Source organism: Scophthalmus maximus, chromosome 11, assembly GCF_022379125.1.
Source record: "Scophthalmus maximus strain ysfricsl-2021 chromosome 11, ASM2237912v1, whole genome shotgun sequence".
In the NCBI taxonomy this organism is placed as follows: Eukaryota; Metazoa; Chordata; class Actinopteri; order Pleuronectiformes; family Scophthalmidae; genus Scophthalmus; species Scophthalmus maximus.
Window position 1 is genome coordinate 1293010 of NC_061525.1, and position 139491 is coordinate 1432500.

Genomic DNA, 139491 nt, shown 5'->3' on the forward strand with positions numbered 1-139491 from the left:
GTGACATGCAAATTTCCCCGTCGTGGGACAAATAAAGGAATATCTTATCATGTGTGTGTGTGTGTGTGTGTGATAAGTGGATCAAGACATTTTTCCAACTAAATTCACATCACCACTTTCCTCAAGCAGTAAGTTCTATTGAGTGTCAGAGACAGTTTGGTGTGTACGACATGTCTCGTAGTTCCTTGTTTGTCCAGTAAGGTGCATTCAGCCACAGGTGTGTTACATACAGGAGTGTTTTGACCGTCGTCGTCAGGTACAGAGGATCCCAACATTGAGCCATAGTTTGTTTGTTTGAATATATATAAGTTGTTCAAGGTTTACAAGTGTATATGGATCTGCGCAGACTTTATGGTGAATGGAGGAATAATGGTAAACAAACAGGTTTGAATATGATGAATGAGCTTCTATGAATATGAATGAACTTCACAACTACACGAGGACGCGTCAACTAGGCACGTTCCCTGTCAAGCAGCACTCAACACTCATTCTCCCACATTAAAGCAAAAATCTTTATAAATACGGTCAATGATGAATGGACTGAAGTTTCTAGGTGGTCTTCACTGAAAGAACAGTTAGTATTGTAAATGAAACCATGTAGTGATTAGCAGGGTTGTACCTGTGAATGATCCTTCACCTTGTTCACAATCAGATATTTGTGAGGAATCATCCAGAGTCCATGTTAATCATAAAAAGGCACCAATATGACATTACATGTGGAATAGATACAATTTCTTTCTGAAACAAAGCATGTGTGTTTTTAATATTGTTATTTGGAGGAAGTTGAGAGAAACAAATGCTTCCAACTGGAGAGTTGGCTGGATTGAGGAGGGAGATTGAAGTAGATGGAGGTCTGCCTATATTTCTAAAAAGCATCACAGTGCCTGATGGAATGGCATCAAATACGACAGAAAATTATTTTGTCATAACTGGAATATTGTATGTTGATAGAAACTCTGTATAAGAGAGCAGTTGTTTCTCTCTGTTGAATAGTTGGGTCACCATCACCATCTCTCAAAATGTATATATCATATACGAAGGTGAGCACCACGTCAGTCACCACGTCAGTCACCACTTTTTTGACATGACAACATGCATTGACCAATGGGCTGTTCTATTCTTTTCTAATAGGTTTTTTTTGGGCTGTGGCTGTTACTAGTCCTTCCTTTAGGGGTCACTATGCACATCCACATGTTCGTTCCATCAGTTGCGCTGTGGAAACTGTCAAGACATGGCTACACATGACAAAAGTATTTTTTTAATCTTTATTTCAAACATTTATTGTGCTTTAAAAGGCAGTGTTTTATAACTAAAAACATCTGAAAAATAAGTTAAGAGTAGACATGTCATGCTAATTACTCATATTTACATTGGATAAAATGCATTGATGGTCCCATAGTGACATAGGAAAAAGAAAAATGTTTTACAATATTGTGTGGTCCCTGTTTCCTGGTTCTCATACAAATGTTTCAATAAAATTCAATTGTGACAGACAGAAGCATTCTACTCAACATTTACGCTTTTATGGAGAAATGTTGTCTGAAATATTCTCAACTCAATGTGTACACAACAGATGAATTATTAGTAGCCTATAGATGTCAATCATCCTACATATTGAGAAGTCAACATGGAGGACATGAAGTTGTCTCTCTTCCTTCATGTTCATTGTCAGGGACACGCACACGTTTCAGTCCAGTGACTTATATGAGGGGGACATTTGTCGTGGATCCCAATAGAAAGGCAACATGTATAGTCCTGAAAATGTCTCCACAGTGAAGGGTTGGTTACATTAGAACTTGATGTTACCCAGATGAATCACATTGTCTTTGATAGTGAGTAGGGATGAAGCGGTTACCGGTTTCACAATAAACCATGGTGAAATTCACGACAGTAAGTTCTACTTTTGCACATTTGAATCATCATTAAAACCACGTTTGATTACCACGGTAGATTATGATGGTGGATTACCAAAATAAATATTGTCCAGCTCCGTTAGCAACAGTCTCCCGGACGCAGGCAAACAATGGGGGTTTGTTATGTCTCAGAGGAAACATGGCAGAATGCGCTGACAGCACACCAGATATTGTTCAGTCGTCAAAGAGAAGTATGGGCACATTTTGGCTTTTATCAAAGTGCGGAAGGACAGTTGATAGAAGATGGCTAGAGGGATACTCTGGGTTCTCCGTTCCAGAAAGAGAGTTAACTTAAACGTAAGGTCAGTTACCATGGTAACTGACTCTGTGAACCTCACCTGCTCGCTGGCAGGTTTTCTTCAACAAACCCTGAGTTTGTCCCGATCTGTCTCCTCCCTTCTGCTGATCCTGAACCAGCTGTGGAGAAATGGGAGTCCTTTCCCTGTCAGTCATCGATATGGAAGCTAAAGTTATTCTTGCTGCCTTACGTCAGGAGAGGATTTTAATTACTCAGTTGTATATCAATTATCAAATACTGAAAATGTAAGTCGGAGAATATTGTTCAGATATTTGATCGCTTGTGAGGAAAAAACGGTAATATTCTACTAAGTATTCAGCTGGAGAAATAACCAATGAATAAAAAGAGGCCGGGAGTCAATTAGATAGAGGGGAATGGGCTCTCTGTGTCGGGTGGGCAGAGCTTCTTTCCCTGCGTGTTGCGAATGGTCATGGCAAGGACTAATGCGCTGTTGCTGGTCACCGGTTCAGTGCTGGTCAGTTCAACACAACCCACAGAAGGTTACATCATTTAACAGGGAAGTTAGCTTCAAAGTTAGACATGCAAACCAGATCTGTACCTGCACACAGGAGGAGGACAACATTCTTGTTTTTCTAGTCAGATTCTAAATCTGACAATTAAAGAATATTCAATATCAACTGTATCAAATTAGACTGATATGTTTTGTGCCCATCTCTGCATCAATGTGTGCCATTAAAAACTCAATGCATAGATTCTACATGATCACATTTTTAATGGTATTTATTAGATTCATCTATAAATACAATTGAATGAACTTACGAGGGCGGTGTCGATCTTCCCCGGTGTCCTGAAATAATTCCTCGATGAGATCCAGCAGCTGGTCAGCCAAGTCTGTCTCTAACAGCCTTCCTCTTGCCCATCGGAGACTTAATGCATTGTACGCATTCTAGGTTATAGAAATATGGCCGTTATTGTTATGGTCAGAAAGACTGGCTTTACAAATCTAAAGCAAAGAGACAGCTTCAATAAACAAGCTTGGGTAAACAATATTGAATAGCTAACTTCAGACCACATATCTGGATGTAAAATGGAATAAGTAGAATAGCACATAGGGTTAGTGCTGTTAGGGGGGAATGACATTTGTGTCTGTTAAAACACAGCATTAAGTAAAATGTCTATGATTATGGTAAACATGTTTCAATTGATCAATAATGTGTGCAATATGTTTGATAAAAATAATTGGTATCAAATAATAATCCATCCAAGATTGGTCTTCAAATAGTGCTGGTTCACCAAGTAGTCCTAATACACCAATTACTTCTCCTACAAGGAGGAAGCTAAACAAGCCAGTGAAATATTCCCAGACAAATCTAATTATTTTTGCCAAGGGTGTTTCATGAGCTAGCAACTATCTCATTCTGCAGGAGCTCACCCCAGATGGCTGTTAAATGAAGTCGCATTTCAACATAAAGCTAGTGATTTATCTTTCCTTGCCAAAGACACTCAGATAGTTTAATCGTCGTCCAATGGAGTGTTTGGTTTGCAATTGGTGAAAAAGTTACGCAGTGCCCTCTCAATGTTTCTACCACGTGCACCTCGGAGTGAAGAGCCACCTGGCTTACGTTTCATAGACATCACTTCCTGATACGTGTTAGGTAATGAGCAGCATCGTATGGTCATGAGTGTGTCGACTATACGTGTCAGTAATGTTTGCACAACGTCAGTGCTTTATTCGCCATCCACATGAATATGTATGACTTCCTTTATCCAAGGTCCCTCATTGGCTCTAACCAGAGCAGGTGCCAGTTCATGAAGTGATAACCCAACAATAACCTGCGTCTCAACAAGTAGTCTTTTGTCTTGTTATGCTGCAGTTCCTAAGACCATATATGGCCTTTCTGTGTTTGTGGTCGTCGGGGGCATTTGCATCTTGTTAACGAGTGTTTTAAAGCTTCTACTTCACGCACAACTCTCTGTCGACATCAGCAGTATATGTGTGATTTACTCAACAGTCTAACATGTTCCTTCAAACTGCGGTGCTGTTAGTGGCTGAACAACTTCTGGACTTTACTACTGAACTGAGTAACATCCATCAGTCTAATGTCTACTGCAGGAGACTTGTTGCTGATTTCTAGGAGTCGTGGCCTACGTTGTTTTAAGAACAGGTATGTGTTCTTTTAATAACGTATTAACCAAAAAAAGTAAATAAAAAATATCTGCAGAGAGATAACTTGGATGCTTAACGCTGGACTTACAATTGTCTCTGTCATATGTGTCATGATTCTGCTCCCGGGAACTTTAGTTCTAGTGCACTTTTATTTATTTTTTCATTTCTTGTGCAGCTTTAAGTGTGTATTATGTCTTTGCCTTGGCTGAGTTACCTTTGTTATCCCGTGTTTGTGTTTTCTTGAGTTTCCAGTTTTATTTTGAAGTCCCTTTCCTTGTGTTGCTTCACTTCCTTTACCGTGTCTTGTTTCTGGTGTCTTTACTTTTCCTGTGTCTCCTGCCCTGTGATTGTTTGCACCTGTTCCTAATGTGTCTCACCTGTGTTCAATTAGCCCCACCTACCTTGAGTCTATTTAGTCTCTGTGCTTCCCTTTGTCTCTGTTGGTTATTTTGTGATATTCCCCCAGTCTGTTCCTGATGTCTCCTGTCCCTTGTTTCTCTGGTTTGTTTTATATTTTGATCTCTAGTGATTGATTTTGTTATTTCTATTTAAAAGACTATGTCTTGTATGTACATCTTAGACACTGACTGTGTGTATATTGTTGTTCTATATATTTAATATATTTTAACAATGACTAACCATAAATATTCACCAGTCTTCTCTCTCTATCTCTCTCTTTTTTAGATTCAACGTCTGAGTTGTGCAAGATTGACCAATTTGCAAGCCAGCAGCCCAATCTGGATCAAGAACAAAAACCACAGCCGCAGCAGACATACTCTGTAACATCCAGCCCCATCTATCTTTTATCCCCCGACCCGGACGAGATTCCAGAGATGTATGGGTTGAACCAGCAGCAGGACGGGCCTATTGTTACAGAGGTGGATCATCAGAGGGACTGAACCACCGTGCCAGTGGTTTTCGTGTTTCCACAACCGGCAGACCAGGTATCCATCGGCCCTCACCCTCCGTCACCTACCGCTGCCCCAGCCCTTCCCTCATCACCAGGACCCGTCTCTGGAGAGACAGCAAGCGCCCGAGAAGTAGAGGATCTACCTCACCATTCACTGGTCGAGGTTTCATCTGACTTGAGAACTCAGAGGGTTCGACGCAGACGCCCAATTGATCAGAGTAAGTTTATAGTTTTATTTTTTAATTTATGGACGAAAAACTCAGAAGTAACACAAAAAAAAAAAACTTGGAAAGTAAACAGGATTTTGTTCCTTCTTAAAAGGGTCAGATGTGCACCCCTATTTACTTAACGGTTCCACTTTTTTACGAGGTCCCAAATATTTCTCTCAACAAACTGTGGACACAACTAGGGTATGAAAAACATTTTTTTTATCTCTTTATGCCGGAGGAAGTTCACAGCAGAGGGGAAACTGCTGTTGTAACTGCGCTTATTTCGCAGAGAGGGAGCTTCTCAATCAGCAGAGAAGCGAGGAGGTGTAGCGTCTCCTTCAACAGAGAAACGAAGATGCACTTATTCAGCATCAGAGGTTGTATGAAGTGACCGCCTCTTTACTGCGTTTCATGCAGCATGCAAGACTGAACTAGGTGATGTACAGGGTTCTGTAAAAGGAAGTGTTGTATGATTATAACCTTTTTTTGGGGGGGGGGGAGGTTTGGTTTGATTGATTTTTATTATTCTTTTATGCTGTGTACAATTGTTTTTCCGCATCTGCTAATACAATGGACCTAAACATACCTGACGTGTGACCCATTTTTCGCCATCAACCGTGCCATTGCACAGATCGAAGCAAATCAACATGAGCAATCAGATAAACCCCAATAACGAGCCTGTGAATGCAAATAACATCGTCGATGTACAGCCTCTAGATTTCTTTGAAAATTTAAACAAAGCTTTAAATAATCTGCAGAATAACAAGGTGGGGGAAACCCCAATCCTCAACCCCCAGACTCTGCTACTGTAAATGATCAGGAAACAGCGCAGCCCAGCTGTTCTACTCATAATGCAGTTGATGCAGCTCACCATGAACCATCAACAACTAGACGCGAGAGATTTAACAACATCGAAATGATTCAGCCTCTTGACATTGTTAGGCGTGAAGAGGATCTTGATTTTGCAGAATATTATTCTAGGGTGATGGGTATGTTGGAGACTGCTGCAGAAAGAGCCTTCCAACAGAAGGGTCGACAAGACGTGGTGCAATTTGAGCTGAGAGGTGTTAATCTGAATCATGACACCTCTGTCTGTATTGACCGCATCGTGCAATCAAACATGACTGTTAGCGTCGACAGTAATCTGCATGTAGTAGCGCAAATCATAAGAAACCCCCATGGTGCCGGTAAAAGCCTTTTAGCAGAAACAGTAGACAGCGAAATCTTGAAAAAGAAGAGACGTTTTCTATATGTTGTCGAGAATGAGCACAACAGTCCGTTTTGCTATGAATTTAGCTCATCTACTCAACCCTAACATCACAGATAATAAAGCGCTAACGATTGGTAAAAACATGCAAAATAGCGCGGGAATGAGCGATGACACGGCTGTAACTCTGAGTGATATACTGAAATTTGAAACCAAACTCAACTGTAAAATTGGTGTTATTCAGGACCGATGCTAAACGCACTCTTTTCTAAAACTCTTTTTGCAATGTTGAGAAAAAAATTTCAAGCAGCTTAGAGACTACAGAAAGACTATCGTTTTAAAAGATCATGACCGGAAGGAGGGGGCATATATGGGTTGGCTGTCCCGGCGAGAAGGTCATTGAACCTAGGTAACCTAGATGCTGCCGGGGAGGGGGATAATGAGATTTATGACAAGGAAAAACCCGGGAAAGAAGGAGGGGGTGCAGATGCTGTCTGGGAGGGGGATAATGGGACTTATGACATGTAAAAGCCTGGGAAAGCAAAAGGGGGAATTCTCGGAAAATCCAGCTGCAGTCATGGGACAAACAAACTATAACTCTATATCAAAAGTTAAAACAAGGTCAAAACAAGATCAAAACAACAACTGCAGCTTATGAGGGTGTCATTAAAGGCTGGATCCAGGTGCAGGTCACAAGAGGTCAATATGACGTCATCAAAAATGACCGCACATGTAGTTTATGACCGGATGTATTTCTTTTACTACTATTAAAAATGGGTGGGGCTTATGGCGTAATAAAACTGTCAGATTGAGTTTGACGTGAGGGGGTCCATTCTACTCTCTAATATTGACATATAGTGGCTGCAAAGGCCACAGTATATGATTTGCTTTATTTTCATACTCAAAGAAATTCATCCATGTCCTCATACTGCATGCTTTATTAGCCGGATATATGACAGGTTATTAAAAAAAAGAAGAAAAAATAGGACACATCTGAACAGTTCCACCAGGTCACCACATCAACCAATATGAGGGACAAAAGAAGAATAAATAGATACAATTTTCGTTGAATAAGGCCATTTCTCTATTTCTACATTAATTTATTTATCTCTCTGTCAGTGTATAAATGGTGACTCAGTCTAAAGTCAGATTGGCTACAGTGGTGTATTGATTCAGTGTAAATGACAGACAGTGCGACCAATCAGGAAGAGGATCAGTGTCCGATAGGTACCTACCCTTTCCGTTTCAGTCTCACCAATGGTGTTGTGGCGAGTTGCTGTGGTGTTGTGGCGAGTGGCTGTAGACTCATGCGGCTCATCTGCTGAGGCATCAGCAGAAACATCTTTTGGCTCGACCTGAGACATTCTTTAGTTTTTATTAACAAGGCCTTCTATGAGCTGACCGATGATAGGGACGACCGCTGGGAGCAGAGGCAAAATTAATACCCCAGATTGTGTCATCAGAGCGTTCCATCAGAGTTTTTACGTTTTAGACTTGGTCTTTTAGCAGCCAGCAGTCTGAGCGTCTGTTTCTGCTTTTTAAGCTTTTTGTATTGTGCAGAAGTCAGAGGTATATAACCTTTTAAAACATTCAGAGAGAGTTCACAAAGAGACTGAAGAAAGTCAGTGGAGCAACTGTTGAGAATATCTTTGCGTCTCCGAGGTGTGGCGTGGTATAACGCCCGCAGTAAAGGAGCGTTCCTTTTTTCACGAGCAGACATTGAAAAAATGAATTAACAGGATCTTGATCGGGGGAGATAGACGACGGGCAACTGGTTGGGTAATAAACCCGTCCTCAGTCTATATCGTTCTGGACACTTTGGCGTCAAGTCGATTAATAAATACCCGTGAGGGTCCCTGACGGCGTCTTCAAAACTTTCAGAGAAAAAACTTTTCTGCGAAGGAAAAACTTGCTGCGATAATATATTTACCTGTAATCTGTCTCGGGGGCTTTTAAACAAGATAAAGTACGTTAAAAACTGATGGTGCGACTGTGTTTTCCTTTGTGAAAACATTTTGAGTGAGCATCATGATGCTCATATTCCTGTGGTGTCCGAACTGAGTAAAAATTCTGACCACTTCAGGAGGTTCAGAGGCTTGAAAAATGAGGTCGTCCAGGATAATCAAGTGTTTCTGATCAGAGGGAAACAGGTTTCCTCTTCAAAAGAATCAGGCAATCCTTCCACAAATTTAATCATTTTATTATTTTTCTGCAGCTCAGTGTACAGAGGTTGAAACGACGTATATATCCACACAAAATTTTCAGGCACTTTCACAAAAACGTTTTTCCACGTCCGCTAGGACCCACAATCTGACATGAAAAAGGCAGCTGCAATCGGGGATCAGAATCAATTTCTTCAGCGGTGTGACATTTATTTTTTTTTCCTTCATTAGCCAAATGGTAAAGTTTCACCCGAGGAGAGCAAGCGTCTCTTGTCAAACAACGCGTATCTTCTTCTGAAATGACAAATCTTTCAGAAGAAAGCCCTTTTTATCGCGTTTAATGTTGTGCTGAGGGGGTTCAAGTACAGCTTCTGTGGCGTTGTTTTGTAAAAACCCCTCCAACAGCTCTTTGACGCTGTCAAAATGTATGCGTTCACTGCAATCGTGCATCTGTGTAATGCCCTTTACACGCATTGAAACCCGATTGTTTTTTGTTTTGTGGCATAACTTTTAGGCCCCGCTGCCGCAAATTCAACGATACTGTCCTCTTTCAGCTCGTCGGTAAGGTCCCCAAGATAAATGCATAGTTTGAGTTGAGACTCACCCTCTTTACTGACGTAGATTAGAGTGTCTGTGTCAAAGTACAGAACTCGATCCTGCAGCTGCTGAAGATAACTGTACAGAATAAGATGTCCGTAGGCATCGGTGAATGCTGCGATAAACACGTTATCTGTCTTGTTTGGTGGGGAAATGTAACGAATACCGTGACTCCACTGAATCAGAGCAGTTTCGTCGTTGATGAATGCAAAGTATTTTACATTGTATTTCTCAGAAAACATGTAACAAAATAATTCCTCGGGGTTCGCTGACTAGAACCGTCTGGTTCAGATTACTTCTGTGCAAATTTACCCCAGAAACTGTTTAAACACAGCTTTGACACTTGTCTTTTAGCAGGATTCATACTTATTTTGTCAGCACCCAACAAAATACCCTGATTGGCCTCGTAGTCCCTGATGTATTGGGCTTTACTTTCCTCACCTACTGCATCGGCGGTGCAACCTGAGGCTGCCTGTTTTCCCTTCAGGAAAGTGTGCATAAAGTCTACAAAGACAGAATCACTGCGCTGCTCAAAATGCCACACTTCAGTGATCTTACCTCGACGATAAAAATTCTTACCTAGACGATAAATTCAGGAGTCACCCAAACACCCGTCAAAGTCCCGGCTTCGTCGTCATGCCCACACACGCCTCCCTGGTAATTCAGTTCTGCACATGTGCGACAGAGCGTAAACACCAGTTTACCGCAGCTGTTCTGTAAGGTAAATAGGGAAAAAGAGCCTCCGGGAGTTTAAACAACAGCCTTGATGATACCAAAGTACTTTGAGGCTCTTTGAAATCTGTATAGATGATTTCTGGATGTCCTAGGGGATATGGAAACATGCTGTTATCATAAGGGTACAAGGAAGTCACGTCTACATACTGTACAGTTTCATTAGCAGCTGAGGAGGATCGTAACATTTCAGGAAGTCCTGAACTGCTGGGTTTGATTTTTTCATCTCAAGCCACTCATGACAAAGACTCGTAGGCCGTGGACCGAACGCAGTGTCACATTTCACACCCCCCATCTCTGCGTAGCCATCTACAAAGTATTTGTCTACGGCCTTCTCCCCCTGGTTCTGTGCGTGCTGAATGTAAATGTTCTCGCTGAACGCTACCCACTGTAACCACTGGATGCTGACGTTTGAAAATGACTTAATCTGTCTAAAAGTTGTCTGGTGATGGGATGGCGAGCATGTTTGCTGCAAAAAAATTTGTACGGATCACTTTCATGCAGGGCGGCTGCGATGGTGACGCAGCTGAAAGGGTCTGCAGCGGTCTCGCCGATGTAGCTCTTTCTGAAAATGCAGCAGGCTTCAAAGAGAATATCCACATCGGTTTGACAGTAACGTACTGTCTAGTGATCTTGTGGTTCCCGAGTGGACAATCGGGGGATGGTTCTTAGTTAGGGCCACAATGAGGACCGTGACCACAGTCGCACACGATATCACCGCCGTCGTGCTCCTCATCAGACACGGTTGTAGATGCCGGGGATGATGGTGGTGTCAGTTCGTCTTCAGAGACGGGTGGAGAGGATGGGGATGACGGCAGGGTAGGGGGGAGACATTGTTTCTTCTTTCCCTCTTACCGTCGCCACTCATTTGTTCTAGCCCATATGTTTGAGGAGGAGGATGGGGACCCACGTAGTTTAGCGTGTTTTCAGAGCTTAACCCGTGTGGAAAAAAGCCCTTGACTGCATCTTTAAACCCCAATGCTTTTGGCATGTCAGCTAGACGCATGGAGAAACTGAGCGAATCCACATACTTGTGCATGCAATCATCATCTGTGAAACAAATCACTTCACTACCTTGCACGGTGAGACCAGGAAGCATGTTTAACGTAAGCATAGCTTTCATGAATAGGTAGCTGTCGAAGCATAGGGAGTTGTGAGCGATGAAAACAGTTTTTGAACAGGGGCCTACTGAAATGCAGGATGAGGCATACAGCACAATCTTCCCCATAAGCGTTCCATATATTACCTTCCAGTGTTTTTGTAAATACCAGAAAAGGGACGTGCACAACCTTCGCGTCTAGACACGTCTCGAAATGGTAAAATATGAATTATTTTTCGCTGTACTCTTTTTCTGGTTTCAATGGCTGTATGTAACAACGGTGGGCCTCGCTTTCAGCAATGCAGCCGCAAATCTTACATTTCAGCTTCGAACACTTGTGCGGCTAAATTTGACCGGTCAAGGGGACGTAGTAACACCAGTTGCAATTTAGACATTTTTTTAAAGATTTCACATTGACTGAGGCGTTTCTGAACCAGGGGTCTGTCTTTTGGCTCTTTATGGTTGTTAAAACAATAAGGTGAGCGACATGTTCTATTACAGTCAGGACAGACTAAGGCACGTATCAGATGATTGGTGCAACTCAGGTATAAACACATGCTACAATGACCCGGACATCTGTGAGTTGCCGGATTGTTAAAAGGCTTTTGCGCTGATGATGCCGTAATAGTAGTTTTCAGGCAGAAACAGGAACAGAGTATCGTCTTTCCTAGGGCTGTCGGTTACAAATTTAGAAAGAGTGCGTTTAGAATCGGTCCTGAATAACACCAATTTTACAGTTGAGTTTGGTTTTCGAATTTCAGTATATCACTCACTACAGCCGTGTCATCGCTCATTCCCGCACTATTTTGCATGTTTTTACCAATCGTTAGCGCTTTATTATCTGTGATGTTAGGGTTGAGTAGATGAGCTAAATTCATAGCAAAACGGACTGTTGTGCTCATTCTCGACAACATAGAGAAAACGTCTCTTCTTTTTCAAGATTTCACTGTCTACTGTTTCTGCTAAAAGGCTTTTACCAGCACCATGAGGGTTTCTTATGATTTGCGCTACTACATGCAGATTACTGTCGACGCTAACGGTCATGTTTGATTGCACGATGCGGTCAATAAAAGAATAGAGCAAATCGCGGTCACCCTCCTCCCCTCAAGATGACAGAGGTGTCATGATTCAGATTATCACCTCTCAGCTCAAATTGCACCACGTCTTGTCGACCCTTCTGTTGGAAGGCTCTTTCTGCAGCAGTCTCCAACATACCCATCACCCTAGAATAATATTCTGCAAAATCAAGATCCTCTTCACGCCTAACAATGTCGAGAGGCTGAATCATTTCGACGTTGTTGATGGTTCATGGTGAGCTGCATCAACTGCATTATGAGTAGAACAGCTGGGCTGCGCTGTTTCCTGATCATTTACAGTAGCAGAGTCTGGGGGTTGAGGATCGGGGTTTCCCCCACCTTGCATTGTTTAAATCTATAAAGAAATCTAGAGGCTGTACATCGACGATGTTATTTGCATTCACAGGCTCGTTATTGGGGTTTATCTGGTTGCTCATGTTGATTTGCTTCGATCTGTGCAATGGCACGGTTGATGGCGAAAAATGGGTCACACGTCAGGTATGTTTAGGTCCATTGTATTAGCAGATGCGGACAAACAATTGTACACATCATAAAAGAATAATAAAAATCAATCAAACCAACCCCCCCAAAAAAAGGTTATAATCATACAACACTTCCTTTTACAGAACCCTGTACATCACCTAGTTCTGTCAAGAGGCGGTCACTTCATACAACCTCTGATGCTGAATAAGTGCATCTTCGTTTCTCTGTTGAAGGAGACGCTGCACCTCTTCGCTTCTCTGCTGATTGAGAATCTCCCTCTCTGCGAAATAAGCGCAGTTACAACAGCAGTTTCCACTCTGCTGTGAACTTCCTCCGGCATAAAGAGATAAAAAAAATGTTTTTCATACCCTAGTTGTGTCCACAGTTTGTTGAGAGAAATATTTGGGACCTCGTAAAAAAGTGGAATCCTTAAGTAAATAGGGGTGCACATCTGACCCTTTTAAGAAGGAACAAAATCCTGTTTACTTTCCAGGTTTTTTTTTAGTGTTACTTCTGAGTTTTTCGTCCATAAATTAAAAAATAAAACTATAAACTTACTCTGATCAATTGGGCGTCTGCGTCGAACCCTCTGAGTTCTCAAGTCAGATGAAACCTCGACCAGTGAATGGTGAGGTAGATCCTCTACTTCTCGGGCGCTTGCTGTCTCTCCAGAGACCGGTCCTGGTGATGAGGGGAGGGCTGGGGCAGCGGTAGGTGACGGAGGGTGAGGGCTGATGGATACCTGGTCTGCCGGTTGTGGAAACATGAAAACCACTGGCACGGTGGTTCGGTCCCTCTGATGATCCACCTCTGTAACAATAGGCCCGTCCTGCTGCTGGTTCAACCCGTACATCTCTGGAACCTCGTCCGGGTCGGGGGATAAAAGATAGATGGGGCTGGATGTTACAGAGTATGTCTGCTGCGCCTGTGGTTTTTGTTCACAAATGTTAGGGTCTTTGTATACAATTTAATTTTCTGTCGTATTTGATGCCATTATGTCAGGCACTGTGATGCTTTTTAGAAATACAGGCAGACCTCCATCTACTTCAATCTCCCTCCTCAATCCAGCCAACTCTCCAGTTGGAAGCATTTGTTTCTCTCAACTTCCTCCAAATAATAATATTAAAAACACACATGCTTTGTTTCAGAAAGAAATTGTATCTATTCCACATGTAATGTCATATTGGTGCCTTTTTATGATTAACAAGGACTCTGGATGATTCCCCACAAATATCTGATTGTGAACAAGGTGAAGGATCATTCACAGGTACAACCCTGCTAATCACTACATGGTTTCATTTACAATACTAACTGTTTTTTCTGTGAAGACCACCTAGAAACTTCAGTCCATTCATCATTGACCGTATTTATAAAGATTTTTGCTTTAAAGGGCCCATATTATGCCCCCTTTTACACAAGTTACATTGGTTTTCAGGTGTGTGAACTACATGTCTTTGCCAGTCCATGTCAAAACACCTCAAGGATCAAGCCACACAGCCCCCTCCTCTTTCTGTATAAACAGCCCTGTGAGACTACGGTCGATTCCAGTACTTTCCTGCTCACTCCTCGCCCCCCTCCCTTCGTGTTCCGCAAAGCTCCTCCTCGCTCCTCCCCGGGTCTGCTGCCATGACAACAGTCGCACGTAACAAGGCACAAACACGACGTAGAGACCCGGGAGGCCCAGCGAACACATTCTCGCTGCAACCGACCGCCGGCAGCCGCAAGCCGGGAGCCGCGACCGAACGCTGGCAGCCGCAAGCCGGGAGCCGCGACCGAACGCCGGCAGCCGCGACCGACCGCCGTGAATGGCTCATTTACAGACCGTCTGCACGATCAACCCAAACCACGAATCAACGACTCATTGTTTTCTTTTCATTCATCGTGGGCTGGCAGACACCCCAGATAACACAATATACGTGGAGGCAGGCTGAAAAGGTGCCTGGAGCATAATATGACCCCTTTAATGTGGGAGAATGAGTGTTGAGTGCTGCTTGACAGGGAACCTGCCTAGTTGACGCGTCCTTGTGTAGTTGTGAAGTTCATTCATATTCATAGAAGCTCATTCATCATAATCAAACCTATTTGTTTACCATTATTCCTCCATTCACCATAAAGTCTGCGCAGATCCATATACACTTGTAAACCTTGAACAACTTATATGTATTCAAACAAACAAACTATGGCTCAATGTTGGGATCCTCTGTACCTGACGACGACGGTCAAAACACTCCTGTATGTAACACACCTGTGGCTGAATGCACCCTACTGGACAAACAAGGAACTACGAGACATGTCGTACACACCAAACTGTCTCTGACACTCAATAGAACTTACTGCTTGAGGAAAGTGGTGATGTGAATTTAGTTGGAAAAATGTGTTGATCCACTTATCACACACACACACACACACACATGATAAGATATTCCTTTATTTGTCTCACGACGGGGAAATTTGCATGTCACAACAGCAAAGTGGATAGCAGAATATTAAAAAGGCAAAATATATATATTTATATATACTCCCAGAAAGACAGGCTTATATAGCTCTCTGGGAGCCCTGCCCAGATGGGCAGATAAAAGAAGGCGACCCTCCCAGCTCCACCCTCCAGCAGCTCCAACAGACTGCAAGACAAGAAGAAGAAGCAGACAAAGGCAGGAGGAGCAGGAGGGTCGTCACACTCCACACTGGGGGCCCTGGTTCTCCAGCCTGTCGCTCGGGCCCCAGACACTCTGGTCCACACTGGGGGCCCTGGAACCTCTAGCTGACATCCGGGGCCCCAGCCATCAGCCCACACACTCTGCTCCACACTCTGCCCCCCTGAAGCTCCATCCGACGGCTCACGCCCCTGGTACCCAATAAGGCAGAGAGATGGTCAGTGCACTAGTTCTATATTATTCTGATGTTCTTCCTGTTAGCATTCTGACATTTGACCTCACTGCATTCTAACCAAAATGGCTACCGCACTCAGCCGTTTAATTCCTCAACGGTTGTTTGTGGTTGCTAGGCAACTTTGAAACCCGGTGCAAAGAGGAGCCGAGTGGCATGGGACCTGCGGGACAATCGGCATTGTGTCTGGAAATCATTCCAACTCCACTCAGCTTTATTATTATTTCTTCTTTGAAGCTTTTCTTTTTCCTCAGCTGGTGTTTGAAGTCCTCTGGTCATCAGCCTTTCTCTGTGGATGGTGATATGTGAACTGGGTCTTGCTGGTCACTGGACACCCTCAGTCGAACACCGGCAGCCTATATCTCATGGCTGCTGGTTTCAGAACTCATTATTTACTTCACACCCTGCTGTCAGTCACTTTGTTCATTAATATCACTGATGTCCTGTTGTGTGTCATTCTTTTACTGGGTGTCACTGAGGGATACAATAGAAGGGGTCCAGAGGGGAGTCATCCTACGGGCATTTGAACACATCTTTGAGAGTATTCAGGCAACTGTTGTTAATTGTGCCACATGTGACCAGGACATGTCCTTTGACTCACACATAAAACAAGTCTCTAGGACAGCCTTCTTTCACCTGCGCAATATCAAGAACATTAGAAACATCCTATCTCAAAAGGATGCTGAAAAACTAGTCCATGCATTTGTTACTTCTAGACTGGACTACTGTAATTCATTACTGCTAAGATGCCCCAATAAGTCTGTGAAAAGCCTCCAGGTAATCCAAAATGCCGCAACACGAGTTCTGACAGGAACTAGAAAAAGAGATCATATTTCTCCAGTGTTAGAATCTCTGCATTGGCTTCCTGTAAAATTCAGAATAGAATTCAAAATACTGCTCCTAACCTACAAAGCCCTTAATAATCAAGCTCCATCATATCTTACAGAGCTCATTGTTTCATATTATCCCAATAGATCACTCTGTAAATGCAGGACTACTTGTGGTTCCCAGAGTCTGTAAAAGTAGAATGGGAGACAGAGCCTTCAGCCAGCAGGCTCCTCTCCTCTGGAACCAGCTCCCAGTTTGTGTCAGGGATGCAGATACCCTGTCTACATTTAAAGTTAAACTTCCTTTTTGATAAAGCTTATAGTTAGAACTGCTCAGGTGTTTAATAAACCATTTCTTTATTATGCTGTTATAGGCCTAGACTGCTGGGGGAACTCATATCATGAGCATCATGTATCCACATTACATGTCACTAACTCTGTTTTCTCTCTCAGCTAGTAGATCTGACCCCAGAGCTGCAGGATCCAAACCCGTCATTATTATTATTACTATTATTATTATTAATAACATCATTTTATTTATAAGTATCAGTTTTCACTAATTATAAGTATCAGTCTGGTAGAAATTAAAGCAACTGTTATACTACCCCCCTATCCCCCGATATGTTTACAGTACATGTCACTAACCCTGTTTGTGTTTTCTATCTCTCCTAGTGTATCTCTGACCCCAGACCTGCAGGACCCTAACCCGTCATTATTATTGTTATTATTAATAATAATATCATCACTAATAATAACAACAACATAATTGTATTTTTTAATTATAAGTATCAGTCTGGTAGAGATTACAGCGGCGGTTGAACAACTGTCCTCTCTCTCTCTTCTCTCCTACTGTCTCTCCTCCCACCCTCTTTCTGCCCACCTCTCCTCTCTTCCTCATTTCTCTCCTCACCCCAACCGGTCGAGACAGATGACCGCCCACAACTGAGTCTGGTTCTGTCAGAGATTTCTTCCTGTTAAAAGGGAGTTTTTTCTCTCCACCGTCGCCAAGTGCTTTGCTCATTGTGGGATTTGTTGGGTTTTCCCTGTAATATTGTAATATTGACCTCACTATGTAAAGTGCCTTGAGACAATGTATGTTGTGATATGGCGCTATACAAATAAAATTGAATTGAAATTGAATTGAATGTCTGTTTTATAAATTCATAGATTTTCATGCAAGAAGCGCAAAGTTTCTGCAAACTACATACAACACTTTCAACAGGCGGAAGATTTGCATACGCGGAGAGAATCATTTCGTGTGTTTATGTGCGAAGCTAGTGTGTCGAAGATTCCTGGTGACAGCTTCTACCTGGAGATTTACAACAAGGAAATCCGAGATCTTTGGGGAGCAACACCAAACAGAGGTTGGAGGTTCATCTCCTTAAATCACAGCTGACACTGTGCACAGTGTGACGCAGTGTGAAAGAATCGTAGAGCTCGGCTGGAGGAACTGGTCTGTGGACCACACACTGATGAACAAAGACTCCTCCCACTCCCACTCCATCTTCACCTTCCACCTGGAGATCTGCACCACTGTTGATCACACACACACACACACACACACACACACACACACACATAATTATATAATACCTGTATCACACAATTGTATATATATTTAATATGTGATAGGCTCAATGAACATAATCCTTTCTTTGTTGTACTTTAACTGAAGAGAAACGTGACGCTAACGTAACGCTCATGGCGACATGGGAGTTCATATACAATGTCCATGTGACATGGGAGTTTCAAAGACTAAGCATATTCTAAAGATGATGATTTAGATTTGTATTTTCTTTGGCTTTCGTCATTTTAGATCCTTGAACATTGAATCGATTTTTCATTCCATGCAATTGCATTGTTGATCCCTTAAGAGTCAATAGGACAGATTACACAACGTTTGCGAGACGGTGTAATATTTTATTTAATGCATTTGTGGTATTTTGTTATTGTTATTGTGATTACATCAGGAGGAGAATCCCTGTGTACGTGACTGTGACTGTGTAGCTATTGTCAAACTAAAGTTATATTTTTGCACTTTGCTCCTAACTCCTTGAGTGGCCCCCTACTTTTGAAGGTATGTCAGTTAACATTATGTAACGGCTGTAGTATGGTCGCTCCAGCTCAGAAAGACACCACTCAGACCAGGATTCAGGATCTGTGCATTTAATCCTATGGAAGCAGCAAGGGACACGGTCAACATACACAGGCTGGCAGGCACTCTCCCTCAGTCTCCAGCACAAAATCTCCCAAAGTTTAAAAAAAAGAAAAATATACATAAAACATTGCTTTGAATAAAATGTAAACACCAAAATAATGTATGGCCTTACAATAAAGACAAATATATTTAAAACTTAAATTAAAAATAAATCATAAAAGTAATTTCTTCATTGAAAAAATGAAGTGCACCTTTACAAAAGGTGTAGCGGGTCGATGTAAAGTGAACGCTTCTCCTTTGGATAAATGACCTTCACAATATATGTGAAGTCATGTAGAGAGGATTAATTATCAGAGTAAATCATGATGCTATGTATACCACACACACAGAGTCTGGTCACTCCTACTGTTCGGCAGGATTCTCGTCCTAGACCTCGGCCATGTCCTCGCCGTGTGTTCGTTTATTCAGAGGGAGAAAACAGTCATGAGTTCAATGCATTCAATCAAATCATGTTTATTTGCTCCAACTAATAACAATACTTACAGAGTCTCTGGGTTTCTGTCTGACGAGTCACCAACCAGGGCTGGATCGCGCAGAGGACAGGAACCTGGTACAATAGTTCATTCGCTATTTATCCCGCATGGTGGGTGCGGTCTGTACGTGGGTGAAACGCATGACTATGTGTCTGGACTTATTGTAATCGTTATTGTGTAATTATTTTGCTGTCCTAGGCTAAATTTGTTCTGAGCAGAACAATTTGTTCTGAGCAGCACATCTTGTGACATCTACTGTCTGTATGTTAATGGAAATTGGCAGTCATATGTTTGTGAATGAGTGACGAATCTGCTGACTTAAGTGGAAAACATCTGCAGGGAACCAGTTAAATCGGAAACCAGTGGGGCCATAACACCGGCCCTGATACCTGTATCACACATTGTGTGTTAATGTGGCGCAATAAGTCCGATGAAGCTCATTGATTTTAATCCTTTCTTTGTTGTACTTTAAGTGAAGAGAGAGTTTGACATGTCTCCATATGTTGATGTGTGTTCATGGGGAGAACGTGATGATTGTTGTTCAAAGAAAGGCTAATGTTATTCATGGCCAGTGTCACTGTCAAGTTGTAGTAACCAGAAGACGCCAGCAGGTGCCAGTGGCGCTACATGAGCACCATTTGCGCAGGGAGAGTTACAGGGAAATATCGCGAGAGTATGTCAGAGGATGAAAATCCCGTGTGCGTGCTAAGAACAGAGAATGCTGTAGCGGCTGTCAACCGGAAGTGATATTGTTGCACTTTGCAGGTGAGCTGGTGAGGCGATGTTAGTTCGTGGAGTGAAAACAAAGATTGCACTGTACTGTGACACTGTGTTCAGTTTGGAAAGTGTTCATGAGCGAAGTACCGCATTAACTGTGTTGGTTAGCCAGTTAGCAGCTAACGTGACGCTCACGGCCGCCATGTTGGTGGAGGAGGAGCGCGGGGCATTTACCATGACAATGAGCCCGCGCTGCTCATATTCATGTTCTTTGTTACTGGTGGTGACCAGTTATGAATGTTGATGTAGACTATCATGATGTTATCGACATGGGAGTTCATATCAAATGTCCATGTGACATGGGAGTTCATATCAAATGTCCATGTGACATGGGAGTTCAAATCAAATGTCCATGTGACATGGGAGTTTCAAAGTCAAAGTGTATTTCATAATTTCAGCATTGTAGATCATGGAACATTGAATCGATATTTCATTCCATGCAGTTGTTTGGTTCATTCCTTAAGAGTCAATGGGACATATTACACAGAGGTTGACATTGGTGTCATATTTTATTCATTTGTGGTACTTCAGAGTACATGCAGAAAACGGAGAATGCTGTGTAGTGAGTAGCGACTGTCGACCTCAAGTTCTGTTTTTGCACTTTGCAGAAACCAGTTCATGAAATGTGTCACACCAGATTGAGCCTGTGTGATGTCATTCAAGTCATTTATACTTGTTATATGATTTAAATTTGGTCAAAGAGTAAGAGTAAAAAAGATACTGTTTGACAATGTCATAATCAGGTTTAGAAAGATGTCAATTCTTATCTGGACAAAACACAAGATGAATCTATAAATTTAAGTAAATGTATAAAAAAACATGTTGCTCAGTGCACGAGTTCTGTGTCTCCATGACAACTGTCGACAAACTTAAGAATTTCGTGAACGGTGTTTGTATCTAAGGGTGCATTTTTTGGCTTAATACATTAAACTTTGAAGTTGTCTCTGTCTCTCTGGTTCTCAGACACAGCAGGTCAGGACCATCTATGTGCAGGTACACTCAACCGTGTTGACCTGGCAGGAAGTGGGTGTCAGTCTGAGACTGGTGCTCCTCGCGAACGACTGTGCAATGCCTCCCAAGATCAACCTTTCCCTCTCGCCTTGGGTAACGTCTTCTCTGCCCCGGTGGACGGACGTTCAAGGCACATCCCCGACCGGGACTCGGAGCTAATGAGGCTGCTGCAGGACTGTCTGGGAGGAAACACGTGCACCTTGATGATCGCCTGTCTTTCCCCTCGCAGACAACCACTATGAAGAGAGCGTGAGCATGCTGCACCATACCAACGGATCCAAGAGCATCCAGAACAGACCTCCAATCACCGAGGACCCCAAGGACCCTCTGCTCAGAGAAGATCAGGAGGAGATCAGGAAGTTGTGGGCCCTCATCTTTGGCCAGCTGGGCACTGCTAACATTTCAGGTAAGTGACACGTTTTTTAGCCAGATATTGCCAAAGGATTTAAATGTAAGATGTTTAATAACAGGAATGTAAAACAAAGCTGCAGGAGGACATCCGAGCTCTCTTATCTGGAAAAGGCCTGAGCCAGCAGGGGGAGCACTCTCCCAAAGAATGACAAGAGAAAATGGTCTGCACACAGCAAAGAACCGTGTAAATAGGTTACATATAAGTTTCAGTGGTTGTCTTTCTGTCAAGTAGCACAAGTGTCTCAATCCTCCTGACAAAGTCTGAGCAAACACTGGAAATTCCAGTGTTTGGTGTTTGATTATATTCTGTTGTTGTGACCCATCCTGGTCACTGACACTGCTGTGCACTGTTTGGTTTCCCATCATCAGTGAGCTTGTGCTGTGTGACGCAGGCTGCTGAAGAAGAGCTCCGCCCTAAACCTGACCGGCTGTGCTTCAGTCCAACTGGGGAGACTTCTCAGACCAAGGTACCGTCCACCATCATTATCACCAATCATCCAAACAAAAATCAGGAATCAAACACTACCTCAATCCATGACCTTATATTATTTATTTATCTTCCTCGTGCCTTTTCAACATTGTGCCGTGGCTATGGAACATGTTCTGTGATATAATGGCTCTTTACACACAGTTGATTCTACTCCCAACTCTTCTCTGCAGGCTGCAGCGGCTGGATCAGGAGGCGGTGGGAGGAGAGCAGGCCAGGAACAAAGAGACAGAGAGCAGAGAGCGAAAATGTGCTGTCAAACGAATACAATTTTATCCAGGAAGAAGTCCATGCAGAAAGTCACATTCTGGGCAAGGTGGGTTATTAATAATAAGGATAATCATATTTATGTAGCGCCTTTCAAGGGACCCGAGGACGTTTTACATTTCACACAAACACTTTACTTTCTATTAGGTAAATCCATATTAAACAAAGTATTAAACATAGCAGAGTAGTTTTTAAATACTTAAAAACGTGTCTGGAGTGCACATTTAAATGTTGTTCATTGAAAAGAACTTGATACTGGACATGTGGCTGTAAAAGACCACGGCCGTGTCTTGTATACATTGTCACGCTGTATTGCTGCAGATTGTAAGGCAGAGCAAAGTGAAAAGTGAAAGCACATTCTCTGTGAATAGAATATGTTTTTTATTTCTTCAACCTCTGTTGATCATCCTGCAGCTCCTACACAAACAATGCTAATGTTGCTGGCCACGCCTCCTGCTGCTCATTGGCTAGGCAATTTGGTTTCCTGAAATCTTTATAAATACAGGCGGTCAAACTCAGTCAACCACACCTTTTTGTTTTGTTACTTAACAAACAAGACAGTGTTATTGCATCACTGCATCTGATTTTTAGCTACTGTTTTTGCTACAGATAGCTTTTACTGCTTTTTTTCTTTTCACTACGGCTCAAAATGCTCAGAAGAGCTGGGACATGTATTTATGTATTTGCCAGTGTTATTGATGTTTCATTTAGTGGAATCATCTCCATTTGAGCTTAATAGTTGGCAGAGTGTGTTCGTCTGTGCTCCCCTCTGACTTTGTGAGTTGTTTCAAATGATTTCAACCAAGTTCTTAAATATATCATGAACAAAACTATTAAGATGTCACAATGAGTATTATGACACACTGTCTCATGTAAAGTTTGATGTGCACGGTCTGTTTTCTCTCTCTCACAGTGAGAAGGAACGTCGCATCATGTACTGCCTGCGGTGTGAAAAAACCCAGGACATACGGAGTACCCACCTTACCAGGGTGTGTAATGAAGAACAGCACACCTGAGGAGAGGCAGGCAGAGTTCCAGAGGGCCGAGGAGAACACACCAAGAATTGGACCCGCGATCGGAGAGTCTATGGCCGTGTCCGAAATCACCCCCTAACTACTATATAGTGCACTATATACTGCCTTCGCCATTTTGCAGTGGTGTCCGAAATCACCCCCTAGATTTCATATACCCTATATAGTGCACTGAATGTATCCCAGAATGCATCGTGAAAAGTAGTGGACATCCGATGGTCACTAACCGAGCAATATATACCATGATGCATTGCGCTCGCTGCGCCGGTAAACCGCGGACGGAAGAGACGACGGCGGCGCAGCGTGAGCTTGAGCGCGTCTCACAGCAGCAACACGTCTCAGCCTTCTCTCTGTTCTTGCTTTATTTTGCCTAATTTTTGTAAAAAAACATTGAATAATGGTGAAAAATAAATATATACATATATATAAAATATTTTAAATATAATAGGATCGTCCACGGGCCGGGGTCATTGTAGTTACGTCATAATCCTACGACAAAAACGTAATTACCACCACGACTCAAGTAGTGTCCGAAATCGTAGCTGGTGAGTGCACTATATAGCCCACTACAACAAATTCCTTTATAGTGAGTAGGGGGAAGTGAATGAGTTGGTGATTTCGGACACAGCCTATGACAACGCTGAGATGTGCAAGCTGTACACCCACAGAGCTAGAAGACTGATGTTCCTTAAAGATCTGCGCAGGAAAGGTAAACTTCCACTCTATGTCAAAAAATGAATGGCAATGTCCTGCCGGTGTCCCAAACTCCACACAATGGACTTGCGTCCCAGTTAGGGGGTATGGTGGCAGGTAACAGTCAGTGGATATCAAGTTGTGTTGAGGCAACTGTTCCTGAAGGTGGCGCTAGAGAGTTAGAGTTAGGTGGGGGATCCAGGGTATTGCCATTGGACACTGGTATCCCTAGCCCGCCCTAGGGAAGTGAGCCTCCGAAAGCATCCAATTCGCGATACTTTGTCCACTTCATTCACTTTGCCATTTTTGTGTGTCCATTTCGTGTAAGTTGTGAGCATATCACAGAACTTGTCATTAATTACAGTTAATATGTCCATTTGAAAGGTTTGGGTAATTGGCCTTTTTTCACACAAAACACACTCACTGGTCCAAAAAGCGACATCGACGAAGGCGGGGGGCTTCGTGTCGGGTCGAGTTGCAGTCTTCCGATTGCATTGAAACTCGTTGTCCGCTCAGACTCGTCCAATGGCAATACCATCGGTCAGGTGCAAGGTATTGCCATTGGACGCCGTGGTTACTAATGTAACCCTAGTTCAGAAGTTATTGCCATTGGACTTTTGTCCTCTTCAAATACCTTAGAGCTGGTATCCGGGTATCCCAATTGGACAATGGCAAGTCATTGCCATTGGACACCATTGAAGGTATTGCCATTGGACACTGGGTGCCAACACATTATGAAAGTACTGCTTTTGTACAAAATGGAGTCAGCATGTCTGTGTTTTTTCTGCTTTTGGACAAAATGAGTACATTTGTCAGTTTATTTTTTGTTATGAGAGTAATATGAATGAAAATGTGTGCAATTACAAAATACACAGGACTCAGTATTCACAATTTAACCATTTATTTTAAAACACAACATAAAACCAACACCACACACTATTGGAACCATAGAAGCATAAAAATCTTTGTTTATCAATTTGAACGCCCTTTGCTCCGTCCTGGGACCGAAGTGATGGGACTGGGTGGGTGGAGAGTGCCATTTCCGTCTCCTTCGGGAGATGGGCTCAGTTCCCCTCACCTAACCCGGCCAGGTCCTCCACCCAGAACCCCCGTCACTCCGGTCCCCAATCCGCAGACCTAACCCTAATTTTGGGCACTAACCCTAACCACAGTCTCTACCCTGATCTTGACCCTAAGTAAGGGCTGATCCAATGGGTTTGGGGATTATGGAGTTAACAGGCTTCATGAAAACCTAATCAGAGTTAAGAGGAGGAGCTCAGCAGAGAGTATAAAGGGAGGAGCCCCAGTAAGGGAGCCTATTTCTCACAAGCACATCGAGCTGACAGGATCGCTCAAGCTGTACTTTAATCACATGAATTTACTTGAATACTATGAATTTTGTGTCCCGCTGGCCTGATGAAGACCAAGTCGGTCGAAACGTTGCCAAAGAGAGCCAGACACCAATTCTTTTTAAAAACCTTTTTATTTTGTAAGGCACAGTCTTCCCTACTTTTCGTAAAGTATACTTACTTCAATTTGAACACACTTTGCTCCGTCCTGGGACTGAAGTGATGGGACTGGGTGGGTGGAGAGTGCCATTTCCTCCTTCGGGAGATTGGCCCCTCACGTCACCCGGCCAGGTCCTCCACTAAGGAAGTGAGCTCCCGAAACCGTACGTTGGCAAGAAGCGGCCATGTAACCAATCGGACACTTTTCGTCCCCCCGTTCCCCGGCCCCCCGGGGGTCCTAAAAATAGGCGGTTGGCGTCAACGCACTCGCTGGGGGCAGGTCGAATCCCCCCGAGGCCCCTCTGAAAAAATTTCCCCTGCGGAGACCGGCCGCTGCAGCTGCGCGCCGGTCCACAGGGAGGCTCCCTCTCCAGCGGGGTATTGGCAATTGCCAGGGAAACTTTCCCCTGCAGGGGGTGGGGGGTTAATGCCATTGGACACTTTCAGTTGCAGGGGTAAGGGAATCTTCCACTTTGTGGCTGAGAATGATTGGGCCTTTTCCTGCCATTGGGCAAAGGTCGTCAAAATGGACCTGCGTCCCAGTTAGGGTGTCAAATGGCTGTGCCTTAGATCACGAATTGTATGCCCGAGTGTGCCGGAGCAACTGCGCCTGTCGGTGGCACTATGACTCCTTTCTGGGTTGGGGGGGGGGGGCCCGGGTATTGCCGTTGGACACAGGGGCCCCGACCACTTCCCTAACTCGTACACCTGTCCAACTGATGGACCTTTTGTCCACTTCATTCACTTTGTCATTTTTTTGTGTCCGTTTCGTGGAACATTTTTCAACATCGCAGAACTTGTCATGGTAGTACAGTACGGTACAGTAAATATGTCCAATTGGAGGAATTTTTGTCCACTTTGGGTAAATGGCCCCTTTTTGCCCAAAATTCGCTTGCCAACTCTGGGGCGGGGTACCAGGGGCCCCCGGGGGCTAAAAGTCCAATTAGCCCAAAACTCACTTGCCGACTTCGGGGGAGAGGCCCTAGGGGTACCAGGGGCCCCCGGGGCACAAAAGTCCAATTAGCCCAAAACTAACTTGCCGACTTTGGGGGGAGGGCCCCAGGGGTACCAGGGGACCCCGGGGACCAATAGTACATTGCCCTAAAGCTCACTTGCCAACTTCGGGGGGCCCCAGCGAACGGGGCGTCCAATGGCAATGCCGTATTTTTTGGGGGGGAATCGGAGCCTCTTGACCCTCATCTTCTGCTTGCTCTGCTCAGTGGCCTTCTTCTTGTCCGGGATCGATTTGAAAGGGCTAATTACAACAGAGCAGTCTCTTTTGAGCTTTTTCTTCCTTGGTGTGCCCATATCCTCGACCTCCTGTGGCGGTGGGTTGGCTGAGGAAGATTAGGGGGCAGCCTTGTCCTCTTCGCTGCTGCTGCTGCTGCCGCCGCCGTCCTCGCCGCCGCCGCCGACTTCCATCTCCTCCTCCTCCTGCTGCTGCTGCTGCTGCTGCTTTGTCTCGCCGTCTCCTCCCTCTCCCACGAGGAGGCTCTGGCTCACCAGGGCCCTGACTTCCTCGGCCTCACAGTGGTCAGGGTTGGCCACGTAGTACTTGTCGGCCGTTCTGCTGTCGTGACACAAAGTCTGCGACCTTTTTCCGTTGTTTTCGATCTTGGGACTTTTTTGCCTGGAAAACAGAAAACAGAGAAATTAACGACAGCACTCGCAACGGCGCTTTCGGCCTCCACGCGTACTTGTCTTGAATTTAATGTCACCTTACATAGGTAGCCACGGCCGTCCTAATGAGGGTGAAATTAATCACCCCCGCCAACCCCATGTCCTTCCAGGCCGACTGTAGGTTCCCGTTGAGGTTTTTGGAGGGCCCCTTGCCCTTAGTGTAGAGCACAAACTGGTTTGCATCGGGGAGGCTTTTCTTTACGGCCATCCACCGCTCCAGCCACGCGAACTCTGCCGGGTTGAGAAACATCTGGGCCTCCCCAAATGTTCTGTTTGTCTTGTGTTATTTTATCTGTCGCAACACAGACACGTAGAGGAGGGAGAGAGTACGGGGAGACTGGGTCAAGTACATGCACCGCAGTAAACATCAGGGCTAACTTCAGAGCTAACAGTGTCAGAAATAGCCCTCACGTGAAGCAGGTAGCCCCGATCCTGGCCGAGGGTCTTTGCCTCCTCCACCTCGTTGTCCGTCATGTTGGCATAGACCCCCGGCCTGTGCCCGAACAGGCAGCTCCAATATGTGCACTGGTAGCCGTAGTAGAGGAAGCGGGTGGCGTTGTCGAATTTGGCCTCGAGTTCGCCTGATGAAAAGAGGGGGGGAAAAGCAAATTGCTCAACATGAGCTGTGCCTTGGTCAACAATCCACGTGTCCTGTTGGCAAGCAGACTTGTGGACAACTTACCCAGTAGCTGTGGGATGGCGACGGCAGCGGCAGAGAGGCAACCCCTCAGGGCCTGGCGGGACGGCAGCTTACTTATTTTTAGCCGCTTGGTGGACATTTGGTGGACCACCACCCTGCGCTGCAGTGACCTCACCCCCGTCTTCAGTTCCCTCTCGATGGAGGCGAACTGCACCCGAGTGAGGCGGCATGTCTTTGGGGGGATCCCGACCATGAACTATGCAAAATGCAGGGCATTCTGCAGATAAATTTTTGCAGTGGTAATGGTCATCCCGCCTTCCACCACACTGCAGGCCCAACTGTTTGAAGAGAGAGCGGAAAAAATGAATCAAATAGAATCTTGCAATGTACAAACGAAATTGTAATGACACTGTCACTCACCCACGGATCCTGGACATGTCGTCCAAAAACAGCCAGTCAGACAAGCGGCTCCGGTTGTTGGCCATGTATAGGATGAATGTCTTCAGCCTGCTGACTTTGGAGACGGTGTTTTCCGACATTTTGGGGGTCGGGTCTAGGCCCTCGTGGTGGGCCCTGTACGACTGAAGATACTCCTCTGTAACGACACGCAATTTAAGGTGTTATGATATACATGTGAGGACTCTGCTGTCCAATGGCATGAATAAGGCAAATTAATGACCATGTCATCAACATATGCTTACCCATCGATGGTGGGAGGCTTATCTGCCTCATGAGGTTCCCCCTGCCACTGCCTGAACTCCACGGGCTGAAGGAGGACGGGCCCGCCTCCTCCGACGCGGCCGAGGACCGGCCTCTCTCCGTCACACGTTCCTATCAAAGTTGGTGAAAACCAAAAAAATCAGACACACAAAGACAGGGAGAATGGGAAAAATGATAGAGAGAGAGAGAGAGAGAGAGAGACACAGAGAGAGAGAGAGAGAGAGTGACTCACTTCCTCCTGGTTCTCCACTGCAGGGGTGCAGTCTTGATTTTGCAGCTTCCTGCGGAGAACCCTGACCTCGCCGCAGAACTTGTCCCTCTCGGCCTTGACGTTTTCAAGCTCCCGCTCATACTCCAGCCGAATGCGCCTGCATTCGGCCGAGCCGTATTCAGCCACAGGGGACGATGGAGTGACATCTATGTCCTCCTCCAGAGGACTCGGGTTCACATCCAACATGGACTCCATCGCCGGGGTCGGATCCGTAGCCCTGAGCTCGGCCAAAAGTTGCATGGTGTGGATTCTCCTGGCCTGATTTAACTTTGCCGCCCTTTCGGCAATGCTGAGCTCGGTGTGTGACTGGTGGATGTGGCTGTCTAACCTAGACAGCTGGTACTTGCACTCTGGAACAGGGCAGGGTGCAGCGCGGATGTTCACCCTGCCGGATGCCAGGGTCAGCAGTAGCCGCCTCTGTACCGAATTCTTGATAAAGTGCATATTTTTCATGTGCTTGTTCAGTGCGCTGAAATAGCGTTGACACAAGGGACAGCAATGCATTTTTCCTGTAAAGAAACAACAACAAAAAAAACAACAAGATTAATAATAATTACTGTTGAAAATGATGTGTGTGTGTGCGCGCGTGTGCGTGTGTGTGTGAGGAATAGTCAATTGGGCTGGATGGAGTGCGCAGTTGGAAAGTGCGACACTCCTCAGCAAGCTCAGTGCGCACATTCAAGGTGCCGAAAAAAATACTGAAATGCAATAAAAAAGACATTAAACACTACCAACGGCGAGATTAACACACTGTGGTGAGAGGTATGAACACTTTTGATAGATAATGGTAAAGAAAAAAATGGCAGGAATAGTCAATTGGGCTGGATGGAGTGCGCACTTGGAAAGTGCGTCACTCCGCAGCAAGCTCAGTGCTCACATTCAAAGTGCCGAAAAAATACTGAAATGCAATAAAAAAGACATTAAACACGACCAACGGCGAGATTAGCACACTGTTGTGAGAGGTATGAACACTTTTGATAGATAATAGTAAAGAAAAAAACGGCAGGAATAGTTTTGTTTTTCTTTTAAATTAATTAATCAATTTAAACTCTGCAAAAGATATTAAATACAAGCAATCACATCTCTCCTATTACATGGTACATTGTCAAATCAGTCATAATAATAATGATAATAAATGGCATTCAACATATTCAAGACATTACACATTAAATAATACAAAAAAAAGTTTTCACACTCACTTCTCTTTCTTTTGCCAGTCCCTCTCCTTGGCCTGCTCCTCCGGGTCTTTAAAGGGGCTTCAGCCCTCATGTTCTAAGACCCTCGACCAATCACAGTGCAGGTCAGCTGCATGCAGGGTGTCTGCTAAACTACTGTTACAGGAATACTTCAACAGGCCAGCCAATCAGAGTGTACAACCAATTATCGAGCGAGAACAACGCGGACAGGGAATTCACTTGCTACGATTCTTTTGATATTTACACCATGTGTTTTGTATGAGGAGAGGATGACATGGTTACATTTTCACATGTGTGGCCCATTCCATCGCAAAGATGATTTTTTTTTTTTCCCGCCTTAAAGCTGCATATAGTGGAAAATCCACTTGCTCCGATGTCTGTGATTGGACCTGGCGGACATAGGGCATATCTCCCAATTGCTTTTGAGGTCCCGTACTGTCACCAAGTGTTTGCAGGCAGCTATGATTTGCCGTCGTCCACTTGGAATACCCGGATCCCAGCTCTAAGGTATTTGAAGTGGGACGTACACTTCAAATACCTTAGAACTGAGGTCAGGGTATCCCAATTGGACAATAGCAAGGTATTGCCATTGGACATGTGTCCCCATGTTTCCCGCTTGTCCACATGGTGGAAAGTTGCACTTCCACCGAGTGGACATGTTCCCCCCACTGAGGAGGACTGTGCTGGGCGGGTGGAAGAGACCACCTTGCCATTGTCCAATTGGGATACCCGGATCCCAGCTCTAAGGAATTTGAAGTGGGACGTACACTTCAAATACCTTAGAGCTGAGGTCAGGGTATTCCAATTGGACAATGGCAAAGTATTGCCATTGGACACCGTGGAAAAGTCCGCAGGGTTGCAGCCGTTTACCCCCTTACCACAAGACATCGGGTTATTGCCTTTGGACATGTGTCCCCATGTTTCCCCCTTGTCCACATGGTGGAAGGTTGCACTTCCACCAAGTGGAAATGTTCCCCCCCTTGACGAGGACTGTGCTGGCCGGGTGGAAGAGACTACCTTGCCATTGTCCAGTTGGGATACCCTGATCCTAGCTCTGAGGTATTTGAAGTGGGATGTACACTTCAAATACTTTAGAGCTGAGGTCAGGGTATCCCAATTGGACAATGTCCAGTTGGTCTCTTCCACTCGAGCCAGCCGCCCAGCACAGTCCTCCTCGGGGGGAAACATGTCCAAATGGCAATACTTTGACATTGTCCAGTTGGAATACCCGGATCCCAGCTCTGAGGTATTTGAAGTGGGATGTACACTTCTAATACCTTAGAGTTGAGGTCAGGGTATTCCAATTGGGACACCGTGGAAAAATCCGCAGGGTTGCAGCCGTTTACCCCCTTACCACAAGACATCGGGTTATTGCCTTTGGACATGTGTCCCCATGTTTCCCACTTGTCCACATGGTGGAAAGTTGCACTTCCACCAAGTGGAACATGGAACATGTCAAGCTTTTCATTCTTTTCATACTTTTTTCATATTTTTCATACGTCTACCAGTCAGTTTGCCAGAAGTCCTGGCAAACTGACTCTCCACCTGGGTTATAAAGGGCTTCATCCCTCATGCTCTAAGACCCTCCACCAATCACAACACAAATCACCTGCATGAAGCATGCTTGCTACAGCGACCAGCCAGTCAGAGTGTACAACCAATTAACGATCAAGTACAACATGGTTAGAAATTGCACTTGTTCCGATTTTTATTTTTGCTGTTTTTGAAGGTGGATATAGTGAAAAATCGACTCGTTCCGATCTTCATTTTTACAGCATTTACTCACTTATGAGAAAGGGTGTCGAAAACAAACCATCAACCTTCTAGCTAACCCTGTGGCTGTCTGGGGAAAAAATGGCAATTTTGTCTCCGAACGGTCCCATCTTTTGAGCACAAGTCAGGCCCGGGACCCTCTGTTCGGACACCGAGTTTCAATCCAATCGTACGACTGCAACTCGACCCGACACCAAAAACCCCCACGAAGCCCCCTGCCATCATTGATGTCGCATTTGGGACTAGTGAGTGTGTTTTGGGCTACTTTCCCAAAGCGGATAAAAATTCCTTCAAATGGACATATTTACTGTAAATTATGACAAGTTCTGTGATATGGACACAATTTTCACCAAATGGACACACAAAAATAGCAAAGTGAATGAAGTGGACATAAAGTCCACCAAGTGGACGGGGGGTCCAGGGGCCCTGGGTCGCCTCCCCGAAGCCCCCGGCAGTCGTGTCTGCCTGTGAATTTTTGGCCAAAAAAGGATAATTACCCAAAGTGGACAAAAATTCCTTCAAATGGACATATTTACTGTAAATTATGATGTATTCCACAAAGCGGACCCATAAAATGACAAGTTCCACAAAGTGGAAAAAAAGTCCAGCCAGAGAACAGGTCGGGGTCCCAGTGTCCAATGGCAATACCCAAGACCCCCCCACCCCCCAACAACACGGACGAGCGTCCAATGTCAGGCACTTTGCATTGCTACCGGACACTCTTATAGAGACGCAAGTCCATTGGCAGGAGTTTGGGACAATGGCAGGATATGGCCATTCATTTTCTGCCACCAAGTGGAAGATTCCCTTTGCAAGCGCAGTGAGATTTGTGATGTGCCGGCCTGGCCTGCATTACCACTTTGGGCAGCGCCTCCTCAACCCCTGCTCCTAGCATGGCACAGCCCTGGACAGCTGTTAAAGGGAGAATTATCAACATGCCTCCCCATCAACCATGTGTATAACTGGAGAACAGATTTGCTCCACTGCTGCAGAATCCTGGATCCACAGCCTGATAACTTTACAGAATATCCAATTATTAGTGTACAAAATACAGTAAACTCTTTCTGATATTTGCTGGGTCCAGGCTGCAAGGCAGATTGCATTCATGACTCTTTCCAGAATAAGTCGGGGCCCGATATGCTGGAAACTTCCTCAATTCCAGTCTTGATAAGTAATCGAAAAATACTAAACAAAAAGCAAACAAGTAATTCTGCTTATTTAACAAACTTTGCATCCATTCCTCATCAGCCACAGTTGCCAGTCCCCCAACATGGGGCAGGTAATGATTTTAACAAACTAAATCTAGCTTTACTAAACATCAGGTCTTTGGCAGGAAAAATATTTTTAATCAATACTTTTATTATCAAGCACAAACTTGTTTTTTTTCTTAACTGAAACTTGGTTAATAACAGTGTTGCTCTTATTGAATGAGCTCAGTTTCATGAGTGAAGCCAGAGTGCATAAGAAAGGAGGTGGAATGGCTGTTTTGTTCAATGATTCCCTCCAATGCAAGAAGATATCTTATGGAAACTGCTTCCTTTGAATATGTGGCTCTTCAGTTGAATTCCTTCTCCTGAGTTATGTTCCTTAATATCTATAGACCACCTCAATACTGTGGAACCTTTTTTAATGAGTTTTCTGAACTACTGTCTATAATCTGTATTGACTTTGACTGTGTAGTTTTTGTCGGTGACTTTAACATTCATGTTGACAAACACCTGGACAGAGGGACTAAAGAACTGTGTTGTGTCCTTGATAACTATGGACTCACTCAGCATGTGATGGAGCCCACACACAACAAAGGTCACACTCTGGACCTAATCATGTTTAAGGGTGTGAACATGTCTGATGTGGCGATTGATGTTGCTCTCTCTGGTCATTCCTCTGTTTACTTTAAGAGTGCTATCTCTGTACAGACAAATGTTCAAAGAAAAGTCATCACAAAATGGTACGTCACCGAAAATACCAGTGAGATGTTTATTCAGGCTCTCTCCACCACGCCCACCCTCACTGGGTTCTCAGTAAATGAGCTTGTTGATGTCAAAATTACTAATGTCATTGATGCAATTGCACCTGCTAAGATGAAAGTCAGTAGCCCCTGAACTTCTTTCCACCAGGGCCTGCAATGAATTTGCCTCCTCCTTCAATGACAAAATTCAGAAAATTAGGCAAGCAGTCAGTGCAACCACATCCGGTGCAGGACATGTGTTGTCCATGTGTACACTTAAAATCAATTTAAATATCATGACACAATTTCATACAATCAAACACAAAAACTTGGAGGACATTATACAACATCTAAAATCCTCCTCCTGTTGCCTTGATATTCTGCCAACAGGCTTTTACAAAAATGTTTCAAACTGCATGGCCTCAGATCTTCTACAGATTGTTAACACATCACAAAAGCACAGTAACAATAATCTAACAAATAATAATGATAATTGTAGCACTGGGTGTTGAGCGGAACCACAGAGGCAGAAGGTAGTCACAGATCTGCACTCCCAAAGCTCCCTAGGCAGAAAGCACAGAACTTCAGGGGGAAACGTTACATTAGTAACATGCTAGATGGATAAGTTCACTTCTACTCCAAAACCGACAGCAATCTTTTACCTTGTTTGTAAAAACCCCCCCAAAGAAACGGCATTACCACAGTGATGTCACCGTGGGAATATTTCTTTCACAAGCCACATTGAAATGTGTAAAACAGAAGGTTTCTGCCAATATTTCCCTTAACACTAAGAAGTCAATAGTTTGGCAAAGCTTCCGTTGCCTTCTGTTGGTCATTTCCTCAGGCCCCAGTCTACAGTAGCATGTTACCATGTTAATAATATGTGATATTATTCTATAACAAAACAGATGACAAAAACATTGGGATACTCTTTCGTGCAGATTACTGGCCAGTATGGAGGTTGAACCATGACTTTGGCATCATGAGCACCACACTCTAACCATTATCACAGTTTGACACAGTTTAATTGAGTGGAAAAAGAACACCAGTCTCAGTCATGCTTCAATGTTGCACTTCCACAAGGTCGAAACATAAAGTGTGGATTCTTTTTGGATTTTGTCTCTGAGACAATTTGGCTACAGCTATTAAAAAAATTCAGCAATCGACATTTGACTGTTATTTTTATTCCACCTGATTCCACCAATATAAACAGGAAGAGAAAAGCTTATGTTGAAAATATTGAAGATGGGTTTTTTGGATGGGAGGATTTCAGGTTTGGTTCCTTGAGTAAGGGTTGGATAATGGCTTGTTTGAAGTAGCTGGGGACTGTTCGGCGGGATTCTCGTCCTAGTCCTCGGCCATGTCCTCGCCGTGTGTTCGTTTATTCAGAGGGAGAAAACAGTCATGAGTTCAATGCATTCAATCAAATCATGTTTATTTGCACCAAGCAATAACAATACTTACAGAGTCTCTGGGTTTCTGTCTCACGAGTCACCAACCAGGGCTGGATCGCGCAGAGGACAGGAACCTGGTACAATAGTTCATTTGCTATTTATCCCGCATGGTGGGTGCGGTCTGTATGTGGGTGAACCACCTGACTATGTGTCTGGACTTATCGTAATCGTTATTGTGTAATTATTTTGGAAACTAAAACACAGGCTAAATTTGGTCTGAACAGAACATCTTGTGACATCTACTGTCTGTATGTTAATTAGTCTAATGCACGTAGTGCAGGCTCTGCAAGATTTGTTATAACGTATGTCAAGCTTTATAGGTGTCAGTATTTATTTAGCTATATGTTATTCCATTATTTAGCTATATGTCATTAGTTAGCTATATGTTAGTTCAGTGCAAAGTGTTATTTCAATACAACAGTACAAAATGTTATTTCAGTACAAATCCCTCTGTTGACGTATGGAACATACGTCACACACAAAAATACATCAGAAAAAAAACCCAGAACACAAATCACATGAAAAGAACGTCAAATGTCGTCGGAAGCTGCAACATGAGTGGAATCGAAGGAAAGGTTGTCGTACTGGTCGTCATCAACCTGTTCAGTGAGTATAATGCATATAGTAGAATGTTTAAAATGAGAACAGTGTATAAATCACAATTGTTAAACTGAGAACATTGTATAGATGCACACCGATGCACACACACATATGCAAATACACACACACACACATACCCACACTAGGAGAAAAATACAAGGTGACATGATCCGCTTACACGTTGTGGTTGGTGTCTTGATAGCTTCTTATCAGTGCTATAGTCGCGCTCTTCTATGACCTACACCAGAGGTTGCCAGCACTTGGAGATACAGCTAACAGTGTACTATGTGTCTGGCCTCTGAGGTGTGTATGTACTCAGGGGTCAGTGTCATGCATCAGCTCCTCCTCCAAGGGCAGTGGAGGTATGGGACTCAGAGGACGTCGGGGTTGCTCCGCAGGTGCGCACTGGTTGAGATGAAACCACAGAGTTTTTCCCGCAACATTCACAGCATGGGTTGTCCTCTCAGTGACCTTGAACGGGCTGTCCCACCGAGGCTCCTCCCACCTCCTTTTGTATCGTTTCAGGAACACCCACTGCACGTCCGTGTCTGGTCCTGCATTCTCTGGTTGTGGTCGGAGAGAACGCACCTGTGTCTGGAGAGAAGCTACCGCCTGCGTTAGTGTGTTCCAATAGTGTAGGTGCACCCCCTGTATCAAGGGTAGTTCCTCACACTGCTGGGGTGTTGGTTCCCCAGCGGGTTCTCTAAACAATCGGCCAGTCTGTAGCTGATAGGGTGACAGTCCGGTCTCTGAGTTTGGGCTTGATCTGGTTTCGAGTAAAGCAATGGGCAGAGAGTCCACGCAGGACATTCCTGTGACATTGGTGATTTTTGCCAATTTTTTGTTTTAAAACCCCATTTGCTCTTTCCACCTTCCCTTGGGGTTGTGGGTGGTACACCGTCCCAAATTCATGCATAATGCCATATGGTTTTTCCACAGTTTGTAAGTCAGTGTTTTTGAAATGAGAGCCATTGTCCGACCTCATTTGTGATGGGAAGCCATGCCTTGGTAGAGAGAAGAATGGTCCACCTCACGTCAAACTCAATCTGACAGTTTAATTACCCCCCAATAACCCCCCCCCCCCCCCCATAACCGGACATATGTCCAGTCATAAACTGCACGTGCGGTCGTGACGTCATATTGACCTCCTGCCTGACCTCGTGTGACCTGCACCTGGTTCCGGCCTTAAATGACCCCCATAAACTGCATCTGTTGTTTTTGATCTTGTTTTGATCTTGTTTTAACTTTATAATGTTACAGTTTGTCCCACGACTGTAGTCTCCGCGAACTCCCCCCTTTCCTCCTACTTTCGCCTCCTCCTGCATCTTTCGCAGGGCCTTCGCAGGTCATAAACACCATTCTCCCCCCAGTCCCGGCCAGCATCTGCACCCCCCAAACACCCCACATATGCCCCTCCTTTCTGCTCAGGATCTTTTAAAACGTTAGTGTTTCTGTAGTCTTTAAGCTGTTTGAAACATTTTTCCTCAACATGGCAAATAGAGTCAATGTCGATACTACCATCGTTGGCGTGCGCAGGAGACTGGAGGTGACGAGGCGATCTCCGCTGCCCACGATGATCAGCGAGACCCCGGTGACGACCTTCAATGCTGGCTGGTCTGCTCCAAAGAAACGAATGGTTCACCCCCGAGTGCATCTGTGTATACGTCTTCCTATACAACATGTTCTCCCCTCGATATATGCACTTCCTTCCGGTCACGAAGCAGTTAATTCATTAATTTATCCATTCAACAGTTTAATTATACTCTCTTTTAAATCTAAACCTATACATAGTTGAAGTGTGAAGACACAGTAGACGTTAGAGCCGTGCCCATCTGACCTTGTGAGAGTAGCTCTCAACAGAGCTGAACCATAAATGAAGTGTTCATTATCGGTATACAGGCTTCTTCACAAGACTCTGTAACCTTTACCTACATTGTTTTTGGAAATGAGAAGTGAGAAAAGTCTACCCTCTTCTCTTATCACACACACACACACACACACACACACACACACACCCACCAGCGATCTCTGTTGGTTACGATGATCAGCAAGATCTGTCTGCTTAACCTCTTCATGTGAATTCCTTACACAACAAACAACAAAGTGTTATAGTAACTTAGTGTTTCCTATCTCATGAAATTGTCAAAGCTTCTTATCAGCTCTATGTTTCGTTCTCGTAATGGAAGAAGGGGGATAGCATAAAGATGGGGTTTCCTGTGTGTTGCCTCTTTGATACAAAGAAACAACTCTGACCAAAAGAGTCTGCGAATAGTAATATCCAACACCTACCAAATCTTCTGAAGAGAGAGAGTAGTTCTCGTAATGGAAGATGGGGCAATAAAACTCCTCGAGAGGATAGCATTAAGATGGGTGTCCTGCGTGTTGCCTCTTTGATACAAAGAAACAACTCTGACCATAAGAGTCTGCGAACAGTAATATCCAACACCTTCCAAATCTTCTGAAGAGAGAGTCGTTCTCGTAGTGGAAGAAGGGGGCTAGCATACAGATGAGATTTCCTGTGTGTTGCCTCTTTGATACAAAGAAACAACTCTGACCAAAAGAGTCTGCGAATAGTAATATCCAACACCTACCGAATCTTTTGAAGAGAGAGTCGTTCACGTAATAAAGGATGAAGACAGTCAAACTCAAGGTGTGACCATAGACATTAAGGATTTCCCGAGCCCGGGAATCACACACGCACACACACACACACACACACACACACACACACACACACACACACACTGGAGCAAGTACAAGCGCAGCCGCAGACATACTCGGCTACATCCAGTCCCATCAACCTTTTATCCCCGGACCCGGACGAGAACCCTGAGGTGTACGGGTTGAACCAGCAGCAGCAGCAGCAGCAGCAGCAGCAGCCGGAGCAGGAGCAGGACGGGCCTATCATTACAGAGGCGGATCAGCAGAGGGACCAAACCACCGCGCCAGTGGTTGTTGTGTTTCCCCAGCCGACAGACCAGGCAGCCGTAGGCCCTCCGTCACCTTCAGTTGCCCCAGCCCTCCCCTCATCACCAACACCTGTCTCTGGAGAGACAACAAGCGGTCAAGAAGTGGAGGATCTTACTCACCACTCAGGGGTCGAGGGCTCATCTGACTGCAGAGTTCCGAGGGTTCGACGCAGACGACGATTTGATCCGAGTAAGTTTATAGTTTTATTCTTTAGTTTATGGTTAAAAAACTCTACACAGAATTATGTAATTGAGGACAAAACTAGGGTATGAAAAACTAATTTTATCTCTCTGTCTTTTTACGTAGGAGGAGGCTCACAGCAGAGGACAAACTACTGTCCTAACTGCGCTTTGAGCGCAGAGAGGGAGCTTCTGAACCAGCAGAGGATCGAAGAGGTGCGATTGCTTAATCAACAAAGGCACGAAGAGGCACATTCAACATCAAAGGTTGTATGAAGTGACTGCCTCTTTACTGCGATTCATGCAGCGGGCAAGACTTGAGTAAATGCTGTACAGGGTGCTGTAAAAAGAAGTGTTGTGTTTTGATTGATTGTTTTTTTTTTAATTATTCTTTTGTGCTGTATACATTTGTTTTTCCGCATCTGTTAATACAATGGACCTAAACATACCTGAAGTGTGTGACCCGTTTTTAGCCATCAACCGTGCTATTGCTCAGATTGAAGCAAATCAACATGAGCAACCAGATAATCAGATAAATCCTAGTAATGAACCCATAATTGCTAATAACATCGGCGATGTACAACCTCTAGATTTCTTTGGAGATTTAAACAATGCTTTAAATAATCTAAGGAATCAACAAGGTACAGGAAACCCCGATCCTCAACCCCCAGACTCTGCTACTGTAAATGATCAGGAAACAGCGCAACCCAGCTGTTCTACTCATAATGCAGTTGATGCAGCTGACCATGAGCCATCAACAACAACAACTAGACGCGAGAGATTTAACAACGTCGAAATTATTCAGCCTCTGGACGTTGTTAGGCGTGTAGACGAGCTTAATTATGCCGAATATTATTGTAGGGTGACGGGTATGTTGGAGACTGCTGCCGAAAGAGCCTTTCAACAGGCGGGTCGACAAGACGTGGTGCAATTTGAGCTGAGAAGTGATAATCCGAATCATAACGCCTCTGTCATCTTGAGAGGGGAGGAGGGTGACCGCGATTTGCTCAATTCTTTTATTGACCGCGTTGTGCAATCAAACATGACCGTCAGCGTCGACAGTAATCTGCATGTAGTAGCGCAAATCATAAGAAACCCTCATGGTGCCGGTAAAAGACTTTTAGCAGAAACATTAGACAGCGAAATCTTGAAAAAGAAGAGACGTTTTCTTTATGTTGTCAATAATGAGCACAACAGTCTGTGTTTTGCTATGAATTTAGCTCATCTGCTCAACCCTAACATCACAGATAATGAAGCGCTAACGATTGGTAAAAGCATGCAAAATAGCGCGGGAATGAGCGATGACACGGCTGTAACTCTGAGTGATATACCGAAATTTGAAGCCCAACTCAACTGTAAAATTGTTGTGTTATTCAGGACCGATGCTAAACGCACTCTTTCTAAATTTGTAACCGACAGCCCTAGGAAAGACAATACTCTGTTCATGTTTCTGCATGAAAACCACTATTACGGCATCATCAGCGCAAAAGCCTTTCTTGGCTGTAAAAATGTGTGTAATTATTGTTACGAGGGGTATAATAATCCAGCAACGCACAAATGTCCGGGTCATTGTAGCGTGTGTTTACACCCGAGTTGCACCGATCATGCCATACGTGCCTTAGTCTGTCCTGACTGTAATAGAACGTGTCGCTCACCTTTGTGTTTTAACAACCATAAAGAGCCAAAAGACAGACCCCTGGTTCAGAAACGCGTCAGTCAATGCGACATCTTTAAAAAATGCCTAAATTGCAACTGGTGTTACTACATCCCCCTGACCGGTCAAATTAAACCGCACGAGTGTTCGAAGCTAAAATGTAAAATTTGTGGCTGCAATGTTGAATGCGAGACCCACCGTTGTTACATACAGCCGTTGAAACCGGAAACAGAGTACAGCGAGAAATTGATATTTTACAATTTCGAGACGTTTCTAGACGCGAAGGGTGTGCACGTCCCTTTTCTGGTATGTACAAAAACGCTGGACGGTAAAATTTGGAACGCTTAGGGGAAGATTGTGCCGTACGCTTCATCCTGCATTTCAGGAGGCCCCTGTTCAAAAACTCTGTTTTCATCGCGCTCAACTCCCGAGGCTTCGACAGTTACCTACTCATCAAAGCTATGCTAACGTTAAACATGCTTCCTGGTCTCACCATGCAAGGTAGTAAAGTAATTTGTTTCACAGACGATGATTACAAACACAAGTATGTGGATTCGCTCAGCGTCCTCACCATGCGTCTAGCTGACATGCCAAAAGCACTGGGGTTTGAAGATGCCATCAAGGGCTTTTTTCCACACGGGTTTTGCTCTGCAAACACGCTAAACTACGTGGGTCCCCATCCTCCTCCTCAAACATATGGGCTAGAGCGAATGAGTGGCGACAGTAAGAGGGAATTTGAAACATGGTACGAGACGGTGCGTCACGGTACGTTTCATTTTAAAAATGAGGCCGTTCGTTACTATCAAAACGATGTGGATATTCTCTTTGAAGCCTGCTGCATTTTCAGAAAGGGTTACATCGGCGAGACAGGTGTAGACCCTTTCAGCTGCGTCACCATCGCATCCGCCTGCATGAAAGTGTTCCGCACAAATTTCTTAGCGGCAAACACGCTCGCCATCCCATCACCAGACAACTATCGTAGACAGTTCAAGTCATTTTCAAACGTCAGCATCCAGTGGTTAGAGTGGGTAGCGTTCAGCGAGAACATTTACATTCAGCACGCGCAGAACCAGGGGGAGAAGGCCGTAGACAAATACTTTGTAGATGGCTACGCAGAGATGGGGGGTGTGAAATGTGCATGGGAGTTTCTGGGCTGTTTTTATCACGGTTGTCCCTCATGTTTCCAGCCTCACGAGACCTGTCCTCTGACCGGTAAGCCGTTTGAGGAGTTGCATGCACTCTGCGAGGAGAAATTGCAGACGCTGCGCTCGGTCCACGGCCTGCGAGTCTTTGTCATGAGAGAACATGAGTGGCTTCAGATGAAAAAATCAAACGCGGCGGTTCAGGACTTCCTGAAACGTTACAACTCTCCGCAGCCTCTCTCCCCGCGTGATGCTCTCTACGGGGGAAGAACTAGTCCTGTCAAACTCAGATACACAGCAGCTGCTAATGAAACTGTACAGTATGTAGACGTGACTTCCCTGTACCCTTATGATAACTGCCCGTTTCCGTACCCCCTAGGACACCCAGAAATCATCTACAACGATTTCAAAGAGCCTCAAAGCTACTTTGGTATCATCAAGGCTGTTGTTTATCCTCCGCGTGAGCTCTTTTTCCCTATATTACCCTACAGAACACCCGGGGGTAAGCTGATGTTTACGCTCTGTCGCACCTGCGCAGATCTGAATTACCAGGGAGGCGCGTGTGTGCATGACGACGAAGCCAGGGCTTTGACGGGTGTTTGGGTGACTCCTGAATTTAACAAAGCTCTGGAGCTGGGTTATCGTCTAGGTAAGATCACTGAAGTGTGGCATTTTGAGCGGAGCAGTGATTCTGTCTTTGTAGACTATATGCACACTTTCCTGAAGGGAAAACAGGAAGCCTCAGGTTACCCCGCCGATGCCGTAGATGAGGAAAGTAGAGCCCAATACATCAGGGACTACGAGGCCAATCAGGGTATTTTGTTGGACGCTGACAAAATAAGTCCGAACGCTGCTAAAAGACAGGTGTCAAAGCTGTGTTTAAACAGTTTCTGGGGTAAATTTGCGCAGAGAAGTAATCTGAACCAGACGGTTCTAGTCAGCGAACCCGAGGAATTCTTTGGTTACATGTTTTCGGAGAAATACAATGTAAAATACTTTCAACAACGAAACGGCTCTGATTCAGTGGAGTCACGGTAGTTGTTACATTGCCCCACCAAACAAGACAGATAACGTGTTTATTGCCGCATTCACCACTGCCTACGGTCGTCTAACTCTGTACAGTTATCTTCAGCAGCTGCAGGATCGAGTGCTGTACTTTGACACAGACAGTCTAATCTACGTCAGTAAAGAGGGTGAGGCTCAACTCAAACTGGGCAATTATCTGGGGGACCTTACCGACGAGCTGAAAGGGGACAGTATCGTTGAATTTGCGGCAGCGGGGCCTAAAAGTTATGCCTACAAAACAAAAAACAATCTGGTCTCCATGCATGTAAAGGGCATTACACAGACGCACGAATGCGCTGAACGCATTAATTTTGACAGCGTCAAAGAGCTGGTGGAGGCGTTTGTACAAAACAACGCCTCAGAAGCTGTACTTGAAACCCCTCAGCACAACATTAAACGCGATAAAAAGAGTTTTCTTCTGAAGAATTCGTCATTTCAGAAGAAGATACGCGTTGTGTTTGACAAGAGACGCTTGCTCTCCTCGGGTGAAACTTTACCATTTGGCTACTAAACAAAAGAAACGATAAAATGTCACATGCCCCTGAAGAAATTGATTTTGATCCCCGATTGCAGATGCGTTTTTCATGTCAGATTGTGGGTCCTAGCGGATGTGGAAAAACATTTTTGTAAAAAATGTTTTGGAGAATTGCAAAGATGTTTTTTCTCAAGTGCCTGAAAATATTGTATGGATATATACATCGTTTCAACCTCTGTATGCCGAGCTGCAGAAAAAGAATAAAAAGATTAAATTTGTGGAAGGACTGCCTGATTCTTTTGAAGATGAAAACCTGTTTCCCTCTGATCAGAAACACTTGATTATCCTGGATGACCTAATTTTCCAATCTTCAGAACACCCGGAGGTGGTCAGAATTTTTACTCAGTACCGACACCACAGGAATATGAGCGTCAAGATGCTCACTCAAAATGTTTTTCACAAAGGAAAACACAGTCGCACCATCAGTTTAAACAGCAACTACCTGATCTTGTTTAAAAACCCTCGAGACAGATTACAGGTGAATATATTATCGCAACAAATTTTTCCTTCACAGAAAAGTTTTTTTTCTGAAAGTTTTGAAGACGCCATCAGGGAGCCTCACGGGTATTTATTAATCGACTTGACGCCAAAGTGTCCAGAACGATATAGACTGAGGACGGGTTTATTACCCAGCCAGTGGCCCGTCGTCTATCTCCCTCGATCAAGATCCTGTTAATTCATTCATTATGTCTGCTCGTATAAAAAGGAACGCCCCTTTGCTGCGGACGTTGTACCACGCCACACCTCGGAGACGCAAAGATATTCTCAACAGTTGCTCCACCGACTTTCTTCAGTCTCTGTGTGAACTCTCTGAACGTGTTAAAAGGTACTATTCCTCTGCGCAATACAACAAGCTTAAAAAGCAGAAACAGACCCTCAGACTGCTGGCTGCTAAAAGACCGAGTCTCAAACGCAAACGCAGTGCTCTGATGAAACAATCTGGGGGATTCATTTTGCCTCTGCTCGCAGCGGTCGTCCCCATCGTCGGTCAGCTTATAGGAGGCCTTGTTAATAAAAACTAAAGAATGTCTCAGAGGTCGAGCCAAAAGATGTTTCTGCTGACGCCTCAGCAGATGAGCCGCATGAGTCAAAACGTCGTGGTGGGTGAGACGCCGTCTGTGAGACGCACGGCAGAAAATGATTTGGATGTGCAAATGAGGACTATACTGAACGAAGCGGGTCAGGATCCATATGAAAAAATGAAAAAATACAATGCCCTGCTACAGAGATTTCTGGCCTTAAACAGACAAGGGGATGAGTTGAGGGTTTCTCCTGAAGGGGGCAGTGGAGGAGGAGGAGGAGGAGGAGGAGGAGCTTCTACGCATCGGGTGGACAACGTAGAGGAGGACAAGGGGGAGCAGGATGAAATGAGAAAAGCCGCTGATGAAACGCTCCAGGATGTGTTACTAAACTTGCCTCAGCGCAATCATAAAAATGTTCGGTATATCATGAATAAATTGTCTAAAAGTGAGAATGGTTGGACTTCGACGGGGGAGTTTATTTATCACGGAACAACAATCAAAGGCTCTCACATGATTGATTTGTTTAAGAACTTAGCGGCTCCTTTTAATAAAAAATCCCCGGCCACGCAGCCCAAAGGTTGGGAGCAATTTTTAAATTCGCTATCAACACTCAACATTCCGCTGTCATCGGTGCCAAACCCCCATGCACGCGAACAATATAGACGTCTTAAAACCCCGGGTATAGTGTAGGAGGAGGAGGAGGAAGACGAAGTCACGCCGGCGAAAAGAAAAAGAAGACGAGTTGTTTTATCCCCACGTTGGTTGGTAATGGAGTGAAATCATAATATTAAATAAAAAAGAAAATAAGCCATGACTTTGATTCAGTTTATTTATTATTTCACATTCTATGACAATCTTTAAACATTTCCAGCGAACACACGCTGTGTCTGAAACATTCGGTTCTATATTTTCTCGAAAAGCAACTTTGATATTTTTTCACAAATTGAGACACCGCCTCATCATTTCTGGTCACATCATCATGATACATAGATAGTACATTCTCATAAGATAGACCGCTGGCTCGATGACACAAGTAATAAACACAATGTTGTCCGCATACGGTAGAACAGGACAGCTTGAAACTGTTTCCTTTGGTAATATATATTTTTTGAACGTTTCTCTAAAAATTGTAATATAGTTTTGGGGTAGTGATTAAAATCTGGAGGAAAACCAAACGAGTCAAAAAAGGTGGCGCTTCCGTCACATTCCAAACTGAGGGCCAGCCAATGTTCCCCGGGCTGGTGAGACGGGTGGTTGTTGACGATCATGAAAGTGGGTCGTCTGAAGGAGTGCGTCAGCGACTGTAGCTGATCCGAGGCCCACACTCTGCCAAACTTGTCACCCAGTAAACGTCTCAAGATACTGTCCAACTGATGGTTGTTCATTTCAGGTCAAATTAGTAATAATCCACCAACACTCTGCGTTTAGAACCAATCTCCAAAATTGAGTCGTAACAAGCGTAAACTAACAGAGTGGTTGTATGAGGCAGCGGTGCCCTGAATCTCATCTCCAGTCTCAAACTGCCGTTGGAAATTGGGGATAAGGCATCAGAATCTTCTCCAGCGTTTAAGTTAAAAACAAACAGTGAATACCCCTGCTCAAATTCTTCTCTGTCGATACTCAGCGGTAAATCTTTCAAGTGTCGTCCTGTGGACGTAAACATGTTATAAAACTCTCGGACTGAGATCCCGTGGTTAAACTGGGGCTGAAACGCTTTTGTAGGGATCTGACGACCATCCTGGCATAAAGCCATGTATTCAACATCATTATGAACAAAGTTAAACGGAGACAAATCTCTTCTTCCCGTAAACGCTTCGTGATTAACCATAGCAATAACTATGTACTTTGGCATGGTACCTAGGAAGAGATTCTCTTGATTGCATATTCGGGAATTTTCAGGGATGGAGTATGTTTTAACGTTGACTCGAGATAGAGGATAAAGAGCATTGCACTTTTGCAACGCAGCCGCGTGTCCTAAGCGTACAGCGGGTGAGACTGCGGTCTTCTTGAGAAACAGAGACGCTCCCAGTATTTTTAACTTGTAATTTGTGTTTGCCGGACACATGAGTGCAAAGGCGTTGCTGGCTCTGCTCAGTTTAATTCGCAAATCTACAGAATTCAGTAGAAGCCTCTCGCTGAAGAATATGTCTGCGTGCAGGGGTCCCAGCAGGTGAACTTCTCTAGAGTTGGCGGTGAAGCGAGCTCTGCGCTCAAATCCTCTGTTGGGACCATTAGGAATTACTACAGAGTCTACAGCGCCGGCCGTGTCTTTGTAAAAAAGCCCTGCGCTGAATTGGGTTTTTAACAACTGCTCTGAAAAGTTGAGCAACGTCTCGATCATGGATCTGTAAGGATGAGTGGCGCTGGATTGCGATATCAATCTATCCCCCAGAACAACGTCGCATTGGCTAAAGATTGTATTCAGAGGATAATTGATAAGACCCACTGGAGCATCGGCTGCCAGGTCTGAACCATCACCGTTGGTAATTTTTACTCTGAGGTGCAGCAGGGTGTCGTTTAAATCCAAATATTTATCCCCATCTCCGGGAATAAAAAACTCAATCGGTCCACTATCAGTTATTGCTTCTGTAAACAGTTTTCTTCGATAGACAACTGCGTCATCGGAGCTGAAAATAAATCCAACTCAGCCATGCTGCATTCGGAAGATTTATGATGTAAAAGCGCCATGTTTCAAAAAAAACTTAAAAGATGTCTGTCGATCTGGATCCTGTTGCTGCTCCTGCTGCCTTTGAAGACTTCCTTCCTTTAACTCAGTTTCTGGCAACTGATTTTCTCTTTTCGACGCGACGACGTTTATTACCCCCCTGTAATACACGTTGGCCAGGGGGTCTCTTTATCGCTCTCCTGGCCAAAACCATTATACCTCCGGCTCCCTCTTGGTTGTCGTCAGCCCTGCTAAATTTACCCACGGCACGACTTATTACATCCGATGCAATGTTTTTAGCAGCAGATTTAAGATGAGGCTTAGCCACTGCAAAACCTCTTTTGACAAAAGGGGATACAAATCTGAATAGTTTCGCAAATATAGACCCTATACCCCTGCCATACATGACGGGTGAGCCATAAAAACCGGGGAGAGAGCCTCCAGCCTGGTTCTCATAGTAGCTCACGAAACGATGAGGGTCCTGATGCATCATCTTGTCTGCATCAGTCTGAAATGCAGCTGTACGTTACACTTGCCGTACGTTACACTTGCCGTACGTAAACTGCACGGGTTGGTTTTGATCCGTTTTAATCTCGATATGAATGTTTTCTACGTGTTTCTTCGCCACTGGTAGGTAGTAGGCGGGGCTAAAAGTCTGCGTGATAATATCGCCAAACTTGCCTTGTATAGGCACGGTTCTCAGCAGAGGAGTGTACGCGTCACCCACCAACTGATGGCGTACTATGTCGCTGTAACAGTAGAGCTGATAATGTCCGGCTTTTATATCCGCGGGGTAAGGAGCTGAATTTGGAGATAAATTTGGAGCTGATTTTGGAGTTGAATTTACCCTCATCTGAAACCATTCAAAAGGTTTCATACCCATCATGTAGGCCAAAGGTTGTAATAATCTCATTTTGCAATTGGTGGTCGCTGCATAATCGAATCTCTTTTTAACTTTACAGTACTTGAAGGATACGTCCATTCCTAGTTCCCGTGGATAGGAGTTCAACTCGTCCTGAAGCTCGTATAAGTCATCGTAGTAGCCGCCTCTAATTTTTTGCGAATGTTTTTCGCCGTTATCGCGTCTCCATTCAAAACGTGCATCCTCTTCGGGGAGGTTAAACCAGGTGTGAGGATATGTAATCTCCGTCAAAGCGACTTCCCACAGCCCTGCCAAATCAACATGCTGAGCCAGATCCGTCTGATAATTAGAACTGGTCTTATTTTTAAATACGCTGAGACTGGCGTTTGAAGGCAGATTGACGTAAAAGCCCTCTCCCTGTGATTGATCCATGACGCTCTGATGCTGAAATTAAACTCTGCGTGTTTTATACATTCATCAGATTATCGGCCGTGACCCAGGAATTAAACTTTTCCGGCCAATTACGCCATTTCACTAATTTCTGTTTCTCCCCTCTGACGACGCGCTCATCCAGCACACGCTCCACCGCGTAAATCTTATCAGGAGCCACATTTACTTTTTGTAACTCTGCTTCATAAAATGCACCTTCAATGGGCTCTCCGTCATAATCTTTGAGTCTGTAGACTGGGGGGACGCGTGGCACACATTCATGCACCGTAAACAACTCTTCGGTGAAGCTCTGTTCATATTTCTTATCAAACACACCCCTCACTTTGGATATTCGTACCACTTCTCCCGGCTTAAAATTCATCTTCAACTTTTCGCTGTAACGTACAGGGACGGCTCCGTACAGGTTTTGAAAAACTTGTAGCGTGTTTTCAACCGTCGCCTGCATAGGTGCCATTTTTATACTTTTATGATAGCTATGATTATATCCGTGAACCAAATCCTACAAAACATCCAGGTACCTGTGGGTGTTTTTAGCCGTAAAATACCTCCACATTCTAGTTTTTAACGTACAGTTAAATCTTTCAACCACCGAGGCTTTCAGATCACTGCCTGTAGCAAAATGAATAACTCCTCTTTTCCTTAACATGTTCTGAAAAGTCTTGTTGAAGAATTCTTTACCAGCATCTGTTTGTAACTTTTCAGGAGTCCCGCTGTCTTCAAGAATTGAGTCAAACACTCTGGTCACTTCAGTTCCTGTTTCTTTCCTTAAAGACCTCACATACGCCTTTTTGGTAAAAACATCGATGACGGTAAATAAATAATTAAAACCGTCATTATACTCGCTCAAGGCCTGCATGTCGCACAAATCAGCCTGAAATTGATTGAGAGGTCTTGGTACAAAGACTCTGTTTCTAGGAAAATTTATTCTGGCTGGTTTATGCAGCGTATAGGTGTCCTCCTCTGATAGAAAATCTTTGATTCTTGCCTTATCCACTTTTTCTCCAGTCTCATCTTTCAAAGCTCTACAGAGTCGCTCAACTCCACCGAGGCTTCCTGGGTGTGAAGGATCGTAATAAACTCTTTTCATGACACGTTTATCAGACATGGTTCCTCTAACCCTCGTAAACAAGCACTGAAAACATTTACGAGAAGCAGGCTTTTTTATCCATCAACATGTTTTATTCAAAAAAGTTTCATACAATTCACCGCAAACATTTTTTCATGCTTTTAAAATACGTACAGCCAGCTTCATCGCTGCAGTTCCTATCGTCGACCTCCTGTAATAATGGAGTCTTCTCAGTTCATCGAGTACATCTATTGAGTGGTTTATTTGCACGCAATGTTTAACCACATCTACAAACAAATTGTACACAGTCATCAGATCACCCCCGGTTAATGTCCCCATCTCCTGCATGATTTTATGAAAAACCTCGGCTAATGATGCTTCTGACCTAGTCTTATATCTTAAAACTGTGTATTGCACCAACATATCCCAAGGCATATTCAAGACTGTCATACATGTGCATCGTACAGGGTACATCATACGTTCAAATTTAATTATCTTAGCATCAGCGGTACAATTGTTTTTTATAATGTTACACAAAACATCAGTTAACACAGTAACAGCGGCATGTTCATCTATCGGCTGCTCTGATTTTCCGAAAAAATGTCCCATGATTTTATCCCTCGCGCCAGAACTTTGCAGATTTCTGCAAAATCTTGATTTGTCGCCCTTCTCCTCCGGTCAGCTTGAAGAACAGACGCTCTGTTTTATTCCTCAAGGCGTCTCTCACATCTCAGTTCGTACAGAAAAGCTTCGGTGAGACCGAGGACTCTGCAGTCTGAGACTTTGATCTGATACGCTTCGAGGGTCTTCTGGACGGCGGGAATGAAACGATCAGTCAAAAGGAGTTTGTTCACCTTGTGAAAGTGTGTCATATAATAGTAGTCTGGGGCAATCTCCAAACACTCGTGCGGATTCTGACTCGGGTGGTCCACTTGACATCCAAAACAGCTTTGCTTTCTGAAAATACGGAAAGCCTTGCCCAACAAATGAATTAATAAAGATTTCACCGTTTTTTGAAGCTGTTGTCGCAGGTGACAGCCGCTGCCTCAGAGGAGGCCGACTCGCGGTTCCTGAGTGGAGAGTCTGGGGATGGTTCTTTGCCGCAATGAAGACCGGGATCACAGTCGCACGCGATACCGCCATCGTCGTACTCCTCATCAGACTCGGTGCCATCAGACTCGGTGCTAGATGCCGGGGATGACGGTGGGGTCAGTTCGTCTTCAGAGTTAGGCGGAGAGGTTGGGGATAGCGGCTGGCTAGGTTGAGACATTGTTTCTTCTTCTTCTTCTTCTTTCAGAGTAACTGACGAATGAATAGGTGTTTCGGAAATGCCGGTTTCAGGGGGCTCTCGGATGTGACGTCGGAGGAGGAGGAGTTATGGAAAGAGATTTTTTTTCAGAAAAAAAATCTCAGCCGACGTCTGACTACTCTCGTAGAGTTCTTTAATCTTTCCTGCCTTTTCCTCCAGCATTTTCAACCAAACCGTCAGGGGAAGACGCAGGGCTTGTTGAAATACCCCGCATTCGGTATTGAAATATTCTAATACGAATTCATCTGTGGGCTGGCTCCCTCACGACAGTTGTCTGCTCGCTCTATAGTGTCATCTACCCGAAGCTGACCTCTTGCTCTCCCACACGTTGCTGCAAACGATCCCTTTTCCTGACGTCTGCTTGTCCTCCTCGTCCTCTTTCTCTTTCTCCTCGGTTTGCAGGATAAACTCTGACTTTAAATGGTTTATCCCAACCTTAGTTAGCACGCTCCAGTCCGTTGCTGTGAGTGTGGCCTTGATTGAAAGAGCACCCAACTTCTCATCCTTCTCGAGCTGATACAGACCCAGTTCGCTGGCGGCATAGTTAAAGGCATAGCCCCACGCACCTCCATCATCTAGACCCCACTCCTCTTGAAGAGACGAGGCCGGAGGTGTCTGGATTCGACACATATGGATCGTTCGTTTCTTTGGAGCAGGCCAGCCAGCATTGAAGGTCGTCACTGGGGTCTCGCTGATCATCGTGGCCAGCGGAGATCGCCTCGTCACCTCCAGTCTCCTGCGCACGCCAACGACGGTAGTATCGACATTGACTCTATTTGCCATGTTGAGGAAAATGTTTCAAACAGCTTAAAGACTGAAGAAACACTAACGTTTTAAAAGATCCTGAGCAGAAAGGAGGGGCATATGTGGGGTGTTTTGGGGGTGCAGATGCTGGCCGGGACTGGGGGGAGAATGGTGTTTATGACCTGCGAAGGCCCTGCGAAAGATCCAGGAGGAGGAAAGGGGGGAGACTACAGTCGTGGGACAAACTGTAACATTATAAAGTTAAAACAAGATCAAAACAAGATCAAAAACAACAGATGCAGTTTATGGGGGTCATTTAAGGCCGGAACCAGGTGCAGGTCACACGAGGTCAGGCAGGAGGTCAATATGACGTCACGACCGCACGTGTAGTTTATGACTGGACATATGTCTTTTATGATTATTAAAAAGGGGGTGGGGTGGGGGGAGGAGGGGGAGTGGGGGGAGGGGGTGGGTGGAGGAGGGGGAGGGGGGGGGGTTATGGGGGGGGTTTATTGGGGGGTAATTAAACTGTCAGATTGAGTTTGACGTGAGGTGGACCATTCTTCTCTCTCTTGGTATTTGCATGTTCATAAGGGCTTTAATTACTGAGGCAAAGTCTTCCCTTTTTGTGGGGACTGCCTCAATCCACCCTGAGTAGACGTCCGCAATTACCAACAGGTATCTGTACCCCTGTGTTCTGTTTTGTGGTCCCATGTCGGTGTAGTCTATTATCAAATGTTCCCCCGGGCCCTCCGGCACTGGGAACTGCCCCATAGGTGGTTTAAGTGAGGGTTTGGGAGTGTATTTTTGACATGTTGTGCATGTTTTTAAAAAGTCTGCCACCATTTGTGGTAGAAACGGATGCCACCAGAAGTTAAGCTTTCTGGCAGTGTTGGCTCGACTGTTGTGTGCCTAGCCATGCGCTTCATTCACCACTATGTCAAATAGTTTGCATGGGAGTACCACCTTTCCCTATGCCGACCTCCATAGACCGTCCTGTCCCTTTTTTGCCCCGAACCGTACCCATTGATTTTGTTCGTATACTCCCGCTTTTTCCTGCATGGAACTTACATCAGAGAGTGTGCGCGACAAAGGTTCATTTTGTTCGCCCAATATCATGATATTTGAGGCAGTGTTGGTGTAGCCGGCGGCTTCATTTCCCCTTGAGACTGGGTCGGTTCCTTTTTGATGTGCTGCACACTTTATAATGGCCAGCTCTTTGGGCTGCATTATAGCTTCGGCTAACTGCTGTACCTCCTGTTGGTGTTTCACCAGGTTACCGGTGGAGGTGTTCCAGCTGCCCCTTTGCATTTTTGTCAATTCACAATGACACAGGCCGTGCACATATGCAGAATCTGTAAATAAATTTATTTTTCTCCACTGTGTCTTTGCAGGGCCTTTATCTCAGCCACAAGTTCCGCTTTTTGCGCTGAGCCAACTTCGAGTGCCTGTGCTTCCTCTGTAATGTACTTCCCCTGTTCTTTGTCTAGTTTGACTACTGCGTATGCAGAATCTAACTTCCCTGTGTCCTTGTTTCTGAAACAGCAACCGTCTGTATACACGTGGTGTACCTCGTCACCTAGTATAGGACCTGCTTTCATGTCTGGTCTTACTTTAACATCTCGCATCACTAACTCCTGGCAATCGTGCAGTGGCAGAGGGTTCATGTGATCTGCCATGTTCACGCCGTCTGCTGTGAAAGTAATGTGTGGTTGTAGGAGTACTTTCGAAAGTCGCTGTTGTCTCATTAGTGACATTGAAAAAGAGGCTGATTGTATATATGATACAATGCCGTGGTCTGTCAAAACAGTCAGTGGGTGAGCCATCACTGCTACTGCTGTTTTTTGTAATGCTTTTGCCACCCCCGCTGCCATTCTAGTGCATGGTGGTTGACCGGTCTCTACGGTATCTAGCTTTGAGCTATGATATAGTAAAACTTGTCTCCCCGTGCCGCCTCCCCCCTTCTGAAAAAGTGCCGCATTAACAATGCCATCTTTTTCAGACACGTCTAAAAAGAACGGGCGCGTGTAGTCAGGAATCGTGAGAGTCACAGAGTGTGCGAGGAGTTGCTTCAACTGGATGAAACAAGCCTCTGCCTCAGAGGACCAGTCAATTGGGAGAGTCAGGTTGCGCACGCCTTTGTCCAATATGAGACGACGCAAGATGGCGGTGTTGTCGCAGTATGAGGGAATGTAGTTCCGGCTGTAGTTACACAGGCCCAAAAAGGACATCATGTCCCGCACAGTCTGAGGCCGGGCATGGTTGAGGATGGAGGAGAGCTGGGTGGATGATGGAGCCAAACCTGCAGCGGATAATTGTCTGCCTAAAAAAGACACGCACTGTCGGACAAATTACAGTTTGTTTTTTCTGCGCTTGAACCCTGAGGATTCAGTTGTAGTACTGACAGAGCCGCAGCCAAAGCGTCACTCTCTGAAGGTGACGCAAGCAGTATGTCATCTACGTACTGGACTAAAACTGTCCGAGGAGGAAGTGAAAGTTTGTTCAGCTGCTCACCTAAAACGGAATTGAAAATGCCTGGCGACAGAGAAAAGCCCTTGGGCAGGCGAGTGTACTGGTATTTCTGGCCTGCATATGTAAAGGCGAATGGGTGCCAGAGGTGGTGAGCGAGTGGAATGCAGAAAAAAGCATTGGCGAGGTCAATCACTGTAAACCACCTGTGCTCGGAATTTAGGACTCTGAGGGCCGTGAAAGGGTTTGGAACAGGCACCACGTCATGTTGCAAAATGGCAGAGTCAGACGCAGATGAGGTAATTTTGTAAGCCTGATTCGACAAGGAAAAATGCACCCCCTTTATTGCAGTGGGAACCCAATCAATTGCGTGTGACAGACGTTTAACCATCGGTCCCAAACTCCGTGCTTCCCCTGTGGCGTCTACAGCCAGAGAGACGTGGTATGGCATTATTCATTTTATACCAATGATGTTGTTCCACTGTTAATATGACGACAGCCGCGGCCCCCTCTTTCCCCACGTATATGTCGGATGTGGTCCACTGCCAAACAAGGCCTTCAATTGTCTTAAAATCATCATCATACAGGAGATCAGGTTCACGCAGGTAAGCAAGAGTACAGTGTGGTGGGTCTGGCGGGGGAATATAAGAACAGAGGGAGTAAATCCATGGCTTCCACAAGTTGAACATGGACATTACACCCCATTGTTGTGAGTCTTCAGGCCGCAGCAAAGCCCAATAAATGTCCGCTGAGTCATTATCATTCAGAGGCGACTGCATCATCACTTTGTGAGGCGCCGAAGCGACAGGTGTGTCGGTCAGGTTTTGTGTGGAGCCATTAGGGAAAGTGATGGTGATGCCGGCGGGGCTGCAGATTAATTAAGCCCGGAGTTGTGACAACAAATCCCTTCCCAATAGATTAACGGGACAGTCCGGGCAGTGGAGGAAGCAATGTCTGACAGTCTGCCCCGCCACCTCGACGATTTGAGGAAGTGTAAATATGCTGGTCTGCGCAGTCCCTGTCACCCCCACCACAGAAGTATGTAAGTTCGACAAAGTGCCTGGTAATGTGTGTGTTTTGGTAGAGTGTGTGGCCCCCGTGTCCACCATCATTCTCTTAACCTGTCCATTTATCGTAACCTCCATACAGGGCACAGGTGTTCTTGGCCCAGGGGTGACAGGGCTCCCCTATTGGGGACCCCAAATGGGATACTGCGGCGCGAGGGATTGATTGGGCGCTGGCGGTGGTCCCTGCATTGGTGCGGGCGGGGGTTGTTGGGGGCCGGGCCCCTGCATTGGTGCCCCCTGTTGAAGTGGACAGTCGCGAGCCCAGTGTCCATGCTGGTTACAGATGAAACAATTGCCCCCTGGGTTCCGCCCCGTGCCTCGCCCTCGACCGCCCCTTCCCCTATACTGTCCCTGCTGCCCCTGTCTCCTGAATCGGTTGTTTATAGTGTTATATGGTGGTCCTATGGGGGGCTGTGGCTTTGGCCATGGAGGTGGGTCCGGATACGGGCCATACCCTCCATACATTGGTGGAAAATGTGGTGCCGGGGGAGGGTTTGGGTGTGGTGTTGTGACCATCATAAGTGTGGTGTCTTTTTTCTCTTTTTTAGCCTCATTTGTGTCTTTGGCCTGTGCTTTGACTACAGCAGTTGTTAATGCTTTGGTTTGCTGCTCAGCCTCGCTTTGCTTTTGATTGTATTGATGCAAGTGGTGTGTAATAGTTGTGCGCCACTCCGCCCACGCCTTACCCCTCAACCCAGGCGTATCGTCACACTTTGTCTGTACCGCCCCTGGAAGCCCTGAGTGTACCGCCATTGTAAACATAGTGCTTGTTACTTCCCCAATTCAGGTTGGGTGAATGCCTGTGCGATCCACCCACGCAGATGCTGCAGTCTCCAAAAATTCATCTGCTGTTTGTCCTGGTTTTTGACTTAATTTTACTGACGCCTCCGCCCCCCAATCTGTGGGGTATACATCGCGTATTGCGCGACCCCATTGCCCCCTGTATGGACCGAATGGTGCCTCGTCCTGTATGTTTTGCGTCGCCGCCGCCACGTCAATTGCCTGTACGGCTACTGCTGATGTCGCTGCCCCCAGCACTGCTCTCGTGTCTCCTACGGCCAACTGTAACCCCACTGTTAGAGACTCAAGTGCCCGGAGCCATGCCGCTCCCCCTCCCCTTATGCTGGGCAATTTTTTCTGAAACAGTTCTAGGTCGCACAACTTCCATGGTTTATAAATCTGGGGTGCGCAAGGGCCCATTCCCTGTAGTAAAGGGAATTATGTTGTGGAAAATCCTATAAATGATTCTGATTCCGCTCCTCTACTTCTCGTGTTGTGAGTGTGTGTCGATGGCTGCACCACACCGCCCTCTGTCTCAACTTCCCCCATATTGTCGTTGTCAGATTTGTCACTTTTGGTTTCGTCTGGGTCATAGTCGGTGTCGTCATGTGTCATAGTTCCTCTTATCACCACAGTTTCCACACGGCTGTCAGGAGTAGAGTGCCCTTCATTTTTACTTTTCCACCCCCCGTTTATCATCTTTGCCTTTCCACTTCTTGCTTTTTTTACCTCCTTCTGTAATCTGCCCATCCCCTTTTCCTGTAACCCGGCGGTCACCATGTGGTGTTGAAACAGATATTTAACTGGTTTCGGGTCAGAAGGCTCCACCTTGACTGTTATTATGCTCCCTGTTAGTTCTGTCTGTGTATGTGTCTGTGGCAGTGGGCGATTTCCTCGCTGAGCTGCACACCGTTTCCTGATCAGGTTTGTTATCTCCTGCATTACAGTTGTTTAGGGCCGCAACTAAGGATTATTTTCATAATCGATTAATCGATTAGTTGTTTGGTCCATAAAATGTCATAGAATCGTAAAAAATATCCTACGTGTTTTCCAAACCCTAAGATGATCTTTTGTTTTTGTCCACACACCAAAGATATTGCTTTTACTGTCATAGAGGAGCAAAGAAGCCAGAAAATATTCAATTAAATATCCATTTAGAAGCTGAAATCATAGAATTTTGACTTCCCCCCCATAAAATCTATTTAAACTGATTCATCAATTATGATATGTTGGCGATTGATTTAGTAGTCACTTATTACTTATTGATTAATTGATTAATTGTTGCAGCTGGCCAGGTGATTTCATTTCACAATAGGTGGGCTTAGTCCGCCCACACGGCCATAAACTGGCATAAATACGGGAGCTACAACTCATTCAACCATACCTGTTGTTTGACGGAAAATACTGTGTTCTTACATCACTGCATCTGATTTTGTGCTACCGTTTTAACCCTCTTAACTTTTTATTTTTCACAGTGGCTAAAAAAGCCCAGAAGAGGTGAGACATTTATTCATTCGCTGTGTGGGAGCCAAATTACAATTCCACGTGTTCATGTTTAGGTTAAATGAGTGCAGTTTCTATCTTGTTTAGTACTTGATGTGAGAGTCTCTCTCTAGGAGTGGAGCAGCACCTGGATCTTCCATGCAGCCGACTAGGAGGCAGGGGAGTCAGAGGAGCAGTGTAAAGGAGATAAATGTCGAACAGGAGAGGGGCATGGTTGGACTGGAAGATGCTCTTTTGCACAGGTGATGAAGCAGCGGGACATTTGTCACTGTTGGTCGAGTGCATACCACCCAGAGAGTCTGGGAGCTTCTGAGCGCTCAAACTCTGAAGTCAATGCTCCGGACTTACTGCCTCGAGTTTATCAAAGACTGGGATGAGGTTGTTCATCTTCTCTTTGAAGCTCGTGAGGCGGTTCAGGAGTCCCTCGGCTTCAGTCTGGTGGGCTGGTTTTCGCAAATATGGTGCAAGGCCCTCTCAAACATCTGCAAGACAGTTGGCTGGGTGACAGTTAACTGAAAAATCTGATTGATTATGTATGTAAATTTAGTTTCAAACTTCACCATGCGTGTGAGTTGGCAAAGAAGCACAATCGAAAATGAAGCCTAGGTTTGATAAGGATGCAAGAGCGAGGAGTTTTACTCCTGGAGAGAAAGTATTGCTGTAACTTCCTATTCCAGGTTCCAGACACGTTATAGCGGCCCCTATATAGTTCAAGAAAAAGTGACCGAACAAGACTACATAGTCGCCACTCCAGACCGTAAGGGGCGAAGTAGATTGTGTCATATTAATATGCTAAAACCTTACCTGGATCCAGGGACAGTGTCACATTCTCCTGTCAGAGAGGATAGTAGAGAGGCCTTGTCGCTGTCCAGTCCTGGACCTAGTGATGTGCTCTCCATGGCTAAGGAACTGTCCAGTGCTAATCCCGCTGTCATCCAGGCTGCGTCAGTTGATGCAGGTGAGGAAGTTATTGGTGCGTCACGTGCTGTTCTTCAGGGAGGACTAAAAAAGAAGTGTTTTCCACACTTGACCAGTGTCTTCCACATTTGATTCAGTCCCAGGGTGAAGATGTGGTCAGTTTAATTAAATCCCACGTCTTTGTTTTCAGCAGTGCCGACTCAAACCAATGTGCTGCAGCATGACATTGATTTGAGGGAGTCTCCTGCTATAAAATAGCCTGCATACCGAGTGAATCCTGATAAGCGCCTCCGTTTGCAAAAACAGCTAAACTTCATGGCAGAGCCCAGCATTCGTTCATGGAGTTCGCCCTGTGCTTTGGCTGATAAATCAGATGGCTCGGATAGGTTTTGCACTAATTTTTGTAAGTAAATTCGACCACAAAACCAGACTTATCCTCTCCCCCAAGTTGAGGATTGCATTGATCATGTTGACAATGCAAAATACGTGTCAAAACTGGACCTGTTGAAAGGCTGCTGGCAGGTGCCATTGACTCCTCGGGTCAAATAAATTTCAGCCTTTGTGACTCCTTACTCCTTTTTGTAGTATACAGTGATGCCGTATATGTGTCACGCTCCCGCTACATTTCAGCATTTGGTGAACACAGTCTAGTCAGGTGTACCAGACTGTGAAGCTTACTAAGATGACATTGGTTGTCCTCCACTTCATGAGAAAGCCACATTGAACAACTTCAAAATGTGTTTGGGAGATTGCGTGATGCAAATCTCACACTTAATCCTAATCTGTTCGAAGGTTGGAGCCATCCTGTCCTTCCCCGCTCCAAAGTCTTTGTGTGAGCTACGCCGTTTTTTGGGGATTACGGTTTTTGGAAAAAGTTTTCTTCTATAGCGTCTCCACTGACCGACTTGTTGAGCCCAAAATCTCGTTTTCACTGGTCTCAGAACTGTCAAAGTGCGTTTGAGTGCGTAAAGGCCCTGTTGACCGAAGCACCGGTGCTTGCTGCGCTGGCGTTTGATAGTCCTTTTAGACTATGGGAGTGTTACGTGTCACTCCGTTTGGACGTCACTGTGTTCTTGTTTTGTTTCCTCCCTCTTATAGCAGCACCTGGATTTTTCATCCGACTGATTAGGAGGCGGGGGAGTCGGAGAAGCAGTATAAAGGAGATAATTGTCGGACAGCAGAGGGGCATGGTTGGACTTACAGCGCTGTCCTCCATCTAGTTCTTGATGTTCCCCAGCATGTGTTTATTTTCCCTCAGCATTCGTTTGACATTTTAGTCCTGGACTGGAGATCTCCAGTAGTTCAGTTTTGGGTTTTCTTTGATTGATACAGGGGTGTTTATGTAGGTAGTTAGGGGCATTGAGCTGAGTATGATAGCCAACAGCGTGGCTGGCCCAGTCTCTTCCCCACTCTTTGTTCATTTTGACTGGGATCTCCAACTCGGTTTTGTACTCCTAGATTTATCTCTGTGATGAGTATTTAATGGTTCAGAGATGAAAAGAGAAATATATTCTTTATTGAAACCTTTTTGTCTTGGCGTCCTGTGTGATATGTCCCGGTCTCCGGTTGAGCTTTTGTGTATTTTGGGAGGCCATAACAATCATAAGCAAACATATTCAATGGAAATTTAATATTATACCACACAGTGTTTCCCATGTTAAGTTTGATTTGCAGAAAAATCTGTCTGTTTTCTCTCTCTCACAGTGAGAAGGATGTCAAATCGTGTACTGCCTGCGGTGCGAAAAACCCCAGGACATACTGAGTACGCACCTGACCAGGGCGTGTATGAAGAACAGCACACCTGAGGAGAGGCAGGCAGAGTTGCAGAGGGCCGAGTAGAACACCAAGAATTGGATCCGCAATCGGAAAGTCTGGGACTATGCGGAGATGTGCAAGCTGTAAACCAACACAGCTTTAAGATTGATACTCCTCAAAGATCTGCGCAGGAAAGAGTTTTCTATTGTCAACGCCCCCCCGGACACAGACACTGAAGTCATTGATGAGCAACCATCAACTTCAGCTCCCATCGAGCAAGTCCTCCCCCCCCCCGACCAGTGGCAGCACAGAAGAGGCTGGTGAAGGTGCTGAAGAGACGTCCGACTCTGGCTCCAATGACAAAACCGACCCAACTTGGCAAAAGTAAGTTTATCACCTCATTCAACACGTGTTCAATCAATGATGTTTGGTCGTGAACATCTGTAAGTTCCTGTGAACTATTTTTATCTGTGTTTTCTCAGGCCTACTATACTGCCGATGAAAATGAAGAAGATGGGCTTGTATGCAAAGTTCCCACCTGAGACTGCACTACTGGCACAGTTTAAGGACTACCTGAAAAACACTCTTCTGGTCTCAAAATGCCAACAGGAGGTAAAATTGTACCACATAACTCCGTCTCTGTGCTGCTCTTTGCAGCCTGTAGGCTTGTTAACATATGTGTGACAACAGGCCCATCACCACTTTTTACAGAGTAAAATACTTTAGTATTCAACTTCAACTACATCAAATATTGACAACAAATACAGAAAAAATTCCAAACCACAAATGAAAAAAACTGCCAGACTGAACCAGAAGCTAAAAAACAGGCTAAAAACATTAGAAGCAGCACGATAAATAATAATAATAATAATAATACATTTTATTTAATGGTGCCTTTCATGGCACTCAAGGTCACCTTACATCAAATACAGTAATAAAATACAATAACAAAGCATTAGTAAATCATCAGCACAGTCAACATTTGTTAAAATCAACAATTGTAAAACACAAGGTGGTTCAAATGTGTAGGTTAAATTAAGAAGATGGGTTTTAAGAGCAGTTTTGAATTGTGTAATGGAGTCCAGTAGGTGATGTGAGGAGGGAGGGAGTTTCAGAGTTTTAGGTGCTGTATGGCAGAAAGCTCTGGCACCAACTCTACTGAGTTTTGTGTCTGGTAGTGCCAGTAGACCTGCTGACGAAGACCGCAGGGAGTGAGAGGGGGTGTAGGTCTGAAGAAGCTTTAAATGTCAGCAGCAGAAGTTTGAAGATGATACTTTGTGAAACATGAAGCCAGTGTAGTTGAAATATCAGGGGTGTGACATGTTCAAAGAAAGACAGACCAATCCATACAGTCAAAGCAACCCTGAAGGGCCAGAGTTCTATCCTGGGTCCATACCTGGACCTCACCTGTCTGCGCCTTGTCCCTATGCAGCACAGTCCTGTATGAAGGGAGCAGATGAACCACATTGTGGTCGGAGAATCCAAGAGGAGGACCCGTGATAGACTTGTAGGTCAGATTGATAGAGCCATAACAGAGATCCAACGCTTTTTTTTTAACTCCAGTGGGACAAGTGATGTACTGGGTAAAGAGTCTTCTTACAATGACAAGGTTAAAATCACCCAGGAAAAAACACGGATCATCAGGTGAGATAGATGGAAGTCACTGTGGCACTGTAAAACATCACATCAGTTGCAGTTTTGACATCTGCTCTAGGATGAATATACACAACTGTAAAGAATATTTGGGGAAATTTCCTCGGTAGATAAAAGGGTCTGACTGATACAGACAACAGTTCAATGTCTGGTAGACAGATCCGCTCACGTACAGTGACACTATTACACCATTTGGGGTTAATATACAAACAAACACCTCCACCGTGGTGCTTTTCTGTCACCCCTGAGTCACGGTCCAGGCGGGTCTGGACTCCATCAATGTTTAATATAGAGTCTGGGCCGGTGTCTGTCAGCCACACACATCTCTAAACCCGTGCATACTAGACACACGTTTGTAGTTCATCAGTCTTATTTTTTAAAGACTGGACATTAGCCAGGACTATTGACAGTAAAGGAAGACGTCTCTTCTTGGTTAACTTTCTTAACCACTGCCGAACACTGGCCCTCTTTCTTCTGTTCCTATATTTTCTACCAGGAGTTTTCGGAGGTCTATACTCTGCATGTCACAGTCAAAAATGTCATACTCCACACTGCTTGAGAACAGGTTTGCAGCTTGATCCACTGTGATATTGTATGATTGAAATCCACGAAGAAATTACAGAGTGTATTGGATCCTATTTGCCTGAGGCTTGACAAACAGGCCCATCGCGAGGTTCAGCGTAGTTGCCAGGAGTAGTAGGAATTGTATCTCCACTCATTAGGGCTTTAAATAGTCCGGTTTTCTACTCTTTCCATGAAGTAATTCAAATAGTATTATTTCCTGTATAAAAGAAAGTGCTGAAATAATTCAGGGTTGATCTCAGATTTCTTCTTCATTGCAGTTACAAGTTACCCAACATCAGAAGCCAGGTGGTCAGAAGAGTTGGGGAGACAGAGGCAAATAAAAAACTTCTCAGAGGAGCAGAAATCTGCAGTGGCACATTATATTGCCCACTCTACAGAGGTGGCCAAGGCCCACTACAGAATGAGGACCATGGAGGGTGTCGTGGCCACCGCCAACCTCTTCAGCAGTTTCGAACGGTATGTGTCTTCATCACTGTCATTGCCGGCTCATAACCACGACAAAGAACGGGAGGCAACACTAATCTTCGATTAGGGCATTTCAGAGAGTTTAAAAAAGTTAACGGGTTGTGGTCATTGAACACAACAACCGGCACTCCCGAACCCAAATAGACATCAAAAATGACACAAAGCCCAGACTAATGCCAAAGTCTCCTTTTCGATCACAGAGTAGTTAAGCTGATGTTTATTAAATTTCTTAGAAAAGAAACTTATAGGCCTATCCACTCCCTGATTGTCAGACTGCATCAACACCGCACCTGCCCCCACGTGACTGGCATCCACCTGCAGCTTGAACGGCTACTCCACACAGCGGCCAGCCAGCACTGGAGCACTGCATAAAAGGGCCTTGACATTCTTTAAAGCCTGCTGACAAACAGGGGACCACACATATTTAACATCTTTTCCTAACAAATCAGTTAGGGGATCGACCACAGAGGAAAAGTTCCTACAGAACCTGCGATAGTATCCTACCATTCCCAAGAACCGCATTAGCTCTTTTTTGGTTGTTGGTGTAGGAAACTGCTCCACAGCCCACACCTTTGCGTGCACTGGCTGCACTAACCCCTGGCCTACAACATGTCCAAGGTACGTTACTGTTGCATGAGCAAACTCACATTTTGCCAAATTAATTGTCAGTCGTGCAGCAGCCAAACGTTCAAACAATGAACGAATACGCAAGACATGGCCGTCCCAACTGTAACTGTAGACAACCACATATATACATATACCACCATATTCATCAGACGTTCAAATGTGGCTGGTGCGTTCCGCAGGCCAAAGGGCATCACCTTATAAGAATACAGGCCAGAGGGAGTTATAAACGCAGACATCTCCTGCGCCCTTTTTGACAGTGGTACCTGCCAATAACCTTTAAGCAGATCAAATTTACTCACGAACTTCGCAGAGCCAACCTGATCGATGCAATCATCCATCCACGGAAGTGGAAAGGCATCAGGCTTGGTGACACTGTTGACCTTACGAAAATCAGAGCAAAATCTGGGTGTCTTATCAGACTTAGGGACAAGCAGATGGGGAGGCCCAGCTGGGAATGTGTATCACCAAACAAACCTGGAAAACTGCCAATTAGCTCAGCCAACTGAACACGCTTTGTCTACTGCAAATGACTTAACAAACTACCCAAGTTGTTAAGAGTTTCTGGGTTTTTTAGCCGACCACATTACAATGCTTGTTCAAAACTGGGAGACCCTTCCATCTCTGTCATTGCCACTGACTGAGACGGGGAACTCACTACAGGGTTTGCAAGTGCGGCAGGCTGGACACACGCCGCACTAGGTGCCTTTGCCACACTCTGTTCAACTGCTTGAGTGTAGTATGGTTTCAACAAATTGACATGAAAAAAGCTATGACTTCTTCCTCCGCTCTGGAGTAGAAATCAAGTATTTCTGCTCTGAGATCTGCTTTACCACTGTGTGCGGACCTGTAAACCTAGCGTGAAAGGGCGACCCCACAATTTGTAAAAGAACCAGTACTTGATCGCCAGTACTGAATTGGCGCCGCTCAGCCTGTCGATCACAAACACTCTTCATTCTCTTTTGTGCTGTAACCAATTTCTCCCTTGCTAACTCACCTGCAACATAATTTATGTCTGAACCCATTTACATAGTCAATCAGGTTTTTTGGAGGATCACTGATCTTAAAATTGTCCCTCAACATCGCTAGAGGACCACGTACAGAATGTGCAAACACCAAGTCATTGGGACTAAACCCAGTGCTCTCCTGGATTACCTCCCTTGCTGCCAACATTAACCATGGCAATCCTTCCTCCCAATCCCTGCCCAAATCTGTGCAAAAGGCACGCAGCAGCAACTTAAGTGTCTGATGAAAACTCTCAAGTGCCCCCCGACTCTGTGCATGATAGGCTGATGACTGTGAGTGCTTCACCTGAAGTTATTTTAATACCTGCGCAAAAATGGGAGGAAAAGTTAGAACCTTGATCACTTTGGACAACCCTGGGAATTCCAAAAATTGAAATAAACTGTGAAAGTGCTTTTACCACAGACTGGGTTGTTATTGACCGCAGAGGATATGCAGCTGGATATCTAGTGGCCTGACAGATGACTGTCAAAAGATACTTTGTTCCTGTCCTTGAAGGGGGGAGAGGTCCAACACAGTCAATGATTATCTGCTCCAACGGTTCACCAATGGCAGGGATTGGGTGCAATGGGACAGGCTTAATAACCTGGTTTGGCTTGCCAGTTGTTTGACATGTGTGGCAAGTTCTGATGTATTCTGATACATCCTTTTTTAGCCAAGGCCAAAAGAAGTACCGCAAAATACGATCAAATGTCTTCCTGACCCCCATATGCCCTGATTGGTCATGAGAAAGCTGCAAAACCAAGATACGAAATCTGGCTGGTACTACAATTTGGAAAATTGGGCTTCCCATACCAACGTCGCTACAAGGCACCCACTTTCTTACCAACCCACCATTGTCAAGGAAATAGCCATATGCCTTGTCCTTCACCTCTGCAAGAGGGATTACAATCTCCAACAACTTTTTAATGGAGGGGTCTGACTGCTGCTCTGCTACCAAATCTGCAACTGAAACAGACAAGGGAAAGTCAGACAAGTTCACACATGATTCTTCCATGACACTCACTCTATCAGGCTCACCACGAGCCCCGGCAGGAGTCACGACAATGCTGCAAACACCTCTTGGAAGTCACACTCACTCTCATCCGGTCCACCATTAACTATAGAGACTGGACTAACAACTGGAAATGGAGGAACATCTATCCACACACGCCCCCCGGCTAGCCCATTCCCAGGAATGAGATGTACACCTTCAACTGGCAACCCTGAGCACACTGCGATGCAAACCTCCCCCTACACCAAATCTGAGAAGAGAAGAAGCCTGTGCACCAGAGCAGACAAAACAGACAATCCCATTCCAAGAGCTAGTGCTGAATCACCAGTATCAGACTCCTCTGAAAAAGGGAAAACTGACGCCAGAATAAATTACCCAAATGCGCCTGTGTCCCTCAGTATGGTAACAGGCACCTTCTCACTGTGTCCTGTTAAGGAAACATGACCATTTGTTATGAAAGGCAAATAAGCATCATCAATACGGACTTTGTCATCCCCTTGAGGACAAGGTAAGTCCGAAATTACACTCATGGCTGAGTTTACATTTGTTTGTTTAGTCTTTCTCTTTAAAGCATAGCAATCAGCTTTCACATGCCCCTTTTTACAACAAAAATGACACACTTTTTCAATGTCACGCAAATCTGTCACCTTTACTTCAGGCCTGACTGAACCAGCAGATGAAAATCCACGCCCAACAACACTATCCTTAAAGCCACCTACACCACTACGTGCATTTCCCAAACCACTGCGGTGTGTCAAGACATCTGCTAATGCAGCTGCCTCACCAACAGTTGTCACCTGTTGCTCCGTTATATATGTGGCAATACGGCTGGGAACTGCATTTTTGAATTCCTCCAAAACAATAAGATAACACAAATCCTCATATGTTTCCACCTCAGAAGCTATGCACCAACGATTAAAAGTATTTACCAAGTCACGTGAAAACTCGAGGTTGGACTGTTTATCCTCTGTCTTCCCATTTCTAAACCACTGGCGATAAGCCTCAGGAACCATCTCATATACCTTAAGAAAAGCAGCTTTCACTGATTCATAATGCCGTCTTACCTGGCAACACCTCCGTCTCATACAAGTTAGCCTTTGAAATAGACTTAACTGTGTCCTTGAGCCTTTTGTCACTGATTTCCATTTTGTAGTGGTCTGCAATTTTCTGCAACTGCTCTTTTGTGCAGCCATCTAAAAACAAGTCTGATGGAGTGTCAAAAAAAACTTCAACGCAAGCCATTTTAGAACCCCAGACCAATGAAAAGCAGTAGTTAACACGCTGGCTGTAAAAAAAATATAACAAATAGGAGCGTAACCTCTATCTGCCTAAGAAAATGCTAAACTAACTCACCCCTAGTCTTCATGTGGTTAATTGCGGCGGGTACTTATGCACTTAAGACCGCTGGTATGGAAAAGTGACCAGTATCTGGCAACCCCCCACAGCCATGGACATGCTTCCGAGACAAAGCTCTAACTGCATTCACCCCAAAACTACAAAAACAACAAACCAGCGAAACTCAAAGGAGCAACGCTGCTATGCCTAACAGGGGACAATAACTTTAACTAAAACAATTACACACCAGCATGTCAACACTTACCTTCCGTTGGTCAAACAAGTCTTCCAACCCACAACACCACACAGTGTTTAACCATGATATCATCTCCATCTTGCAGCTCTTCTTCTGATGAGTCAGGGAATGAGGGGACTAGTCATAGACGGAAGAGGGCTAGAGACACAGCTGACGAGGACGTAAAGGATTTTAGTGCGTTCCTTTAGTGCTTCCCGGTGGGAGTGACTGGCCAGCCGCCCACTAAGAAGCAAAGGACAGATGCTGGGTTTCTGGCAGGCCGAGATTTTTATGAGCAGTGGAGGGTGGCACAGTACAACCAGCGGCCGGAGTACCTATTGTGTTAATGTAAATGATTGATTAGCAAGAATTTTCATTTAATTTTCTTACCTTGACAGCCCAGTATTCAAGACACCCTCCAACTGTACACAAGGTTGCAAAGATCATCGGGAAAGAGTGATGAAAAGGCAACCATCCCTGTCCTGAGGACATTGTAGCCAAGTGGGAACCAGCCAAGAGGGTTCAGATGCAGAGTGATCCAGGCATCATCAGTAGTGTCACAAAGCAGAGCTGGTCAGGCCAGACCATCAAGGATTTTGGCGGCGGCAAAGGGCAAGGTGAGTGAATATGTCTTGAGATCAGGAGAGCATTTATTCTGCAGTCAAATACTGAAATAATTCTAATCATGTAATGGACAAACTTGGTAATGTCACCTTCTTTTGACCACAGGAGTTGTTTCCACCAAAGCCTTTCCCAAAGGCTCCATCCTCTGCGATTACCATGGAAAGGTAATCACAGCAGTGGAAGGCAGGAAACTGATGGAGTCCATGCAGGATGAGATTTGTGCTACATCTTTTTCATCAAGGCTGGTGGCCGGGACCTCTGCATTGATGCGCAGACATTTCCTTGCGAGTGCCATCCTTCTGTGGAGACAATGGGTAGGAAGATCAACCGTTCAAGTTAGAACTGGAATGTGAAGCCTCTTCATTGCCAAATCAACTTCCCAGAAGGAGCCGGGGATGTCATCCTCTTTCAGGCAATGAAAGACATTTCCATCAGTAAAGAGCTCTGCTTTGACTACGGAGTCAACAGGAAGTCTTTCAGGGGAGGAGGACTCAACCTCGAATGGCTGGATAACTGAACATCACAGCAGGTAATACCTTGGGCACACTACACAATTGTCAAAGTGGTCAGATCGCTGTACCGTAAATACTACACAACATGCTGTCTTGTAATCGCAGGCTTTCAGTGAGCTGTTCACACTACGTTATTCATCTGTTATTTTCATCCGCTTTGTGGACATCTGGTGTACAACCACCCTGCGCTGTAGTGATTTTATTCCCATCTTAAGTTCCCTCTCATTTGAGGCGAACTGCACCTGAGTGAGGCGGCATGTCTTGGAGGGGATTCCAACCATGAATTTCACAAAATTTGAAGCGTTCTGGAGATAAAACTGGTTGTGACTTTCAGCCCCCCCTTGACGACACTTCGGGCCCATCTGTTTGAAGAGAGGGGGTAAAATAAATCAAATAGAATCTTTAAATGTACAAACAAAATTGTAATGACATTCTCACTCACCGACGGATCCTGGCCAGGTCATCCAAAAACAGCCAGTCAGGCAGACGGCTGATGTTGTGGCCCATGTAGAGGATGAAGGTTTTTACCCTGCTGACCTATGAAACCGCATTCTTTCTCATTTTTGTCGTTGGGTCTAGGCCCTCGTGGTGGGCCCTGTAGGTCTGAAGGTCTTTCTCTGTAACAACACACAATTTAAGGTGTTATAATGTACATGTGAGGACTCTGCTGTCAATGGCATGAATAAGACAAATTAATGATCATGTTATCAACATATGCTTACCCATCGATGGTGGGAGGCTTATCTGCCTCATGAGGTTACCCCTGCTGCTGCCTGAACTCCACGGGCTGAAGGAGGATGGGCCTGCCCTCCGACACGGCCAAGGACCGGCATCCCTCCTCCACACGTTCCTATCAAAGTTGGTGAAAGCCAAAAAAATCAGACACACAAAGACAGGGAGATTGGAACAAAGACAAAGATAGAGAGAGAGAGCGAGAAAGAGAGAGAGAGAGAGATTCACTTCCTCCTGGTTCTCCACTGTAGAGGTGCGGCTCCTCTGCTGCTTTTGCAGCTTCCTGCAGAGCACTTGGACCTCGCTTCAAAATTCATCCCTCTCTGCCTGCACCTTCTCGAGCTCACGCTCATAATAATGCCTAATGCGCCTACAATCTGCTGAGCCGCATTCAGCGACAGGGGATGATGGAGTCACGTCTGGTTCCTCCTCATTTAGACTCGGGTTCAAATCTAACACGGACCCCATCACTGGGGTGGTATTGGTAGCCCTGAGGTCATCCAATAGCTTCAGTGTGTGTGTACGCTTGGCCTCATTTAACTTTGCCACCCTTTCTGGTATACTCAACTCTGTGTGGGACTGATGGATATGCATGTCTAAACGTGAAAGTTGGTACTTGCACCCTGGAACAGGGCAGGGTGCAGCACGGATATGTTGACCCTGCCTGATGCAAAGTTTAGGAGTATCCGCCTCTCTACTGAATTGCCTTCATAGTGGATATTCTTGAGGTATTTGTTTAGAGCTCTGTAGTAGCGTTGGCATAAGGGACAGCAATACATTTTTCCTGTAAAGACACAACAACAAAAATAACAACAATATTAATAATAATTACTGTTGAAAATTAAATGGTGTGTGTGTGTGTGTGTGTGTGTGTGTGTGCGTGTGTGTGGCTGAAGTGCGTAATGGTCAAGTGCGTCACAGCGCACATTCAAAGTGCCAAAATGAAAATCAAAATGCAATAAAAACACATTAAACACGACCAACGCCGAGATTAACACACTGGTGAGAGGTATGAACACTTTTGATAGATAATAGTAAAGAAAAAAACGTCAGGAAATGTTGTTTTTTTAATTAATGATCAATTTAAACTGCCCAAAAGATATTAAATACAAGCATTCACATCTCTATTACATGGATCATTGTCAAATCAGTCATAATAATAATGATAATAAATGACATTGAACATATTCAAGACATTACATATTAAATAATAAACAAGCTTTCATACTCACGTCTTTCAGTCAGTTTGCCCGAAGTCCCTGTCCGGGGCCTGCTCCTCCGGGTCTTTAAAGGGGGTTCACCCCTCATGTTCTAAGACCCTTGACCAATCACAGCCCAGATCAGCTGCATGCAGGGTGCCTGCTACACTTCTGTAGCAGAAGGTAAGGTATTCCCGTACTACTAAGGTATTCCCAATATTGGACAATATCAAGGTATTGCCATTGGACACGTCTGCAGGGTTGCAGACAATGTCTTTGATAATTTGATCCTCTCGTGTCCACTTGGTGGAAGAGCCACTTCCTCCAAATGGACACGAGCCACCCGGCCAGCACAGTCCTCCTCAGGGGGGAAACATGTCCAATGGCAAGTCCTGTACTTTGACCAAGTGTCGTCACCCAGTGTCCAATGGCAATACCTTGCCATTGTCCAATTGGAATACCCGAATCCCAGCTCTAAGGTATTGGAAGTGGACGATGTCCACTTCCAATACCTTCCAATACCACTTGTGGTGTCCAATGGCAATACCCCCCATTGGTGTAAAGGTATTTGAAGTGGACAGCTGTCCACTTTACATTCACTCACATTCAAAAGAGAGTTTGGTTGCTCTTTTGGCCCCTGAGGGCCTGGGGACCTCAGACATTGAGCAAAGGCACTTTTCTGGATGCAGATTCAGAATCAGAAGCCCCTGATTAATAAAGTACTGAGTTTTGTCCCCAGTGACCATCTGTCGGGTCGAGGGAGGGGGATGAGGGAATATTTCCTATGTCATGGTCCAATGGCAATACTGTTTAGTTGAAATGGAGTTTGGTTGCTCTTTTGGCCTCTGAGGCTGTGGGGACCTCAAATGTTGAGCAAAGGCAGTTTTCTGGATGCAAACTAAGCCCCTGATTAATAAAGTACTGAGTTCTGTCCCCAGTGACCATCTGTTGGGTCAAAGGATGGGGGAAAGGGAAGATTCCACCTCATTGTTCAATGGCAATACCTTCCCATTGGAATCCACAAAAATACTCTGAGCTGTTTGGGGGTCTTCCCAGAGGGTCAGAAACCCCAAAATTCAACCAGGTGCCCTGCTGTGACCACAAAAAAAATTTAACCCACTTTTGCCTTTTTCTCCTCCAAAGGGGGTGAGACACACAGAGTCCGACACCCTCTGATGGAAAATCTTGTAATCTGAGCAAACTTTCTTTCTAGCGCTCAAGGATTTACGGGGCTGAACTATGTTGACGTACGCACGGTTTGGAGCAGTGATACGGTGGTTCCACGTTTCTAGGACTTTGGTGCACTCTGCGGGAACGTGTCCACTTGCAATTCAAAATGAATGGTGTTTAAAAATAGGGAAAATCCCACTCTAAAGTCCTGAAGTTGACAGCATCGTATCTTGGCCAAAAAAGGCCCCGAAGTCAGCATGTGAGTTTTGGGGCAATTGGACTATTGGCCCCTGGGGCCCCTGGTACCCCTCCCCCAGAGTCGGCAAGTGAGTTTTGGGCGAAAAGGGGCAAATTTCCCAAAGTGGACAAAAAGTCCTCTAATTGGACACATTTACTGTACTACTGTACTACTATGACAAGTTATGCAATGTGGACAAATGTTCCATGAAACGGACACAAAAAAATGACAAAGTGAATGAAGTGGACAAAAAAGTCCATCAATTAGACAGGTGTCCGAGTTAGGGAACTGGTCGGGGCCCCACTGTCCAATGGCAATACGCCCTGGGTATCGCCCGGTGGTCCATCCGTGCTCCTGTTCACCGCACACATTCTGTGGCTTGTCTCCATTTCACCCTTCTCTCTTTGTTGGCTGTACAATAACTTGCTATTAATCGTTTTTGTTGAGATAAATAAACGACAAATCATAATAATGCTATAGCCTGGCACTTCCTGTGGTCGCTATACAGACCACTGGTCGCTACCACAAATCAGCCGCCCGGTGGTACGGACCAGTCGTTTGGTGGTCGGTACCTGCCACCCAGTGGTCCGGACCAGTCACCAGGTGGTCCAGACGGCCGCTTTAAGTGGTTTCATTTTCTATATAGCCTATGAATATATTTTGTTGTTGATTAGGCCTAGATTTTTATATACACGTAGCCTATGTGTGTGTGTAGGCTACATATATCCCCATAATAAAAAATAACAACAAAAATAAGAAATTCTCTTTAAAAATAACTTATAATAACGAAAAAAAAACAACAGAACATGGAACTGGATTAAAACAACCACACCAACTCCTCACGCCTCATCAATAATTGTCCCCATAACATTTTCCGCCTGGAACGTTGGAATTCCCTCCAACCTCTCTAGGATGTCCACTGTGGCCTACAGAATAAAGATAGAGAGAGATGACTATCTAGAAAAAGATGGATCAATTACAAGGGAGAGGACAAACTGACATCTATATTGACATTGAATTAACATACATCAAAGTTAGTATGCGTTGTCTTGAAATGCCTTCTCAAATTATATTCTTTGCACACGGCGAGGCAGATTAAGCACACAGGATTCGCATCAACGGCAATAAACACGTATTTTTCTGTCCATTCATTGTTGAACTGCCTGTTCTCTGTGCCTGTTTTCTTTTTTTTAAGGTAGAGAGAGACATTTTTTGTTGTTAGCCAAACTTCGTGCTTGGCTTGAAAGAAACAAGTCAGAGCAGTCAGAGTGCAGCACTAGAGCGCAAATGGCCAACTGATTGGTCATGTGTGGTCCCCCAAAATATATGTCCGGCCGAAACAGGTAGATATTTTACCCGTTTAGCCACCAGTGTTTAAAGGGGTGCATACCGCCTCCTACTGCGTGATTGAATGTACAATTAACCATAGTAATGCGCTGTATGAGACTACCCGTATGTAATAACTACACTTCACTCCAAGGGCCGGTACAAAATTCTTCAGGGGCCGGACCCGGCCTGGGCCGCCAATTGAATAGCCCGGCCTTATGACATGTCTCCAAATTTGGTGAACAAATGATGATGTCATCCATATATAGAACAACAGTACTTTGCAACATCTGATCTATCCCTGCCAAGTCGTTCTTCAATACTTCATTGAAAATATGAGGACTATGTTTGAAACCTTGTGGCAATCGCCTGTACTCATAAGACTGTCACTTATAAGTAAACCCAAACAAACCCTGAGTTTCCTCACTAAGTGGAACACTAAAAAATGCACCACACAGACGGTGCATTTTTCTAACACCGTGAAATGTGTCGCTTCATGAGGAATTTGAGCTAACAAGGTATGCGGATCCGGCACTTCTGCTGGAAAATCAGTTACCACTTTGTTCACTGCTCTCAAATCATGTACCATACGATAAGTCTCATCTGGCCTCTTCACAGGCAACAAATCTGTGTTACTCTGAGGATTCTGTGTTATCGTCAAAACATCTGCTTTCAAAAGTCCTTTAATTTGTGGTTCGATCCCTTGGATTTCTTCTTCTTTCAATGGATACTGGTTCTTCCAAGGAGGTCTAGCCCCTTGTCGGAGTTCAACTTTCACTGGTTGGGTTGACTTCACAAGTCCAATATCAGTACTGTGCAGAGACCACAAACATTCTGGAACTTGTCGCAGCATCTCCTCTTTCATAGAGTCTGAATCCACTTTGGCACTGCAAATTGATTCATGTGTCATCCGCACAGCTTGTGGCTGTCCTTGTCCTTGAGCCGACATCATAATCTTAATAAATCGCTCATCTTTACTCTTCCAAATCGCAAGATTCTCTTTTACCGGTGCAAAAACAGCTTCCTCTGCTTCTGTCATCATTTCTCCTATATGCTTCTGCGCATATTCTTCAGACACCAACAAAGTCACATGTGGAACAGTCTTCTCAATTTCAAATTCTTTATCCAGATAGTCATCTGTATTTATCTTCATAGCTGCTCCTTGTGGTCCCAAAATTATGCAGCACAAACTAAGTTGAACTTGCTTTGGTTGATGACTCAACCATTCCTCTGAGTTCGATTGGGCAGTATTCTTGAAATACTTGAGCGTACAATGACATGGATATTCCGGAAGCTTCGCATCAGGCATGTTCGCCACAATAAATTTCTCCCACAATTTAGCTGGCTTCGAAAAATCTGCGCTGAGATTTCCAATCCAAAATACTGAAGAAGCTTCAGTCTCCGTTGTCATCAATAATTGGTGACCCATATCTTTTGGCACTTTCACCAGACAGACGTTTTTTTATGTTCAGTATTATTGCTGTTCAATACTCATGATGTTTATGTTTGTCCTGCCATTTGTCTTTTAGCTTTGACCAAGGAACACGCAAAGCCCTCATCAACCCTCACACACCCGTCTTCGTCCACTGTGGCAGCAGCACGGCCCTCACCCACCCTCACCCACTCGTCCTCTTCCACTGAGGCAGCTTCAGGGCCTCGGATTCAGATTCCACCCAAACGGCGTCTCGAAAGCTTGGAGCACTGCTACCTGCGCTATGTGGGCCTGGCTGTGTTTCTGCATGTGTTTGAGTTGGGTGGGGTTTTATTGCTCATTTTTTTATTGATGTTGCACTGTATTTCCTTTACATTTCATTTCACTTTTTAGAATAGAGTGGTTATGCTGTCTGTTACGGCATTAGTGTAATATTAGTGCTGAGTTACACATTAGAGCATCAGATCGAACAGATGGTGCCCAGGATGAATGTTTATTTACTTATTTTTGATCTTGTTTATTCATGTGACACCTTATTTATGATGATTATTGTTAATATTGTTTGTTTCTAACATTAATATTGTTATTTATACTATTGTTATTCATATTGTGGTTAGTGTTGTTATTATTACTATCACTTTTATTACTATTATATGTGTAGTAGTAATAGTAACAGTAGTAGTATCATCATTATTTTTTTAAACATAATTGCGTTGAAATAAAACGAGTTTGGACATTTCAGTGTTTTGATTTCTTCTTCCTCTTATTGATACTTAGTTATTATTACCTCAACTTCACTCTCACAAGGCAAGATTATCTGAATATAAACTAAGTAGATAAATAACAATGATAGTTATATTTCTTGGCTTCTTCATCATCACAAAAGGTCTTATGTTTGGCCCCTTCACAATTTTATTTTACATTACATGCTCCCGCACATATCTTCCTCCTCCTCAGTCAGGACTCGTCTCCTCCTCCTCTTCCTCCTCAGTCAGGCTTGTGTCATCCTCCTCCTCCACCTCAGTCAGGACAAGTCTCCTCCTCCTCAGTCAGGACTCGTCTCCCCCTCCTCCTCCTCCTCCTCCTCTTCATTCTCAGTCAGGACTAGTCTCCTCCTCTTCCTCCTTCATCTGTCCATTCCATTCTATTCAAATTTAATTTAATTTAATAACTTTTTTCTAAGAGTACTGTTAATGTACCTGATCGAGAAGCAGTATCAATAAGTGTACTGGCTCTTATTATTCTGCATGCGCGCTTAGCTTCACTACACAATTTTCAACGTGGAAACAACCCACTAAGAACCCACAAGGCCAAGTGGCCCAGAAGATGTGCTTTTTGTAGTCCATCCACTGTCGCGTCATGAAGTAGTGTAGCATGAGTGGAGACAGATTCTCTGACCAGCGCTGTTGGCTTATCTTCACTCCTCACCTTTGTGTGAGGTGTGGAGTAGCAGATAAGAAGGATGATCCCGATCCACCCAACGTGTGCAGCAGGATGTTGGAGATGTTCTACCAGTCTGTTGTGGTCAGCGTACTGTTCTTCACTGTGGTCTGCTGAGGGAGCAGCACCGGAGCCAGCGACACCAACACACATCATTAACTGATCAAGGCTGGCAGCTCTTATAGTTTTGTGTAGTATATTCATGTATTATGTGTATCAAGGAAGAGGTGGAGGTAACTCAGGAGCTGATTCCAGTTGTCTAATCACTTTCCAACATAAACAGTCCTGTGGCTCCACCCACCTCATTGACACACAGGACAGTCCCTCTATCACATGATCCAATGCCTTCCTCATGGTGCAAGGGGACAGATAAGACAAGTGTGCTGATTTAAACTCCCATAGGGAATAGTAATCCAAGCCATTTATCATCGCCCCTACAGGAGAAACAGGACTCAAATACTTTATTTGGACCTTCTTGATTACATTAATTGAACACGGAATGCAATTTGGAATTGGAGAAGACACAACCAGTAAAGATTCAATCCTAACACCTGCACTTTAAAGACGTAGTCTGTAATCGCTGACACCACACCTCACACAGACACCAGCAAAGAACTCCGCCCGATGCCACAGGCCATGGCAGTGGGTGGCAGCTCTGCTGGGAGGAGGGAGGCCTCCTCACACCACACAAGCACTCACATTCTCACACAAACACACACATTCTCACACACACACATTCTCACAATATAATAATAGTGTTCATTGTAATAATTCTAGTGTTCTTTTATGTTAAAGATGTGTTATTGACTTTATTATATAAATGTGTTTGTAAATAAAAATGTTTGATTATTTAATCAGTGTTTTTTTCTCAGTTTAATTCACTCATAATGATGCTGAATATGGAGTTAGTTTCCAATTATAATTTCTAAGAATTGATGTCACTCTATAGGGGCTGGGTTTATGTCCTGTTTGAACAGAATAAAGCAATTGTGTGTGCAAATAAGATACATTTACTTTAGAATTATTGAACAGTTATACTCTACACTGACAGGTAAGTTACATAAAAACCATAATGTGCTACGTTTAGGGATATAATCGTTTTCATTAAATGAACTTAATGAAATACAAATCAACAACAAAAATCGCTTTAACCGGAAGTTTCTGCACACTTTTATTTTGTATTTTTTGGCGATACCGGAAGTGACTACACACTTTAATTTTCTATACTTGGCGTGCGTTTCCTGTACTGAGAGCTATCATTTCCGTCGGAAGTGATCGAGCTGTCTGAGTCAGAATGCGGACCAGTGGCAGTGACACAGAAAGAGAAAAAACTCTGAACTTTCAGTCAAAACTTTAGAAATTGATCTGTTGTTGTGTTCTGAAATATAGTTTAAAGACGTTGAAGCAAGAATATAGTTGTTTGACTTCATATCTATAGTCGGTTCATCAAGTTAGAGCCTAGTTCAAACTTTGCTCATACTGCCCGCCGAGAGCAGCCTCATCTCGGCCAGTCCTTCCGGAAGGTCTCGCTGGCTCCGTCGCGGTTCAACACAAGCTATTTTTTGGTTAAATCTAACAATCAATCGCTGGTCTCAAGGCTTAAATGTATTATTTGTAGGAAGGCGGAATACCCAACATGAACTTGATGAAGTGTGTGGCGTTTTGAAGGTAAAACTTTGCCGTTGTCACTTTCATTCCACCAACGACCACACTTAAAGCCCATCTGTTAAAAGAGAGTGGGTAAAAGGAAAAAAAGTTAATCATATCAAATAAAATCCTTTAATCTACAAACAAAATTCTAATGACATAGTCACTCACCCATAGAGCCTGGGGAGGTCGTTGGGAAACAGCCAGTCAGAGAGCCGAGTGACACTGTGGCCCATGTAGAGTAAAAAGGTTTTCAACCGGCTCACTTTCGAAATTGCGTTTTCACGCATCTTGACCGTGGGGTCAAAGCCCTCGTGGTGGGCTTTGTACGTCTGCAGGTACTCTTCTTTAACGATACATGATTTAATGTGTTATAATATACAGGTGAGGACTCACTGAAACACTGCTGTCTAATGGAATAAATGAGACACATCAATTATCATGTTATCAACATATGCTTACCCATCGATACTCGAAGGGTGATGAGCCTCATCTGGTTCCCCCTGCCACTTCCGGTGCTCCACGGAGTAAATGATTTGATGGGGGATGAGGGGGCTCTGCACTTTCTACTTTTCTTTTCCGAAGCGACCAAGGACGGGCCTGCCTCCTTGGAGCGTCCATCCACCGGGGACAGAGATGACGTTACCCAAGGCGAGAGGGAGAGGTTGATCTTGGGAGGAAATGCGCAGTCGTTCACCAGGAGCACCGGTCTCAGACTGACGCTCACTTCCTGCCAGGTCAACACGGTTGAGTTTACCTGCTGCGTCTGAGAACCTGAGAGACAGAGACAACTTCAAAGTTGAATGTATTAAGTCAAAAAATGCACGAGACATACAGAACTCCCTCTCATCCTCCTCAGTCAGGACTCGTCCTCTCTCTTCATCCTCCTCTTCAGTCAGGACTCCTCTCCTCATCCTCCTCTTCCTCCTCTGTCAGGACACAACTCCTCATCTCTTCATCCTCCTCCTCCTCCTCATTCAGGACACGTCTCTTCCTCCTCAGTCAGGACTCATCTCCTCATCCTCCTCTTCCTTCTCCTCAGTCAGGACTCGTCTCCTCCTCCTCAGTCAGGTCTTATCTCCTCATTTCTTCATCCTCCTCCTCCTCCTCCTCCTCCTCCTCCTCCTCCTCCTCCGTCAGGACACGTCTCCTCCCCCACATTCAGGACTCATCTCCTCTGAGTCTGCCCTGGTGGGCTCGAAGCGGTGGAGGTCCGTGAACACTGCAGGGTGGAACAGACACTGGCCGAGAGGCAGCAGGAGTGTGTGGCTGCAGGAAACCTGAGAAGCCCTCAGTGTGCAGGTCCAACACAAGCACAGCCAGCAGTCAGGACTGAAGAAGCAGACAGAGAGCACGGTGTGATCACCAGTGAAGAACAGGGTGCATCCACTAGCCAGGCTCCAGCACAGGGAGATGACCTGGAGTATGACTCGGGTCAGACACAACATCTATTGGTGAAACTCCTGTCAAGAGCACTGATCTGTATTCACTAGAGGAAAACTACAATTTCCTAGATGAGAAATTCAAGAAGTCAGTGAAAGTGAGTGATTACTTCAGTGAAATTGATAAATTCATAAAATCTGTCAGTATACTGAAAAGGGTGGTTGGGTGAAAGCTTTTGATAGGGATGATCACTCATATTTGTTTTCTTCACTGAAGGCGTTTGGTATTGGTGATGGGTTTCTGGCTTGGTTTGGTGTATTGTACAGTGATGCACAATGTTTGGTGAAGATTGGGGCAGGGCTGAGTCGGCCAACCCTGTAAAGCGAGGTATCAGGCAGGGCTGTCCTCTCTCAGGTCAGCTGTATAGTCTCGCTATTGAGCCACTACTCTGCATGTTGAGGAAGCGACTCAGTGGGCTCACCGTGCCTGGGTAATTCGGACTCGACCAGGATTTTTTTCCCGGCTCTTTCAGTCTATGCAGACGATGTGAACATCCTGTTTCCAACCAGCAGGATGTTCAGAATATGCAGGACACCCTGTCGCTATATGAACGAGCGTCGTCTGCACGGGTCAACTGGGCCAAAAGTGAAGCCTTGTGGGTAGGACAGGGGAGGGATCAGGTGATGCTTAGTCTGCCTGGGGGGCTTGAGTGGGGGAAGGAGGGGTAAAAAGTGTTAGGTGTGTTTTTGGGGTCAGAGGGGTTTCAAAAGAAGAACTGGGCGGGAGTGAAGGAGAAAGTGTGTGCTCGGTTGTCTAAATGGAAATGGTTGCTACCCCAGCTGTCCTTAAGGGGAAGAGCTCTGGTGGTCAATAACTTGGCTGACTCGACCCTTTGGCACAAACTCATTGCCCTGATGCCACTGAGAGCCCTGATAGAGGATGTTCACAGATCTATCGTGGACTTTTTCTGGTCAGGTAAGCACTGGATCCGACCAGCTGCCCTTTACCTGCCTGTGGCTGAAGGAGGACGGAGACTAATTAACATCCAGGCAAGAATCGCATCATTTAGACTACAGACAGCACAAAAACTGCTTTTCAACTGTGTCCCGAGGTAGTGCGACACAGCCCGATTGCTGCTGAGGAGAGCTGGAAGATTGGGCTATGACAAGCACCTCTTCTTCCTACAACCTGGGGATGTGGACCTGACTGGGCTGACAATGTTCTACTCATCTGTGCTGGAGGCATGGCAGATTTTTCAGGTCACAAGTAACATCAATGAGACTCCGGGCCTGTGGGTGTTTGAAGAACTGTTGTTCTTCAACAACTTTCTCAGGACCTGAACGCTGCGAGCCAACCTCAAAGATGCTGGATGTACCAAAGTAGGCCATCTGATGAGGATGACGGTGACGTCGGTCAACACTCTGAGGGAGACCAGCAACATCACCTCTGCCAGGCTGGTCTGCAGAGTGGTGGAGGAAGTCTGTGCTGCTCTGCCACCAACCTTGAGAGCACTGGCTGAAGACTGCACCCTGTGTGACCAGTGGAGTGAGGGGTGTGAGTACAGGTTCCCTTCGCTGTCCATCACCCCGGCTGTGGGGGAGTGGCAGGAGGGAGGAAACCAGCTGCTGTCCTTCACAACCCCTCACCTGGCCACATTTCAGGATGCAGGGAAGAAGACACTCTATCAGACCGGTGGAAAGACCTTGACTTTGAACTCTCTGGCAGGGATAGAGGAGTCGAGGTCGTCTGAGTTTTTCGGCCCAGACATTTCCCCGAAAGGCAGCTGGCGGTCCCTGTACAAGCTGCCCGTTGAAAATCGGACAGCAGAGGATTGTGCATGCGGCGATAGCTACAAACAGATACAGAGCACACCTTGATTCTGAGCTAGGGGTGGGGTGTATCTTTTGTTCACAGTCTGAGACATTGGTGCACCTATTTGTTCAGTGTCCTCGCCTGTTGCCATTGTTTGATTGTTTGAAGGTGTGGTTTCAAGGGCTTGGGGAGGTTTTTTCCTTTTCTTTATCAATTTTGGGCCCAAAATACTGTGCCAAGAAAAAGACTGTGCACACACTTTTAAACTATTTATCTGGTTCTGCAAAATTGGCCATTTGGCTGACACGTAGGAACCGGTTCCAGAACGTGGGCAGTGTGGAACCCGTGCCGGTTCTGAAAGGACTGTTGAAAGCCAGACTGTGGGTGGAACACACCTACTTTAAGATGATGGGTGATGTGCTGGCCTTCAGTCGGATGTGGGCTGTTGGGGGAGCTTTGTGCTCTGTGGGGGAGGGTGGGGAGTTATTTGTTAATTTTTGAAATTTTTCTTTTTTGCGGTTTACCCTCAAAATGTTGAGGTCACAGTCATTTATTTTGTTTCTTTAATGTCGCAATAAAGGGCCTTTGGAAACCAAACCTCCTCTTCCTCCTCAGTCAGGACACGTCTCACCCTCCTCCTCAGTTAGGACTCGTCTCCTCCTCCTCCTCAGTCAGGACACGTCTCCTCCTCCTCCTCCTCCTCAGTCAGGACACGTCTCCTCATCTTCATTCTCAGTCAGGACACGTCTCCTCCTCCTCCTCCGTTAGGACTCATCTCCTCCTCCTCTTCCTTCTCAGTCAGGACTCGTCTCCTCCTCCTCCTCATCAGTCAGGACACGTCTCCACCTCCTCAGTCAGGATACGTCTCCTCCTCCTCCTCCTCCTCAGTCAGGACACGTCTCCTCCACCTCCTCCTCCTCTGTCAGGACTCGTCTCCTCCTCCTCCTCCTCAGTCAGGACACGTCTCCTCCTCCTCCTCCTCCTCTGTCCGGACTCGTCTCCTCATCTTCATTCTCAGTCAGGACTTGTCTCCTCCTCCTCCTCTGTCAGGACTCGTCTCCTCATCTTCCTTCTCAGTCAGGACTCGTCTCCTCCTCCTCCTCCTCAGTCAGGACTCCTCTCCTCCTCCTCGTCCTCCTCCTCAGTCAGGACTTGTCTCCTCCTCCTCTCCCTTCTCAGTCAGGACTCGTCTCCCCTTCCTTCTCAGTCAGGACTCGTCTCCTCTTCCTTCTCAGTCAGGGCTCGTCTCCTCTTCCTTCTGAGTCAGGACTCGTCTCCTCCTCCTCATCCTCCTCCTCAGTCAGGAGTTGTCTCCTCCTCTTCCTCCTCAGTCAGGACTTGCCTCCTCCTCTTCTTCCTCCTCAGTCAGGACTCGTCTCCGTTTTCTCCTCAGTCAGGACTCGTCTCCTCATCCTCCTCAGTCAGGACATATCTCCTCGCCCTCCTCAGTCAGGACACGTCTCCTCCTCCTCCTCCTCCTCAGTCAGGACACGTCTCCTCCTACTCCTCCTCCTCTGTCAGGACTCGTCTCCTCATCTTCCTTCTCAGTCAGGACTCGTCTCCTCCTCCTCCTCCTCCTAAGTCAGGACTCATCTCCTCCTCCTCATCCTCCTCCTCAGTCAGGACTTGTCTCCTCCTCCTCTTCCTTCTCAGTCAGGACTCGTCTCTTCTTCCTTCTCAGTCAGGGCTCGTCTCCTCCTCCTCGTCCACCTTCTCACTCCTCGTCAGTCAGGACTCGTCTCCTCTTTCTTCTCAGTCAGGACTCGTCTCTCTTTATGTTTGTCCCATAACTGAACACACATCATGTACTTTAAATTAGTTATTTGTTCAAAATAGGGATGTTCATTGTTCAACAATGGACAGTCCGAAAAACAACACATTTGTCCATTCCATTCTATTCAAATGTAATTACATTTTTTCTACTAAAAAGGAAACAAGAAGCGATAAGAGTACTGTTAAAGTACCGGATCGATAAGCAGGATTGACAAGTGTACTGGATCTAATTATTGTGCCCACACAAGTGCTTCACCTTAGCTGCTTCAACTCCATCCTTGGGGAAACACTGCAAGAGGTTGAATAAATTTATTGAGACTCACATATTGTTAGTTGACTGTATGGATTCAGGTTGAACAGATCTACATCCATGGCATTAATGGAGTTAATTGAAGACATTACCAGTTCTATAGATAACAAGAAATATGCAGTGGGAGGATTCATAGATTTGAAATTAAGCATTTGATACAATTGATCATCATTTATTAATCAATGAACTGGTAAAGTTTGATATCAGAGGGGTTGTACACAACTGGATGTACATAAGTAACAGACATCAATTCGTGCACATAGGGGATTACAAATCAAAGACATTAGATATCACTTTTAGAGTTCATCAGGGGGTCGTTTTGGGTCCCAAATTATTCATTCTTTATTTAAATGACATATGTACGGTGTCAAACCTCTTCAAATTTGTGATTTTCTGAATGACACTCATATTTTCTGTTCTGGGGAAAACTTGCCATTGCTATTATAGATAGATTGCTATCTATTGGGATCCACCGACAAATGTCCCCCTCATATAAGTCACTGGACTGAAACGTGTGCGTATGACAATAAACATGAAGGAAGACAGACACTTCATGTCCTCCATTATGACTTTTCAATATGTAAGATGATTGACATATGATTGGTTTGTTTACCATTATTCCTTCATTCACCATAAAGTCTGCGTAGATCCATATACACATGCAAACCTTGAACAACTTATATATATTCAAACAAACAAACTATGGCTCAATGTTCAATCCTCTGTACTGGACTACGACGGTCAGACACTCCTGTATGTAACACACCTGTGGCTGAATGCCCTCTACTGGACAAACAAGGAACAATGAGACATGTTGTACACACCAAACTGTCTCTGACACTCAATAGAACTTTCTGCTTGAGGAAAGTGGTGATGTGAATTTCAGTTGGAAAAATGTTTTGATCCACTAATCACACACTCACACACACACACACACACACACACACACACACACACACACACACACACACATGATAAGATATTCTTTTATTTGTCCCACGATGGCGAAATTCGGATGTCACAGCAGCAAAGTGGATAGCAGAATATTAAAAAGGCATATATATATATATATATATATATACCCTCCGAGAAAGACAGGCTTATTTAACTCTCCGGGAGCCCTGCCCAGATGGGCAGATAAAAGAAGGCGACCCTCCCAGCTCCACCCTCCAGCAGCTCCTACAGACTGCAAGACAAGAAGAAGAAGCAGACAAAGGCAGGAGGAGCAGGAGGGTCGTCACACTCCACACTGGGGGCCCTGGTTCTCCAGCCTGTCGCTCGGGCCCCAGACACTCTGGTCCACACCGGGGGCCCTGGAACCTCTAGCTGACATCCGGGGCCCCAGCCATCAGCCCACACACTCTGCTCCACACTCTGCCCCCCTGGAGATCCATACGATGGCTCACGCCCCTGGTACCCAATAAGGCAGAGAGAGATGGTCAGTGCACTAGTTCTATATTATTCCGATATTATTCCGATGTTCTTCCTGTTAGCATTCTGACATTTGACCTCACTGCATTCTCACCAAAATGTCTGCCGCACTCAGCCGTTTAATTCCTCAACGGTTGTTTGTGGTTGCTAGGCAACTTTGACTTTCGTCATTTTAGATCCTTGAACATTGAATCGATATTTCATTTCATGCAAATGCATTGTTGATCCCTTAAGAGTCAATGGGACAGATTACACAAAGTTTGCGAGACAGTGTAATATTTTATTTAATGCATTTTTGGTATTGTGTATTGTTATTGTGATTACACCAGGAAAGGAGAATCCCTGTGTACGTGACAAGAACGGAGAATGCTGTGTAACTATTGTCAAACTAAAGTTATATTTTTGCACGTTGCTCCTAACTCCTTGAATGGAACCTGGCTGAGTGGCCCCCTACTTTTCAAGGTATGTAAGATAACGTTATGTAACGGCTGTAGCATGGTCGCTCAAGCTCAGAAAGACACCACTCAAACCAGGATTCAGGATCTGTGCATTTAATCCTATTGAATTAGCAAGGGACACGGTCAACATACACAGGCTGTCAGGCACTCTCCCTCAGTCTCCAGCACAAAATCTTCCAAAGTTTAAAAAAAAGAAAAATATTCATAAAACATTGCTATAAATGAAATGTAAACACCAAAATAATGTGTGGCCTTACAATAAAGACGAATGTATTTAAAACTAAAATTAAAAATAAATCACAAAAGTAATTTCTTCATTGAAAAATGAAGTGCAACTTTATAAAAATGCATAAGACAATGACAGATAACAATTCAACACCATTACACACCTATGGAAGTAGCAAGGGACACGGTCAACATACACAGGCTGTCAGGCACTCTCCCTCAGTCTCCTGCAGCAGGTCATAAAACATGCAAATGAGGACAAAATCTCTGTGGAATTTTGACAGAAAAAAACGGCTGTTTTTGCCAACGAAAAACAAACGGAAACACTCAGCAATATGTCACCACTGATAACGTTGCATTTATACACAGTGCAAGACAAAATAAAAAAAACTTCCCATTCCCCATGGGATGGTAAGGTGTTGTTCTTGATTTTTTGACAGCAGCAATCTGCAACAGCTCTTGAATCAACTGGCTTTCAAAATTCGCACCCTGGTCGGGATTGATCCTCTGTGGGTAGCCATAGAGACAAAAAGACCTATCCCACAGCTGCTGGGTGAATTTTTTGCTCTGACCAGTTTTGCTGACTGGTCAGAGCATTTGAAGGCGTGGGCCATTTTAGTGAAATGGTCTGTCACAACAAGCACATCCACACTGTTTCCCTTGGAATCCTCTGCAGACCAGAAATCCAAGCAGACCAACTCCAACGGGCTTGTGGTTTTGATGCTTTCCAGCTTGGCTCTCCCCTCTGGTTCCAGTGTCTTGCTGACAACACAGTGCTTGCAGCATTTCACATGTTCTCTGACATCGCACTCCATATCAGCTCAGAAGAATCTCTATCTGGCCAGGTACAAGGTCCTACTCTGACCCTGGTAGCCAGCATCATCATGGATGCCATGCAAAACATGACTGACCAAGGACGAGGGTGCCATGTACTTATGACATTTTCTTCCACTTAGAGAATCCCTACACACCCTATACAGGATGCCATCAAGTATTTTAAGCTTCTCCTACTGTTTCAGGGTTTAAAGCACCTTTAATGACAGTCCAGCTCTCTCTCTTCTTGTCGGCCGTCTCCCACGGGTGACAAAAGGCATGACGCTTGACAGCATGGCTTCTGTTCTCTGTTTATCCTGAAGCTCTTGGAGTGAGAAGACATGGAGAGCACTCACACCTAGTGGGACTAGTTTCTCCAAGTCTTGAGCGAGCCAAGAGAGCCACCCTTTGCTTGGAACCCTGGTCCCACTCAACATGGCCCGCCAAGACTGCACACACCTCACCATTGGTCAGAGAACTATGTTCCTAGTCTCCTGGTGAAACTGGGCACTCAACACTGGTGGTTGGCACTAACTCTAAACACCTCATGGACCATACCCTCTTGAACTTGTTGCGACTCCTCCAGCAGTACCTCATATGGCTCCTTCATAAGCCTCTGGCAAACATGGCTTTAGACAAAGGAACGCCTGCTGAGGGCATCAGCAACAATGTTCTTAGGACCAGGTATGTACTTGATGCTGAAATTATATGGTGACAACTTGGATACCAATCTTTGCTCACGCGTCAAGTTTGGTTTTTGTGAGGATGTAGGTTAGGGGATTATTGTCCGTCTAAATTGTGAATGTGTGTCCCTTTAGCCAATGGCTAAGTTTGTCGCAAATGGACCACTTCAATGCCAAAACTCTAGGCGGTGTGCAGGATAGTTGCTCTGAGCATGGGTGAGTGCCTTGCTGGCAAAGGCGATGGGGCACGCCTTACTTTCACACTCTAGAACCTGAGATAATACAGCACCCAAGCCATCCTGCGAAGCATCCATAGACAGAATGAATGGTCGGCTGAAGTCAGGATGTGCAAGTACGACAGACTCCAGGAGGGCTGTTTTCAACTGTTTGAATGAGCTGTGATGTTTCTCTCTCCAATCACTTGGGTGTAACTTCTTGAATACAGCAGCACCCGTGCATTTCCTCTCTTCCCTTTTGGTTCAGCGGCCAGTTCAAACAGTGGCTTGGCTATACGGGAACAGTCGTGTATAAACTGCTGATAGTACATGACCAAGCCCAAGAATGACTTGATCTTCCTTGAAAAAACAGTTGCCTCTCAACTCCATTCTCACCTATCCCAAAATAACCTGTATGAACAGTTCCAATCCGGTTTCCGCCCACTCCATAGCACTGAAACAGCACTTATCAAAATCACCAACGACCTCCTTATGCCAGCTGATTCTGGACCATCCTCATCCTCCTCGACCTGAGTGCAGCCTTTGATACCATCTGTCACACCACCCTCCTCAACAGGCTATCTTCCATCGGCATCACCCACACTCACACGTTAGAGTGTGGGTGATACATCTCTGGCCGCACTCAGTTCATTCAACTCAAGTCTTTGAAATCCATTCCCTCCTCCTTCACTTCAGGTGACTCTTCATCATTTACCTCCTTCCCCTCTGCAATATCTTCCGCAAATTTAACATTCATCTCCACTGTTATGCTGATGACACCCAGCACTACCTTTCCTCCAAACCCTCGTCCATTCTCCCGCCCACCGCCCTTACTGATTGCATCTCTGAAATAAAAACATGGTTCACTCAAGATTTCCTCAAATTAAACAGTAATAAAACCGAGGTTCTCCTCATTGGCGCCAAATACACCTTTTCCAAAACCGACAGTTTTTCTCTCACAATTGATAACTCCTCCGTTTCACCCTCCCCCAAGTTAAGAGTCTGGGTGTCATCCTTGACAGCACACTATCCTTTCAACCCCACATCAATAACATTACCTGGTCTGCCTACTTCCACCTACGAAACATCAATCGTCTCTGCCCCTCCCTTACTGCCCACACTGCCGCCATCCTTGTCCACAGTCTCGTCACTTCCCGTCTGGATTACTGTAACTCTCTCCTCTTCGGCCTCCCTCACAAATCCCTCCATAAACTTCAACTAGTCCAGAATTCAGCTGCCTGCATCATAACTCGAACCCCCTCCATCCACCACATCACTCCTGTCCTCCAACAGCTCCACTAGCTCCCAGTCCAGTTCCGTATCCAATTCAAAGTACTCCTGTTTACATTCAAGGCCATCCACAACCTCGCCCCCACATACTTGTCTGATCTCCTCCAGTGCCCCACTCCCACCCGCTCCCTCAGATCCTCTTCTTCCATACACCTGTCTGTCCCCTCCGTTCGTCTCAGCACCATGGGGAACAGAGCATTCAGCCGCTCTGCTCCCCGTCTCTGGAATTCATAACCACCCCAACTTAGAAAACATCGATTCATTTCCCCATTTCAAATTCCAACTGAAAACACATCTGTTTAAAACTGCCTATTCCACTTGATGTCAATTGCTCTGCCTCTTTATGTTGTTTTTATTGTTGTTGTAGTATTCTTTATTTTTTTTGTGCCACTTTTAATGTCCTATGTATTCCTGTACGGTATCCTTGAGTGCCAAGAAAGCTGCATTTAAATAAAATGTATTACTATTATTATCTTCTTCTGAGACGGTGTAACGCCATCCTCCATCATTAGATCAGTCTCCACCATCGAAGCAATGGCGTGCACCTTATCAGGGTCAAGTCAAGTCAAGTCAAGTCAAGCTGAGCCGCACCAAAGTGCTTCACCAGAAAGTGCTTAAGCGCAATAAACAAAGAATAATACAATAAATAAAGCAAAAAAGAGAAAATTTAAAAGGTAACCAGGGGCCACTATGCACTGGCACTTAAAAAAGGAGACACCAATCGAAGGCAAGTGAAAAGAGGTGTGTCTTTAAATGGGACTTAAAAAAATATTCAGAGACTGGGCTGCACAGATGTGGAGGGGGAGGCAGTTCCAGAGTCTGGGGGCTGCTACTGCAAAAGCCCTTTCCCGCTGGTTTTTAGCCTTGACCTGGGCACTTACAACAACAGTTGGTCAGCTGACTGAGTGCTCTGGAGGGGATGTTGTGGTGGAGAAGATCAGACAGGTACGCGGGGGCCAGACCATGGAGGGATTTGTAAACAGTCAGTAGACATTTAAAATTAATGCGGTAGCAGATGGTGAGCCAGTGGAGCGATGTGAGGACCGGGGTGATGTGTTTGGGCTTTTTTGTACAGGTGAGGAGTCGGGCGACTGAGTTCTGAACCAACTGCAGGTGGCGGAGCTGTGATTGATCAATGCCAGTGTATAGAGCATTGCAGTAGCACGGTTGAGATGTTATGAAGGCATGGATGACTCTCTCTAGATCACTCTGGGGCAGGTAGGCTTTAATCTTAGCTAGGGTTCTCAGGTGGAAAAAGCTTTTCCTAACTACTGCACTGACCTGCTGCTTGAGCTTGAAGGCACTGTCAAAAATCACACCAAGATTTCTGACAGAAGGCCTGATGTTAGAGGCGAGAGGGCCCAGGGCATCGGTGGAGAAGACCAGAGATGTTTTGCCAAAAACAATGATCTCTGTCTTGCTCTCATTGAGGTTGAGGAAGTTTACACCCATCCATGCCTTGATGTAAGCCAGACAGTCAAGCAATGGATGGAGTGCAGCCTGCCCATCAACCCTTAGGGGGAGATACAGCTGGACGTCGTCGCCAAAGCAGTGGGAGGAGATGTTGTGTTTGACCAGGATTTCCCCTAGGGGTAAGATGTACAACAGAAATAGTATATTGACCAGTATAGAACCTTGAGGGACCCCGCAGGTGAGGGGGGCGAGGGCTGTGCCTTTGATGCCTATGTGATGCTCGAGCCGAGACAGCACGGTCGGTTGACACACCAGTTACATCCACAATGTGTCCCAAAAATGTCACACTTCTCCTAAGCAGCTGACATTTTTTGGGGGCCAGCTTCAATCCGTGAGTTCGCAGCCTGTCAAAAACTGTCTCAAGCCTCCTGAGGGCTTCGGCTTCGTTAGGGGCATACACAAGCACATCATCCAAGTAGCAGAGTAGGGTCAAAAAGTTCTGGTCACCAAAAATCCCCATCATTAGGTGCATGAAGCTTGCAGGGCTATTGCATAAGCCCTGAGGAAGTCTGTTGAACTCATAGAGTCACATAAGTGTGGTGAAGGCTGTCAACTTTTTGTCTTCCTCTGCCATGGTGATGTTATAAAAGCCAGAGGTGAGATCCATGGCACTGAATATGGCGCTACCTCTCAGAGCTGCCAGACACTCTGATTGGTGAGGTAAAGGATGTGCATTCAACCAACGATAGTCCACACATATCCTGAGGTCCCCATTCTTTTTCCATTCACTCACTGTTGGATTTACAGTGAGTGACACTTTCCTCCATCTCTCTAAGAACCTGCCAGAGTTCGTGGTACTGTGCTGGTGGAACACGGCGGTATGGGAGTCTGAATGGCCGTTCGTCAGACAGATGGATGCGGTGGATTAAATCCTTAGCCAGTCCACAATCAAGCTCATTCCTTGAGAAGACGTCCTCATACTTGTGGATCAGTTGCAGTAGTTGTGACTTCCAATGGTTTGACACCTCACATGAATCAATATCCAGATCATCTAATCCCAGGTTATGTAGGGTGTCATGAAAACTGGAACAAGGTAGGGGGGATGGAACTCCTGGCTGCGTCACCAAACACTGTCAGATTCTGCACTCTGATATCTGTAGCTGGCTTTTGTTCAGTGGTCATATCCAGATCCTCAATGGCTATGCAGGTGGACACATCTGCTACTTGGTGTGACGCTTGAAAGTGACAGCTTTGTCAGACGTGTTCAGGATCCTGACTGGGACCCATCTGTCACCATTCATAGAGCTCACAGACCTGCAGACTATGATATTTTTCTTGTGAATTTGTGTTCTTGATGGTTCAACCAGCTGCTCTTGTTTTGGTAGAAGTGTTACTTCCTGAACCAGCTTGAATAGTACCAATAAAATCTGGCATTGTATCACCCTGCCATCTGTTGATGCCCGCCAACATGCTAAGAAACTGTATTATCTCAGGTACATTTTCAGACTCAGGTTTGCTCAGAACTTGCCAGAAGTGAGGAGACTGTTTGAACTGCTTTAAGAGGTGTTTAATGACATTTGTGCCCAAGATCAACTGATCTTTCTGTCCAGGAACCATTAAGGCCTGTACACTGAATGTGCAACCATACACTTCCATCTTCACGTGGTATATGCATTTGGGCTTGACATGGATTCTACCACAGTCAACAAGCACACTAACAGTGTGGACACTGCTGGGTTCTGATGCTGATCCAACATTCTTAAGCAACTGTTCAGCCTCTTCACTAATGGTGCAGGCCATGGAGCCAGTATCTAGTAGCGCTTGCAATGAAACTTTATCATCCACCTGTGCGTTGGTGTAAAACAGACTGTCAGCCTTATCAAGTTTGGTTATGTTTTGGAACAGGACAACAACACCAGGTGGGGCAGATTTAAGGCTTTCTGCATATACAGATTGCATGTCTCCATTGGAGTCGAGGGTCTCATTGCCACTCACATTGTCCCCTCCCAAGTGCGAGTGACTTAGTTTCCCTGGACAGAGGCAGAGGCTTAGAGGGCAGAGGCTTTAGGACAGTCTTTTCGCTGATATCCCACTTTAAGGCAACCTAGACATCCCCTTTCTCTCATACAGTGTTTTCGCGTCGAGTGAGAACCATTACCACAGACTTGGCAAGGGGTGAATTGAGCTGAGGGGGAAAGTGTGAGCAGGCTGGCTGTGTGAGCAGGCTAGCTGGTGCGCTCTAGCACTCTCTCTAACATACTTAGCACCCGCTCCGAAGCACTTTGTTCTGAGGCAGCTGCTTCACTTGGTTTGGTTGGATTGGTTGGGATGCACTTGGCCTTTCTTGGGCATAGTCAGTTTCTGGTTCTGGAGAACTAATGGCTGCTACCGCAGTAGCTACCTGGAGGGCATGTGCTCTGGTGGTGTTACCGTTTAATCTCTTCACATGGCACTCTCTTTGATGTTCATCAATAGCCTCCTGCAGCTCTGTGAGCGTCCACTTGCTTATGGGCTTACACTTGAAAACACAGGCAAGGCCAGGATCAGAACAATTTCTAATGAACATCATGGCTATTTCTGCATCCATATTATCCATTTTGCTCCTCTGGAGCTGCAAATGTCTGTCAGCTGCTTCGGCGGCTGTATTCAGTCGGACACATAAATCTACTGGTGCCTCCTTTGCTGTTGGCGGGGTTGCGTAGAAATCAGCTAGTGGTAAACAAGACCCAGGACTCTCGCTAAAATAGCGTCTCAATATGCTATAGATCGTCTCAGGGTTAACAGCTGTGCCAGATGGTGAACTGCTTTTCAATCCTACTTTGACAATGCGTTTCGCCCTGCCAAGAAGATGGCCCAGAATCTAACCTCCCTGTTCATCAGTTGACGGATTTCTCTTGTGCAGGTACACCTCCGTCATATCAATCCACTCTTGAATGGAGTATTTGTTGTTTTCCATCACCACGAAACATGGGAGGGTCCTTGATATCAGATCTGACTACCAGGCTCATTTTGGAAAGGTCAATGGTTGTGTCTGGCGCTTCAGTTCTAACTGATCTGGCCGATGGAGACTGTTTTGGCGTGAGTGGGGCCTGGCTAGCTAGCAAGTGGCTGGTTATTGATTCACCTATCTGGCTGCCTAACTCACCAATGAGGTCACTTAACTGCTGAGTGGTGTTCTCATTGCTAACAGCAGGAGTGGAAAACTGATGCTACAGTGGGGGGATGTCATGAGTATCGTCTGAATACACACTAGTTAACACTGTATTCCTACTCCGGACTATTCCATCTGTGTTAAACAAACCCCTGCCTCTCCCAATAATAGGAGTATACATATCAAAAGTATCCTGACCTCTATTCAATTTTCAATTCAATTCAATTTTATTTGTATAGCGCCATATCACAACATACATTGCCTCAAGGCACTTTACATAGTGAGGTCAATATTACAATATTACAGGGAAAACCCAACAAATCCCACAAAAGCACTTGGCGACGGTGGAGAGAAAAAAATCCCTTTTTACAGGAAGAAATCTCTGACAGAACCAGACTCAGTTGTGGGCGGTCATCTGTCTCAACCGGATGACCGCCCACAACTGAGTGGGCGGTCATCCGGCCACTCAGGAGAGGTGGGCAGAAAGAGGGTGGGAGGAGAGACAGTAGGAGAGAAGAAAGAGAGAGGACAGTTGTACAACCGCCGCTGTAATCTCTACCAGATTGATACTCATAATTAAAAAATACAATTATGTTGCTGTTATTATTAGTGATGATATTAATATTAATATTAATAATAACAACAATAATGATGGGTTTGGGTCCTGCAGCTCTGGGGTCAGAGATACACTAGGAGAGATAGAAAACACAAACAGGGTTAGTGACATGTACTGTAAACATATCGGGGGATAGGGGGGTAGTTTAACAGTTGCTTTAATTTCTACTGAGGGTTTGGCTGCCCCCTTGTCCACCTCCGCCTCCACCTCTGCCCGGGCTACAGGAGGAGAAGGTGGACTTTGGTCCTGAGTCTTGAGACTGTAGGTAAACACCTGTACTTTAAAGACGCAGTCTGTAATCTGTGACACCACACCTCACTCATTGTTTGTTTTGTGTCGTTGCTTCCTCAACAGACGCCAGCAAAGAAACCCGCCCGATGCCACAAGGCATGGAAGCCGGTGGCAGGTCTGCAGGGAGGAGGGAGGCCTCCTCACTCCACACAAGCACACATATTCTCACACACACACATTCTCACACAAACACACACATTCTCACATTCTCACAAACATTCTCACACAAACACACACATTCTCGCACGCACACAACATTTGTCACACAAACACACCCCATTTTGTAAATAGTTTAGAATGTTTTTTACTCTGTTACATTTTAGTGTATATGATAGTGTTAATAGTGTTCATTTTAATAATTCTAGTGTTCTTAGTATTTTACCCATAAGGTTTTACAGTGCTATTTTATGTTAAAGATGTGCTATTGACTATATAAATGTGTTTGTAAATAAAAATGTTTGATTATTTAATCAGTGTTTTTTTCTCAGTTCATTCACTCATAATGACGCTGATTATGAAGTTAGTTTCCAATTATTATGTCTACGAATTGATGTCACTAAGCTGTATGGGTTGGGTTTATTTCTTGTTAAATAAGATAATGTTACTTAAGAATTATTGAACAGTTATACTCTACACTGACATAGGTAAGTTACATAAAAACCATGACGTCTGCTGCGTTTAAGGATATAATAGTTTTCACTTTACTATTAAATAAAATAAATGAAATATAAATCAACAACAAAAATCGCTGTAACCTGAAGTTTCTGCATGATTTTAATTTGTATTTTTTGGTGAAACAGGAGTGACTACACGCTTTAATTTTGTGTACTTGATGTGCGTTTCCTGTACTGAGAGCTATCATTTCCGCTGGAAGTGATGAGGTGTCTGAGTCTGAAGGCGGACCAGCGGAAAGAGAGAAAAGTCTGAACTGTAAGTTAAAACTTTAGAAATGAATCTGTTGTTGTGTTCCAGAATGTTAACGATGTTGAATCGAGAATATAGTTCTTTGACTTAATATCTGTGGTCGGTTCATCAAGTTAGAGCCTGGTTCAAACTTTGCTCATACTGCCTGCCGAGAGCAGCCTCATCTCAGGCAGTCCTTCCGAAAGGTCCCGCTGGCTCTGTCGCGGTTCAACACGAGCTATTTTTCCGTTTTGGGTCAAATGTATTATTTGTTGTAATAATTGAGTTTATTTAATTGGAGAAGCTGTGGTGAGAGGAGGAGAGGGAGAGAGCAGGGTGTTTTAAATTATTCAAGCAATCTAGGAGGCAAATGAATAACATATGGCACATGACTGAATCCCTGGTTATTTCCCAAACAATTTAAATAGAAGTAAAGGAAGCTACTATGGACCATGTCAAAGTGAAGGAGAATGTAGATTTAAAGTTGAAAAGCATCTATCCTCCAAAATTCAGCAAAAATCAAGACTATGTTCTTAAAAGAAAGACTGAGAGTTACCAGTTAATAAGTAAGGCAACAGCACTGCATCAATAATGTTAATGAATTTTCAAATATCATTTCAAATGTTCATTGCAATGCAATCTGTAGATGGGAAAATATATTATCTGTGCCACAGAAATTGCGACGAGCAGCAGCATCACCTTGCAAAAGTCGGTCGTACTCCAGAAGAAGCAAACCATATATATGGGAGTATTTCTTGAGTTTCACGCCAGTGCGATCGGGGCTCACTGTGGAGTGGAAAAGACTATGCACGCAATCATTAAACGCTGTTACTGGCCTGGTATGAAAGCAGACATCACAAAATGGGTAAGTACATTATTTCTAAATATTTATGTGGATCTGTGGAAATATTTAAATATTTCATACCTGACTGTTCTCAATTCTTTTACTCTGTTAAATTTCCCAATGTGATGACTGTCAAAAAAAGAGGGCGACAATAAAGGAGAGAACTCAGTATAAACTAATAGAGGTGAATTATGTTATTAAATTGTACATATTTAACATGGAATTCTTAGCTGATGTTATGCTTTGGTTTGCATTTAATGTGTGAGAGCCATTTGAACTTGTTGGGATGGACCTTGTTCGGAAGTTGAAGTGCTCCAACAATGGAAACGTATACATTTGTGTCATGGTGGACTACTTCACTAAATGGCTAGAGGTCTTTCCCCTCAAAAGTAAAAAGGCTGAGGAAGTGACAGAGTGCATAATGGATTTTTTCTATAAGTATGGTGCATCTAAACGAATCCTGATGGACCTGGGTAAAGAATTTGTCAGTAAAGTAAGCTGAATTCTGAGACGTGATTATTATTGTATTTTTGGAAACAACTCTGGGAAATCAATTTGGTGTTACAGAACAATGTGTGTTTGTTTTCTTATCGAATGCATATTCTAGATCAACCTGGACTTGTGTTCAAAGCTGGGTATTGCCAGAAGCCTCTGCACACCATACCACCCTCAAACAAATGGCTTGGTATGTATATGTGTATATGTGATTTGAATTTGTATTCACTTTCAGGGCTTTGAAAAAAATGGTGCAGGACTATCCAAGCAACTGGGAAAATGATATCAAACCTACAGTGTTTGGACGGCGCACCAAAAACAAATAACCACAAAATATTCTCCATATTTCCTCATGTATGGAAGGGAGGCCCGTTATCCCTCTGAAATTCCAGACAAGTGGCAGGTATGATTGCATTTTACTGCAGGAGGGGCTGCTTTGGCAACCATATCTCTTTCTCTGCTGTAATATACTCATGTTAATTTATCTACACCAATGTTACAGATGGGCTGCACGGTGGTGTAGTGGTTAGCACCTTCGCCTCACATCGGTTCTAGGTTCAAATCCCGGTTCAACCAGGGCCTTTCTGTGTGGAGTTTGCATGTTCTCCCCGTTTATGCCTGGGTTCTCTCCGGGTTCTCCGGCTTCCTCCCACACTCCAAAGACATGCAGAATGGGGTTAGGTTCATTGAATGATTGTCCGTATCTGTATGTGGCCCTGCGATAGGCTGGCGACCTGTCCAGGGTGTACCCCGCCTCTCGCCTCCCAATGTTAGCTGGCGACCCCCCCCTCCAGCGACCCCCCGCGACCCTTAAATGGATAAAACGGTAGACGATGAATGAATGAATGAATGTTACAGATAATTTTTAATCATCACCCTAATTAAAAATGAGGAAATATGCAGCCGAATAACAAACCTCAAAGATGTGCATGCTAAAGTGGAGGTCAATATTGCAAAGGAAGAGGAAGTTGTTTTAAGGGGAAGGATGACAGTTTTGTGGTTGTGGATAAAGTGTTGTGGAAAAATATTTGTCAAGAACAAAGAAAAGGAGGGAAATTAGAAGCTAATTTACTGGGACTATTTGTAATTATCAACATTGATGGAAAAAGTGCTGACCTAAAAACACCAAGAGGAAACACTATGGAAAATATCAACATTGATCATCTAAAGAAATGTGGAACATGGAACCACAACCACGCATTCCAGCAAAATGGATTGGCTACACATCCACTCCTCCTCTGGCACTGCAGCCGAGCTCCTCGATGTGTCCCGGGGTTCCCCAATCCCCCACATTCTCACAGAGTCCTTATCCTCAACTCTCAAGTCATGCAACACAATTGCCTTTAATCCCTCAATTCCAGTCATCCCAGATGAATGTAAGTATAGATGTCAATACAATTTAATTTCATTGACAAGATACTGAAAGACATCTGCATTCACACAGGAGTATTTCATATGCCGCAGTCGGACTTGGGGGAACATTTGCAAATTCATGCTGCATTCAATTACAAACTAAGCTTCTGTGAAGAACTCTGTAATCTTATTCTCAGTAATAGCTGACATCTGGTCAGATAGAAGGCAAGTTGTGCTGTGGAGCAAAGTAGGGCAATACAAAATATTCGCTGCAGACCTGCAAAATCTGGCCCCCGGAGGGGAGGTCAAGAGTGAGGCAAATGCATGCAATAAGTCTTTTCATTTACATGCTGATAAATCCTCTCTACATGACTTCTCGTACATTGTGATGGTCATTTATCCAAAGGAGAAGCGGGCACTTTACATTGACCCCTTTGGTGAAACCCCTAACCAAATTACAAAATGCAAGGATATGCCAAGGCAAGTTTCATAAATCAGTAGTGATGTCATTAAAGGTTCTTGGTTACAAATAACAACAATATTCTGCTATTCCACAGAGCGTTCATGAGACACAAAGGCCTCCATATCTCACGTTGGACTTGTGATCAAATAAGTCCTCTCCCCCTCTTTCTACCCACCTCTCCTCTCTCCCCCATTTCTCTCCTCCTACCCCAACCAGTCGAGACAGATGGCCGCACACACTTAGTCTGGTTCTGCTTGAGACTTCTTCCTGTTAAAGGAGTTTTTTCTCTCCCCAGTCGCCAAGTGCTCGCTCATTGTGGAAACTGTTGGGTTTCTCTGTAATATAGTGAGGTCTCGAACCATACTATGTAAAGTGCTTGGAGATAATTTCTTTATGTAATTTGGTGCTATACAAATGAAATAGAACAAAAAAATTGAATTGAAGTATTTATTGATTATTGTTTACACATTTTGGGCTCAGTAAAGTGATCCTCTGTAAGGGGATTGAATCCTTTGGGATTATTTTTTCTCTGTAATGCCTTTTCTTGCAATAAATGCTTGACAACTGATAAGTTATGATTGTATTTTTGGTCATTGAGTATGGTGTATAGCTCTTAAATAACATGGTATTGACGAGCACGTGATGGGAAATTTTGAGGTCTGAGAGGTGCGTCTGTATTTTACTATCCAATATAGTTACACAAAAGGAAGTAGAGTGACAGTAAAGTCCATGCCCTCAGTTCTGCCTTTATTTTCCTCTTCCTGTGGCTCAGCGTAAGCAAGTAATGATTTAGCGTGTTTTGACAGTATAAAGTCCGAGTTAGATTGTTACAGTTTACAAGTATTTATTTCTGTCAGGGTTCTGTCGTGTGCGGCTGTAATGGGGTTGTAAATGTGGCCAGTGTCGAGAAAACGATCTTGGAGCCGAGGGGTAACGAGTTGATTCAGGTGAATCCAAATCAAACTGTTCCCCGGAGGATGACATCATCTATCAATATGTGACAGACACCAGTTATTGGTAAGAGCTGGCGTGGCTCACGATGAGTGTCGCAGACTTTGTCCTGTGGTGACATCGAATCCAGCTCCATGCGATCTTTTTTATTTTTCATTTTCTTCACTTTAATTTTTCATCGTTGGCTGTTAATTAGATCTTCCTTAAACGATCATTTTCACCGCAGTACCGGAAAACATCTGCAGGGAACCAGTTAAATCGAAAACGAGTGGGGCCATAACACCGGCCCTGATACCTGTATCACACATTGTAAAATGGTGTGTGTTAATGTGGCACGATAAGTCCGATGAAGCTCATTGATTATAATCCTTTCTTTGTTGTACTTCAAATGAAGAGGGAGTTTGACATGTCTCCATATGTTGATGTGTGTTTATGGGGAGAACGCGATGATTGTTGTTCAAAGAAAGGCTCATGTTATTTTTGCCAGTGTCACTGTCAAGAGGTAGTAACCAGAAGACGACAGCAGGTGTCAGAGGCGCTACATGAGCACCATTTGCACAGGGAGAGTTACAGGGAAATATCGCGAGAGTATGTCAGAGGATGAAAATCCCGTGTGTGTGCTAAAAACGGAGAATGCTGTAGCGGCTGTCAACCGTAAGTGATATTGTTGCACTTTGCAGGTGAGCTGGTGAGGCGATGTTAGTTCGTGGAGTGAAAACAAAGATTGCACTGTACTGTGACACTGTGTTCAGTTTGGAAAGTGTTCATGAGCGACGTACCGCATTAACTGTGTTGGTTAGCCAGTTAGCAGCTAACGTGACGCTCACGGCCGCCATGTTGGTGGAGGAGGAGCGCGGGGCATTTACCATGACAATGAGCCCGCGCTGCTCATATTCATGTTCTGTGTTACCGGTGGTGACCAGTTATGAATGTTGATGTAGACTATCATGATGTTATCGACATGGGAGTTCATATCAAATGTCCATGTGACATGGGAGTTTCAAAGTCAAAGTGTATTTCATCATTTCAGCATTGTAGATCATGGAACATTGAATCGATATTTCATTCCATGCAGTTGTTTGGTATCATCCCTTAAGAGTCAATGGGACATATTACACAGAATTTGAGATTAGTGTCATATTTTATTTTGTGGTACTTAGTTATTCAGAGTACGTGCTGAAAAAAGAGAATGCTGTGTAGCGAGTAACGACTCTCGACCTCAAGTTCTGTTTTTGCACTTTGCAGAAACCAGTTCATGAAATGTGTCGCACCAGATTGAGCCTGTGCGACGTCACTCATGTCATTTATACTTGTTATATGATTTAATTTTGGTCAAAGAGTAAGAATAAAAAAGATACTGTTTGATAATGTCATAATCAGGTTAGAAAGATGTCCATTCTTATCTGGACAAAACCACAAGATGAATCTATAAATTTAGGTAAATATATAAAAAAAACATGTTGCTCAGTGCACGAGTTCTGTGTCTCTATGACAACTGTCGACAAACTGAAGAATTTCGTGAATGGTGTTTGTATCTAAGGGTGCATTTTTTGGCTTAATACATTAAACTTTGAAGTTGTCTCTGTCTCTCAGGTTCTCAGACGCAGCAGGTAAACTCAACCGTGTTGACCTGGCAGGAAGTGAGCGTCAGTCTGAGACTGGTGCTCCTGGCGAACGACTGCACAATGCCTCCCAAGATCAACCTTTCCCTCTCGCCTTGGGTAACGTCATCTCTGCCCCGGTGGACGGACGCTCCAAGCACATCCCCGACCGGGACTCGGAGCTGATGAGGCTGCTGCAGGACTATCTGGGAGGAAACATGTGCACCTTGATGATCTCCTGTCTTTCCCCTCGCAGACAACCACTATGAAGAGAGCCTGAGCATGCTGCGCCATACCAACGGATCCAAGAGCATTCAGAACAGACCTCCCATCACCGAGGACCCCAAGGACCCTCTGCTCAGAGAAGATCAGGAGGAGATCAGGAAGTCGTGGGCCCTCATCTTTGGCCAGCTGGACACTGTTAACCTTTCAGGTAAGTGACATGTTTTTTAGCCAGATATTGCCAAAGGGTTTAAATGTAAGGTGTTTAATAATAGGAATGTAAAACAAAGCTGCATGAGGACATCCAAAATTTCTAATCTGGAGAAGGCCCTAAGCCAGCAGGGGGAGCACTCTCCTAAAGAATGACAAGAGAAAATGGTCTGCACACAGCAAAGAACCATGGAAATAGGTTACATATCAGTTTCAGTGGTCGTCTTTCTGTCAAGTAGCACACGCGTCTCAATCCTCCTGACAAAGTCTGAGCAAACACTGGAAATTCCAGTGATTGGTGTTTGATTATATTCTGTTATTGTGACCCATCCTGGTCACTGACACTGCTGTGCAATGTTTGGGTTCCCATCATCAGTGAGCTCGAGCTGTGTGATGCAGGCTGCTGAAGAAGAGCTCTGCCCTAAACCTGACCGGCTGTACTTCAGTCACGCTGTATTGCTGCAGATTGTAAGGCAGAGCAAAGTGAAAAGTGAAAGCACATATTCTCTGTGAATAGAATATGTTTTTTATTTCTTCAACCTCTGTTGCTCATCCTGCAGCTCCTACACAAAAAATGGTAATGTTGCTGGCCACGCCTCCTGCTGCTGATTTGCTAGGCAATTTGGTTTCACATTAGGTGTTCTTAGCCCCGCCCACAGGACCTTTATAAATACAGGCGGTCAAACTCAGTCAACCACACCTTTTTGTTTTGTTACTTAACAAACAATACAGTGTTATTGCATCACTGCATCTGATATTTAGCTTCTGTTTTTGCTACAGATTACTTTTACTGCTTTTCTTCTTTTCACTATGTCTCAAAACGCTGAGACATGTATTTATGTATTTGCCAGTGTTATTGATGTTTCATTTAGTGGAATCTTCTCCATTTGAGCTTAATAGTTGGCAGGGTGTGTTTGTCTGTGCTCCCCTCTCCCCTGACTTTGTAAGTTGTTTCAAATGATTTCAACCAAGTTCTTAAATATATCAAAACCAAAACTATAAAGATGTCACAATGAAAGGTATTGGAAGTGGACATCGTCCACCATTGGAGGTATTGCCATTGGACACTGGGTGCCAACGCTCTATAAAAGTACAGGACTGGTCAGTCACAAGATATTGCCATTGGACACTAGTAAAGGTATTGCCATTGGACACTAGTAAAGGTATTGCCATTGGACACGGGGTGCCAACACTTGGTGAAAGTACAGGACTGGTCGGGTGCAAGGTATTGCCATTGGACACTGTGGCAAAGTCCGCAGGATTGACCCTAACATGTCCAGTTTCCCCCCTCAGGAGGTCTGCGCTGGCTGGGGGCGACTCGTGTCCACTTTGTGGAAGCTGAATCCCCATGGTGAGGTATTTGAAAAAAATGTATGACACAAGGAGTTTGTATTGGTATTACATTGATTAGTGTAGTTTTTGTTGTGAGACTTATATGAATAAAAAATGTGTGCAATTAGAAAGAAAGAGGAGAAGTATTCACAATTTAACCATTTATTACACACAATATGATAAATTTAAACACCACACAAAAATTCCTAAAAGCTAAACACCACACAATAAAACAATCAAAACATCACACAATCTCAAAATCACACAAAAATCCCTAAAAGCTAAACACCACACAATAAAACAATCAAAAGAACACAAGAACAATCCTAAAAAAAATCCCTAACAATATTTTTTTTGGGGAAATCTAAGCCTCCTCACCCTAATCTTTTGCCTTTGTCTTCTTTTTGTCTGGGAGCAACTTAAATGGACTTATGATTACTCTGCACTCCCCAATCGACTGCCTCCTTTTTTAGTTCAGGGTGCCCTCCATCTCATCCTGTGGCTGTGGTTCAGCTGAGGAAGATGAGTGGGCTGTATTTTCATCTTCGGTTGTTGTGGTGCTGCTGCTGCTGCTGCCGCCGCCTTCCATCTCCTCCTCCTCATCTTCCTTCTCCTGCTCCTGCTGCTGGTCTTTCTCTCCTGTGGTGCCCTGTTGGAGACTCTGGCTCACCAGGGCCCTGACCTCCTCTGCCTCAGTGTGGTCAGGGTTGGCCACATAGAATCGATCCGCAGTTTTTGTGTCGTGACACATAAAATCTGCCACCTTCTTCCGGGCCTTTAGGTCTTGTGACTTTTTGGCCTGGAAAACATTGAAAATTGCAAAGAAATCAATGACAGTACTTTTAATCAAGGTTTCAGTTTCCACACATACTTGCATGGGAGCTTTGTTTAGAATGTAATGTCAACTTACGCAAGTAGCCAGAGCGAATGATCATAAAGTTAATGAGCCCAACCATCCCCATGTCCTTCCAGACGGACTGGAGATTATTGTTAAGATTTTTCGATGGACCCTTGCGCTTGGTGAAGAGGACAAACTGGTTTGACTCCTTCGAAGGGACCCTTTTCTTAATTGCTAGCCACCTCTCCAGCCACGCAAACTCCTCTCTTTTCAAAAACAGTTGGGCCTCCCCAAATGTTTTGTTTGTCTTATGCTCCTTTATCTGTTATGGCACAGACACGTAGAAAAGGGAGAGAGTGCAGGCAGACTGGGTCATGTAGACGCACCACAGTAGACATCAGGGCTAACCTTCAAAGCTAATAGTGTCAGAAATAGTACTTACGTGAAGCAGGTACCCCCGATCCTGGCTGAGGGTCTTTGCCTCCTCCACTTCTTTGTCAGTCATATTGGCAAAGACCCCCGGCCTTTGCCCGAACAAACAGCTCCAATAAGCACATTGGTACCCATAAAATAGGAACCGTTTTTGATTGGTAAAGTCCTCCTCCAGTTCGTCTGATGAAAAGAGAAATAAAGCAAAGCACTCAACATAATGTGTCATGTTAGCAAGCAGAGTTGTGGACAACTTACCCAATAGCTGCGGGATGGCGATGGCAGCCTTAGAGAGGCACTTCTGCAGCTCCTCCCTGGACGGCAACTTGGTAATCTTCAGCCGCTTGGTGGTCATCTGATGACCACCTTGCACTGAATTGACTTAAGCCCCATCTTCAGTTCCCCCTCTATTGATGAGAAGTGCATGCGGGTGAGGCGGCAGGTCTTGGTTGGGATTCCGACCCTGAACTTCACAAAATTTTAAGCATTCTGTAGGTACATTTTGGCAGTTGTGACTTTCATTCCTCCCACCACGACGCTTCGGGCCCATCTGTTTGAAGAAAGTGGGTAAAAGAAATCAAATAGAATCTTTAAATGTACAAATAAAATTGTAATGACATTGTCACTCACCCACGGATCCTGGCCATCTTAAAGAGACAGTCGGACAGACGGCTCACGTTGTGGCCCATGTAGAATAAAAATGTTTTCACTCTGCTGACCTTAGATACGGCATTCTCTTTCATTTTTGTCATGGGGTCAAGGCCCTCGTGGTGGGCCCTGTAGGTCTGGAGGTATTCCTCTGTAACGACACACAATTTAAGGTGTTATAATATACATGTGAGGACTCTGCTGTCCAATGGCATGAATAAGACAAATTAATTATCATGTTATCAACATATGCTTACCCATCGATGCTGGGAGGGTTATCCGCCTCATTAGGTTCCCCCTGCCGCTGCCTGAACTCCACGGGCTGAAAGTGGATGGGCCTGCCTGCTCCGCCATGGCCGAGGACGGGCCTGCCTCCTCCACACATTCCTGTCAAAGTTGGTGAAAACCAAAAAAAATCAGACACACAAAGACAGGGAGAATGGAAAAAAAGACAAAGAGAGAGAGAGAGAGAGAGAGACTCACGTCCTCCTGGTTCTCCACTGTAGTGGAGGTGCGGCTGCGCAGCTGCTTTTGCAGCGTCTTGCGGAGCACTTTGACTTGTCCAAGCAGTTCATCCCTCTCTGCCTGCACCTTTACCAGCTCGCGCTCATAATTGTGCATTGTGTCCCTGCACTCTGCTGAGTCACATTCTGTGACAGGTGATGACGGGTCCACGTGTGGCTCCTCCTCAAACAGACTCGGGTTTAAATCTAATGTGGACACCATGGTTTGGTTGGGGTTGGTGGCACGGAGGTCAGCCAATAGTCTAACAGTGTGCCTTCGCTTGGCCTCATGGATTCTGGAAACTCTTTTGGGTATTTAGAGCTCAGTGCGGGCATGCTGTATGTGCCTATCCAAACGAGTGAGACTGTAGGTGCACCCTGGAACCGGACAGGGTGCAGTGCGGATGTTAACCCGGCCCGCTGCCAGGTTCAGGAGAATCCGCCTCTCTTCTCCATTGTCAACACGATGGAGATTCTTCAGATGCTTTTGCAGAGCGCTGTAGTAGCAATGGCAGATTGGACAGCTATGCATTTTTACCTGTGAAGACACAACAACAAAAAGAAGAACAATATTAATAAAAATTAGTGTTGAAAATTAAATGATGTGTGTGTGTGTGTGTGTGTGTGTGTGTGGCTGAAGTGCGCAGTTGGAGAGTGCGTCACAGCGCACTTTAAAAGTGCCCATTTAAACATTAAATGTAATAAAACACATTAAACACGACGAACGGCGAGATTAACACACTGTGCTAAGAGATATGAAGAGTTTTGATAGATAATAGCAAAGGAAAAACAGTAGGAATAGTTAATTCGGGTGGATGGAGTGCGTAATGGTTAAGTGTGTCAGAGCGCACATTCAAACTGCCCAAAAGATAATAAATTCAAACATTCACATCTCTCCCATTACATGGACCATTATCAAATCAGTTATCAACGAACATTATTCAAAACATTACACATTAAATCATAAACATGTCAAGGTTTCATGCTTACATCTACCAGTCAGTCTGCCAGAAGTCCCAGTTTGTGTACCTCTCCACCTGGGTTTTTAAGGGCTTCATCCCCCATGCTCTAAGACCCTCCACCAATCACAACACACATCACCTGCATGCAGCATGCCTGCTACAGCGGCCAGCCAGTCAGAGTGTACAACCAATTAACGATCAAGCACATGGTTAGGAATTAGAGAGGATGACATCGTTAAATTTTCATATGTTTTGAACATTCCATTGCAGAGATATTCTTTTTTATTTTTGCTGTCTTTAAAAATGAATATAGTGAAAAATTGACTCGTTCAGATCTCATTCATTTTTACAGCATTTACTCACCTATGAAAAAGGGCGTCGAAAAAACAACAACAACCTTCTAGCTAACTGTCTGTGATTGGACCTTTGTGGACAGAGGTCATATCTCCTAAGTGCTTGTGTTTTTTGGACTGGAATTGCAATATGTTGGTCACTGCCAACCTTGATGGCCCCGTTGTCCATTGGCAATGCACTTCACACACTTGATTTTTTTCCCCCTTTTTTTCATGGCAGTACCTTGATTATAGCACTTTGAGATAGATTTTAGCAATGCAAAGTGCTCTTTAAATGAAATGTATTATTATTATTATTATTATTATTATTATTATTACCTCCAATGGTGTCCAATGGCAATTACTTGCCATTGTCCAATTGGGATACCCGAATCCCAGCTCTAAGGTATTTGAAGTGGACAAAAGTTGTCCACATTAAAAAATTAAAATACGTTTGTATTGGACCTGGGGTTTGAGTTTGACTTTGAGTTTGAGTTTATTTATTTAAAACAGGGACAATACATATTAATGAACATATACATGTAAATATGCAAGATTATAGCCAACGGCTAATTTCCATCTTTAGTCCCTTCGGCAGGTTGATGTCAACAACATAGGATAGTAAAATCAATAAAACAACAGTAACAACAAATAGAATAGTTAGCCATCATGGCCAGTATGAATAGGAGGAGTAATTACAGAGAGAGAAAACACAATGGGACAGCGTGTCCAATGGCAATGCTTGTGTCCAATGGCAATACCCCCACTGGTGTCCAATCACCATAAATGGGGGACCAGGGTTACATTAGTAACCACGGCGTCCAATGGCAATACTTTGCACCTGACCGGCTCTGTACTTTCACCAATTTTGGCACCCATCCACTTAAACACAGACAATGGAAACATTTCAGTCTTGGTTTTACTGGATCTCAGTGCTGCATTCGGCACAGTTGATCACAACATATTACTAGACCAGCTTGAAAACTGTGTGGGACTCTCTGGCACATCTGAGCGGGAAAAAATGTGAAGTTCCCCAAGGCTTCATTGTGGCACCTCTTCTGTTCAACATCTACATGCTCCCACTGAAATCAATGACTGGATGCAATAGAATTTTTTTAAATAAACAAAGAAAACACTGAAATAATTGTTTTCTGAGCTGAACAAGAAAAACTTGTCCATGCATTCATCTTCAGCAAGTTCGACTACTGTAACAGTGTCCTTACAGTTCTTCCTAAAAATTCAATCAGACAGCTACAGTTAATTCAGACCGCTGCAGCTCGAGTCCTCACTGAGACCAAAAGGAAACGTCATATTACTTTAGTCCTCTTTACACTGGCTTCCTGTTTGTCAAAGAATTGACTTCAAAATACTACTGTTGGTTTACAAAGCACTGAATGGTTTAGGCCCAAAATGCATTTCTGATCTTCTGCTTTGCTATGAACCATCAGCAGGACAGCTGCAGCTCTAAGTTCTTTTAAAACAAGACTGGAGACTTTCCCATTTGCCGCTGCCTCTGACTAAATAAACTTTCTTTTACTGCACTGTAACTTTTATCACCTCTCATTTTCTACTTTAACATGTTTTTATTTTCTCTTTTAATTATTGTATTTTAATGTAATTTTATATGTTTCTTCCCAATGCTTTTAATGTTTTATGTAAAGCACTTTGAATTGTCTTGTTGTTGAAATGTGCTATACAAATAAATTTGCCTTGCCTAAAACCAGCTGGTAACATTTCACCCTGGTGAACCAATCAGTCATCTCATCCAATGTTTTGGTGCCCCTGAGCATGTCTGTGTGTCCCATTCATTGACTAGTCTGTGGCCATCAGTCATAGTCTAATTTGTTGCGTCAGACTTGTAACAAATCGAAAATATTTTTACAGTTCTCAGAGCATCATAAAAGGTCTGTTAAGGTGAGATAAGTGCACTGCTTCTCACGTTGTACGTGCGCTCCTCAAAATTATGTTTGGAGCAGGCTGTTTGCTTGGTCTGCGGTGTTGCTGGTTGCATTTTCCTTTTTTTGACTGCAAAAAGTGACCTGCTGATTTTCAGAGCAATCGATCAGATCACTGGGGAAGTTTGTGCAATGCTCTGGAGAACGCGGATACCATAATAACTTTAATGCAAGACAGTCTTGTTACAGAAAACTGCATGTGCATCCATTACAACGAAAAGATATATAAAAAAAAATAATAATGGAGAGTACCAGCATACTGAGGAGAGATCAGATCTGTGCGTCACTTTCTGTGTCGAAGCATGTCCGGTGCAGTGGACGTGGCCAGCTCTCACTGCTCGTCTGCAGCAGAGGCGCTCAGAGTCAGACCTGCTCCGATGTGCAGAGAGTGAACAGGTCGAAATTCTGGTTGCCACAAGTGCAACAAATGTTTGCAAGTAAAGACAGTAAAACACCAAGTGATCTGTCGGAACATCTAGTGAAGTTTAAAGTGAAAGTACACTCTTCTTCTGCTCGTCCAAGACCAGATCTGTTATTTTTTAAATACATTTTATTTTTATTCAATATATTTTTATATTCTTTTCTGATGTTTATTAATGGTGGTGATCATCATGCTTATCCATACAAATAATGTGTTTATCATTAAAGTCTTTACTGCAGCAAAACATTTTTTACAAGAGCACAAAGTTCTTAGAGATGTAGCCTCCTAAATTGCTGTCAAAGTTCACCAGATTGATGGATTTAACTTTAAAATGTACAAACATTTTCTTCCGGTGGGGCCATGCCCCCGGAACCCCCTAGAGGGTCTGACATCCACCCACCATGGTCTCTCAAGATTTCATGAGAAACTGCATGCATTACTGAATTCAGTTGGTTAACAGGACTCGGCTTAGGTATCTTCTAGGGAAAAGAAAAACAAAAAAAATACCTTTACCACAGTGACGTCACCGTGCGTGCGGTGGAACAAAGTCGGCATGCAGACAAAGCAGATGGGAATATTTATTTCACAAGCCACATTGAAATGTGTAAAACAGAAAGTGTCTGCCAATATTTCCCTTAACACTAAGAAGTCAATAGTTTGGCAAAGCTTCCGTTGCCTTCTGTTGATCGTTTCTTCAGGCCCCAGCCTACAGAAGCATATTACACAGATAGCCCTAGCATGCTAAATAGCTAGCGTTAGCCCAGAAAAGCTAACGTGTAGCCCCCACTTCACAACTTCTGCGATTAAAAGTAAACTTACCTCGCGTCCAGATGAAGAGTGAATCGTTCGAAAAGCTCTGAGTCCTCGAGAAAACAACTCTCTCCCACAACCACTCAGTGATCCATGGAATGTCTCTCACAAAGTCACTTCGTTGGCGTCTCGCTGACAGTGAACGCAGATGAACCGCCAGATATATAGTGCGTGCGCGCCGTGACGTCACCAGGTATTCTGGAAGAAAAACATTAACAAAACATATTATTATGTGTTGCAGGAATTACGTACGTCCTCTACGAAAACATTTGAAGTAGCTGTAGGAACAAATGAAAATACTTGGGAAAAAATGGTTTTAAATGCCTCTTTACACCGGAAGCTGTTGTCGAGGCTCTGCGCCAACATTTAACAAAGAACTCTTGTGTCCATACGTGTGTTCTGTGTAGAGATTTGGGAGTTGTTCCTGTGCCACGCGTAACACCAGAGGTGATCGAATACACGCTGGAAGCTCAAATGGCGTCAACAGCAGCTCATACGACCGATCTCCAGGTTGCTCCTTCAGGAGCGCGCATGCGGTGTTGAGGAGCAGTGTGCCCGGGCAGCTCTCTGCCAGAGTGCGTGTACCTGAGCTGTGGACACGGAGCCCGGCAGAAAACACTGCTGCACGGTCAAACTGCTGCCCAGGCACACTGCTCCTCACCGCCGTCACTGCAGAGCCCCCACGGATCTGGTCCCAGTCCAGAAGATCCGTCCAGGGCGTTACTCGGCGCAGCCAAAATTGACAGTGAAAAAGAGCCATGCACCTTCTCCGTAATGGGTCGGAAGCGTGCCGGGGTCTCCTCCACGCGGGCTGCGCTGCGTCAGACGTCCTGTCATTGTATCATGAATGGAGAGTCACTAGAATGAGCAAATAATAGACCACCTCCCAGTTTCGTTCAGTCAAATGCAGGATGTTCTGATGTGGGATTTCAGAATAAAAGCCTTTGAAAATGTCCTATTTCAGACATCATTCCTATTAAATTCAGATTAGAATTAAAAGGAAACTTCCTGTTTCCACAGACTAGTAACACCTCAGACTAGTATGGGTAAGGTCATGGGTTCAACCCCCATACTGGCCAGTGGTCACCAAACTGTACTGCAGCAAGGTGGGTCTAATCACCCTCCATTTGGTGATGTGAGGCAGGAAGCAGATTTATTGATTAGAAGGTTAAATAAATTCATTTCTCTGGTAGCCTTCCACAACAGTGATATAATTCAAGTCCTCTTGCATTGTGTTTTTAGACAAGATGATTTTCTTTGGCCTTGCACTTAAAAGTCTGGGGACGTGAGATTTTACAGGGACTGGAGGAATATTTTTCTCATGTGATATTATTTTATAACAACAAAACATATGACAAAAGCATTGGGATACCCTTTTATGCAGATTACTGGCCAGTATGGAGGTTGAACCATGACTTTGGCATCATCAGCACCACACTCTAACCATTTTTGACACAGTTTAACTGAGCGGAAGCAGAACACCAGCCTCAGTCTGGCTTTAATGTTGCACTTCCACAAGGTCTCAACATCAACTGTGAAAAATGCAAAATTTGTTTTGCATTTTGTCTCTTCGACATTTGGCTTCAGCTATTAAAAAAATCAGCAATCGACATTTGACTGCTATTTTTATTCCACCTGATTCCACCAATATAAACAGGGAGAGAAAACTGACTATTGAAAAGATTAAAAACTTGTAAAAAGGTTAAAAAAAATTGGTTAATCTGCTACACTCGGTAAACACATGAAAATATTCTCAGCCAAACTAACCCTGGTTAGTGCTCGGTGAGTCACCATAATAATACTAAGAATAACGACGGAGGCATGGATAAAACAGTATTGTCAAATAAATAATAGACATTTGATTTAGCCTGTGGATCAGGTCAACTGTATCAAATCCTGCGTTAAGGTCCAATAACACCAAAACTGACATCCAGCATCTGCAGCCATTAAAATGTAATTTGAGACTTTAAGGAGCTGTTACAGAGGACTGTAGTTTGCAGAAGCCGGACTCATACTTTAGTCAGGTGCTTTTCAACGGCCCTTTCCACAATTTAGGAGAGGAAAGGTAGTTTAGAGATGTTTTTTTGGATGGGAGGAGTCCAGGTTTGGTTTCTTGAGTAGGGGTTGGATAATGGCTTGTTTGAAGTAGCTGGGGACACATCCTGATAAAAGGCAGCGGTTTATGATATTGACTCTATAGAGAGGTTGGAAGGACAACTAAAGGGCTAGAGGAGGATGTCATCTGTGTAAAAATGGCCTTGCCACTATGCACCCTGTTCTGTTCTTTAGATGTAATAGTATTTCTGAGTTATGAGACAGTGATCTGCTGACTACAGCTGTAAGCATTTTACATATCAAACTTGTGTAAGGATCAAAGGTATACATTCCTGTGATCTGGAATACACACTGCTGTGATCTAGCACACCCACTCCTGAGATCAAATGATCAAAGGCATACACCCTCCTGTGATATATAACACACCCACTCCTGAGATCAAAGGATCTTCTCGTATACAATAGACAATAGAATATTGTTAACAAGTGCTAACAACATTATCAAAAAACAGACAGAGTCTAATAGTTCTGTCTGTGTATATGTGTGGCAGTGGGCAAGTTCCTCGCTGAGCTGCACACCGTTTCCTGATCAGGTTTGTTATCTCCTGCATTACAGTTGTTTAGTGCCGCAACTAAGGATTATTTTCATAATCGATTAATCGATTAGTTGTTCATAAAATGAAATGTCAGAATCGTAAAAAATATCCTACGTGTTTTCCAAACCCTAAGATGATCTTTTGTTTTTGTCCACACACCAAAGATATTGCGTTTACTATCATAGAGGAGCAAAGAAGCCAGAAAATATTCAATTAAATATCCATTTAGAAGCTGAAATCATAGAATTTTGACTTCCCCCCCATAAAATCTATTTAAACTGATTCATCAATTATGATATGTTGGCGATTGATTTAGTAGTCACTTATTACTTATTGATTAATTGATTAATTGTTGCAGCTGGCCAGGTGATTTGATTTCACAATAGGTGGGCTTAGTCCACCCACACGGCCATAAACTGGCATAAATACAGGAGCTACAACTTTTTCAACCACACCTGTTGTTTAACGGACAATATCGTGTTCTCACATCACTACATCTGATGTTGTGCTACTGTTTTACCTCATTGTTTTAACTGTTTTTTTAACTTTTCACAGTGGCTAAAAAAGCTCAGAAGAGGTGAGACATTTATTCATTCACTGTGTGGGAGCCAAGTTACAATTCCACGTGTTCATGTTTAGGTTAAATGATTGCAGTTTCTATCTTGTTTAGTACTTGATGTGAGTCTCTCTCTAGGAGTGGAGCAGCACCTGGATCTTCCATGCAGCCGACTAGGAGGCGGGGGAGTCGGAGGAGCAGTGTAAAGGAGATAAATGTCGAACAGGAGAGGGGCATGGTTGGACTGGAAGATGCTCTTTTGCACAGGTGATGAAACAGCTGGACATTTCTCACTGTTGGTCGAGTGCATACCACCCAGAGAGTCGGGGAGCTATTGAGCGCTCAAACTCTGAAGTCAAGGCGCGGGCTTACTGCCTTGAGTTTAACAAAGACTGGGATGGGGTTGTTCATCTTCTCTTTGCAGCTCGTGAGGCGGTTCAGGAGTCCCTCGGCTTCAGTCCAGTGGGCTGGTTTTCACACATACTGTGCGAGGCCCTCTCAAACTTCTGCATGACAGTTGGCTGGGTTATAGTGAACCGAAAAATCTGATTGATTATGTTTGTAAGTTTTATTTCAAACTTCAACGTGTGTGTGAGTTGGCAAAGAAAAACCTGGCTGTGGCACAATCGAAAATGATGCCCATGTTTGATAAGGATGCTAGAGCCAGGAGTTTTACTCCTGGAGAGGAAGTATTGCTCCAACTTCCTATTCCAGGTTCCGCTCTGCAGGCACGTTATACCGGTCCCTATGTAGTTCAGGAAAAAGTGAACGAACAAGACTACATAGTCGCCACTCCAGACCGTAAGCGGCGAAGTAGATTCTCTCATATTAATATGCTGAAACCTTACCTGGATCGAGGGATAGTGTCACATTCTCCTGTCAGAGAGGAGAGTAGGGAGGACTTGTTGCTGTCCAGTCCTGGACCTATTGATGTGCTTTCCATGGCTAAGGAACTGTCCAGTGCTGATCCCGCTGTCATCCAGGCTGCGTCAGTTGATGCAGCTGAGGAAGTTATTGGTGGGTCACCTGCTCTTCTTCAGGGACGACTAAAAAAATCATTAGTGTTTTCCACACTTGACCAGTGTCTTTCACATTTGATTCAGTCCTAGGGTGAAGATGTGGTCAGATTAATTAAATCCCACGTCTTTGTTTTCAGCAGTGCCGACTCAAACCAATGTGCTGCAGTATGACATTGATGTGGGGGAGTCTCCTGCAATAAAATAGCATGCATACATGTCAAAACTGGACCGGTTGAAAGGCTACTGGCAGGTGCCATTAACTCCTCGCTTCATATAAATTTCTTCCTTTGTTACTCCTAAATCCTTTTTGCAGTATACGGTGATGCCGTTTGGCATGTGTAACACTCCCTCTACATTTCAGCATTTGGTGAACACAGTTTAGTCCAGTGTACCAGACTGTGAAGCTTACTTAGATGACATTGTTGTACACTCCACTTCATGAGAAAGCCACATTGAGCAACTTCTAATTGTGTTTCGGAGATTGCGTGATCCAAACCTCACACTTAATCGCTCAGTGCGAGTTTGGTGGGCTAAGGTAACGTATTTGGGCCAAGTTGTGGGTCAGGGGCAAGTCAAGCCGATCGAATTGAAGGTTGAAGCCCATCATGTCCTTCCCTGCTCCAAATTCTTCTGGGAGATGGGAGATGGGAGATGCTCTTACAGCGCTGTCCTCCATCTAGTTCTTGATGTTCTCCAGCATGCGTTTATTTTCCCTCAGCATTCGTTTGTCATTTTAGTCCTGGACTGGAGATCTCCAGTAGTTAAGTTTTTGATTTTCTTTGATTAATACAGGGATGTTTATGTAGGTAGTTAGGGGCATTGAGCTGAGTATGATGGCCCACAGCATGGCTGGCCCAGTCTCTTCCCCGCTCTTTGTTACGGGCTTTGAGCTGAGTATGATTGCTGGGATCTCCAACTCGGTTTTGTCCTCCTAGATTTTAACTCTGTGATGAGAATTTAATGGTTCAGAGACGAAAATAAAAATATATACTTTATTGACACCTTATTGTCTCGGCGTCCTTTGTGATATGTCCCGGTCTCCGTTTGAGCTTTTGTGTATTTAGGGAGGCCGTAACAATCATAAGCCAACATATGCAATGGAAATTTTGTATTAGGACAGTGTTTCCCATGTAAAGTTTAATGTGCCGAAAGCTTACACGGTATTTTTTCTCTCTCTCACAGTGAGAAGGATCGTCACATTGTGTATTGCCTGCGGTGTGAAAAACCCCAGGACACACTGAGTACCCACCTGGCCAGGGTGTGTATGAAGAACAGCACACCTGAGGAGAGGCAGGCAGAGTTGCAGAGGGCCGAGGAGAACACCAAGAATTGGACCCGCGATCGGAGAGTCTGGGACTACGCGGAGATGTGCAAGCTGTACACAAACACAGCTTTAAGATTGATACTCCTCAAAGACCTGCGCAGGAAAGGTTTTTTTATTGCCAACCCACCCCAGGACACAGACACTGAAGTCATTGATCAATCATCAACTTCAACTCCCATCAAGCAAGTCCTCCCCCCGACCAGTGGCAGCACAGAAGAGGCTGGTTAAGGTGCTGTAGAGACATCAGACTCTGGCTCCAGTGACAAAGCCAACCTGACTTGGCAAAAGTAAGTTTATCACCTCATTAAACACGTGTTCAATCAATGATGTTTGGTCGTGAACATCTGTAAGTTCCTGTGAACCATTTTTATCTGTATTTTCTTAGGCCTACTATACTGCGAATGAAAATGAAGAAGATGGGCTTGTATGCAAAGTTCCCATCTGAAACGGCACTACTGTCACAGTTTAAGGACTACCTGAAAAACACTCTTCTGGTCACAAAATGCCAACAGGATGTAAAATCGTACCACATAATTGTGCTCTCTGTGCTGCTCTTTGCAGCCTGTTGTAACGGTTATGCAGGAAGCAGCACCCAAATGCAAGTTGCATTTCAAGTAATGATTTAATAAATAGAAAACAAAACAAATCTACAAATTTACAAAGTAAAACGAAAACCAAAATCCAACCAAGGGTGTCCACAGATGTAGATAAGGAATAAAGGAACAGAACAGAACAATAGCCACAGGGAACAAACAGGAATCCAAAAACACTAACCGACTGGGGGGGAAATCACAGAAACCACATCACAGATACAGACTGGAGCAAAATAACAGAAGAACCAACAGAGACAAAGGGAAGCACAGAGACTAAATAGACTAAAGGTTGGCGAGGCTAATTGAACACAGGTGAGACACATTAGGAACAGGTGCGGACAGTCACAGGACAGGAGACACAGGAAAAGTAAAGACACCAGAAACAAGACACAGTAAAGGAAGTGAAGCAACACAAGGAAAGGGACTTGAAAATAAAACAGGAAACTCAAGAAAACAAAACACGGGATAACAAAGGTAACTCAACCAAGGCAAAGTAATACTAAGCACTTAAAGCTGCACAAGAAATGGAAAAATAAATAAAAGTCAGAATCATGACACCTGTAGGCCTATTAACATCTCTATAGTGTGACAACATGCCCATCAACAATTTTTACCAAGTAAAATACTTCAGGACACAGCAAACAAGTTCAACTGCCTAATAAATAATAATAATAATAATACATTTTAGTTAATGGTGCCTTTCTTGTTCACTTGTGCATACTAGACACACACGTTTGTAGTTCATCAGTCTTATTTTTTAAGGACTGGACATAAGCCAGGACTATTGACAGTAAAGGAAGACGTTTCTTCTTGGTTAACTTTCTTAGCTGCTGCCGAACACTGCCCCTCTTTCCTCTTTCCCTATATTTTCTACCAGGAGTTTTTGGAGGTCTGTACTCGGCATATCACATTCAAAAATGTCATACTCCACACTACTTGAGAACAGATTTGCAGTTTGATCCACTGGGACATTGTATGATTGAAATCCAAGAAGTAATTCCAGAATGTATTGGATCCTGTTTGAATGAGGCTTGACAAACAGGCCCACCACGAGGTTCAGCGTAGTTGCCAGGAATACTAGGAATTATATCTTCATCTTCACACGGTGCAGACGAGAGAGTCGTTAAATTAAAAATTAATTTAAACGCTGGTGCACAATTTGTGAACATTTGTAGGTTTAAAACAAGTCAAAGGACGTAAACTAACAAACAGACATGCGACACGTGAACGCCTGCTGCCGGTCGCAACAAAAGCAGTGACAGTTGGGCCTATTGGGCCTCTGTGTTATCAATTCACACTTCTTCTATCATCTTTAATCACAGGTAGACAATGTCTCCAGGATACTGAGATACATCCAGCCCACCGGCAAAGAGGTGCATTTGGACTTTCTCACCAAGAGCAAAGAGGCCATAACCTTCATTCGGGACCTTAACAGTGTGAAGATGTCACCATCCACAATCATAAATTACATAAAGAGCATGATTAGGTTCATCGAGCACCTAAAACTGGACTTGAAATTGGCTAAAAAGGACCAGGCCTTCCACACCAATTGCCAGAAATACATTGACATCCTCAAAACTTTGAGGAAGCCGGTTTTAAAGTTCCTCTGCACAGATACAGTTAGAAAAAGGTGAGTTGCTGATCTTCCTACTCTCTCTTGATGACAGTAATTCAACTGTCCTCCTTATTGGTGTCTGTGTATCGTATCGTTCTAGGTATGACTGGTTCATTGGTGATAAACAGACTCTCCATGACTGCCAGAGGGTCCTCCGGGAGACCATGAAAGACATGCTGGGCATATATGGGAAGCTCCTTGAACGAAAACATGTAGATAAAAAGCAAAAAACGCTCTTCCGCTACTACTGTGAAGGCATCCTGATCCTGAAACATTTCCAGCGACCAGGAGCAGTGCAGGGAATGACAGTAAATACTTTTCCAACAGTGTTTCTTCAGTTGGTAGAGTATTACATGCTGTCGGTGAAAAATTTTGCATGTCCAGATTCACAGAACAGGCCTACCTTCTTCATGTCGTTAATTTTCACCGTGTCATTCATTGCTCATCAGACATCAGAGTGGTTCAACAAGAGGCTTCACCATGGATGAGTCTGTGTGGGGGTCAGGGAACATAAAACTGCCACCATGCAGATAGCAACATTTGCCCTCACCAAGGAGGAGGCTTCTGTAAGTTCTCCAACTGGATAAAAAAAAAGCTCACCATGAATCAGAATCAGTCGTATTTTGCCTCGCTGTTCCATTTTTTCACTGTTATGACCTAAAGCTCCATCAGTGATTTGTCAAGTATTAAGTTCATGATCATTATCTCCACAGTTCTTGGATCACTACTACCTAGAGATCCGCTCAGGGTATCTGAAGGACGGGGTGGATGATCGGGACAAGTTTTTCTTGTCCCTCTCCGGCAGGCCGGTTTCCAGCGCCACCAACGACCTCAGACGTCTGCATGAACAGTTAGTAGAATCCCATGGTTTAACATATCAATATGTACTGTACAAAGAAATACAACAAGTATTGAAGCTTGCGATCTCGGTTAGCTTTACATGTACTTTTAAATTAAAATTCAGTCCAACAAAATTACATCGAAATAGCCCCAATAAAACACACATGATACCACTTCAAAGCTATAAAATTAAACGTGATTTGAAACCGTCACCATTACTTTTGTTCAGCGACGGAGGAGGGGGAAGAAGAAGAAGTTTAACTTCATGTGGCAGTTTCTTTGCCTTGTGTTTCCTTCCATCTCCTTGTCTGACACCAACATTCTTGCTGTCTTCCTCTGATTTCAGGCTGGTAACGTTACAGCCTGAGTATGTGAAACCGAAACCAAAGCGGGTCACGCAGGGCAGGGAGATGCAGGCGCGAGGAGATGAGAGTTTAGCGGCCACAAAAGAAACACATGTGCAAATATATGTACATATATATACATATATTTGCGTCTGGATGGTCGCCACTGTCGATTGTTTTAGTCGCCATCTGGAGCCCTTGACGTAATACGCCTCACACACAGAATTGAAGTGAATAGATTGGTTCAATGGATCGGCCCCATTGTCAACGATACCCGATCTATCCATTTCGTCTATATGGGGGCCGATATCCAATACTAATATATGATCTGTGCATCCCTACACTGGGGCTTTAAATAGTCCATAAAGTAATTCAAATAGTATTATTTCCTGTATAAAAGAAAGTGCTGAAATAATTCAGGGTTGATCTCAGATTTCTTCTTCATTGCAGTTACAAGTTACCCAACATCAGAAGCCAGGTGGTCAGAAGAGTTGCAGGGACAGAGGCAAATGAAAACTTTTCAGAGGAGCAGAATTCTGCAGTGGCACATTATATGGCCCACTCTACAGAGGTGGCCAAGACCCACTACAGAATGAGGACCATGGAGGGTGTCGTGGCCACCGCCAACCTCTTCAGCTGTTTGGAACGGTATGTGTCTTCACCACAATCACAACATTCAACTATTCTCTTCTCACAGCTGTTCCCAAGGTCAGTCCAGCTTGTCAGTGTTTAACCATGAAATCATCTCCATCTTGCAGCTCTACTTCTGATGAGTCAGGGAATGAGGGGACTAGTCATAGACGGAAGAGGGCTAGAGAGACAGCTGACGAGGACGTAAAGGATTTTAGCATGTTCCTTGAGTGCTTCCCGGTGGGAGTGACTGGCCAGCCGCCCACCAAGAAGCAAAGGACAGATGCTGGGTTTCTGCCAGGCCGAGTTTTTTATGACAAGTGGAGGGTGGCACAGTACAACCAGCGGGCGGAGTACCTATTGTGTAAATGTTCCATTCATATTAGCAAATTAATAATTCACAAGTGTGGACAAAAAAATTCATTTTAATTTTCTTACATTGACAGCCCAGTATTCAAGACACCCTCCAACTGTACACAAGGTTAAAAAGATCATCGGGAAAGGGATAGAAAGGCAACCATCCCCGTCCTGAGGACATTGTAGCCAAGTGGGAACCAGCCAAGAGGGTTCAGATGGAGAGTGATGGGGGCATCATCAGTAGTGTCACAAAGCAGAGCTGGTCAGGCCTGGCCATCAAGGATTTTGGCGGCAGCAAAGGACAAGGTGAGTGAATATGTCTTGAGAGCATGGTAGCATTTATTCTGCAGTCAAATACTGAAATAATTAGAATCCTGTTGTGGAAAAACTCAGTAATGTCACCTTCTTTTGACCACAGGAGTTGTTTCCACCAAAGCCTTTCCCAAAGGCTCCATCATCTGCGATTACCATGGAAAGGTAATCACAGCAGTGGAAGGCATGAAACTGATGGAGTCCATGAAGGATGAGATGGGCTACCTCTTTTTCTACAAGGCTGGTGGCCGTGACCTCTGCATTGATGCGCAGACATTTCCTTGCGAGTGCCATCCAACTGTGGAGACAATGGGCAGGAAGATCAACCATTCAAGTAAGAACTGGAATGTGAAGCCTCTTCATTGCCTAATCAACTTCCCGGAAGGAGCCAGGGATGTCATCCTCTTTCAAGCAATGAAAGACATTTCCATCCGTAAAGAGCTCTGCTTTGACTACGGAGTCAACAGGAAGTCCTTTAGGGGTGGAGGACTCAACCTCGAATGGCTGGATAACTGAACATCGGAGCAGGTAATGCCTTGGGCACACTACACAATTGTGTAAAAAAAGTCGTCAGATCGCTGTTATTTGACTTTCTTCACGGCCCTCATGTAATATAATATGTGCATCTTGGCTTGATATTCACAAGTGAATAAGACAACAAATCTCATCAAGTCCAGCTTCCCCTTGTAGAGATTCTATAACATTTGGTTTGATATTGAAAACTAAAATGAAGAACTCTTGTGATTTCATGCCCACAAGAATAGATTAAAAAAATCTTCCCCTAATTTAATTATTCTCTTTAATTTCTTATAAATTGATTGAAAGAAAAAAGCAGGAAGACAGCAGGAATGTTGGTGTCAGACAAGGAGATGGAAGGAAACACAAGGCAAAGAAACTGCCACATGAAGTTAAACTTCTTCTTCCCCCTCCTCCGTTGCTGAACTAAAGTAATGGTGACGGTTTCAAATCACGTTTAATTGTATAGCTTTGAAGTGGTATCATGTGTGTTTTATTGGGGCTATTTCGATGTAATTTTGTTGGACTGAGTTTTAATTTTAAAAGTACATGTAAAGCTAACCGAGATCGCGAGTACAAGCGGACAAAATGGGTTTCCTTAGAAAGGTGGCTGGTGTCTCCCTCAGAGATAGGGTGAGAAGCTCAGTCATCTGTGAGGAACTCGGAGTAGAGCCGCTGCTCCTTTGCTTAGAAAGGAGCCAGTTGAGGTGGTTCGGGCATCTGGTAAGGATGCCCCTGGGCGCCTCCCCTTGGAGGTGTTCCAGGCACGTCCAGCTGGGAAGAGACCTCAGGGTAGACCCAGGACTAGGTGGAAAGATTATATCTCCACACTGGCCCGGGAACGCCTCGGGATCCCCCAGTCAGAGCTGGTTAATGTGGCCCGGGAAAGGGAAGTTTGGGGCCGCCTACTGAAGCTGCTGCCCCTGCGACCCGACCCCAGATAAGCGGTTGAAGATGAGATGAGATGAGATTAGATGTAAAGCTAACCATATAGTTGGATAACTTTGGCCATAAAAAGAAATGCATAAATGAAAAATATTACATTACTTTCACTTAGCAGTCGCCTTTGTCCAAAGCAACTTACAATAAGTGGATTCAACCATGAATATATTACCCAAAAGTGCAAGAATCAAGAAACAACATAAACATTTGTCAAATAGGCAAAAATGTTTTTTGGACATTCATGTATTTATGGTAACAAGATTGAAGCATATTGGACTAGAATGCATTGTGCACACTATGAGATGCAGGGCAGACAAAGGCAGATGTACAGAGGGGGAAGAAAAGGTAAGGGGGACATTAGACATTGGTGTGACATTGATTTTTGCCTTTAGGAGCCAATAGCTCCTAGATATTATTTGTCTGGAGCCATGCCGTTATGCTCACTTAGAATTTAGATCCCTGACCTTGACTTTATTTGTGATTTAGCTTTTATATTTCTCAGTTTAAAATGCTGAATGTTGGAATTGTTAAAATCTCAGCTTCAGAAGCTATATTTGATATTGGATTTGGACAAAACGTTTATAAAGAATTTTAATATCTGTTTAGAATATTTTGTGCAAGTTGCAGTTGAAGCATTATTTCATAAATGATTCAGTAAATTTATATTTATGTTAAGTGGTTACATTTACTTTTACCAAACGATAAATACTTGTCAATCCAGATGCTGCTTTGTACACATGAATTGCCCCAGTCTATTCCACACAGGGCTCTGCCGCTCGGTGACGGATGGTGTGCCCTCGATGGTGGGCAGAGATCAGGGGCTCGCCGGGAGGATGGCAGCTGCGGCTCCGCAGGTGAGATCTCTACATTGCCTCATCCACCAAAGCCTCCTGTGTGCCAAGCTCAGAGTGAGTTAAAAGAGACCATGGACTCTGTCATGGCAATTATAAAATTCATCCGTTGTACCTCCAGTTTACAGCACCGCCTTTTCCGCAAACTGTTGACTGACATGTCTGCTGAATATAAAGATTTGCTCATTCACAATGACATTAGATGGCTTAGCAAAGGAAACGCTTTGAAAAGTTTTTGTGAACTAAGAGAGGAGATTCTGGTGTTTCTCGGGTCTTCAAAATTGAAAAAAGCTGGCAAGTTTCTGTCTCTTATGGAAAAAGATGAGTTTAATGCCGCTGTTTGCTTTTTGAGCGACGTTTTCCATCATTTGAACCAACTCAACATGGAGTTGCAGGGCAGAGATAAAACAGTCGCAGAACTTGTGGAGAAACTTCATGCTTTTCAAAGAAAGCTCTCACTCTTCTCTGCTGATCCTTGTCCAGGCAATATGCTCCACTTCCCCACATTGAGGAAATCTGGCCTGCAAATTACTGAGGTGATGTCAGGCTTTATTGACTCATTGAAAAATAACTTTGCCACTAGGTTTGTGGATTTCAGCATCTCCAGTGAAGTGATGAGATTTGTGAAGGACCCTTTCTGTGTGAATGTTGAGGCAGACTTTGCATTGAAAGGAAAGGAGCTGGTATCGTCATTTGGATGAGGGGTCTTTACAACTGGAACTCATTGACATTCAGTTGTCAGATGACTTGCAACAGTCATTGCAGCAGGCAGGTTTTGAAAAATTCTGGACCCATGAAGCCAGCCGAGAGAAATTTCCACATTCAAGGGGTCTTGCACTGTTTCTTCTGACAATGTTTGGCTCAACATACACTTGTGAGTCATCATTCTCACACATGAATGCCATTAAAACTCACAATCGCATATCCCTCACTGACCAGCATCTGCAACACTGCTTGCGCATTCCCCTGATAACATATAAACCTGACTTCACTGCTCTTGCCAAGTCAAAAAAATGCCATTTCTCTGATTAGATGGTAAATGTTGGCAAACTACATGCAAGGTAACAGGCATGTTAGTCAAGCAAGAAATGAGGATTGATTTTTAAACAGTATGATGCAATTAACATGCTATTCACCTCATATTATACACTTAATGTTTTTTTTTTTGTTGAATGCAGTTTGAAATGTTTTGCCTTGATAAAGTGCCATGCACTGTTATGTTGTTTTAATTGTATTTTGTACCATACTATGCACTTTGGTTTTATTTTTGTTGGTGGAGATACATTTGATGTTGCTTGTCACTCAAATGAGTGCAATCTTAAATATCTGTGATATGGCTGACCTAGACTGATTGTTAAGGTGTCTGATTTATGTTCAAAATGGACAAAAGTGAGTACAGTAGTAGTCCTTTTGTGGATTTATGGGGCAGTCTATTTTATTTTTTAGAAGGAAAAAAAGTATGAGTTGCAGTTACCAATTAGCTGCATTTCTGTTTTTACCCAGTGGAGAAGGGGGACATTTTGATGTTTCTGAGAATTATTTCCCTCTTTACTTGCAAAACTCAAATTTATCTCCTCATTGTCAATTGAGGATAACGAGCTGTAAAGTTGTCTTGGTACAGTTATGTGCAATTAAGTGGATTTTTTCTGTTAGTTAATTGCATTTCTCTAATTGTCTGTGTCTCTGATTTTTCAACATTGTATTGCCATTTGAATGTAACAATGCCTTGGGCCTATGTGTCTTAGTGCATCACGATGTGCATATGTTGTTCTGCATTTACAAAATAGAATATACTGACTCCTTCAGTATGTTGTTGTAATTTCTTTATTTGTTACCATAATGACTCATATTCTCCGGCCCCTTGTTTTGCCTCAGTTTCATGAACTGGCCCCAATTCCAAATTAATTGAATAGCCCTGTCATAAGGACTCAATTAATTTGCTACAAATACTGGCAGAGAAGGGACATAAAGCTTCTCAGAAGAAGCTGCAGTATTGTCAGGTGAAGGTCGTTTAAGTGGGTCAGACAATCAAGCAAGGACACAGAAGCATTTCTGATAGTCAATTGGAGGCTATTCGCAAGGCTCCAAACCCTAGAACTGTCAGAGAGATGATGACATTTCTTGGAATCGCTGGTTATTCCTCGGCTTGGATTGAGGATTATGCTAGTTTGACGGGGTCTTTGAGAGCTATGATTAAAGATACCGGGAATGCTCAACGTCATTGTAATCTTTCCTGGACACAGGATGGTCTTGTGGCATTTGAAACGATCAAACAGAGGTTACAAGAGGCATCGGCGCTCACACTTCCAGACTACTCCAAGAATTTCTTGTTATATGTGTTTACTTCTACTGGGGGTAAATATGTGTGTGCAGTTCTTTTTCAGCCAACAGGTACAGGGATGAGTCAACCTATTTCTTACTATTCTACTGCCTATTCAGCGATACATTTCTTGGTATCGCTGGTTATTCCTCGGCTAGGATTGAGGATTATGCTAGTTTGACGGGGTCTTTGAGAGCTATGATTAAAGATACTGGGAATGCTCAACGTCATTGTAATCTTTCCTGGACACAGGATGGTCTTGTGGCATTTGAATTGATCAAACAGAGGTTACAAGAGGCACCGGCGCTCACACTTCCAGACTACTCCAAGAATTTCTTGTTATATGTGTCTACTTCTACTGGGGGTAAATATGTGTGTGCAGTTCTTTTTCAGCCAACAAGTACAGGGATGAGTCAACCTATTTCTTACTATTCTACTGCCTATTCAGAAGTAGAACTGGGGCTACCACTGTGCTACAGAGCGATGGTGGGAGTTTCTTTGATGTACGATAAGGCATCATCTGTCACGATGGGTTAGTCAGTAACAATTCTTACCCATCATAGTCTCCGAAATCTCTTGAACTATGGAAAATACACATTGACTATGCCTAGGCTTAGAGACCATCATAGACTCTTAGAGCAGGAAGATGTCACCCTAGCGAGGTGTGGTACGGTGAATCCAGCTGCAAATTTGCCAACTCCAGAGGATTGTGAGCCACATGATTGTGTTCAAGAAGCAGAGAAACACTCAAGGCTTAGATCGGACTTGCAATCCCTTCCATTACGTGAGGCGGACTTGGAGTATTGGACTGATGGATCTTGTTATTGTGTGGGAGATAAATTGAGTGCTGGCTATGCACTAGTAAAAGCTCAAGGAACTGGATTTATTGTTGAGAAGGCTGAAGTAATACCACAGCCTGCGTCTGCGCAACTTGCTGAACTTGTGGGGCAAACTGAAGCCTCTTTGTTGACGGAAGGTAAGCGAGTGACGATATATACTGATTCTGCATATGTACATAATGTGTGTCATTTGTTTGGATCAGTGTGGAAAGGTCGAGGTTTCAAGAAAACAGATGGTTCCCCAATACAGCATCATGCGCAAATAATGAAATTATTGCATGGCATGATGAAGCCGAAAGAAATAGTGTTGTGCACGAGCACCATGGGTATAGGACAACTTATAGGCCTACAAGTTATCTCAGAAGCCTGACCGCATGGTCTTCTGAAGAAAGGGAACGCCAAGACCCCTGGACCCCCGCAGTGACCTGCGGAAACCCCGCATCTCCCACCTGAGGGCGTGGTTTGGAAATAGCCTAACTCGCATCCCTCATTGGCAGAGACCCGCATGGCACCGCGAGGGGTCGCACAACGTCACAGACTCTATAAAACATTGCGATGCCCACCGATCATCGCTCTCCAGGAAAGAAATCCACTTTGATCAAGTGGGTTCCTCTGACCTAAAAAGGAGGCAACCACTTCTAAATCTAGACTTCATCCACCGCGACGATCACTCTAGAACCCAGAAGAAGTGACCATGCACGCAGCTGACCCAGGCCCCAGGATTCCCGACTTCGCCGGACGAATCGGAATCCGCTTTTCTTTTTTCCTCTTCTTTGTGCACGTTTGGAAAGGCACACCGCGCTGGTACCGAGACTAGAGCCGCCGAGACGGAACACTCTGTCTATTGATTCCTGCAGAAGGAAAGATCTGAACCCACAGTCTTTCAACCGAGTCGACCGCCGGTCCGATCTAGGAAGCGCCGCGGCTTCCGCCTCGCGCATCGCCGCGGCTCCCGCCTCGCGCATCGCCGCATCCGAGGACGGACCACACACACTCGTTCCCCCGCAAAGGAGCACAGTAAGAGGCTTTAGCTCTGGGCAGAACGTAAATTATTTGTTTGTTTCAGTAAGTTAACTTACTGTGTATTGTTGTACCGGACCTCCGTGTCCCGTTTATTGCCACTATAATAACCGCGTTATTATCAGTGTTGCTTGACTGTGATTTGTGTCCGACCACGTCGGACTATTGTGTGTTGCTCTGCCATCGTGTCTGAACTCAGCACGCTGTCGTCTGTTTAAAGACCAGAGACGCGCCATTTGTGTGTTTCAGTAAGTTAACTTACTGTGTATTGTTGTACCGGACCTCCGTGTCCCGTTTATTGCCACTATAATAACCGCGTTATTATCAGTGTTGCTTGACTGTGATTTGTGTCCGACCACGTCGGACTATTGTGTGTTGCTCTGCCATCGTGTCTGAACTCAGCACGCTGTCGTCTGTTTAAAGACCAGAGACGCGCCGGCTCACCAGCTGAGCCGCTGCACCCCTGCGTCCCAGACCAGGTGCTGTACCTTAGTAATCATCGCATGAGCCTTACTGCTGCTTTGATCGCTTTCCCTTTGCTTTCCTACTAACAAACATTTACACACACTCGTGGGTGCTGGAGAGATTCTGGTCCAAAGTTAACTTAGTCCCGATCTCTCCTTTGTTAGAGTCACATGTTTAAAGGTAGCCGCCGTTTAACTTGAGGTCTCACGCCCCACCTTTCTCTGGCACCACGTGACTTCCCAGGTCACGTCCACCATCTTGTTCCTCCTCCCCCTTTCATGGGCACATGCCTGCGCACACACTCGCTCACACACAAGCACACACACACGCACGCAAACACACACGCTCGCACACACGCTAGCACACACACACACACACACACACACACACACACACACACACACACACACACTTGCTTGGTTATTGGTCCCGGTTTCCGGGTGGTGCCCCGTTGCTATTAACATTGATTAATAGGCTCTATTGATTTTCATAATTCATAATTATCTTTGATAATTATAAATTATTGCTAATAACCAAATTACCCCAAACCGATGCACAACAATAGCGATAGCTAAGTGTGCAGCTCATAAAACCGATGTGTTAAAAGTCACACAAGGGAATAAAGCTGCTGATGAAGCTGCGAAAGCAGTCACAGGAGCTGACAAATTGGGAAAAGTTTTTCTGGTCACTCATGGAGTGGACTCGGACTACAAAATTACACATAAGGATGTGATTTTGATGCAAGAAGTCGCTCCAGCGATGGATAAACAGTTGTGGCTTGACCGAGGTGCTGTTCAAGATTCTACTGGTCTTTGGAGAAACCATGAGGGATTGATAATAGCGCCCCCAGACCTGTTGGGTCTGATGATTCTGGAAGCACATGGGTGAGCTCATGTTGCAAGGGGGGAAGTTAGGAGGAAGATGACAAAAGATATGGTTTTTGGGCACCACATTTGCTTGAACAGATTGACTATGTCATAGGCAGATGCAATATCTGTCTGAATAATAATATTCGGAGGGGTGTGATGGTTCCTCCTGGTTACATTCCAACCCCAAGGGGTCCTATGCGTGAGTTGGTTGTGGACTATGTTGACATGATAAAACCAGTTGAAGGCAAGGGATACATGCTAGTTGTTGTGGACAGATTTTCACGATGGCCGGAGGCCTGTCCTCGTGAAGGTGTTTAGGAGGAAGTGGTATAACGAACGCCGTGAGGGACCATTTGAAGTTGTTCGCAGTACTGGAACTGCGGTGCAGGTTAAAGGGTCTCCAACGTGGTATCATTTATCACAGTGCGTTAAAGCGCCAAGAGAAGAGGCGCCAGGCTTAGAGAGCCGAGATGTTGAAAACTCAAGAGAGCCGGAGGAAATTTGGGAGAACAGGCAGCAGGAGAAGAGATGCATGATAATCTCCAGAGTCAAAACCCAGAAGAAGAGATTGTCCATGTTGTGGACAACGTTGATTATCATGTGCAATGTCTCAGTGGAGTGTGAAGCGGCAGAGGTCACGAAGGGCTGTGACTCCAATGCAGGAGAAGCAGGAGATTCGGTTAGATGAAGTAGCCCTAGACCAGTTTCGGAAAAGGTTCAGACCAAAACGATACGACAACTAGAGTTGACACAACTCTAGGAAGGTCAGCTCGTCTCCCTTGTACATGTGGGAGATGGAATGTTGGTGGTAACATTCCTCCTATTGTTGTCAGGACCTGAAGTTGATACTGTGCCCCGTAGTCAAAGAAAGTATCTTTGTATAATGATATGAGTTGGTTGAGAATTATGGGTGATTGTTCACTTTTCTTGCGTAATGTCACATGGAGAGATCAAGGGGAGTACATGTGTACTTATTTGGAGCCACAGTTTAAATTGGTTCCAATTCAAAATTATTGGATACAAGGTTATGTGACCCGTAAGGTGACGCTTATGATTAAAGGTTTGAAGCCTGTTGAGGTTTCCACGGGGAACAGGAAGGGGTACAGGAACAATTCACTAAAGTAATCACTCCAAGAGTGAATAGTACTCAGATGACATTTGGTATTTTGTCCATGGAGACAACTAAGAGTGTTAGAGCATCGACTCCAGCGATTGCGCTAGCAGTGACTTTGAAGGAGATGAATGTACAACAGCGAAAACATATGCAATGACTACAACTTTTGAAAAGGTGACGCAGACACCAGGTACGACTCCTTTGAAATTAAAAGATGTAGTAAATGTAACTCAGAAACCTAAGTTAGCGGCGGAGTTTAGTGTGAATAGTAGTGGTGAAATTAGAGACCAGGTGGCGGACAAGACTGATGAAGATTCATCTGCGACAGTTCAGGGGACTATTCCAGAGGTGAAAGATGAGATATTTAGTTTTGATGGAGCACCATCAGATTTGACTAATCACTATCGTTCATTACGAAAGAGAGAAGCTCCGTGGAAAGCATATGAATTTGATTCTTCGGTGTTACAAATTGCAGATTCATGGGCAGGTAGGAACTTGTGGTTCCAACAGTTGACTCATTCTGTGAGATAAATTAGAAATTTGAATTGTCCATGTGTGTTGAAAGTTCCAGCACCAGGCACATGGCCTTCGGTATTGGAGACCGTGGCCCAACCTTTAGCCACTGTATGTCAATCCTATGCCTTGTCATGGCTGTTGTATCAGCAACAATCAGCAACAGATGTCTTGATGTCAAGGAAATTGTTTACACCTAGATAAAATTGTTCTTGGTTAAGGGATTTACCCTATGTGAATATATTGGATCAGCAGGAAAATATGCTAACAGCAGTTCCTGAGGCGATGGAAGTATCACCTGCAAGGGCTGACAGCTGTTTTTGTTCAGATAAAGCTTATGTTGGACCTGGGATGTTTATGTGCATATCAGATTGTGACGATTATATGATGACCTTTGATGAGCATGAACGTAAGGTTAATGTTAAGGGGTATAACGTAACTTTCTATGTACCGTGTCGTAAACAGAGCAGAACTGTGACTATAGGGAATTTTAGAGATATTTGGTGGGTTTGCGGTGATACAGCATATATCTTTCTACCCTATGGGTGGTTAGGATGTTGTTACATGGCAACGTTGAAGCTCCCGTATGAGGTTTTTACCATCCAGAGGGGAGAAGTATCTGATAAGGTTCAATCTGATCCTATTTCTGGACATAGAGTGAAAAGGGAATTAGCACAATTTCACAATTTGCAGTCCTACCATTCAAGGAAAAGTCTAGGAGAGAAGGACTATTCCCATGGTATGGTGTGACATTTTTGGCAGATCACATTGATAATATTGCGATGGGTTGGAGTTGTGATGCCTAGCGATCAAACTCAGATGCCTTTGTTGCATATGACTGTTGAAGATGGAGATGAGGAAGTAATGATGGAAGGTGAATTGGTGGAGAAGTATCCATTTTGAATATCTAATTGTTTATTAATTTGTATTTGATATTTTAATTTTCATGTGTTGTTTTTGCAAAAGATACTGTTTGGTGTTTTCTTTTCTTCCACAGCATATTGAGGGGATGTGCGGAAGGGATTCAAATAATCAAATATGGACCATAAGAATGGACTGGAGAACAAGGATATTGTGATAAAATGTTCAGTTTCGACACATCATCGACACTACACTGAGAGTCGACACTGCTGAGGAGCGGCAGTGTGATACATTCTTATGTCTTCTCTGATATATATAAATGTTTGGATGAGTATATTTAAATTTGATCATATTGTTTTTGTATTAATTGTTTGGAGAATGCTGGTTTCTGTTATCAAGTATATGTATGGGACCTCAGATGTTTTCTTTTTGTTCTTGGTGCTTAGGTATATTGGGGACTAGGCAGGGAAATGGCCTTAGCAAAGAAGCACAGCATGTGGCTGAGCCGACACCTCTGATGCCGCCATTTTGTAGTTTCTTTGTTCACCGCCATCTTGTTTGTAGTACTTCTTAGACCTTTGACCTTTACAGCCATGCACACACACACACACACACACACACACACACACACACACACACAATCTCAGATTTTTTATATATTTCTTTTGTAGATTAGATATTGTTGTTTCAACTTGTCTTTTAAATAAATGTTAGTAAATATGCAGTCTGGTCTATTTAATGTTGCATAAGTGTGAGTATTGCCAACCTCTGACCGGTAGAACTCCAAATCCTTCAACCTCTGCGAACTACCAAGGTGGTGATTCTGGTGGTAATTATTAATTCATTTATCAATCAGAATTCCAAATTGATAGTTAGCATATTGTAAATGAGAATAAATCAATTGATTGGCTATCATTTCCCTTCCTTTGAAGGGTGGTGGCCCGAAGAACTTTGATATTAATCAAAGTTTCTATTTAATATTAACATTTTTAATATTAATATTTTATCATTATGATAGCCATAACTGATCAATTATATTGCTTAGACAAATGGTACTTCCACCAATGTCCATGCACAACATAAGTCACCTTCGTAGTTTCACTCAAAGTCAGGCAGACAGATTTTGTCAACTTGGAGGTTTGTGGTGAACCCCGCCTTAAATCAGAGTAGATTATCCTTACAGGCCTCTGCTCCGCTGCGAAATCAAAGTCAAGATGAGTTGTGCAGACTTCCACAAATTCATGCTGGGAAATACATCCTGGCATCAGTGAAATCCTCCGCCAAACATGCCAGTGCCTGCCCTCAGCAGTTCAGTCTTCCTTTGAGGTAAATGGCAAAGAGGATTGAAATCATTGTTGTTGATACATGCACAACGTAATTAACACATGTGCATCGCCATTTCATCTTTTTTTTTTCTAGTGGAGATGGTGGAGAGCGCAGGGAGCCAGGTGGAGTGATCTGATAGGCACATTGCACAGACATATACAGTATATACATAAATATATTATGCCTGGGTGATATGGAAAAAAATATTATTGCGATCATTTTTTTCATATTGATCGATATCGATATATATCACGATATAAGTCTAATCAATTATTTTGTAAAGCTTAAATGTTGTGAGATGTAAAGATGTAATATCTAAACCAAATTACATTTTGGTTTAAGTATTATTTATTTCCTGTCAGAAGATGAACATGACAAATGCAGAACATTTTACAACTGCTGCTGTATAATGTAGTTGTATAAATACAACTGCTACAAATGCTTTCAACAGTTTGCAGCGCACGTGATGCTATTACTCCGCTTCTTGTTTGACTTTAAATATTCCTCGGACACTTGTTTTAAACAATGTCTTTGTCTTTTGAGCCTTGTGTACATCAGGACGTCTTCTTCAGTAACGGTGTCGCTTGAGTTAACTTTTCCTGTTGTCATTTTCTTTTCTCTCGCTCTCACTCCTTTCATTCGATTTGATAAAAATGTCTTTGAATATAGTTCCATGAAATGAATGAAAAGATGGCCTTATTAAATAGTTTTTTACTACGGATGTTATGGATAGTGTCTTACTCAGTGTTATTGTACACACAATCATTGTTTCGTTGAGTCTCTTCCATGAAAAATAATTGCTTTTAATTAATTAATTTATTATTTTCACTATTTCATGTTGGATATTATGGGCTTAAATTTAAGACACTGAGACACTTCTTCGCAGGTCTCTGCTCGAAAATGACAAGCCCAAAAGGAAAAGAGCAACCCACTAACAATTTGAACAATGAGTTATATTTATTGCCCCTTTGACCATGTGACCACGCCCACCCAACTCCCCTGTCCCGAATTCCACCCTGTCTCATCTGGTCACCCTACCTATGAGTGTAGAAAGATGGTCACTGTTGCTAATCTGCCAGGCATCCTGGATGAAATATATCACAAGATACTTTTACAGAAACCCATCTTTGTGATTGACTGCTGGAGGGAGATCACAGAGCCAAAGATGCATCTTAACTCCGGGGAACTGACCAAAGTGTACAGTGACCTCAAACCAACGCCAAGGAAAGTAACAGGAATATTGAACTTTCCTGCAGGGATGACATCGAAGGAAGAAGAGGTGGCCCAGCCCTGGAAAAGACACATCAGGTAACTTAACGAAGAAGCTTGGAAGATTTTGAAGGTTCTGCACTGGGTCTGATTTGTTGCTGTCTGGTCTTATCCAGGTTGAGTTTGCAGCTCAGATGGTCTTGCAACTGTCTGAAAGCTATGAACATATTCATGACTTCCACAGTGAGTTCAATTCCATTCTAGAAAGCAACATCTGGATAATGGATATTTTGTAAGCAGGATTTATGGGGGTCAAATTTTGCTGCTGGATTTTTCAATTTAAAATATAATTACACAGTTCACAGTTCACCTCCATACACAGAGTGCCAACAAACACGTGCAATTCTGAGACACTGTTCAAATGTATCTCCATTACAGTTGTGATGAAACTGATATTGTTAATGGTTTACAAAAATTGTATTGTCTAGTTGTAGTGAATATGAGAGTACTAATGGTTGTAGCTGTTGGATTCTACTCATTGTCATGGATTACAAAAGTCAGTCAGTCATTGATTTCCTTGAGGTTATCTGCAGATCCTAGCATACAAAGTTGAGTATCTCATTATTTAATATTGAATACAGTTCCACAGCACTGGTCAGGTAGTACACACTGGAGTTAGTCCTCTGCTGCTCCATAGATTTGAGGCATAGAGAAAATGAGAATGGACCGTCCTCTGTGCACACCATGAGCAGAACTTGATCTTATCTGGTGTGTATTCCATGTTCTGACAACCTAGTCAAGTTCATCCTGTGACTATAAATAAACAATTCAAGTTATTGCAGTCTATCACATACAAAATGTGTAGGGTATTTTAAAGATCCATAGTGTCACGATTGTGCCCCTTGAACTCTGTCGACGCTTGAGAAGTCTTTGTTTTTCTTTATGGTCTGTTATTCATGTTTTAATTACTTCTGAACTTTGATTTATTCATTTAAGATTCCTAGTGTTTCTCTGTTTAGTTTCCTTTCTTATCCCCCATCTGTGATTTCCTGAATTTCCTGTTTTATTCTGAAGACCCATTCCTGGTGTCTGCACTTCCTTTTCCTCTATCTTGTTTCTGTTCACTTTACTTTGCCTGTGTCTCCTGCCCCTGTGATTGTCTGCACCTGTTCCTGATGTGTCTCACCTGTGTTCAATTAGCCCCGCCCACCTTGAGTCTATTTAGTCTCTGTGCTTCCCTTTGTCTTGGTTGGTTCGTCTTTGATATTCCCTGAGTCTGTACCTGTGATGTGGTTCCTGTGATATTCCCCCAGTCTGTTCCTGTTCCTGATGTCTCCTGTGCCTTGGTTCTCTGGTTTGTTTTGTATTTTGTTATCTAGTGATTGATTTTGTTATTTCTACCCAAAAGACTGTATGTCTCTCTTTGTTTTGTTTTCTGATAATTAAAAATAGTGTTTATTTTGCACTTTGCATGTGACACGTAGGCTGATGTGAAATGGAAAAACAGCAAAAAAATCTCACACTATAATTTTTAGATGTTCAAATCTCAAAGGTTTCTGAGGAAGCTAGCTCTCTACATCCCAGATGCACCCAAGAACTTTTTGCCAATTGAGAATTTTTTTGAATTTAAAACAAGTGGAAGCAGGACTCCAGCCTCAGTCTGGCTTTTTGCACTTCCACAATGTCGCAACATCAAGTGTGGATTCTTTTTGCATTTTGTCTCTGCGACAATTTAGCTTCAGCTATAAAAAATTTCAGCAATCGACATTTCACTGTTATTTTCATTCCACCTGATTCCACCAATGTAAACATGGAGAGAAAAACTGAGGTTGAAAAGCTTAAAAACATCCAAATAAACATTGGTTAATCTGCTACACTTGGTAAACACATGAGAAACATTCTCAGCCAAACTAACCCTGGTTAGTGTTAGGTGAGTCACCATAATAATACTAATAACAATGGAGGCATGGATAAAAATTTATTGTCAAATCAGTAATAGTCATTTGATTTAGCCTGTGGATCAGGTCAACTGTATCAAATGCTGCATTAAGGTCCAATAACACCAAAACTGAAGTTTCCAGCATCTGCAGCAATTAAAATGCAATTTGAAACTTTAAGGGGCTGTTTCAGATGACTGTAGTTTGCAGAAGCCCGACTTATACTTTGGTCAGGTACTTTTCAACAGCCCTTTGGATGGGAGGAGTCCAGGTTTGGTTTCATGAGTAGGGGTTGGATAATGGCTTGTTTGAAGTAGCTGGGGACACATCCTGACAAAAGGCAGCGTTTTATGATATTGATATGATATATTTAGATGTAATAGTATTTCTGAGTTATGAGACAGTGATCTGCTGACTACAGCGGTAAGCATTTTACTTATCAAACGTATGTATAAGGATCAAAGGTATACATCCTGTGATCTAGCAAACCCACTCTTGAGATCAAATGATCATAGGCATACACCCTCCTGTGATATATAACACACCCACTCCTGAGATCAAAGGATCTTCCCGTATACAAGAGGCGGTGAATCCTCCTCAGATTTTGTGTCATTGAAGATTTCTTCAAGGTTTTTTCCACATTGTCATACAAAATGCCAGGGGGGACACTGTTCTCTTGTGGTGACAATGGAATATTGTTAACAAGTGCTAACATCATTATCAAAAAACAGACTCAACAGACAAGGCTCCACCTTGACTATTACCATTCTGTCTACTAGTTCTGTCTGTGTATATGTGTGTGGCAGTGGGTGAGTTCCTCACTGAGCTGCACACCATTTCCTGATCAGGCTCGTTATCTTCTGTATGGAAGCGAATAAGAGACATAAGTCTTTGAACTTTAACTCGCTTCCATACTTCTGCATTAAAGTTGTTTAGGGCTGCAGCTAAGGATTATTTTCATAATCGATTAGTTGTTTGGTCCATAAAATGTCTAAATCGTAAAAAAATATCCTACGTGTTTTCCAAATCCCTAAGATGATCTTTTATTTTTGTCCACTCTTTAAATTGATATTTAATTGAATATGTTCCTGCTTCTTTGCTCCTCTGACAGTAAATGCAATATATTAGGACTTTTCTCCCCATAAAAACTACTAAAACCGATTCATCAATTCTGAAAGTAGTTGGCGATTCATTTATTAGTCACGTATTACTCATGGATTAATTGATTAACTGTTGCAGCTTTAAAAATTAAGACTCACTAGGTGATTTGATTTCACAATAGGTGACCTTAGTCCGCCCACACAGCCATAAACTGGCATTAATACAGGAGCTACAACTCATTCAACCACACCTGTTGTCAGTAGTAGTTAAAAATGTGCTTACTTAGCATACAAAGCTTTCAGGTGGCGCACAAGTAAAGCCAGCTGCTTTGTTTCACATTTCCCCTGCATGCGCACTCACCTGCGTCACTTCTGGGTCATATTCATACAGTTCTACTTTAACTTTGGATTGAATCGTTAACGTTACTGCATGGCACGTCACGTTAAATATTGCTGCCGCTATGAATTGTGGGTTGTCAATTTCTTCTTTCCGTTTGCATAGGAAAGTCCAATGTAAAAGAAAATAGGGAAGGAAGCATAGAAGCACCTTTTTTCAGCATTTAGAGAATCCGAACAGCTCTTATCATGGTTGCTGATGGAATACTTCCAGGTCACTTCAAGATATGTTCGGCAGGATTCTCGTCCTAGACCTCGGCCATGTCCTCGCCGTGTGTTCGTTTATTCAGAGGGAGAAAACAGTCATGAGTTCAATGCATTCAATCAAATCATGTTTATTTACTCCAAGCAATAACAGTACTTACAGAGTTTCTGTCTCACGAGTCACCAACCAGGGCTGGATCGCGCAAAGGACAGGAACCTGGTACAATAGTTCATTCGCTATTTATCCCGCATGGTGGGTGTGGTCTGTACGTGGGTGAACCGCCTGACTATGTGTCTGGACTTATCGTAATCGTTATTGTGTAATTATTTTGCTGTCCTAGGCTAAATTTGGTCTGAACAGAACATCTTGTGACATCTACTGTCTGTGTGTTAATTAGTCTAATGCACGTAGTGCAGGCTCTGGAAGATTTGTTATAAAATCTTAAGTATAACGTATGTCAAGCTTTATAGGTGTCAGTATTTATTTAGCTATATGTTATTCCATTATTTAGCGATATGTCATTAGTTAGCTATATGTTAGTTAAGTGCAAAGTGTTATTTCAATACAGGAGTACAATATGTTATTTCAGTACAGATATAGGGAACTTTCTAAGGAAAGTTGACAGTTCGACTGCACTCTGTGTGGTAACTTCTTTCTGTTACCGTGCAGGAAGCGGAGTCAGAGGCAGAGGTTTGTCTGCAGGATGAGACACACCTGTCCCAAATCTGCTAGGGGCCTGTATAGAAGGCTGGAGAAGTCAGTTGTCTCTCATTTGATGTTTCAACAGTTGCTAAACATTTGTTGCACTTGTGGCGACCAGACTTTGGACCGGTTCACTGTCTGAGCGTCTCTGCTGCTGACAGACGAGCAGTGAGAGCTGGCCACGTCTACTGCACCGAACATGCTTCGACACAGACAGAGAGGCACAGATCTGATCTCTGCTCAGTTTGCTGCTATTCTCTCAATTAGAACAAAAAATTATATCTGTCATTACGATATCCATGGTTTCCAGAGCGTTGCACAAACTGTTGCAAGTTGATGAATAAAGACCCTAGTCAGTCTGACTTAAGATCTGTGTATTCACATACAGCATACTCGCACACACAGTGGAACACGTCAGATCTGACTCTGCTGCTTTAGAGCAACATACACGCTTTAACCACAGGGTGGAGCTGTTGCCTAAGCAATGCAACAAGACACCCTGTATCACCTAATTTAAACCTAATTTTGTTTAATTAGGTGATCATTTATTCGAGTCAAACCACTTTTTCAGTTATTCATGTCAAATTTAGGTCGATTTCGATACAAGATTGTCAGATCGCCCCCACCCCTTACTGCAGGTTACTTTTTGCACTGGCTAATCTTGTAAAAAAAGAGAGAGAAAAAAAAGTGCAAACGTAATGGCTAATGCCCTATCCTTGACCTTCTATTTGCCATTGTATCCAATTATCTGTTCCATATGTGTATCTTTAACAGTTTCTCCATTTTCTCCCCTACTCTCTCTCAAAATGCTCCTCCAGGTGCCAAGGTTGCGGGGAGAGTGAGGAAAAGGGTTTTTGTTAATTGGTAGATGGTATTCAGATTTTTAGAATCAGTTTTTTTTTCTATTCTTCCAGTCCAAAATTGAATAGATTGGAATTCAAAATAGTTAACTGTCTTACTGTACTTGTAGTTTTGCAAAGTACCTGGTAGCACCCCGCTCTTATGTGGAGGGATGTGATGACCCCTCCCACTGTTTGTTGCATTGTAAAGCAGCCTCTGTTATGCAACATAGCGACAATTATGTCAACATTCAAATGTAAAGTCTAATTTTAGTTTTGTATTTTTGGATTAGCCATTCAGGAACCTTTTTGACATTTGAGTTATTTTTTTCCCACCACCAGTCAGAGCCCTTGTTTTGGAGCATGTGGTTAACTCAGATGTATAGCTGATTCTGACTGAATCTGAGAGAGAACTGACATCTGACAATGTAGGACATTATAATGTTCCAAATGTTAATAATTGTAGCATTTTACATTAGTGTTAAGGTCTGTCATAGAGGTTTTATAGTGTTTGATATTGTTCAAGTATTCACAAGACTCTTTTTTCTCATTGTTATTTTTTCAGTGCTTTATTACTATCAATATTAGATTTGTTATTGATATAGTAATAATAATAATAATAATAATAATAATAATAATAATAATAATAATAACTATATGCTGCTGAAATACTACTTGGATTGGGTGGGTGGTTTTCACAGTTTATTGACTCATAAGGACCCTGAATGTGATGTTAGTTACACAATAGAGGCTGTCCTTTAGTCATACTAATGCTTATTGGTTGATACTGCTCATTATGTACATAACTTAGCCTTTTCATGCCATCAATAACTCAGATGTATAGCTGATTCTGACTGAATCTGAGAGAGAACTGACATCTGACAATGTAGGACATTATAATGTTCCAAATGTTAATAATTGTGGCATTTTACGTTAGTGTTAAGGTCTGTCATAGAGGTTTTATAGTGTTTGATATTGTTCAAGTATTCACAAGACTCTTATTTCTCATTGTTATTTTTTCAGTGCTTTATTACTATCAATATTAGATTTGTTATTGATATAGTAATAATATTAATAATAATAATAATAATAATAATAATAATATAAATAACTATATGCTGCTGAAATACTACTTGGATTGGGTGGGTGGTTTTCACAGTTTATTGACTCATAAGGACCCTGAATATGATGTTAGTTACACAATAGAGGCTGTCCTTTAGTCATACTAATGCTTATTGTTTGATACTGCTCATTATGTACATAACTTAGCCTTTTCATGCCATCAATATTCTGTCTATTGTTACCACAAATGCATTCCATATATAAGTATAAAAACCTGCGAGTATTGAAGTTATTAATCCTACAGTATTGTCAATCTGTTTTTTTGGTGGGTTGAAAGGCTTTTTGTTGTTAATGTATATGTTGCACATTATTTACCATTTATTTCCTTATTTTGAAATCAATTATCAAAGGATCTAAGGCATACATACTCCTTTGATCTAGCACACACCCAGTCCTGAGATCAAAGTGATCAAAGGCCTATGATCTGGGATCTCAGACACATAAGCTATGTAGGTTCTGACTGAATCTGAGAGGACTGACATCTGACAATATTAATTGTAGTATTTTAGTATTTTTCTTGTTGGTGATAAGGTTTGTCATTAATGTTTTATAGTGTTTGATATTGTTCAGGTTTCATTCATGATACTTTTTTGTTATTGTTTGTTATTATTTGTTGTATAATAATAATACAATGAATAACTATATGGTATTATTAAGCAACTACTTATTATTATCATTATTATTATTATTATTATTATTATATACTACTTGAATTGTTTTTATTTATTATATATATATCAATAATACTAATTATATAAATAACTATTTGATATTATGTGATGACTACTTATTATATACTACTTGGAATGTGTGTGTGTGTGTGTGTGTGTGTGTGTGTGTGTGTGTGTGTGTGTGTGTGTGTGTGTGTGTGTGTGTGTGTGGAATATTTGTATTATTATTTCATCACTAGTTTTCACAGTTTGTTGAATCATAATGACCCTGAATATGAAGATAGTTACACAATAGAGGCTGGACTGATGCTTACTGTGTTACTGCTCATTCTGTACATAACTTAGCCTCCTCATACTGTCGATATCCTGTCTATATTGTTATTACACATGGATTCCATATATAACTGATGATTTCCTTGTTTTGAAATAGACTGAAGTTCTCAGCAGACAGCTTCCAGAAGAGTTTCTTTGAGTGGGAGGCTGTGCGATATGATGTGGAGAGCATGGGAGCCCAGTTCCTATCCTGCCTGTACCACCAATATGCTCCTGGTTCAGTGGATGGAAATTGCAAAGAATGCAGCTAGGTACTAAAACAATGTGTACAGTGTTTGTATTAACAACAAGACAACACTTTTTAATGTCCACCAAATAACCTTGGAGTAGATATCGTAAAATGTTGTGTACTCTTGCCATGTCTTCATCCTTCGCTACGAAGATGTAGCAAGATTGGTGGACTACAAAAACAGCCAGACAAAGCGTGTTAAATTGCAGTGACTATACAAACCTCATACCGACAAGATTGTTTGGTTGAGTCTTTGGACCATTTTCCATATTGTAGGTTTCTGGAAGAGGTTTTTGCAGAGGGGAGTGGTAAGCAGCCAGAGAGACCTTCCAAATATCCACCAGCACATGAAGCCCTCCCTTTCGGCATTTCATACCAAAATCCACGATTTCAAATGTGACGTAAGCAAACATTACTGTGTTATAGAATCAGAGTATCTGAACACTTGCACATGAATGTACACAGTTCCTCTGCATTCTGTTTTGTTGGTTTGTTTTAAACCAGGTGAAATGAAGTGGGGCACATCGGGATGGGGCTGGTTTAACACTGGGCGAGGTGGTGGAACAGTGCTATGCCTTCCTCTCTAGGATTGCAGTTACCACTAAACATGAGAAAAGCAGGTGAGATGACCCTATACTGCATTAGTTAAACCATAATTGTTT

General features: G+C 43.9%; 2 protein-coding genes and 3 long non-coding RNA genes across 18 annotated transcripts; 2 read left to right on the top strand and 3 right to left on the bottom strand.

Annotated features, from left to right (window-relative positions):
- Window positions 1–15503: 15503 nt before the first annotated feature.
- On the bottom strand, window positions 15504–19340 carry LOC124850788. The gene is made up of 3 exons (XR_007031700.1): window positions 19229–19340; window positions 17837–18060; window positions 15504–15659 (listed from the first exon to the last, which is right to left on the bottom strand). It is a non-coding gene; the product is annotated as an uncharacterized LOC124850788 (long non-coding RNA).
- Window positions 19341–19884: 544 nt separating this feature from the next.
- LOC118299707 (kinesin-like protein KIF3B) lies at window positions 19885–120762 on the top strand. 6 transcript variants are annotated; one of them, XM_047335431.1, is made up of 13 exons: window positions 110728–110857; window positions 111416–111437; window positions 111555–111683; window positions 113618–114046; window positions 116068–116275; window positions 116417–116533; window positions 116681–116817; window positions 117154–117174; window positions 117602–117799; window positions 117910–118145; window positions 118228–118444; window positions 118557–118978; window positions 120674–120762. In XM_047335431.1, exons 6-11 carry the CDS (start codon window positions 116492–116494, stop codon window positions 118311–118313), a joined length of 720 nt encoding a protein of 239 aa, XP_047191387.1. In that variant the 5' UTR covers window positions 110728–110857; window positions 111416–111437; window positions 111555–111683; window positions 113618–114046; window positions 116068–116275; window positions 116417–116491; the 3' UTR covers window positions 118314–118444; window positions 118557–118978; window positions 120674–120762. The 6 variants fall into 6 exon arrangements, with proteins under 6 accessions (XP_047191383.1, XP_047191385.1, XP_047191388.1 ...); XM_047335427.1 differs by lacking the exons at window positions 110728–110857; window positions 111416–111437; window positions 111555–111683; ... (4 more) ...; window positions 118557–118978; window positions 120674–120762 and adding exons at window positions 19885–19983; window positions 20959–21412; window positions 21787–21884; ... (3 more) ...; window positions 60323–60452; window positions 115675–115982 and having other exon boundaries at window positions 117602–117740; XM_047335429.1 differs by lacking the exons at window positions 110728–110857; window positions 111416–111437; window positions 111555–111683; ... (4 more) ...; window positions 118557–118978; window positions 120674–120762 and adding exons at window positions 19885–19983; window positions 20959–21412; window positions 21810–21884; ... (3 more) ...; window positions 60323–60452; window positions 115675–115982 and having other exon boundaries at window positions 117602–117740.
- On the top strand, window positions 62697–74728 carry LOC124850775. The gene is made up of 3 exons (XR_007031664.1): window positions 62697–67371; window positions 67484–67907; window positions 74085–74728. It is a non-coding gene; the product is annotated as an uncharacterized LOC124850775 (long non-coding RNA).
- LOC118299797 lies at window positions 101633–103891 on the bottom strand. Of its 4 annotated transcripts, XM_035623820.1 has the most exons (8): window positions 103711–103891; window positions 103485–103614; window positions 103210–103378; window positions 103079–103129; window positions 102838–102986; window positions 102593–102762; window positions 102223–102472; window positions 101633–102111 (listed from the first exon to the last, which is right to left on the bottom strand). In XM_035623820.1, exons 1-5 carry the CDS (start codon window positions 103846–103848, stop codon window positions 102962–102964), a joined length of 513 nt encoding a protein of 170 aa, XP_035479713.1. In that variant the 5' UTR covers window positions 103849–103891; the 3' UTR covers window positions 101633–102111; window positions 102223–102472; window positions 102593–102762; window positions 102838–102961. The 4 variants fall into 4 exon arrangements, with proteins under 4 accessions (XP_035479713.1, XP_035479710.1, XP_035479711.1 ...); XM_035623817.1 differs by having other exon boundaries at window positions 102838–103129; XM_035623818.1 differs by having other exon boundaries at window positions 102223–102762; window positions 102838–103129; window positions 103299–103378.
- Window positions 104148–110528, bottom strand: LOC118299798. Of its 6 annotated transcripts, none has more exons than XR_004789946.2 (6): window positions 110226–110528; window positions 108603–109040; window positions 108220–108408; window positions 107742–107879; window positions 107232–107348; window positions 104148–104268 (listed from the first exon to the last, which is right to left on the bottom strand). It is a non-coding gene; the product is annotated as an uncharacterized LOC118299798 (long non-coding RNA). The 6 variants fall into 6 exon arrangements; XR_004789948.2 differs by having other exon boundaries at window positions 108603–109068; XR_004789947.2 differs by lacking the exon at window positions 108603–109040.
- Window positions 120763–139491: the final 18729 nt, after the last annotated feature.

Bases quoted from the DNA above. Each gene is read 5' to 3' on its own strand.
- LOC118299797 (XM_035623817.1), bottom strand. From the start codon at position 102,934: ATGACCACCAAGCGGCTGAAGATTACCAAGTTGCCGTCCAGGGAGGAG. The intron at 102,763-102,837 runs GTAAGTTGTCCA...TCTTTTCATCAG, and splicing joins CGCCATCCCGCAGCTATTGG to ACGAACTGGAGGAGGACTTT. The intron at 102,473-102,592 runs GTAAGTACTATT...GTGCCATAACAG, and splicing joins ATCGGGGGTACCTGCTTCAC to ATAAAGGAGCATAAGACAAA.
- LOC118299707 (XM_047335427.1), top strand. From the start codon at position 60,085: ATGAGCAACCATCAACTTCAGCTCCCATCGAGCAAGTCCTCCCCCCCC. The intron at 60,225-60,322 runs GTAAGTTTATCA...GTGTTTTCTCAG, and splicing joins ACCGACCCAACTTGGCAAAA to GCCTACTATACTGCCGATGA. The intron at 116,276-116,416 runs GTAAATACTTTT...ATTGCTCATCAG, and splicing joins GAGCAGTGCAGGGAATGACA to ACATCAGAGTGGTTCAACAA.